The 144179-nt window shown below is 42.7% G+C and overlaps 2 protein-coding genes across 5 annotated transcripts; both read right to left on the bottom strand.

Moving 5' to 3' along the window:
• Window positions 1–24288: 24288 nt before the first annotated feature.
• On the bottom strand, window positions 24289–84070 carry stxbp6 (syntaxin binding protein 6 (amisyn)). Its single transcript, XM_069661827.1, has 6 exons — window positions 83810–84070; window positions 74801–75021; window positions 37771–37901; window positions 37473–37638; window positions 27466–27623; window positions 24289–25860 (listed from the first exon to the last, which is right to left on the bottom strand). Exons 2-6 carry the CDS (start codon window positions 74952–74954, stop codon window positions 25837–25839), a joined length of 633 nt encoding a protein of 210 aa, XP_069517928.1. The 5' UTR covers window positions 74955–75021; window positions 83810–84070; the 3' UTR covers window positions 24289–25836.
• Window positions 84071–96946: 12876 nt separating this feature from the next.
• fermt2 (FERM domain containing kindlin 2) lies at window positions 96947–142093 on the bottom strand. Of its 4 annotated transcripts, XM_069661741.1 has the most exons (17): window positions 141931–142093; window positions 139995–140152; window positions 125478–125711; window positions 117146–117274; window positions 113545–113577; window positions 111876–112101; window positions 111683–111785; window positions 111366–111473; window positions 107739–107873; window positions 106811–106860; window positions 106095–106219; window positions 105876–105982; window positions 105578–105796; window positions 102754–102774; window positions 100700–100824; window positions 100400–100541; window positions 96947–99154 (listed from the first exon to the last, which is right to left on the bottom strand). In XM_069661741.1, the coding sequence occupies exons 2-17, from the start codon at window positions 140149–140151 to the stop codon at window positions 98981–98983; spliced, it is 2088 nt and encodes a 695-aa protein (XP_069517842.1). In that variant the 5' UTR covers window position 140152; window positions 141931–142093; the 3' UTR covers window positions 96947–98980. The 4 variants fall into 4 exon arrangements, with proteins under 4 accessions (XP_069517842.1, XP_069517843.1, XP_069517845.1 ...); XM_069661742.1 differs by lacking the exon at window positions 102754–102774; XM_069661744.1 differs by lacking the exon at window positions 113545–113577.
• Between the last annotated feature and the right edge of the window lie 2086 nt (window positions 142094–144179).

Raw genomic sequence — 144179 nt, 5'->3', positions numbered from 1 at the left:
CTTCAGAGGCTGGTTCCGGCTGTTATGGTAACATGCAGTGGAGAATGTTTTGTCTCATGTTGTGAACAGGCAGCCTTAATAATCCTGTTTTTTTTATTGCAAGCAAAGAAGGTCCCCCCCGGCCTCGTATTGTGAAAACAGAAGACAAACAACGTGGAGAGTCAACATCCCCAAAAGGTACAGATAAAGGACACATCATCCTGCTAAAAATGACTTGGCATGAGATCAATGCTGCCCAGCTAAAATAAGCTGCCGCCAGGCCTGGGATGCTTTCAATATGGTGCAAATGTTCTACTTAAAGAAGGCTCGGGCTTGCCTCCCGTCTTTCCTTCCCCTCTCTCTGTCTCTCTTTGGTGCTGTCATTCTGGAGACTTTTAACTAGCAGAGATGCAGGGTGTAAAAATAAAAAAACCCACAAGGACTCCATCGGAAGCGCGTAGGAAACTGGAGACTGGAGCTTCACTGTTTACCCAGGCATCATATTTTCAAATCGGTTCAATCTCTGGTCTCATGATTATTTCATGAAGTGTGGAATTTTACACTGGCCTTGGACTTGGGGTTTTTTTCCGCGGTTATTTTTGAGCATCATTTGATCGTTCAAACATTATGCAGAGCAAGTTCATGCCCATAATGTGAAGGAATAATTGCCTTTAATTACAGAAATCTCTAACATCATTTTAATAAGTCCATATTTGGATTTTCTTTACTGGTGTCACTACAAACTATGCCACAGTGCATTTCAGCATCAGTTAACAGTGCCACTGGTTATTCCTCTTGTGTTTCTTTGTATATTCCTGTTTTTCCAAATTCAGGGGCTGCATCCTTCGACGGACGTATTTGAAGGCCGATTGCGTAACAGCAGCGCGTCGAAGGTGTCCCATTTCAAAGGCTCCTTCAGATGCGGCCGACAAATGCTTTTCCCGGGGCCACAAAGGATCCATCGGGTGCTTCCTCCGAGGCCACATATCCCAAGATTCATTGCGCGCCAATTCAAACGAGATGGTGGACTAATTAACAGCCGAGGTTTAAAGTTTTTAGCTTCAATTCAATCGAATAGCTAGCGATACAAATGTTAAGAAAAATGATTGCCGGTTAGCCAGCTAGCTACCTGTTGCTAGGCGACAGGAGCGGTGTTTGGTGATGCAAGGGTAAGGGCGGGAACAGCTGGTGACACAAACAGGAAATCCTCAATAGACCAGAGCGTCTCATTTCAGATTGGCAGTCTACACAGGCTATGAGTGACTCATCCTTCGTAGACCACGTCCTTCGAAGGATGTAACAGTGTGTGTTTGTGTGTGTGTGGGCGTGGCTTCCTCCAGTGACACTCTCCAGCTCCCTGCTGGTTGCTGCTCATTCGATCCACCTGCTCAAACCAGCACACCTGCCCTCTTCACTGCAGTATATCCAACCGGGTTCTACGGCATCCACTCATCGCCAGATCGTTGTCTCAGCTTCTGTGGTAGACCACGTCTCAGGGAAAACGATCGAGTCTGCAATCTGAGGAAGTTATTGCTCTCTCTCTCTGTGCCGCTCTACCCTTATGCCTAAACCTAGATACTCACTTCCTCGCTTTGCCTCGGCCCAGCATATCTCCTCTCCTTTATGAACACACTAAACCCCATTAATAATCCCAAAACTTCCGTGTCCGTGTTAAGCATCTGGGTCCTCACTCAGTGGTCGTAACATTGGATTTACTTTTAATTTAGCATTTAGCAATAGTTCAACCACCCTATCTACCACCCACAGGTTTATGTGAGTCTTAAATACATCCACTATACATCTATAAAAGCCATGTTGTGTACAGGATTACACCTGCATACGTCCAAGCACAACCTAAACAAACTATGACCTATAAGAACACACTAATAAGCAGCTGTAATAAGCAGCTATAATAAGCAGCTATAAGCCACCGAGTAGCTGTGACCTCTGCAAACTGGGTGCTGTAACATTTAACAAGGCTTTATTCCGATGGGGCTTGGAATTTAAGCTTATTATGTATTCATTACACATTGTTGTGGATAAGACCCTCAGCTTAAAGAAATATATTGAATGTAATGAGTTCACCTCACCGTGCCGAGCATGCAGGAGTCTGACTGTCTGTCTCTGTTTACATCAGCTGCCTCCTCCATGACAGAATTACTCCTCAACACCTTCAATCTTTATTTGGTGACATCCCAGGTCCTTCACTTCTCTGACTGCGTGTGTGTTTACAGCCCAAGGACATCCACGCCACAAATGCACTACTTGTCATACGCCAGAGTGCGTGTGCGAGCCTGTGTGTGTGTGTTTGTGACACCCTACCGCCCTCCCAGCATCGGACACATCTCCTCAAGGTCACAAATCAGGCCAGGTGGCCACGCGGAAAGATTAAGGACACATTCCTAAAAGGGAGACGTCTTTGATTTATCGTATCTTGCCAATAGCCGTGGCGGCCTGCTACAGAAGGGCAGCAGTCAGAGGTTATGAAACTACACGCCTAAGACTTGTTACGCCCCAAAATGATGGCGGTGATGGCAAGGGGGATATGAGGAGGAAAAACCGGAGAGGAAAAGAGGAAACGGGAGGAGGAAGAGGGAAAAAGGCAGAGTATAAGCGACACTGAGACATTAAACCCCCACTAGTCCCCCCTGACAGATGCTAGCTAGGGCGGCATGCCAGGGAAGCGCAGTCTTAAGGTGACAGGCTCTGCCATAGTGAACAAAATTGATAATGCCATATGGCGAGAAGAGAGCGGCTGTGGATTCCAGTCACGAAGCCACGAACGAGGAATAATCCTCCACTGCCGCTGTTGTAGGACGTGGTTTTACTGCCCTGTAAGACTGGAAGGGGGGACGGGGAAGAAGGTGCAGGAGATGAGAGAAGGAGGAGGGGCGTGCTGCAGGGAAAGGCCACACTGATGCCCCCACCCCCCCCTTGTCGGGTGCAACCCTCTCGATGAACAAGCAGAAGCACACTCCATCTTTTCTCCTATTCCTAGAAAGCCCCACAAGAGCTGACATAACTATTCCTTGCGTGATTAATATCCGATACAAACGTGCTTGGATTTCCCAATAAAGGAAGGCAGGTGGCACTGAGCATCCCAGAGCAGGGATTGTGGTTCGTCACAGTTTACACAGACGCTTTATAGAGCAGGGAATTGTGCGAAATGCAGACTCACAGTTCCCTTTTCCCCAGTTACAAAGAGGGAGCAGGGGAGCCGAGGGGAGGTGGTGGGCCCATTCTGTGGTGAGAAGCAATTAATTTGGAATGTGCAGCAGCAAGGGCTGGGAGGTTAGACTTAAATGGACCACAGCCAGCTACAGAGACTAGGCTTAATTGTTTGATTGATTGGCCGCGACTGCAAGGCATATTTCTGCAGCCCCTCTGTGCCGATCAATGAGTCAATGAGCGCCTCGCCAAACCTCGCAGCTTCCCGGCCTCGCAATTCAATTAATGCGGAGGCCTTGGTGGCCCCTGCCTGCGATCGTGTTACAGAGCCTCTGCTGCCCCCCCGCCTCTTTCTTTATCGTCGAACTGGGGGTTTATTGCGGCAGATACATGCAAGGGGGGGCAGGGCGTGTGCAGAAGGGGAGGGGCTGAGAAGAGGAAGCAAAGGGGGGCAGGGAGGTTGGCTTTATTAGATTGGTAACAGACACTACATACTGTATCGGACACAAATCGAGTTATCCTCCTAATCTGTCATTTAAACAAATTATCTCGGGGGGTGATGCATCAGCAGTATCGCTGCTCTCCAGGGGGTTGAGGTAAGGGGGGAGGGATGGAGGAATGGAGAGAGGGAGGGGCAGTAATGGAGGGTGGAGGCTAATAGAGACACAGGAGAGACTGACACTTTGTCAAGGGAGCAAAGCGAGGATGAGGGGTGACCGGAGGCAAGACTTTGGAATTCAGGGGACAAGCTAAGGTTGTTTGTATTCACCTCAGTCCTGCTCGTGAATAACCCTGTAAACAGAGCAAACTTCCAAAGCATTCTTATTATTAGCAGCCTTAAAGATTACACTGGAAAACAAGAGTAAAATTGCAGCTTGTGTAGAAAAGCGGAATAATTTTCCTTTAACCCAACCAGCTGAGTCCAAAGACAGAGAGAGATTCAAGCTGGACTGGAGGCTTTTTAAAATGGCAGACAGCTCTGACATGACGTTCGGTCCGGGTCAAGGCTGAAGAGGCCATTACTGAAGATTGACAGGTTCATTGAGGGGAAGGCGTACAGATAAACACGCCAGCAGGGACACCTGCAACACAGGGGCGACAGTGCAGCATTTTCAGTGTGGTGAAAACATGAATTACAGAAGGTGCAGTCACAGCGCTGAGTGTTGCATTGAATAAACTACATTATTACGCGGCCTTGTTGAGTACTCGATTCTGATTGGTCAATTGTGGTGTTCTGCAGTCTGTTATTTCTGTATAGCAGACCGTTGCTATGTATACCAGACCGTTGCTATGGACAGAGTTCTGACCTCAGGCGCTGAAGGATTTAAATCAACATAATGTGTCAAATTATGGATTTAAAGTAAGTAAGCAGCCGTGTAATAAGCAAGATCCATTTGGGCATCACCCCGTTGGGGTTCATTTCGCAACAATGACCGGCTCACTGTACGTTATTATACGATACGACGAATATTGAGCGTTAAACTACAGCTGCTGATGAGAGAACATTTTGATCACCAACGGAAGGCTAAAAATAGTTTTTCAGAAGTTATTTTGTAATTGCAGTTTCCTTCTCCTCTGTTATGTTTCCTAATTTATGTCTTCTTATGCAATTATTAAAGGTAAGAAAAGAATAAAATTGATCGCACAAAGGCAAAACAGCCTAATTCTCAAGACAAATTGATGAAAAACAGATCCTACCAGCAAATCATCTCTTTTATGAAAATGTCAGACCTGCTTGTTTAGAGAAGACAGGTGAGACGACAGTGCCGCGGGTGTAGATGAGTAAGGTGTGAATTGAAGTGAATAGTGTGAGGTTACATAATTTCTCACCGGTTGCTGATAGGACTCATACATGACTTAATGTCACAATGGAAAGACATTAATACAAACTTGGGCATGCTGTGGGTGAACGACGCTGAAATGCAAACAATGTCTAGTCTGTGCTTCCACTGACATACAGCGGTGCATTCATCTATTACAGAAGAAATGCTATGTGGGTAATGATCAACCTGATAACTACGTGCTCAGAAATCTCCTGGCTGAATACACAGGATGTCTAACACCCTCAAGGACGGTTAATGGAGCTTGCCAAGACCTGAAGGCAACCGTTCCAGTGTTGGTGTGAATAATACTCCAGCAATAACAAGAGATATGAAAGCTTATCAGAACAAATTCATGTACCTGTATATTCTACCTGTTAGAATATACATTTCTGATTTCTGGGTGACACTATACCGTATATAACAGGCTCTGCTCATTTCTAGTTGTTTTCTCGAGAGCTCGACGAATTTACTAACGCTTCACCAACTTCAGATTATCCTACCTCGTATCCCCAGAGTTTCAACAGAGTTAGAAACAGGCTTAACTTACCTCATTAGTGTGGGCAATGGCAGCATGGCTCGTCCTGGTCTGTAATATCACAGTGAGCAGCCTGTTGTTTTGTTTTCTAGATCAAACTTATCCCGTTATCACGAGAAAACAAGCTTGGTTATCTTGAGATGATGAGATCAATCATCCCGAAATAACCCCCCAAAATGAGTCGAGATCTCAGGAAAACAACCGGAAATTACTTGATATCATTTGAAAACTGAGTAAATAAAATGTATGGATGCATGTCCGCTTAGGGCTTCCGTAGATTCCAGATAAAACATAGCGTGTTTTTTGTGCGGTCAGATCACATGGGATTTGGTATCTGCAGAATAATATGGCAGGTGAGCTGCATCAGCTGTTGTCGTAGCGCTTGCTTTACAACTATCTCTGTTGCTTTCCTCGTCAATTCCTTCTGCTAAAGCCATGTAGTGGATTATATAACTGCTAACATGAGACAAACTGCTGATCAGGAAAGCACACACACACGCTGCATCACAAAGTGAGAGCACAGACCGGGAGATGAAGGCAGGTCTCAGAGGCCCACTGCCTCCCTTTGACCCTCCAAGCTCTGGAGCTCCACTTAAGAGCACCAGCTCCTCCCGCCTCCCACATCTCCTGCTACTTCTGCTCCATCTGCACCCGGCTGTGGGATGCTGAGTGCACACTATCCATGTCTGCCGACTCAGAGAAGCAGCGGGTCAAGGTGCAGAGGTCAGGTTTAAATCTGCGATCCCTGCGTTTGACACATGACCCCGGTTTCCTCTGCAGAGCTTCGCTTCCTGCTGGGTCCACTGGTTTTACATAAAGTATTCATTCAGACACTTTCTCTTATGTGTGTTTCTCAGCTAGGTGTATTTACTGTAACCTCGTCTACCTGTGCTCTAAGTGCCTCTGGTAATGTCAATATATAATTTATCTAATACATGCATATATACAAAGATTCTGTGTACATAACTGTATGCTTCTGTAGGATTTTCATGCATTTGCTTCAAAATGTGGAGACGCCCACGTACTGCGTGCGTGTCCATTATTAGTGTCCATTTTTAACAAGAGGCTGCACCTGGGAGAGCTGTCCTCATTAGGGCTCATACTCCCACACACTCTGTGTACACACAGCATACATTATACAACTGCACACTCCCACATTCTTGCAGACAAAGAAAAGGTAATTGCCTGTTTCTTGAGAGCCGCCATGTTTCTCAGGTTCCTCTGAAACGTGCAGAGGAATTTGGGAAACAGGTATTCCCAAATGACACACATACCATTAGCACTTCTTTCTTATGCTTTGTAGCCATATTTAATGCTTGTTTACGTTTATCAATAAGTCTATGTGCTACATATAAATGACCTACTCCATCTCTATTGTATAGAAGTTAACCCACTCCAATATCATATCTCTGTATAATAAGAAACACTAAATCTGGCCTGTTAATGTAACCAGTCCCTTCAGGAAGTTGCAGTGTTGCGTTCCTGTGAATTCATGCAAATACAGTTAATCCATAATAATAAATCCAACACTTGATGTCTTCTTGTGATTATGTATCCATGTTTCTGTGTTGAAAGCTGTTAGCCGTCTACTTAGCCACTTCCTGATGTCTCGTGTTGAGTCGACCAATCAGAGACTGTGTTCCTAACTTTCCGCTAACCAGAGGCTCTGTTACTGATGTGTCAGCGCTGAGAGGCTACAGTCCTCGACGCACTGATCGCAGGTTCGACGCCTGGTCTGACAATTATTTGGTGCATGTCATCCTCACTCTCTACTCCTGACATTTCCTGTCCTATAAATAAAGGCCAAAGCCAAAAAAAGAAAGAAGTCCTTGTCTCTTATCAAGGTTTTGCTGACCGCCAGCCCTACTCCAGGGTCAGCCCTACACATAGGTCTGTATGTGACCGACCGACTGACTGACTGACTGACTGACTGACGGTACTTTCACAGCCGTAGAGAGATTTGCGACATCGCAAAGGCGGATCATGGAGCATATTGGACCTCCACTGACATGACTCTCTGTCTATACGGCTCTGGATACTTTGTTCGGGGAGTAGGCGGGGCTGCTCCTCCGCTGCAAACACGTTGTCATCGGCCTCATAAGGACAGTCCTTGTCACACATTGCCCACAAAAGCGCTAGTTTTGTTTACACTGCCACAGCAGCCAAAATAAAGAGTAGAGCAGCTTAGATGTAATAAATAACATGCAGATTCTCATTTGCACATATGGATAGCATTGAATTGAATGTGCACACGGGGTGTAAAATGAGCATTTCATGGCTTTTTTCTTTAGTTTCACTGAGTTTGTACACATTTTATTTGGCATCTTGAGACGGAATTCGACCGGAAGTAATGTCACTAGACAAACAGCTCGCTCAGCTTGAATGGCTTTACTGGAGCGTTTGTTGCTCACAGTGGATGTGTAATGTGTTAAACAGAGAAAAAAAAAGGCTTAAATCTTAACAACTTCAAGACAACAACAAGCGAAATCAGTCATTTTGGGCCCCAACGATCACAGAAAATGGCAGCGACATCCTGGAGGGACTGGATATTTTAAACCATGTCACAGTTGCTGTTAGCTGTATTAATGTTCTTTTCCAAATATGAGATCTGGTGAGCAGTTTCTCTGAGCTTTAAACAAAATCAAATGAGAGAAAATCTGCAGTATAATGCTCTGCGTCCTCACAAAATCCTCCAGTGAATGCGAGACTGTTTATGAAGCTGATGGTTGGCAGAAGACGCGTCTCTAAAAAGATTCTGTTGAAGTTAATCCACCGTCCTAAACCCTACAGCGAATCAGTTATTCAAACTGATGAGTAACACAAGAACGTGCACAAATATATAGTAGCCTGAGTCACATCGTTTTTCTCTATGAATTTTACTCACACTTGTTTACTCCAGGAGACTCTGACCAGCACCTATTTCCAGCCTTATTAGCGCCACCCGACAACACATTAGCATCTCAGTGCGCTGATAATAAAGTGAGCAGTACGGATTATTTTAAAGTAGGTATTTGACGCTTGGGGCTCTCGAGGTGCCTGCACGAATAATTAGCTCAGCAGCTAGTGCAATAAACATCAACTCAGCAATGCAGAGATTTCATTTCCCCCTAATTGCTTCTGTGCAGTGAATATGTGAGTAGTTTTTAGGCATGCTGTGGTGGAGTGCGACATTCAGCTTTCTTCATCAACTCAGTAAAAAAAACTCCACACAAACAGCCTCTAGAGTGAAATTGTGTGTGTTTTCTAAGTGCTACGGTTTATGTGTGTGTGTGTGTGTGTGCGCCTCACCAAGTCGGTCTCAGCCCAAGTGGCTGCTGAAATATGAATGCAGGGTGTAACTGCCCTGCTATCCCACTTGCAGTGCTTCTGCAGCCGCCGTCTTATCGCGATGAGCTGTGACAAGGGAATTCAGGGGGAATGGGTCTGCTTCAAAAGCCATTTCTACTGCCTTTAATTGTCTGTCATCTGGGGCTGATAGGCAGCAGGACGCTGACAGACAGAGCGGATGACAATTGGATTCTGCAAGAGGGAGCCCGTCTAAAAGCCTGAATTGAATGATGGTGGAGTTACAAGCTGAAAAGGTCGACTACTGTTGTAATCTTTAACAATATGTTGTATTTTATGTGCATCAGATGTTTTTTAGTCTTAATCTGAGGTGTAAAGAAGCATAAGCTAGATGTACTCATACTCCTATAGAAGTTGAGTAAATGTACTTAGTGGTTAAAGGGCTCCACCACAAAATGGTGCTTTCCATCCACTTATGTTAATGGTGTAAATTCAATCTATGTGCACTAAGTGACTCTTGGTGTCGGTGTGGACAGTTTCCTGGTCCAAGAGTGACCTCGGAGGATCGTCCAGTCTAAAAGGCTGGTCAGACGAGCGAGCCGCCAAACACAAACAAACATTATGTCGTTCGCCTCATTGCCCCTTTGGTCTCTTGTGGCATGAAACTGTTAACAGACTACTGAAACAATAAGTGGACGGTAATTGATTATTTAAAAAAGAGGTGCAACTATTTTGATAATTATTGTAAACCCTCTGACAGCAGCTTGTCATACATGACACATTGACCTTAAGTCAGCGGTTTCCACGTCATCTTGAGCTTAAAGAGGCGGTATTATGCTGTTTCACTTTAAAAGACATATATATATATATAATGTTACAATGTTAGATGTCCAGACTAAACGTGGGTGACGTTTCAGATCTGTCAAAGGGAGGGGGTCAAAGCTGGAGATGGAACCCTCACTTATGGTACGCACTAAAATTAGTGTAACATAACTTAAATATAAGCAAGGCATATTAGCGCAATTCCATTTGAAGTCCGCCCCAGTGAATGCTGGGAAAATACCCGAAGTACTGCAGGATGCTACAATATGATCTACACTTGCACAATATGTTAAAGCTCCTGTGAGGAACTTTCAGTTTGTCTTGATTTTGGCGCCCCCTGTGGACAAACCCGTACCTCTTATCTCTTTGCTGATTTTGTCCTGTACATGCTTAAGTGGTGGTTTTTAACAAGACATCTCACCCTGCTTTCTTTAACAGTCACTTTAAATGTTTGCCCTGGAAAATGTGAACAAAGGCAGCGTGCGGTTAATCGCTTCGTCTGACACCTACCCCCCGCCATCGGTTTCAGGCGTTTAAAAATACACTTTTGTTTTTGCTCCCACTTTTCATGAGCTGAACTCAAAGACTTTTTCTATGTACACAAAAGGCCGATTTCTCTCAAATGTTGTTCACAAATGTGTTTAAATCCGTGTTAGTGAGCACTTCTCCTTTGCCGAGATAATCCATCCACCTCACAGGTGTGGCATATCAAGATGCTGATTAGACAGCATGATGATTGCACAGGTGTGCCTTAGGCTTGCCACAATAATAGGCCACTCTAAAATGTGCAGTTTTACTGTATTGGGAGGGTCAGGGGTCAGAATCTGGTGTGACCACCATTTGCCTCACGCAGTGCAACACATCTCCTTCGCATAGAGTTGATCAGGTTGTTGATTGTGGCCTGTGGGATGTTGGTCCACTCCTCTTCAATGGCTGTGCGAAGCTGCTGGATATTGGCAGGAACTGGAACACGCTGTCGTATACGCCGATCCAGAGCATCCCAAACATGCTCAATGGGTGACATGTCCGGTGAGTTTGCTGGCCATGCAAGAACTGGGATGTTTTCAGCTTCCAGGAATTGTGTACAGATCCTTGCAACATGGGGCCGTGCATGATCGTGCTGCAACATGAGGTGATGGTCGTGGATGAAAGGCACAACAATGGGCCTCAGGATCTCGTCACGGTATCTCTGTGTATTCAAAATGCCATCAATAAAATGCACCTGTGTTCCGTGTCCATAACATACGCCTGCCCATACCATAACCCCACCGCCACCATGGGCCACTCCATTCACAACGTTGACATCAGCAAACCGCTCACCCACACGACGCCATACACGCTGTCTGCCACCTGCCCTGTACAGTGAAAACCGGGATTCATCCGTGAAGAGAACACCTCTCCAGAGTGCCAGACGCCATCGAATGTGACCATTTGCCAACTCAAGTCGGTTACGACGACAAACTGCAGTCAGGTCGAGACCCCGATGAGGATGATGATCATGCAGATGAGCTCCCCTGAGACGGTTTCTGACAGTTTGTGCAGAAATTCTTTGGTTATGCAAACCGATTGTTGCAGCAGCTGTCCGGGTGGCTGGTCTCAGACGATCTTGGAGGTGAAGATGCTGGATGTGAAGGTCCTGGGCTGGTGTGGTCACACATGGTCTGCGGTAGTGAGGCCGGTTGAATGTACTGCCAAATTCTCTGAAACGCCTTTGGAGACGGCTTATGGTGGAGAAATGAACATTTAATGCACGGGCAACAGCTCTGGTGGACATTCCTGCAGTCAGCATGCCAGTTGCACACTCCCTCAAAACTTGTTGCGTTTATATTTTTGTTCAGTGTATATAGAAATAATCAATCTTGTCGCTGATGGTCTGGTTTGCTTTTGTAGGTCATATAGAGACATCAGAATTAATTTCAGTCCGTCCCTTAACCAGCGAAAAACTCCTCACAGGAGCTTTAAGTGTCATGAGCCAAAATACTGTATATTGTGATTTGGCACTATATGAATAAAATATGATTGATTGATTTTTTTTCCACCAGCATTCAGTTGTCTGTAGCTTTTCTGTCCAGTTTTGTGCACATAGATTTTTACAGTCCCCTTTGAGTGTGTTAAGAAGTCAGACAACCACCAACACATGTTCTCACATGCTTTGTTTTCCAGCCTTTTCCGCCCCCCTTTCCACTCACTGTGTGTATTTACAGGTATGGAAGTCACAACGCTCCCTACGGGATTCAAATTAACTGTTAAGCCCCAAAGTCAGCGTTATATTTACCTCGCTGACGTATGGCGGACAGTGGATGACACTGATACACCTGCCGGGCTGTGCTGGCGAGGGGGCCTGGCTGAGGTGTGAGAGTGACTCTGAGCAAAAGGATAAGGCAGAATGGAAAACACCTGTCTGGGTTGCTTGTGCAGACCACAGGAGAATGAGAGGACACCGAGAGAGGCTCTGGTGTCAGAGAGTTCTGCACTCATGATATCAGGTTCATGTGTCTGAAGATGTTTGTGTATGTGTAGTAGGCTTAGAGCCTTTTATAGTTTCCCTCCATGTTTGGATTCTTCAGTTCTTTCTTTCAGTTTCAGTCTTTTTATCTCTTGTTTTTATCTCTGTGGTGGTGTGCCCATGCTGAGACAGGATCGGCGGTTTTCTCTTCTTCGCCTCTTTGAGGATCTGTTGGCCGAGCCGACAACCCGCCCGGCTCGGCTGCCTCAGTCCAACTCAGATCCTGAGAGCGCGGGGGGGCTCTTTAAACCTCCACGCAGGCCTGCATGACAGGCCACCCTCCCTTTTGTGTGATCTGGGAGTAAGAGCATTTTCTGTTGTTTCAGCTGCATTGCAGTCATCCTGAAAGCGTCCATATTTCACTGGGGAAAAGAAAATAGATCGAAGAAGAGGAGGCGGCTGAGGACAGAGAGAAAAGAGAAAGAACTAATGAACAAAGTCAGTTTGGGTTTTTGACACGTCTTATCTCTCCCTGAGTTGTGATTCATCCCACGCAGAAAGGATGCAACCCTTACAGATGAATAAATGGAGGCAAAAGTTTCCCTCACTTTTCCGTACCCCTCTTACTATTCATGACATTCACAACTCAGAGCTGCGCAAATTAAACTCCTGCAGTCCATCAGTTCATCAGACAGCAGGCAGTAACTTACTGTACGTCTGCAAACTGAGCTGCAGCAGGTAACTCATCTTCTTGACACCCATCGGGGGGAGAGTTAAATAAGACGGACCTGAAATTGTCAGACAGTTGACCTATAAATCCTTAAGTGGGCCACGGGTGGTCGGGGGAGCGGACAGGATAGCAGAAGAAGAAAGAGGGGGCAAAGATCAAAAGATGAGGCAAAGAGAGGGAGGAGAAAGAAAAACAAGATAAGAATATTATGTGCTTATTGCGTCCAGCTGTCGGGCAGGACAAACACACCCAGACGGTGAGACAGAACACAAGGGTGCATCCTGTTCGGCCCACTTTCCCCGCCCCTGGCGGTTTCTGTGAATGTCTGCGTGGCCTGGCCCTAATCCTCTCTGTGAGACTGACACCATTACCCACACAAATGGGATTTTTTTTTTTTCATCCTGTAACTTTTACATGATAACAGGTCAGAGGAAGATGCGGAAAGAATGTTTTTCAAGCATAGTATAATGCATTTCATTTGCCGCAGCGAGGAGCCACAGATAGACGAGTGAGAGAGAGAAGGAGAGAGCGGAGAGTGGCAGCAGGAAAGCGTGATGAAACAAGTGGCATTTCGGTTGCTAAAACACGCCGCAAGATGAGAATAACACTGAGCTTATCTGTGATTAAAAAGCGAGAGTTGGGACACATAGTTTAACCTACATACCCCCATCTCCAGCGATTTCCACAGAGAAAGTCCCTCTTATCTGCTAATAGAGGTTGGTAATCCTTCACACACGCATGTACTGCACGCTGGCAGCTTCTTATGAATACTGAATGAGAGACAAGTGTGCTGGAAACCAACAGTGTGTGACTACATGCGAGTGTTAGATATCATGGAATTAAAGGGTTTATCGATGGATCTTTGCTATTGATATCATTGACAAGCTAAAAATAGATCTGAAGCGCAGGTCGCAGGAACGTGCAGGCACAATGTGTGCGGCAAGATATTCTACATTCCTGCATCCTGGTGAGCGGTCCAGTCAGCTCTAATCACGAGCAATCAAAGAGCTCCTGCACAATCATTTTCACTGATTAAAACACTGAAAGGCACATAGGAGAAACTTGAGCCTCTGACATTTGTGGTGTCAAACTTGGCAAACTCAAATTAGTGCCAATCAGTCACTTTTTAAAGCGATGCGGAGGAGAAGTGGGAAAGTGCACGCATGCTCGAGGGGATTTGGGCAGAAAATCAGCGTACGAGAGAGATTTTAGAGGACCGGTAGTGGAGATCAGCAGTGTGACCATATCCAGAAAATTAGATTAACTGAATTAGAGGGATTAGATTGACTACAGCTGGATGGGACCTGATGCCTCGAAGAAAAAAACGAAAGATAGAGCAAGAGCGGGAGAGGGAGGGGACGGAGGAGCGAAAAAAAGGAATAGCCGGAAGAGTGAGATGTAAAGAAGTTTCTCTGGGAGTTGGGAGGAAAAGACGTATTGCGGTAGAGAGAGAGAGAGAGGAGAGGAAGGAGGAGACAGCTCAGCAGATTTTAGGTATCCTGGGTAACTTTTAGGGGCTGGCATCGAGGCGAGCATCTGACACTGTTGCGGACGGTCCTCGCTCCGAAAAAAAAGGTTCAGCCGGGTTGTTCCGGTCCACGTGCGTCAGCTTGAGCTGCAGTGCCCCTTAGTGGTTAGATACGGGAATGTACGCTGAGGATCAAAAGGAGAGACATGAGGGCACAGAGAGGACAAGAAAAGTGCACAGGCATTAATGAAAACAAATACTGATAACGTGCTTCAGCTTGAAAGAAGAGCTCGCTGAGAAGATAAAAGTTATTGCTGCACAAGTTCTTCTGCAATATTTGTTCTGCACTTCCTCCTCTAGTGTAACAATGCATGGAGACATTTCAGAATGTGCCATTATTATCCCATTAAAAAGTGTGATGCATAAATAACCAGCGAGGTGTGTTTGTGTATTTGTGGACGTCTCACTGTGAGAGAGTGTGCAGCAGAGAAAGACAGAGCCCTAACCAGGAGAGATGAAGCCTAAATCAATGTGATTAATGCATGTTAATTGCTGCCCCCTGGTGTCAGTGCAGCGCTTGTCGTTACTTTGCTGATACACGGTTTTGGGCGCCGCCTCTTTGCCCAGCAGATAAATCTCCCACGTCGATAGAGAGACAGACACAAACTCCTGCTGCTTCACAGCTTCACACTGCGGTTACCTCCGACCCAGACAACACTAGAAAAAAAAGGCTAGACTTACAATAACTGACCGTGCTACCCTCCAATCCTCTGGTGGAATTGGGAGAATATTAAAAAGGCTGTAGTGATGTATCATAGACAAATAGGAAGTGACAGATTTTGTTATGAATTTTCCCTCCTGCATATTCCGCCGTGATTTAGAGGCTTCACGCAGCATGCACTGCAAAACTGCCGGGCGTTGTCTGCATACTGATGTCCTGCTGACTCTGAGGAGCGGAGGGGCCTCCTGCGATCGTTAAAACAGGACTATCCCTCACGTCTGAGCAAAACAGATTTTATTGGAAAATATTCTGCGTTTAAACATTCCTTCAAAGGCAGTGCATATCTTCAGCACGCAGACAACTAATGAGGGGAGGACTCAGGCTGGGATAAAGTGGAGATAGACCGTGTTTGGATTGATTCTGCCCCCTCCTTTGAAAACACACACGCAGCATACGGTCAGAATTTAAATCAGCCTGTGCTCACAGATGAATGTAAACAGAGACTAACTGGAGCTGATATGTAAGGATGACTAGTGCAATCAGCTTGAGAGGCATGTGCACGAGAATTCTGGTATTTGGGTTTAATATTTAGGGGTTTTGGAGTTATTAGCGATATAGAGTTTTACATTGAAGCTTGTCAATGTCTCAAAAAAAATCACACAAAAGATCCTTAAGCATTAAAATGAAAAATGCTGTTACAGCTGGGGCTGTATGGTGGTGCAGTGGTTAGCGCTGTTGCAGCGAGAAGGTTCCTAGTTCGAGTCCTGGTTCGGCCAAAGAGGGTGGAGTTAGCATGTTCTCCCCGTACATGCGTGGCTTCCTCCCACAGTCCTAAGACATGCTCTTCAGGTTAATTAGTGACTCTAAAAATTGCTTGTAGGTGTGAGTGTGAGCATGAAAGGTTGTCTGTCTCTATGAGTCAGCCCTGTGATTGACTGGTGACCAGTCCAGGGTGTACCTCGTCTCTCGCCCAATGATAGCTGGGATGGGCTCCAGCCCACTGCGACCCTGAACAGGATAGAGACAATGGATGGATGGATGTTACAGGTGAAGTCGAACCCTAAAACGAAACCCATACAGTAAGGTGAGTATCAACAACCAGATAGGCAAAAAAACTGACAAAACAAGTTGGTGATATTTCCAAACATATTTCAGGTTGTTTTTCAGTGAAAATAGGGCTGGGAAATTATTAAAGAGGGGGTATTGTGCTGTTTCACATTTTAAGACATATATATAATGTTACAATGTTGGATTTCCAGACTAAAGTGGACAAAGTTTCAAATCTGTAGGTAAAAGTATGTCGGAGGAATCCCCAGGTTTCTCAGCTCAGTCTGCAGGCTGCTGTGAACGCCAGGTTTCACACAGTTTTTTCTACATGGCAGCCTCAGCAGGCTTCAGAGAGCTGGCCAATCAGAAGAAAGTGGGCTTGTAGGGGCGGGGTTTCTTAAAGGGACAGATCTGACTGAGTCGTTTCAGGCAGAGGCTGTATGAGGGCCTGCACAGAGCACCAGTGTGAGGAAAAATTAGGCGTTTTCTTTAACTGTAAATTATGCTAAGCTACTCCACAGGTATCACAGAGTGAAATACCTTTCAGGCTTTCGAATAACAACTTGATTGGTGTTACAAATTAAGATGAAGATTGAGGTCCTGGGTGATTTTCGCACCACTATCTTAAGCTGCAGCAAAGACGCTACCAGACTGAAAGCATGAACAGCTCGCCTCAGGTCTGCACCTTGGCTGTAAAACAGCTGTATGCATCGGCACTGAAAGCAGAGAAACACCTTGTTTGATACATTTCTTTAAACGAGGCAGACTGACTCGCATGATCACCTCATCCATGTGACGGGGCGAGAGCACTAAGTGGTCCCAGAAGAGGCGAAGATTGCATGTCACTGCTGGTTTGAAGCCAATCGGTTTCTTCAGTCAAGTCAATACCTAACAGCTGGAAACACTACAGGAGTGGGCTGCTGGGCCAATAATGATGCAGCATCAGACACACAAGCAGCTACATACTAAACTACTTCCTGTTTTGCTTTTGTGGTGCAGACATCAAGAGAGAACACGTTTCTGTTCCTGCAGATGTTTTCTCTAAGCATGCATCATAATGTGTTGCACCTTGTACAACAACAATAATCCTGTGTGTACAGTGTTGTGAACGTAAATGGTGTAAAAAGGTCCACAGGAAGTGGGTCACTGCAGATCTTTTCCCTCCACCCTCGTTTGTCTTCTGCAGCTATAGTCTCATCTCCAGCAGGAGCTTAAGGTGGTATTTATACTCATTGTGTGTATGCTTCTCCGTTCAGTTCATAAACATCCCTTTGGGTTTTTTAATAAACATAACAAACTGCATTAGATGTTTTTCCGTAATCAGATGCACAATTACACAAAACTAAGCAATCAAAAACAACCCAGTGTGCAAAGGGAGCGAAGTTTCCGAAGTACATTTTGACCCACTTCCAGAAAAAAAAGGAACAACACAAGAACAGATTGTGTAAGAGAGTGTAAGAGAGAAGTGAGGTAGATACATATCAGGATAATGAATGATGATTCGAGCACAGCTGACATTGCACTCCACAGGAACTCAAAGGCAGAGGGGAGAACGGGAGGCCCGATTTAGAGCAAGCAGCTGTTGTGCACTTCGCCTCGCTTCACATCTGCCAAGTCACTGTGGGCAGGGCGCTGAGGTGACTTCCCGAGCTCCAGCATTCAGCCTCGGCCTTTTCAGTGCATACAAACGCAACAAACACGCATCGGACATACTGTGTTCATCTGCATAAATGATAGGGGGGGTACTACTTATGAACAGGTGTTAGCTGCAGTACTAAAAAGGTGCAGACTCCTCCCACCTCATTCAGTTAGTTCTGTTTCATCTCCTGTGAGATGTAGCTCTTGCTTGTTGGTGCCATGTGACTGCACACATCTCAGCTGAGCCAAAGTAAACAGTGTCTCTGCCTCGTTGCATAAGATCAGGAAGTGTTCGTCTGCAGGCTGCACTTTAACCTATTGTCTGTCTTATGTTTTGTTTCTGTTGTAGTGTTTTAGTTATTACAGTTAATCCCACAATGTGGAGCCTGCTGGTGCGGTCTATTTTTAGTAATTACCAGTGACCATAAAAGTACAGGTGCAACTACGATTATTTTGGTTACAGTTTAATTTGTTTGATTAAATGAGCAGTGAGGGGCGCTGGTTCAGCTCAGTTGGTAGAGCAGGCGCCACATATACAGAGGCATACAGTCCACGTCGCACTGATCGCAGGTTCGACTCCCGGTCTGTCGATCATTTGGTGCATGCCATCCCCCACTCTCTACTCCCCACAGTTCCTGTCTCTCTTCAGCTGTCCTATCCAATAAAGGCAGTCCAAAGACAGGCTCGTTAGGTTAATTGGTGAGTATAAATTGCCCATAGGTCTCTGTGTCAGTTCTGTGATTGACTGGCGACCAGTCCAGGATGTACCTCGCCTCTCACCTAATGACAGCTGGTATTGGCTAAAGCCCCCCGTAACCCTTAATAGGATTGGCAGAAAAGATAATGGATGGATGGGTGGATGAATGGATGGAGTATTCTATAAAATGTCATTAAAGTGATGAAAAATGCTTATTCATAAAGCTTGTTTTGTCCAACCGACATTTCCAAACCTAAAATAAATTGTTTTACATGTTTCAAAACTAAAAAATGTTATAACTCTTCCCATTTAGAAGCTGGAAATATTTTTTTTGTACTTCAGCCTTTAAAAATACAATCTCGAATATTTCAGTTTTTGAGCTCTAGAGCGCCGCCCACTGGCGATAATCGGTAATTATAGGAGCACACTTCTCAATTTAACCAGACATCTATGGCTGGCTACCTTTGGCATAGTTCTAACTCTTGATTTTCCACGCTTTCCTTTTGAGACTGTTTGCCTTCATCTGAGCGTCGAATTTGTTTAGATTAGATTACCGTTTCCTCGCAATGCTTACAGACACCGGAAGTGCAGCCGCTTAGCTCTGCCTACCCTCTCTGGCAGACCAACCACTCCTGGGTGATGGAAAACGTGTCACTAACTGGGCGCTGCCTCGAAAGTCGCCACAGACACCCAGTCCATAAAAGGACGATACACTGCAAATGCAAAGGCTTTCATCGGCGGACCATAGGCTCAATCACCATTGTGTTACCTCATTAGGTGATAGATAGTGACTTAACAGACATTCATTTAAATGAAAAAGTTTGAGATTGTTAGTTTAAATGTATAATCTTGGATAGCTCTCTTCCAAAGTAAATGCAGTGGGAAAAAGGCCAAGGCTATGTGGACATAAATTATCAGATTAATTGGTTAGTTAGTTCTGTGCTTAATTTGTCACCTTGGAGTGACTGGCTATAAGGAGAGTTGGTTTTGTTTTATGTATCGGCTCAGATCGCTGATAAGGCGGAATTTTGTGTTTATTCAACTGCAGCCTATCGAGATTTAAATGTAGAAATGCATTTCTCGTTTTTAGTACTGCAAACATTAAATGAAAGGGTCATCTCAGGGCACTCTCTTGTTTTACTATTGGCCATACATTCATTTAACTGTACAACCACACTGAGGTAGGGCTGTTCCAGACTATTTCAGAAGTTTTGTCGCACTTTTGGAAACAGTTTTCAAAGCTCCCGTCCAGACACACTTCTCTTGATCCAAAAACTCTCAAGGGACAACAGCAATATCCTGCTGCAGTTATTAAACTTTGACTTTGGGGGTAAGCTCAAGTCCTGGCTAATAGGACTACTCAGGAATCATTGCAGAGATTTGTATGCGATAATGAGAAATAGAGGTGCAGTCCCAATTCATTCAGCCTTCTCACCTCTGGGTGTTACTTGTAATTACTCCCGCGGAGCTTTGGGGTGGTTGGCAGATTAAAAAGGAGTTGCCCTGAGGCCGGGCGAGCCAGGCAGTTAGTTAGCGAGGCAGCCACCGAGCCGCTCAAACTCTCCAGCTGACAGGAATGTCAATGCACCTCTCAAGGTGACACCTGACCGGACACATTCCCTGCTCGTGTGCTCAGATCAATCAGGAAATAAGTACGTGCATGGATGTCACCCACACCAGTGTTCCTTCTGCATGTGGAAATAAGTGCTGGGATAACTTCCTGAAGCGGTGAGGTGAAGTATTATTTCGTAGCACCTGCGTATTTCCATTATTTGTTTAAACTTTGTTTAAACTTCTACATCATAGCTCTTTTTACGCCACTACTACGAGCTATAGTCAGAGGTTACCACAAATATGTAACATTTGCATCACATGCAAGGCTCAGAAAACTCTGACAGGGCAATTTAGAAATCCCCTTGAATCCTGCAGGCTGTCTGCAGATTGGGAAAGTGTGTAATGGTGTAACTGCCCACTCGCTCTGTCCCTCTGTAACTCAAGCCCCTGTCAGACAGTCACCGTAGCAATTACTGGTAGCTTTCAATCAGGCCTTAATTCACGCCTCCAACCTGCGATCAATGCATACATTACAGTCAAATTACACACTGATAATCAGTTCTGCTGATCAATAAACCACTGGGCAATAAAAGTAGCTAAGAGTACATGGGTGTTTATGCAAGGCTTGTGCATCCTCTAGTGGTGGGTAAAGGTTATTTAACTGTGTTAAAGGGAAGAGGTATGAATTTAACCCAGCACAGATTACAATCTTAGAGACAAGTTATCTGCACGTGTGTGTGGCAATGTTAGTACCTTGGTATAGGAGCTCAGTGTTGCTTGAGCTGGGAGGGAAAGAGAGAAGGGGGAGCCGAGCGATTGGAGGTGGGTTTTAAGAAGGGGCCACGAGTGATTCACAGGAGCTGGCAGAGTGAGTAATGGCAGCAGAGATCTGCACCAGAGCTTTTATGAGGTACTTACTTCCCCCCCCATTCTGCAGCACTAAAACCTATAGATCATGCGTTTCGGCTGTGCTACTAGGCTCGCTGCCCTTCTGCTTGACGGATCGGTCCACATCGTTAATAGCAGGATTTAAATACTATTAAGGTGGAAAGGAGGGAGGATGTAACGTAGATGTTGTGATAAGAGTCTTTTCAGCTCAATTGACTACATTCACGAGTCTGAATCAATGAACAAGATCATCTTTAAATACAGTGATTGCTCAAAGCTTGGATGTAAATACAATATAATTGAGATCTATTATCATTCAGTGTACTATTCTGTGTTGGGTGTACATTATTTTCAATGCTTACGGCACTGGTTACAGTTAGGAAATGTGTTTATACCAAATATCTGATTGTGTTTAAAAAGGGTGTCCACTTCAAAAAACAGGTTTTTCAAATCAAGCCAAATGCATGAAGCAAGTCTGGCTTGATACCCCTACGAAAGCTGCCAACCTAAGCTCAACCTGGCATCAAACAAGGCACCCCAAAGTTGAAAGGGATAAAGTTTTTCATGGTTGGATACTCACTGAAAGCCGGTGATAAAACGACAGATTTCACTCACAATGAACAGCCTGCAATTCGATGCAGGTATAACTCAGCCTTCGAAAACAGTTGCATAATAGTCCTTTGTGGCTTTTGGAGCTTGTGAAGTGAAAGCTAGGAGCTTGAAAAACTTTGGTATTCACCATTTAAGGTAAGAGCTAAGGAAGAAAGGTTGTTGAGCAGTAATTTGAGATATGATTCAGAAGTTTTGGAGCTATTGCCAAGGAAATGAATGCCAGGAAAGCTCAGGCTTGGCGCCATTTACTTTGTTTTTTCAAGTATGATTTTCGACTGCAGAGCTACTTTGTGTTCATCCTGGTCGGAAGGTTTGAGTCAATGTTAGACTGAAAGGTGAAGCTGTACTAATATCTGAACTTTAAGCTTTGTGGGTATTCAAAATATAAGAAAGGACTCATTACTATATAGACGAATGTTGGTGTATGTATGCCATGTCTTTTTAAGGCTTTGTGAACTCCAGTTTTCAGGTTTCACACTTTTCTAAAAGAAATATCAACATTATTTAAATAATTTGCCCGACTTGAAGAAGTATGATGTTTATTACTGTTTTAGTTATACAGGGTTCCCTATGGAAGGTTGGCAGAAATGTTTTTGTTCTACAATCAAGTATTAAAATGCGCACACAATGTTGTAGTAGTAGTTCTAGTTAATGAATTTAAAGCTGCTGAAAAAAGACAGCAGAGGAAAGCAGGTAGATAAAATAGATATAGAGATAGAAAAAAAGGTAAAGAAAATGTGTCCAAAAATACACAAAGTGACGTATGTATGTGTAGCTCTCCTCTGTTGTATAAACACAATACTGAATGTTTCATTCGTTGTAACCAAAACCTCGAAACCCCTTTGCTTCGTTGACCCTCAGCGCTCCCCTGCGGTTGCTGCCACATTAAACAAGACGACATAAACAGTGATTTGCACATTAAGGCAAGACGTTAACAGCAAAAGGCACTAATAAAGATCCATTTTATTTCCATTGTGGATGTGACTTTATTTTACATTTTTCAGTGTTAAAGAGCTGTGACATCAGTGTGATGTGAGCAGTGTTGAAGCAGGAAGTGAGACAGAGAAAAAGTACATAAGAACCCTTTAAGCTTTGGCAGCTTTTTGTTTGTGAGTAGAGAAAAATCGATGTGAGAAAAACACACTAATGCAATAAAAATGACAAAGAACAACCAACTAAATGAACGTACAACTTCTGATTCCATTGTTTGATGGAATTGTTAAAGCTGGTTATTAAAAAAGACACTATTTTTATATATCTCTTTATTAAAACAATAAAACATCCATAGTGTTAAAGAGCGGAATACAAGCACAAGAACAGTTAGGCAACTGGAACGTTTCAGTATGAACAACAGTGCTCTGCGAGATAAGGTTGGCGGTGCATTGAAACATCATGAAATATAAAAGTCAAAATAGAAAAAGAATCAAATACATCTGGATTGTGAGGAAGCCAAAGTTACAGTCAGTGTGAGAGCAATTACACAAAAATACACTACTACACACTGCTGCTGCTATTTAAGACATGTTGCCCTGTATCTACCAGTGTGCACATCTTTATAATTACCAACCCAAACGATACAAAAGCAGAAAGTATGACGACTGAATGTTTGAAGTTGAAATTAAGTAGAGCCATAGACACTGAGATATAGTTCGGAGGAATTACAAGTGTTGCTTTTTACAATGCAGAAGCTGGTTTACTGAATTGCATTCCCCTTAACATAAATTATTAGACTTAAAAAGCTTAAAACTGAGTTCTTCAAGTACACTTTCAAAAATGTTGGCAAATGTATTCCATTTAGTTTTGGTTGTTTTTGAACGCAACACACATCTGACAAAGGGTTAAAATATTTCGCTGTTATATATCACCACCCAAACCACTCTATGCTATGGAAGCCCGCTTCTGCCACTTCAATGAAAAAAGAACTTTCCTGTTAGTCATTATATTGACAAACTTTTTCAATGTTTTGACCTAGAATCTCAATATTCTGACTGAGTATCTTAATATTTCGACTTGGTATTTCAAAATATTGATATAGTTTCTCATTATTTTGAGATACTAAATCGAAATATTGAGATACTTAGTGGAAATATTGAGATATTAGGTTGAAATATTGAGATACTAGGTCGAAACACTAAGTCGAAATATTGATATACTAGGTCGAAATACGAGGTCGAAATACTAGGTCGAAATATTGATAAACTAGGTTGAAATATTGATATACTAGGTCGAAATACTAGGTTGAAATATTGATATACTAGGTCGAAATACTAGGTCGAAATATTGAGATCCTAGGTCGAAATACTAGGTCGAAATATTGAGATACTAGGTCGAAATACTAGGTTGAAATATTGATATACTAGGTCGAAATACTAGGTCGAAATATTGATATACTAGGTCGAAATACTAGGTCGAAATATTGAGATCCTAGGTCGAAATATTGATAAACTAGGTTGAAATATTGATATACTAGGTCGAAATACTAGGTTGAAATATTGATATACTAGGTCAAAATACTAGGTCGAAATATTGATAAACTAGGTTGAAATATTGATATACTAGGTCGAAATACTAGGTCAAAATATTGATATACTAGGTCGAAATACTAGGTCGAAATATTGATATACTAGGTCGAAATACTAGGTCGAAATATTGAGATCCTAGGTCGAAATACTAGGTCGAAATATTGATATACTAGATCGAAATACTAGGTCGAAATATTGATATACTAGATCGAAATACTAGGTTGAAATATTGATATACTAGGTTGAAATACTAGGTCAAAATATTGATATACTAGGTCGAAATACTAGGTCGAAATATTGATAAACTAGGTTGAAATATTGATATACTAGGTTGAAATACTAGGTCAAAATATTGATATACTAGATCGAAATACTAGGTCGAAATATTGATAAACTAGGTTGAAATATTGATATACTAGGTCGAAATACTAGGTTGAAATATTGATATACTAGGTTGAAATACTAGGTCAAAATATTGATATACTAGGTCGAAATACTAGGTTGAAATATTGATATACTAGGTTGAAATACTAGGTCGAAATATTGATATACTAGGTCGAAATACTAGGTCGAAATATTGAGATCCTAGGTCGAAATACTAGGTCGAAATATTGAGATCCTAGGTCGAAATACTAGGTCGAAATATTGATATACTAGGTCGAAATACTAGGTCGAAATATTGAGATCCTAGGTCGAAATACTAGGTCGAAAAATTGATAAACTATGTTGAAATATTGATATACTAGGTCGAAATACTAGGTCGAAATATTGATATACTAGGTCGAAATACTAGGTCGAAATACTAGGTCGAAATATTGATATACTAGGTCGAAATACTAGGTCGAAATATTGAGATCCTAGGTCGAAACACTAAGTCGAAATATTGATACTTCGTGGAAATATTGAGATACTAGGTCAAAATATTCACATACTAAGTCGAAATACTGAGATACTAAGTCGAAATGTTGAGATACTTAGTGGAAATATTGAGATACTAGGTCGAAATATTGTGATAGTAAGTTGAAATATTGAGGAAGTTTCTCAATGTAATGACTTACAGGATAGTTTTTTTTCATCCAAGTGGCAGAAACGGGCTTCCATACTCTTCAGACTCATGCACTGTATGAAATAATGTGTTGAAAACCTTTTGACTAATACTGTTTTTGTACATTCTGAAATGATGGACAGAACTGGCCAACAGACTGCAATGTCCAAGAGTCCAGGAGAGAGAGGAAGCATTATATTGAAAATACATACTTATGGATTTATTCATGTTCAGGGGTAAAGTTAATGTGTTTACTCCCGAGATGTGATTATTCCTCTCATCCCATATCCAGCTTATAGACCAAAACATTTATCCTGGTGTGACCTAATCATTATGTAAAATCTAGGCTATCTTTAGGTGTGTCAGAGGGTCAGTCACTCAGATCAGACTGCATAACCACTGCAGTGCTCATAAATAACCCTCAACAATTAATAACCTGCGAGACAAGCTGTTGCCTGCCTTAGATTGATTGCTGATAATGACTTGTCAGTGTGTGAGCAGTCGCATTAGCATCTGGGCATATGAGAGTGCTAAGTGTTTTCAGTGACTGTGTTATCAAATACAGGCATGGCTGTGGCTTGGTATGTCTTTTTTTTTTTGGCAAACAGAAGCATGAAACATTCTGCTGACAGTGTGAAGTGGTGTTGTTAATCTCTTTTCCTCCCCTTCTGCTCGATGTGTCAACGTCAGAAGATGCACCAGAATAAAATAACCCAAAACATTAAAATGTCAACATTGTTAACAAGTACTAATCATATTAAAATCTTTAAAAAGAATAAAATCTGGAATCCTTCTCCTGTACAGCGACTGGCGATTGTTGAATCCCCTCCCCCCCCCAGTTGGTTTTGGCAGTGGTCTAACACTTGTGCTTCATGGCAAGCTGTAGAAAAAAATGGGGTGGGGGTTGAGATATAATAGAGTGAGAATTTTAACAGACCCTTTCAGCAAAATTGTATTCATCTAAAAACCACCAGTACTGTAACTGTAACAGACGGTCTATAACAAATGCAAGAAAAATGTGGAAAATTAAGGTACAAATATGACCATAAAAGGAAGGCAAACTATGCAGGTGATGGAAGGTGTCTGGGGGTCCTGGTGTTTTTATTCAGGCAATGACGAGGCAATACTATTTGTCACATTAACAAGGGTTCTAATGGGCTCAGCTGGAGGTTTGTTAGAGAGATGACCACGGCCCCCGAACTGACAGAAAGCGATTTGATATACAGAATGAGAATGAAAGAAAGACATTTACACAAACACTCACATAGACACACACTCACTACTGAGTAAGTGTGAGGTCTGTTGCTGTGAAAGGAGAACTGCATTCTGAAAACTGACCAAGCGGGGGCAGTAGAGCAGCACACACAAATGAGGGGTCTTGGTTAAAACAAAGCAGTGCAGCTCAAGCGGCTGCTGTCAGACAGTGAGGCGCAGAAAGTGGATTGTAGAAATGAACCAAGAGAAAAGAGTCAAGGTGACCCTGTCACAGTGCAGCAGATGATTAGTATTATCTATGTAGCGTTCAGAGGTCCACTTTAAACACATGCAGATGACGAGAAGTCAAATAGTTATCCTCAGACTGAAATGTAATGGATAAAATGCAGATCTCCCTCTCTGCTTCAAACATGCAACATCGTGAGTCTTGATAAGAATGTGGAAGATGAATGAAAAATAACATAAGCGCTAATGGCAGTAAGTGAAATGAGAAACGCTGGTAAATGAGGGATTCTTGGTGGGAGTCCTACAGTCGTTCTCTCCTGAAACCACCAGAGCTGAGGCGTTTTTCTGCGCTTATCACAGTTTTTGGTAATTCATCACAGTGGGGGAGCTCATCTGTGAGCTGTAAGAGGGCTCTGCAACGCTCTTGATATGTCTTTCAATTATCCCACCATCACTAGTGCTGCTTTATACTAGTGCTGCTTTATGCATTAAAAACATTTTAACAGAGTGGATGGAAGTACTATTAAAGTCAATGACATCCAGCTTTGGATGGCTCACGTCTAACAGCACGACAAGAGAAGCCAAGCTGAAAACACAGGGGTGTGTGATGTACTGCCTGCTATTAGAAGCAGAGTTATGATGATCATAATCAGGTGCGCTCGTTACAAAGCAATAGATTTTTCTTTTGTTTTGCAGTAAAAAAAATCATATTATGTTAATAGCCTCATTAAACAGCATGCAATTAGTTTTCCAGAAAAACAAGAGATATGGGATACATGGAGGATGTGGGAACACCCTATAGAGAAGAACAAAAGCGAGTAAATGAGGGAAGAAGAGAAAAACTATTATCGTCTCATAGCAGGGAGCACCACAGCTGAGGGGCTGGAGTCACAGTGAAGCAACTCTTACAATATCCTCAGGTTTAAATAAAATGTTTGATCTCTGGCTGAACTAATAATGATATTCTGCACTGTATGAAAAAGCATACAGTAAGCCCACCCCGAGGCTGTGCATTGTAATGCATCTTGCTAACATATTGCCTCACCTTGTGAGCAGTGACGGCGAACTGTTCAGCGCTGTTCATCATGTCTGCGGTCCTCTCCTCGGCGCGGCCTAATCGCTCCCCGCGCTCATTCAGAGCCTGGCTTGCCTTCTGTACGGCGCTTGTCACGCTGTCTGCAGCCGAGTGTAGTATACTGTTACCTGCAGAAAAGGTTGGGAGGGAAGATGCGAGGCAGAGCAAATAGAAGGGAAGAAGAGGAGGGAAAAGAAAAGAATGTATTATTCCTTTTGTAAACAGAAATTAGAGCAGTCAGACGGGCTGCACCAAATGGAAATGTGACATTAGATAGGCGTAGATTAATCAGTGTCCCTGAGCCTTAGTGTTAATAGTGAAAGACAACGCGAAACGTAAATGGCATCCATCAGGTGCAACGTGGGAAGGTTGCCTAATGAGTTTCCCTCAAAGCTGATTTACTTCAAGGAAAGATCAAGTGAAATTAACCTTTTCAAACTTCAAAGTTTGCAACAGCAACACATGCAGCACCAGATTTATGGTCTCTTTTGAAGAAAGCATCACTCCTGTCGACATTCAGCACTGCTTTTCTTCAGTTTAGAACTTGGGCTGCCAGCGCTGTGATTACTCTCCGCCTTTCTTAACTATGGTGTAATAAAGACAGGATATATGCCTGGCTGCATGGGCAGCCCTGGAGATCCAGCAGTGGATATAAGGCAGAGAACACATCTTCTGATAGCCGTGGCAGCCCTGCGGATGTTTCCACTGACATGCCATTAATCTAGTGCACGTCGGGAGTGCTGCTGTTATGCCCTACGCTAGCTCGCAGACTGAGAACAGCAATCATCCTGCTGCTTTCTCTTTATTGGCAATACAGTTGCATTGTTCCAGTGAGGTGTATTTTATGTGGATGTATCTAGGGATCTAAACATGAGTTTTGGGATAAATCTGCATTGTTCTTTCAGTTATTTTAATTACCACAGGGTTCAATACGTGTTAACAAAAAAGACTTAAATAACATTCTACTATCTGCCTATTATTTGTGACTTTAGGGTGTTGATTTTATGATAATCCGTATACCAAATAATGAAAACCTACCATGTTCCTAAATGTAAAAAGTAGACGAGTGAAAAACAATGTAGAAAAACACAACAAACACCCAAGAAGAATCAATTTTCCGAGGTCTATATCCTCAGATACACAGTAAATTACTTAGAGGAGGAAGGAACAGACCGAGCAGAGCTCGTAGGAACTGAGTGTATGAAGACTTGACAAGCCCGATACTATCTGCTCCCACAGGAAACTGCAATATAGTGTGTGTACGTCCTGTGGCATCAAGGCAGGTAGGCTGAGTGACAAATAATTGGGACGGCTCTCCTGCAGTGGGTTATATGACAGCCCAAAAGCAGACGGCGAGTCCAGCTGGTGTTCCTTCCAAAGTAAGCAACTTTTTTAAGTCGAAGCGGTTTGTGTTGAAACACAGCCATGCGGCAGACACACAGATGGACGTGTAGATGTTCATACCCACACCTACGCACGTAAAAGGAAATGGAAACACACATGCAAGGCCTTCCGTAGGTCTGTTTTCCAGAGATTACAGCAAACTAACCACAGCCTGCAGGGCCAGATTATACATGACAAAACACACCTGGGCATCTGCAATGTGAATTCAGTATCCACTTTATTTACAAGGAACTCTACAGTATAGCCACCAGCAAAAGGAAAGTTAAGGTGTGATTCTCAAACACTGCAAATGTGAGTTATGGTCAACATTGGCTGAAACATTCCTGCTCTGCTTCCATTTGTTAATAAATACATCTGAGAAGCTTCACTAGAAAAGGATACAACCCTTTCCACCTTTACAGATTCCTCTTAATCTGTTCCTCCTGTGAAGCCCGGGGAGAAATACTTCCATCATCTTCAATATAACCCCCACCCTCAGACACCCCACCTACGCCATGCACACAGAGAACAACTCCCTTTTGTTTGTCTGCACACCCTTTTTTCTTTCTTTGGTGCTTTTTCCTCTCAACTCAGAGCGATCAGCGGCGGGATGCGGCGTGGGCTCCCCCAGTGGAGAAGAGACGGCAGGGTGGAGACATTGGGAGGGAGTGGCAGCATCAGGAACTGAATGAAACGTGTGTAGGAGTAGATTATGTTATGTGGTGCCATCGCTGTCATCACAACTGTTAGTCAGTCACTGTTATCAGCTGGGATAAGAGCGGGTCTTGTATGTTACCAAACAGTGTGTATTTTAATGAGGAAGGAGTTTAAAGTATTTACTTCCCTGACACTTAAAAGAGGAGCTTTAAACAGAGTCTGACAGCTCGCACTGTTGACTGAGAGAGACCTAGAGTACAAGACCCAGCCTCGTCCATCCCTTACACACCTCTCTTAACAATGCAGGAGGAATTTTGTTGTTGTACCCCATGATATCAGAATAAGCCAGGGTTTGTTCAACAACGGAGACTGGAGTTGTTTTCTGGCAACAAAATACTCCAGAAAGTAGGAACTTTGAGCAAAGACAAACATAACAAGGAAGGGGAAAGTTCATTCAAAGTCAACTCTTTTTCTTTCCACCCCCGGTCTGCTGTAATCAGTAGATTATAGGCTGCGCTGCTGTGGCGCTTGTGAAAATATGCTGATGGTTATCAGCAGAAACATGTCGGATACACTTCACAAGATGAAACACAACTTGAATTTACTCTCAAAGCATGTGATTGATTAGACTGGATGGTTCATTTTAATAAGAAAAAACATACAAAAACAGTCCATGCTACGGCGCTTTAGCATCTTCCCTCTGATCATATCACTGTGCTAATGCTGCGAGCTTTAATATGTGTGGGTGTTTGAAGGGAGAGAGTGTCGTACAGTAATTTCTGTAAAGTATTCGAGAGCATGCACTTGTCAGCCTTTCAACAAGTGCCATCAAACATTCTCCTTATTACCCTGATATCACCAGAGGGCTTTAAGCGACCGTTACTCATCTAGAGAAGCACATGAAACATTCTGTCAAGGATTTCTGGAAGTGAACTCGGTCCTCTTCAGAGCTTAACCCACATATCTGTAGCCTCTTGACTCTAGAGTACCCGGTAATTGCTGTTATTTTCAACCTTCTTTCGACAGTTTCTGCTGTTATTAGACAGACGATATTAAAGCATGTCATTACTCATTTTACTGTAGATTTATGGGCCTCCATATACATATTTTTAATGTTATGTGTGGTTGACTTAATTCCATAAATACTAGGGATAGACCGATTATCAGCGCCGATATTCGGCATTTTGACGCATATCGGCATCAGCCTTTTTTTTTTAATCCGACGGCCGATAAGAGATCAATTTAAAACTGGGTTATTTTGGCTCTGATGCAGCCGCGCCTCTCTGTCTGCAGTCACTACTCTGTCTCCAGCATTGTCCCACCCACAGCACTGATTGGTTACACGCAGAGCCATGGCACGGGTAACAGCCAATCAGCAGTGAAAGCTGCGAATGCAGCGTGCTCACACACACGGCGGAGAGGAGAAAAAGTTCATTTCTTTGCAAATTTTATTTAACTTTGTTTTATTTACTTTATAAAGGAAGTTCAGGAAGTTATTTATTTATTTATTTAAATTTTCAGTTAACTTTATAAGAGATGCTGCTGAGCCTGGGAACTCCCTGCACTTTTTGTTTGTTTGTTTGTTTTATAAACATATGCTTAAAGGCATTTAAACAAAGTTTTGTAAAATTTTGACGCCAATATTTTCGCTTTTACTGCAAATGAATATCGGCTCCAAATATCGGTTATCGGCCTCCTTGACTACTAATAATCGGTATCGGTATCGGCCCTGAAAAAACCATATCGGTCTATCTCTAATAAATACACAAGTACCGTGTGTCAAAAATGGCTGTTACAGTGTTAAACTTTAAGAATATTTTCCATCTAGAGGTCATGCCAAGTGGAGGCAGCTAGAAAAATAAACAAGGAAGTTTCTGATGAGTTAAATAAATTCCACCTGAACCAAAACTATATAAACTATTTACTTTGGGTGTTACTGTGATTTAAAAAAAAGTGTTTTAATGTGTCTTTGAAGTTTACAGATGGATGTTTCTGATGCTCTGTGTGTGAGAAAGCACTTTCTAAGAATCAGAGGTATAAAGGTCTGATGTGAGAAGGTGAGAAGGTGAAGTGAACACATTAAATCATCATGATGGCATGAAGGCCAAGGCTTTCAATAATGCATTCCTTCTTTAATCCTTCTCCAGTATAGGATTTCTTTTTAACAAGGTCATAGCAGGAAGCATATCTTGTATTAAACCTGTTTTTTAACGGTTTAGTTTCCAATTCACGAGAACCTAGAGGAGCGAGTTTACACTGAAGGAAGCAGAGTCGATGCAGTTTGACAGATTCAGATCCATAATGCACATAAGGATGTGAAAAATTAGGTAAAAAATTCAACAAGAATTGATGCTGTTAATCAATATCAATGGGGCCTGAAGACACAGCTTTGCAGCTCCTCCTGCAAGATAGACCCCCCACCCCCGCGCAGTTTAATTAATGCAAATCTTGACATTATCCGCAGCAGCATCCTGAAACTATAGCAGAAGTTCAACCCGAAAGGACAACTCCCCCCGGCACTCCTGAAACACTCCTATTATTTCTCTATAACCTTTTATCCAATCACTGTCCTCCACATACTCCCTGCAGTTATTCTCCCATTCAGGTAATTCTCTCTCTCTCTCAATGGACACTTATAAAAACTATTATACAGGGCAGTTCTTCCTTTCTCCGTGTTCTTTCCAAATCATTTAGCAATCTGTACATTGCCTTCTTTTTCCGACACCACTCCCGCCCCTTGAAATATGTACTGTATATACACCCAACTGTATATGCCTCTTTTTATACCACTGCCTTTCAAGTATCACAGTGTTGCTCCTCTCTCTACCTAACGCCACCGGCATCCAGGATCTTGACTTTATTTGCAGTGGTCTAATCTGTGCCTGACCGACTCTTTCAACCCCTCAGTTAACCACTATTTGAGAAGGAAGGGTATCACTCTTCCCCAACATTTCGCCATTAGTGAAAAGGTGCAAGGACCCTGCTTGCTCAGTCGGCCTGTAGTTCTAGGCTACTTGTCTAAGCGCCTTTCTGTAGCATTTTAAACCAGTGGGACGAAGTACACCAATGAGCACAATCATGGACAGTCTGTACTGAATGTACCACAGAGCTGTCCCGACGCTGACAGAATAATACCTACTAGGTATTCATGGACAGCCTACTCTCAGTGACGTTAATCAGCAGATAAATGTAAGCCTGACATGATGCATTAAACGGACATAATTTCCTCACTCACAGTTTTGATTAAGCTTAAATGACCGTTTGTGAACAACTATAGGATAATGAGGATACTTTATAGAAAGAAGCACTCTATCATTGTACTGACCCTGCACAGTATTAGACAGTGACTCTGTGCACAAAGTGTGACAGTGAGGGATCAAGGACAGTGAGCATAACTCGTGTAACCTTTGGATGTAAACTTGAAATCCTGTCAGCATGGAGTCAACCCCCAGAGTGACAATGCAAACAAGGGGAATTGTGACCTTGTGCTCGTCGGGAAAATAGAGGAAAGTCTGTGTGTGTGTGTGTAAATGTTAACTATGGAATATACCTATAAATAGCAGCACAGAGTCCTTAAAGTGGTAATCTCGAAGATCACAGTTTTGTTCTCTTTGGCGGCATCTATGGCGATAAACGGTAATTGTGGGAGCACACTTCCCAGATATCCAAAGAGTGTTACATGTGTGACGTCCACGGTTGGTTTTTCTTTTCTTTGTTTTTTCAGCCATAGTAGAACACTTGCAGAGACCGGAAAAGCAGCCGCTTAGCTCCGCCTACCCTCTCTGGCAGATCAATCACTGCTGGGTGATGGAAAACGCGTCACTAACTGGGCGCTGCTTGTGATTTTTTTTTCCACGAAAGTCCACAGACACCCAGTCAGCAATACTGCAAATGCAAAGGCTTTCATCAGTGGACCATAGGCTCAGCCACCATTGTGTTACCTCATTCGGCGATAGATAGAGACTTGACAGACATTTATTTACATGAAAATATTTGAGATTATTACTGGTCTTACATCTGTTCTACATAAAATAAAGTTGCTTTACACTTCTGCTACTGGTCATTTTAGATTCTCTATTTGCTTGCTATAGCATTAAGAGTTCAACTTAAGAATTCCTGCAGGATGTGGACTTATCCAACCTGCCTACCATTGGGACTGCTCACTTGTTAGTAGGGAAATACTTGCTTAACTTAGCCCAACAAACTTTATATCCCACTTTGATGTTTGGAAAAGTTCAGCAGTTTTAGTAAGGCATACAACTTCTTAAAGTCAGTGCAGGTATTATGTGTACTGCACCGCTGGCTTACCTTGTCTTAGTAGATGACTGTGGTGCGCAACAAACTCTTTCCTCTTTCTGTTCAAATAGACCTTGCAACGGACAAAGACTGATTCTACACCTGGGTCCTCTGTGATGAGAAAACATCAAAAGTCATTGGCAACTTTGATGATCAAAACATAAAAGTCAAGAGGTGAGACTGTTTTTGGATTATTGCATGATGAGTTAAATGTTGGGGGTTCAGTTATTTGTAAATGCCATGCAAAAACACAGTGAAGTTGTTATTGTTTAATGGTTCATCAATTGGGCCAAAATATAAGTGTTACGTAGTGTTAAGCCACATTACTGAAAACCTTTACTATTACTATTACATTTAGTGTAAACAAGGCAATTAGCACATTAGCTGCTTTAATTTCTCGACCTATTACATGCCCCATTAGAGATCACAAACACGGGCCTGTGCATCTCCTCCATAGCTCTCTGAAAGAAGTCCACAACTCTTCAGAAGCTGTTTACCAAGTGTTTAATCTAGAGGTCTCTAAAGGCGCTAAAAGGTATCTAATTACAATCTAGTGTTTACCATGTGCAGCTTAAGCCTGATAGGACCAGGACCTCTTGTAGTAATGTGCCCGGGGAAATAGTGCAAGATTAAGCTCAAGCAAAGACAGCTGCTGGCATCCACACACCACTGATGGCATTGTTATGACAGCCCGAGTACACACGTTCAGAAACAAACAACAACCCCAGAGATGTGCGAGTTACACTTGTATCACACTCATTCATTTTATGCTTCCTATGTTGAATGGCAAGCATGTCCCTGAAGTGAATTTAATAATAGTACTGGTGGTGTATCAACAAATATATGTGCATATATATCTACTGTGTGATTTCTAGGGGCTGCCATCCGAAAGGATTCTGCAGATAGAGTCTCCCACAGTTATGGTCCCACACCTGAGCAGCGTCATGATTTTTGTTTTGCACTGGTGTGAGACTTAAACTGGAGTGGACAGAGTTGGCAGCAGGCTTGGCATCCTGTCTGTTCTTCCTGTCACAATGTGCGTGGTGAACTGTCAGCTTTTTCATGCATCTAAGAATCCTCCACTCGATGACAGCCGGGAGTCTGTTACCGAGCATTGGCCAGATAGTTTTACAGCAGGCTGTCAATGGCTGGATCAATACTGACTCCACAAAAGCACAGATTTGCCTCTTTACGGTGTTCTTTAGATATGAAGATCATTAAGTTTTTATGGTTGAATTTGTATTAGAAGTGCAATGTGTCTTATTAAAGATTTTTCGATTTTGTGCATTTAAAACAATGCTAAAAGTGTCATTTTCATACTTCTTGGAGGCTTGTTTGTTGATATACATAATCCATCCTACTCTAAAGACCCCCGGGTTCAGAGCTCTCCGAGACCTTCCCACCTACACATACAGAGACTGTAGTATGCACCAGGGTCAGTTTAACTGAGTTAAATAAGGAAATGGATGTCAGAGTAGGAGGGAGGTCAAGGCAACCTAAGAATGTTAAAGGCAGCTTTATCATCAATGAGAAGATAGAGAAATCCCACACACAGAGAAGAAGAAAGAAAAGGGAAGTTTTAAAGTAACTATATTGTCTTTATACACATATTTATATAATCTTTCTTCTCTGCATTGTCCTGTATGTTAAATGGTACTTTCAAGAGCTGCAATTTCACATAGAAATCCCCCAACTATTTTGTTTGTTGTTTCATGAGCGAAAGCTTTTCTGCATTTTTAACCAGTGTAAAAAATCCCACAAAGAGTTTTTTGTATAGTTTGAAAGTAAACCAATTTTGTAGTTTTAAAAACAGATCACTTAGGGCTGTGACGGTACTGAAGTTTTCTAAACGCAGTGAAACACAAACGCCCCTTTGCTGGATGACGGTTATCCACCGCCTCAGCCTGCTGCCGGAGTAAGTTATTTCCACTGTAGCGCATCCCCGAGACGGTAAAACATCATCGACATGAGTGAACACAGCGTGACTTTATTAACCACTACTAAGTTGGTAACCTTATTTGTTGTAATGAAATCCATGGTGGCGGGCTAGTTGTTGTTGTAGCTGTTAAACTAGCATTAAAAATCGCATTAAAATCTAAAAGGACCCAGTAAACTCACTATCCATGCGCCACAGAGACGCAATTCATGTTTACCATACAGAACGATACATTGTCAACAACAAACTCCCAGTAACCGTCTGCTAACCAGCGCAGACGAGATCCCGTGTGCAATCTCGAGCAAAAGAGAGAGAGCTGCTGTGTAATGTGTAATGTAAATAAAGCAGTGTAACTGATTATTTTCTGATTGTTTCAACTGTTGCGGTCTAAACAACACACTAACACGCCTACTCACAATGCCGCAGGAAGGTACAGAATTTAGTTTTTGTAGGCTGAAGTAGATTGTCTGTTTCTGTGTGTATTAGCGCATAAGAATGAGCATGCGTGATGGAGAGCTTGCTGTCTCTGCAGTTTTTGACCCGTGCACGGCTCGAGCAGGAATCTCCCTGAGGTGAAGCAGGTGTGTGGGGTGGCAGCCGTGAGCGTGTCCTCGTCTTCTGGCATCACCAAAATATGCACATTGCGCCTCTCTTTATTAATACTAAACAACGTTTAGTAAAATAAGCTAACATTTATCCCCTGCGGGTAATGGTCAGAAATCCAACGGGAGCGGGATTAACACTGGGTCAATATTTAAAAATGAAAAAGCGGTGTTGACAGTCACTGAGTCCACCCCGCGGTTGGTGTCACATAACCACGTCACAGTCCTAATATCAATATCTTGTAATCTATTCTTTAATAAATGGAGCAGATGGAGACCCTACAGGAGGCAGGACGTGTTTCCATTAATAATTCCATGAATAAAACAGCAGGCTGAATTGCGCTCAAAGATGAGCGTTGTGGGTAAACAGATCAATATCTGATTAATCCATTGAGGATGCTGTATTCTCTACTTTGTGTCACTCTGGAGGAAACCAGCACCAGAACCTTTCCACTCCTGGATAACAATCACACAATTTGCAAGCAGGAAATGACCAATAATGCGGTTTTACATTTACATTTTGAATGTGTAAACATTTGGAAATTGTTTGTGCTTTGAGTTGTTTGACCACCCTGCCGTCATTTATTAGTGGGGCATGAAGTTAATGTTTTTTTCCAAGGGAGAGGTTAGCTTCCAAATGACTGTTTTTACAAAGTCTCACAACTTTTATTAACCGTGTCAATAATTAGGGGACTGTAACAGCTCCGACTGCGATGTTTAATGTTATCATGAAGGGTGGGAAGCAATTGAAAATAATGACTCACACTTCAGGCACACGATGAAATGTGTCAAAACACACAAATTAAGGGAGGTAATTATTTAGTGTTGCATATGTGCTTTGAACCAGTTGATCTGAGTCAGATGCTTTGAGTCACAGCTGATGCATTTGGTTGGACATCCTCTTTGACCTCACTTCAGCAGAGCGCTCAACAGATGCTGTGTACGAGGAATAAGCATGCATTTTCATACGCACCAGGTGCTGCTGGTCATCATGCATAATCAGATTCAGACTGGCTTACAGCACAGTGTGACAGCAGTCTGGCACTGCAGAGCCACTGTGTATTCACAAGAAGAGTTAGCACAGTGTTCGTTAACTGTCTTACCCCCCAGTAGTTTGGACTGACAGTTGACGAACTCTGGTTTCCGTGCTGAGCTGTAGCGCTGGCAGGTGTGGTGGAGAATCTGAATGAAGGTGCACTTCTCTCCTGCTGATCCAGCGACCCACTGGTCAAACGCATTTTCAAACATCAGGTCGAACTCTGGACTGTCCTGGGAGAGAGAACCAGCGAGAGCAAGAAAGGAAAAGACCATTATTATGTTACAGCCAATCTCAACCTGACCCCAAACTTCACCTTCTTTCTATATTAACTAATATAAAAAGGAGAACCAAAAGTCACTTACTTTGTTGGGGTCAATGCCGTTGACCTGCCGTAGCTGGTCGACCGTCCACTGTGATCTTTTTATGAAGGCAGACGATCCTTGGAACTGCTTCACCTTAGTGATGGATACGTGGGACGGTTTCTTGTTCGTCACTGTGGACACAAAAAAACACCAAATTAGATTGTTGCAACAACTATTGAGTAACACCAATGTTACATATAATATGAGGTTTTTGTGTAACTTGTAGTCAACATATTTATGACATTGTGAAAAAGTTTGGATTATTTTAAGAGATAATCTCTTAGATTTTCATTTAAATAAATGTCTGTTAAGTCACTACCCATCGCTCTCTGCAAGTGTTGCGAGTAAACAGTAATCTACTATGGCTGAACAAACAAAGAAAAGACTACAGATACAACTTCTAACATAAGTGAAAATCCAAAGAAAAAGAAACAAATTCGACGCTCAGATGAAGCCAAACAGTCAAAAAAGGAAAACGACCTTCAGCGAGAAAAATCAAGAGTTACAACCGGAGCCAACCGTGGACGTGACACATGCAACACTGTTTAGATATCTGGGAGCCGTGCTCCTGCAATTTATTGCCATAGGTGCCGCCAAAAACAACGAAACTGTGATCTTCGAGATTGGAACTTTAAGGTCACAAGACAAGACAACACAAAAAATATGAGGGTCGAGCTTCCTTCTGCGGGATGAAACAAAGGAATCTTTTAACAATGGCCTTTTTTTTTTTTTGCGCCAACAGCAACAGAGACGATGACATAATTTCCTATGTGAAAAGACAATGAACGCACAAACCTGAATTCATCCGGCCAAATTAGGGGGAACAATCTTCTATACAATATACTGTGGAATGAGTTCTGTTGTGTTGCTTTATAGAAGATATTTTTTCCACTCTATTGCTTTGAAGAACATAAACACCGAGTTAAATTGTTCCTGTCAAAAACAAATTGCAGAGTAATTTTACACTTTGCTGGACACAACTAATTTCTCTTCTGCTGCAGTAACTAATGACACAACATTAAAGTGTTGACAAGTCACAGGAGAAAAATGGACACACTGACAACACAATCCAACGAACACATTGTGCAACTGTTTGAACTATTAGGTACGGCAGATTGTTATCAGTCAGTCAGTTTGTAACACTTGTGCAATCCAGGAAAGTATCTAGCATCTATTGTTATAGGAGCTAATGAGCTTTTCCTACAAGGCTCGTAACCTGCTATTAAAGTGTAACATTTATTATTAGGAAAGCTAAGTTGTCTTCAGAGGCCAGAAATGATCTCCCGTCCAATGACATCATCATTCTGTCCTCAGACTAACCCCACTTGCCCCAGCAGCTTTACAGTACCTTCACCTCTCTGCTCATGGATATCATTGTTTGGATTGCGGGATGTGTGTGTGGCTGGATACTGAAACCCTTTGTACTTCTCAGGAGCTACAAACGTCTGAGTTGCTTTTTTAACCTCCTGCAGCCAACCTCTGTTTCCCGGTTTCGCTCTTACATTTGCCATTGTGTCATCTCCGATAGAGTGCAGTGTTTGGGTCACTTTCACTTCTGTTCTTCTTTACTCTACTTTCCTGCTATTGCCATGTTAGCATACATTTAAGCTTGCTTTGGGAGAACATCTGTCACACCTTTCCCTGGAAATTATTCTGAAAACAAAGGTAGGGCTGAAAGTTACATCAGGTGATACATTCCCCTGAGAGGAGGGATGTTATATGTATCCATTTAGACAGCTGCCTTTAATACATGAGGTGCAGGGTGGATCAGACAGAAAGAGACAGATACAACGCAGGCAGACATGCTGTCATTCCTTTCAAATGTTTTCCTTTAAACTTTATTTTTAATCAAACAGACAGCCGTGACAAAAAGATGAGGTGAGCGATCAGATCTGTTTGGGGGTCACGCAGGAGGTTAATAAAAGCTGCAGAAAGCAGAAAATGTCATAAAGAGAATGACAGCTTGATGTAATGAACAACTGTGTTGAAAGCTGGGAGAGTAGAAAACTCAGGTCATCCAATTCTCAGCAGGAATAATTTGTTTCTGAGCTGCGGCCGTTGCAGATGAGAGAGCCACTACTTTCCCTAAACTGATGAAGAAGAAATGGGGTTTTAGTGGCTTCACTTTGTAAGTGGAAGATTGGTAGTTGAGAGATAAAAGAATACGAATTAATCGGGAAATCATATTTCTCTTTAAGACGCGAGCCTCTTCTCCATGTTGTCCCACCAGACACGTTTTTTTTTATCAATGAAATAGCTTGTTCTGTGTGTCACAAATAAGCGATAAAAGCTCTTTAAAGGTTCTCAGGGCCGATGGTCGGGTCCCCAAACTGCTTTCTTTTTCTAAAGCTATTCAATTTACCATAAAATAAAACAGAGAAATGCAGGATACCCTGAGATTTGAGTAGCTACAACCAGTATTGCAAAGTGTGCTGTGACTCAAAGCAGAATAATCAGTCACAGCAGGGGGCTGCAACATACTGGAAATACAGTAACAATAGTTGTACAGTACACATCACATCAGTGTTCAGTGTTTTGCGCCTACAGCGAACTGTGCAACACAACAGATTCATAGAAACATTCATGATTATGAATGAGTGCGACCCCCGAGCTGGAGAGGCTTTGACTGACGCTGCATTAGCATACTCACTGTCATATCACAAGCCTTGTTGTGCGCCTGCTTTCCAAACAAACACGCTGACTCCAGGATTAGCATAACAGTTGCATAACACAGGAGGCATCACATCAAACACTGGAAATGCACACTGAATGATCCTTAGCTCCCATCTGGAGGAACACTACCTGTATGTTCAGTTGGCTATTTCTCTGTAAGGACATTACAATGAGACCTGACTGCTTTAAAGCATCAGTGAATATCTGAAAGATGCCGTCTCAAGGCCATGCAGCCTAATCGTCAACACATCAACACAGAGTTCTTAATCAAACTGCCAGACGCCTTTGAGCCACTCAAATCAATTTCATATTCAGGTGTTGACTCCCACCTTGTCTGAGGTGCTCCCCTGCATATTAAAGCATTAGAGGAGCTGGCTTTGTTGAAACAGCAATCAAGGACAAGCCTGAGAAAAAATCGTTACTTAAGGGCTGCAACTAAAATGAAACTTCATGTGGACTGAGTGCGACTGTGAGAGTGTTTACAGAAGTCTTTACTTCTTTCTTTTTTAGGCCTCTTTGAGGCGAGACAACCAAAGATCCTGTAGCTGTCACTGCAATTACCCGTGTGTTTGGATTACAATTCTTTTAAGATTTGTTTGCAATAATTTAATCAATTCATTATCTATACTGCTTATCCTGTTCAGGGTCGCAGGGGGGCTGGACCTGGACACAAAACCAGCTGTCATTGGGCGAGGGAAGGGGTACACCCCGTACATCTGTGTTTTAAACTTCAAGTGGAAGCAAAAAACTATAGACTGAAATGGCTGTCACTAGTTCTGCTATGTTATTATAATAATAATAACACTAGCACAAATAGCTTTCCAGAAATAAGTTTAAAGTCAAAAATGTAGATAAAAACACAAGCAAAATTAGCTTTCAGCTAAAAAGGGAAGTTTGTAAAAATGTGTCTTAAGACAGGATTCAAAAGCAGAAACAGTGTTCAGACTGTCAGCAGATTGATCCAGATCTGAGGTGCCGTTACAGAAAAAGCTCAGTCACTTTTTGACCGCAGCCTCGACCCTAATGCGGCTGATCTAAGAGGCCTTCTTGGGAAGTGATGCGTTAAAAGCTCACTTATATACTCTGATGCCAGGCCATGTAAAGCCTTGTATGTGAATTTTAACATGAATTCTAAAAGGAATAGGAAACCAGTGCAGTGCAGCTCAAACTGGGGTGATGTGAGAGGTATGCTTTGTCTTGGTGAGGAGTCTGGCTGCGGAGTTCTGCACAATCTTATTGTGCACAAGTTATAGACTGTTTGATCCCATAAAAATGTCAAAAGCCTACAATCTTTATTGTTGTAAATTTGATAGTGATCCCCTATCCACATCTTTTTATTGCACGGCCCAAAGCCAGACTTCTAATAAACTAGACAACATTCCAGTGATCGCTCTTCTATTTATAACTTTACTCCGGCTAGTGGCCACAATAATGTTGAGCTCATAAATTGGTGTGTTGGGAATACTGAGTCAGACAGGCCAAAGATTACTGAGCTTGAACTCATGTACAGGGTCAAGATTCCCTTCCAGTGCATGGACTAAGGTGGAGTACATACTGTATGAAACTGCATTTGACTCGCCTCCCTGACTTGCTTTATGTTTACAAAGCAAACACAGTAATTGCAATCTTACCCTGAACACAATGTTATAGCATGATAAACTGTACCCATTGAGCAAACACCGCCGGCTACATAATATCTCGAAACAAGGAAAGACTACTGAAATTGTGCCAAAGCCATTGTTTCCATTTGGGCTGACAGAGGAAGGCCATGCCGGGGTTCCTTTCTCATGCTCTGATGGTGACATGTTCCCACTTCCTCCAGTGGATCAGTCCCTTGTTGTGTTTGGCTGCGTGTGACTGCTGCTGCCTGAAGGGAAACTCTTACTGTATATTCACAGACTGCTAACATCGCATAGGAAACGTTCTCAGGATCAGCTTTCTCTCAAGGAAATATTATCATAGCTGTGGTTGTTAGGAGAGAAATGTGAGTTCTAGCAAAAGCAGTAATGACATCAATGATCATGTGAGAAGTGTGCGGGTTGTTGATTATTAATGCACACAAGCATGAGTGGAAATGAATTGAATAACGCGCTGGGAAAACAAACTCAGTCCACCATAGCACAGAGCGGCAATAGAGCTCATGTAGAAATACTGGAGCCATGAAAATTAACAGAGTATGAAGGAGGACCACCGGCGTGGGCATAACATTAATAACTTCCATTTCCTTATATAATACAACTTAATCCTCGTGTCAACATCGATGCTTCCCGAAAGTCTCCATCCAGCAGCCAGAAATATGATAAGCATCAGCATTTTGGGTTATCCGAGAGGAGTTATGAAAATCCCAAACCACAGAATAACAGAAGATCACATCAGATATGGAAGATAATGAGCAACTGAACAGTCAGAGAGGCACCATGCTCTCTGGAACGACTGCTTGTGTCGAGAGCCACCCACAAAGGAAAGTGAAGTAACAAATTCACAAGATAAAAGCATGGAGGATGATACAGAGCAAACACGTACTCAGACATGTAGACATTAATACTGCACAGCCTATACGTGTATCTTATCTTGTATACCTATATCTTCTCATGGATGGTTTGAGTTCACGATACACAATGCGATATGATACACAATATGATACATGATACACAATTCCGAAACGCGGTATGATACGCGATACGATACGCGATACGATACGCAATACGATACGCAATACGATACGCATTTGATACGCATTTGATACGCATTCGATAAGCGATACGATACGCATTTGATACGCGATACGATATGCAATATGATATGCGATACGATATGCAATACGATACGCAATACAATACGTGATACGATACGCGATACGATACGCGATACGATACGCGATACGATACGCGATACGATACGCGTATATACGATACGCAATACGTTACGCAATACGATACGCAATACGTTACGCAATACGATACGCGATACAATACGCATTTGATACGAGATACAATACGCGATGCGATATGCGATACGATACACAATATGATACGCGATATACGATACGTGATACATTGCCCACGATAATGATATTATCACGATACAGCAATTCTGCGATAATTGATGCAAGACAATCATATAATGATAATTCACGATATCTGATTAACCAATACATTTTCATTCACGTTTCCCCTTATTCACGTCATAAGCCTACCGCGGGGAGTCATGAAGTAATGATGCGGTAAGTCAAAATCGCAGGGAAATCTGTTTAGAGTGCCGTATATTTGTAAATTAAGAGACCAATATTTGCCGTTAGCCTATCAATAATTGTGTTGCACGAGTCAGGACGGCGACCCCTAATTTGTACCGGTAAATGTTTCAACACTCGAAAGATTTGACGCCTCAAAGCAGATGTGATAAACACAGACAGCTGTGTTATCCCTTTATTATTATCTGCTTAAACCAGTGACAGATGTTTCACAAGAGTTAAAGTTGGAATAAAAAGTTTCTGCTTGAAAATGAAAAAGGTGTATAAAAAGATGCTACCAATGAAATATTCAGGTATCTAATATAACAAATACGACACTTTATCAGCAACATGTGATTGTGCTGCTTAACAGTTTTTGTTCGTATCACATTCAATTACAGTTTAAGGGCCCTGTGTTATTGTTCGTGAGGCTTACAAGATGAAAGTCTGTTTTTTAATCATTTGACTCCCATCTGTCCTTCTTCAAAGAAGCCTTTCACAGCCTCCATCTCAGCCAGGTGGACCGAGGATCTCTCGACAAATCAGACCCCTTCAGTTAGCCGTCAATTGGCTCCACGCTCCGACGATAAGTAGACACGGTTGCCATGGCGATCTCATTTGCAAGGCATGAGAGACACCTGAGAAGCAAGGGCTGGCACCTGGCCAGGTTCATTCAGGGACAGCAAGCTAGCAGGGTCCAGATGTAATATTGACTCCAGGCTGGATCACAGTAAACAGAAAGTCATTTGGAAGCGATTAAGGCAGAAAGAAATACTAATAGACAAAGTGTTTGGCTACGAAGAACTGTGTGCTGCTTGTTTGTCTTGGCTCAGATATGGCCTGCAGGGATACATGATATCTGTATGGACTAACTAAACGGATGAATCTTCATGAATCATTATCAGCTTCATGCAGTGATGAGGCTGGTTGGCAGGCAAACGATGAAAACACAAGTGTTGCTGTTAAAATATAAAGATGGGAACTTCAAACATTCATATATTTATGTCAGTATTCTTTATTCGTCTTTGGCTGTGTCTTCAGCTTAGTTGTGCTTTGTTTGTCAAAGCACCTTGTACAGTCTGGTTATTACTATTATCATTCTTTCAAAATAAGAAACCATTGAGAACCAGCTACAAAGTATATGACAGTGTTTCTCCAATGGGGGAACTAGTATCCCTTGGGGTACTTTGAACTGTTTTAAACTGCCACCGTTGCTGTAAGAAATGTTCAGGTATCTTTCAATATGTGATTTGCTGCTGAAGGGCTTTTTGTTTGCATCACAAACAAACTTGAGTTTGTTGACACAAAAAAATCAAGAAAACAGATCTGTGGTTGAAACGTAGCGGCTGCAAAAGTGGAGAAAGAAGTGAAAAACTAAATTATAGCCTGCAAAGTTTCTGGATTAAAAGCACGGTTCAGTCTCTTGGTAGCAAGGACACCATCTTGAAAGGTAAGTATTCAAGCAATGTGCCTCAACGGTTGATTTTTGCTGCTTGTTATTAGAGCTTTCGTCTGAGAGCATGTCTAACACTTTTCTCCGCCTTGCTCTGTGATTACGGATCTATTTTAAAGCAACCCCCTACTCTGCCTGAGCCTGCACACATTGTAATCTTCAGACAGGAGCTGTCACTGGAATGAAACGCAGCACTGTCTAGACTAGCAACACCCCGTGACAAAAGCCTCTGTATTCACTGGTTTGATAACAGGGACTGCTGTGTGCAAGGCCAGCTCTAATGGGAATGGTGACCAAGCAGTGGCAAGGCACCGATAGTAAGAGGGAGTAGATATATCATGGTGAATAATGGCTATAGAGTAGAGATCAGCTTCGTTCAACCCTTGTGAGGGACGAGTTACTCGCACAACAGATACGGACACCATTGGATTAACACGACAACACGGTGTCGATGGAGCAGTGCGCAGTTGTACGTCACAGCAACGTACAACAATGAAACCTTTATTGAAGACTGTAACAGAACAATTTTAAAAGTTACAAAAAATTATTATACATTATAAACTACATTATTCAAAGCTGGATGACAACTGAGCAAGATCCTCATGCAGATACGTTTGTGTGTTATGCCAATTTGAAGTGTGTATGAACTGTGTGAAAGCATCTGTATTTTTTCATTTAGCGACTAATAACCCCTAAAAACAACAATCATACACCAACGCTAATAGCTGTAAACCTAAACACTTGGATTGAACATGGGGTTCAGCTAATGGCTGTTTAATGGATGCTACACCAGGAGACCAGGATTAATTGTTGTTTCACTTTCACTAAAAAAAGTGCATGCTTACATTTGAATTAACCTATGACCGACACGGCCTTCATATAACCTCATGTTCACATCACTTTCACACCATAAGTTGAGAATACTAGTTTGTGTCTCGGAGGACCTGTCAGAAAAGTCAGTCCTTTAATTTGAGCTCGTTTAAACTTTAAGAAGTCAAACCCCAAATGAGCTTTTTTTAAAACATAGCTGTCTTTTGCCTCCAGTAATGTCTGCTATCCGTCCAATTATAACACTCACCCAAGGACAACACATTAAAAGGATTCTGGAGGCTTGACAAATCATGTGCGTCAGCCGTCCAAAATGAAAACTCTCATTTGATGCACCAGAGCTTCTTGAAGTTTAGTTCAAATTAAAGTAACTCAGAGCTGAATTAATTAAAGAATGTGGCTGAACTGAAGCGTTTAACCTTTTTTTTATTCGTTATATGCTTCATATTTTTTATTTCACTGGTAAATAGTGTAACATGAATTGTAAAATATGAAGGGTAGGTGTCAGTGAGGGGCAGATGGAAAAATAATGACTCAAACTCCAGTTAGGTTCGAGTAGGCTCTAAAGCGGGGGCAAAGAATGGTGAGAGAGTACGTTAAAGAAGTTGGCTCACTGAAGGCTTCAACCTCCAAGGTAGTTATCAAGGTCACAAAACAAATTCACCAAATAATAAGAAAAATATTTCTCACTGAAACTAAGTCAGGTGCACACAAATGCATTTCTTTGCCTTATAGCGGCTGATAAATGATCTCATACCTGCACTGCAGCAGGCGTAGATTACATTTAATGACAATGAAGGCCGAGCAATATATCTCAGAATCCTATAAAGACAATCCCAGGGAAAATATCATCGAATACAGAGGCAAAGAAACCAATCACACTTTCCACAGTAACCGCTTGTTGTGTTGCGCACATCCAGGCAGGAAAGTCTCTCGTGAGGCCTCTATTCCACGTTAGGACCCTCTGAGATCGTCCATCACCCCCGTGCTCCACGGACCACTTAATAACAAAGCTATTCAGGCTCGGCCCCAGCCCGCATAGTAGACATTCCTCCAGAGCCAGAGTGCACGGATACGAGGAAATATTTAATTACACTGGGGCACCGACCTGAGGCTTCTCCCCTACTGTGATGCTATGTGACAGACTTTAACACACGTCGGCCAACCATGGCTCCCTGTTGGCTGCGTACAAACTGAACTGATTGTATTTTTGCATGTCTCAACCCGACTTTAAGATAAGAATCACGTTTTTTTTTCATTTGCTGGCATATCTGAATTTCTGTAATCAACTTATCGGACATAGAAGTTTCAAAAAGCACTGAAATCCCTCAGCTCCGTGTGAACAGAGATAAAACACATTCAGAACCGGTTGTAAGCGCCAAAACTCTGGTGAGTGTTGATACATGAAGACCTCATAACAACCTTATCTGGATATTATCAAGCAATAGCATGAGTCGAGACTTCAAACAGCCAAAACAAAGCGCATTCCTCAACACTTAGTTCTTCAGGATGACCTAAACTGATGTGCCTGGAGCAGAATCCTGAAACTGAAAACAACCTCATGTCATGTCAGACATGGGTCACTTATTAGTAAGACACTGTAAGTTACAACCTGTTTGTGTGCCCAAGAAGGATAGTGCCTCAGCTTTGTTCACTTCCTGTCTTAACATAATCCTTAAAATTCTTTTTAGAAATACTCGTCATTTTCTAACTAAATCCAAATTGCAGTAATTTTCTCCAAAATCTCCTCCATCAATCGTGCTCTCTCCCGAGATAACGTTTGTCTGGGTGGTCTGGCTTGTTTGCAAACAACAAATTATGATACCACTCTACTTACCCCTCTATTTTCACAATATCCGAAATTGTTAGCATCCATTACTGAAATGTCTAGTGGAGCTGGATTTATAACTGGTGAGTCATTCCAGTGCAGTCTACCTTCAGCCCCTAAAAAGTGAAATCAAATGATAAATCAAAGCAATACAGCGCAGGCTTGTTTCCAGATCTCATTTCCTGGCCCATCTGTTCTCCTTTAGACAAGGTTTAGTGAAGCAACGTCTGTATCTAACACCCAGCTTAGGATGCCTAACATCAGGCAAAGGGACTGCCTGCTAACTAGTGTGCAGTAACATGTGTTTGGATATGTTTTTAATGTAATGTTTCACACAGTTTTTAAAAAGGGGTATTGGGCTTTTTTTACATATTAAGACATAATGTTACAATGTTGCATGTCCAGACTAAGCTTGGGTGAAGTTTCAAATCTTTAGGTAAAAGTATGTCGGAGTAATCCCCAGGCTTCTCAGCTCAGTCTGCAGGCTGCTGTGAATGCCAGGTTTCACACAGTTTTTTCTACACGCCGCACTTTGCGACGTCACAAAGGGCAGCCTCAGCAGGCTTCGGAGAGCTGGCCAATCAGAAGAAAGTAGGCTTGTAGGGACGGGTTTCTTCAAGGGATAGAGCTGACTGAGTCGTTTCAGGCAGAGGCTGTATGAAGGCCTGCACAGAGCACCAGTGAGAGAAAAAATTGTGAGTTTTTTTTATCTGTAAATTATGCTAAGCTACTGCACAGAGTGAAATATGAAGCTTGAGATTAGCATAAAAACCCCCTTTAATGACGTAGCAAATCAAAACCACCTGCACGTAAAATCTTTTACAACCGCAGCACAAGTACGTCCATATTAAACATCGCACCTCAGTCTATGCATTTACAGTTAGGATGTACAAATGGACGTCTCTCCCTCTGTATGTGTGTGTTTCTCTGAAGAGTGTGTGTGTAGACCCTGCTTGCAACAAGTATGAGAAGGGTAGAGAGCGAGGGGAGTTTGACGATAAGTTAGGAGACCAGCCGAGGTATTGTAATGTATCTTGTATCTCCTTTTTTGGATCAAGAACAAGCATTTATCAATAATTCACAACTCACTTCAAATATCCGACAATACATATTCCTTACAGAATTTAAGTAAGCCTTTAGAAAACAGACACGTTTCACTGTAATGGCTCTGCTTTCTTGAAAACACCATGTGGTACTTTGCCTCAGGGCTGTCTACTCTTTATAAGATTAAGACTAAAAAACCATCAGCATTTGTTTGTTGTAGGTTTAAAGAGACGTGCTGCAGCTATTGTCACGTCGGGGATTTGGTGAGGGTGACGATACCAACCCCTGCCATGTACTGTACTCAGAACTGTAGACAGGTTTTAAACCCCGCCTGAAGCGCTTTCTGAGGATTATACAGTGAGGTCAATATTTCGTGTGGAGTAAATTCAAGTTCACAGAAGAAATTTTAAGTCTACATGAAATCTTTGACTTCCATGCAACATGCTGCCATTGTGGGATGAAGACCTCTGCTCCAGGAGTAATAGAGGAAGATATGATCCTCCTAAATTGACCTGCAGTTAATCGTGATAAAAGATCACAGCAGCTGGGCTTCAAGTAAGTAGATGAACTTCATAGTGACAATCAAACTTTTTTTCAGCTAATTGTTTCAGGGTACATGATTGATGATATGTCACCAAAGAGGGACGGATGGTAAAGAATATCCATTAGTCTTCCTCATGGGGGAAACCGTCATGAGGAGCCTCCTTGAGAAACCCACACAACAGCGATGAAGGTCACGAAGATGAGTTAAAAATGACATTTATGAAAACATCCCTTTGCACAGAACAGAAGGCGCCATTATTTATGCTCCTTCAGAAACAATAACAACAAAGCCCAGGAGTTATTATGATGGTATTTTTAATTCCAGCAACAATATTTCCTCTACACTAACTGTAGCCACACGGCTTAAATCATGTCTATAATGGGAGCCCAAGGGAATCTAACGCCTCTGCTGGATGGATTTTTCACTCACAATGGTAATCTCAAAGATAATACAGATGACACCTTGGTCTCAGAAATGACACAGTGGTGAGAGATGCGTGCTATGACTGAACAGTTGTTCTAAACAATGTAAAACACTCTACATTTGCTTTTACTATTGTTGTAAGTGCATTAGTCCTGATCACATTTGGTCAAAGCAAGGGGAGGAAAGGAGGATGAATAATTCATTACAAATGCGTCATGGGAAAGCACAAAGAGAAGATGACCTGGACACGTAAATATATACAATTTTACATTGGGGAACACATTTATGCATTGATTTGTTAAACAAGGGCTCAGCGTGACACATGGCTCTGCAACACAAGCTGGATCTGTCTCATGGAGTTTATGATTGCTGTCAAAGCTTATGTGTGTAAAGAATGGGGCTATGTATCTATGACCAAACATTACTGTAAATCTCCTAGGTAACTGAGACTCCTTTGGTTACACTTGATCTGTACATTGATTCATGTGTGATGTGAAGAGAATGTGCTTATAAAAAATGACCAAAAAATGAGGGAAATATTCAAAAACGTTGACAATGTAAACAAAAAAAAACTTAATCAATAACTTCCTTCAAGTATCCGATGATGCCTGCCGGCTCACTCTCTGGATGTTTATATTGGTTAGTCGTCACTCAGCTCATTAGGGACGCAGTGTGTGGCTGATTTAATGGCACACGTTGCTCTTTAAGATTAATTAGCATTAACTACTAATTTGTCTTCAAGAACTTTTGCCGAAAGTAGCAGGACAATGAATGATTTGTTCTGATGTAGGCTCAACCCTTAGCTTAAAGTTATGACAAGTACAGTTATGACAGGAATCTGGTAAGTAAACAACAACAACACCTTGACAAATACTACACACTGCTGCACAACGCAAGTCTTTTTTCCCCGATAAAAAAACAATCTTTCTTTCCTCCACATTTTATCCAGATTTACACTTTTAGGAAAAATAAAGACAAAATTGGGTGCATCTCGGTTGCATGTTTTGTACATGTTTTGTACTGTCCATACTAGAGATAGACCAATATGTTTTTTTCAGGGCCGATACCGATACCGATTATTAGTAGTCAAGGAGGCCGATAACCGATATTTGAAGCCGATATTCATTTGCAGTAAAAGTGAAAATATTGGCGTCAAAATTTTGAATAATACAAACTCCAACACTTAACTTTGTTTAAATGCCTTTAAGCATATGCATCAGAGCCAAAATAACACAGTTTTAAAATGATCTCTTATTGGCCGTAGGATTGGAAAAAAAAATTTAAAATTTAAAATTAAAAAAAAATTTAAATAAAAAAGAGGCTGATGCCGAAATGCGTCAAAATGCAGAATATCGGCGCCGATAATAGGCCCGGCCGATAATCGGTCTATCCCTAGTCCATACAGCAGGTATGGATTCATGAGAGAACTGTGTACCTCTGCTTTGAGCTTAGCAATTCTCAACACATCCTGGACCGATCTCTGTACAGCCTGCACAGAAATGAAAACTATAGTAGCCCTTACATCTGACAGAGTTTGAGGGCAAACAGAAAGTCAGAGTTCTTATGTTATGTACCATATGTGGAGCTTAACCGCATCTCTGATGGATCAGCGTTATCAGCCTTCACACACACACACACACACACACAAAAACATGTCACTGAAGGGCACAGATTGCAACTCCGCCATGGACATACAGGAAAAGTTTCATTTGTTCCATCAGTCAGTGAGTTTCCATCTGCTCTTGCCATGAATGATGTTCCATGTAGCAGGAAAACAGCTGGGGGTTGTGAGAAAGATTATAAACTATGATATCATTCTTCCTTTCCTTCCGCTTTTGGCCCGCGCTGAGTGCACGAGAAACTAATGAGAGCCTCAGATCTTTTTCCTTATGTTCATCTTGTTAAACTCACTAACAAGTGAGATGAGCCGACCTCTAAAGTTAAAACATCCGCAGTTGTTCTGACCTCATCTTTCACTTATGCATAAAAGGAAAGAAAAAGTCTACCAGACACACACTCCCGTGAGTGTGTGTGTGCGCTTGACATCCCGCAGTACTCGGTGTGTACCAATAAAGCACTGTCAGGGAGCTTGCAGGGGTGCTAAGCCATGCCCTTAATGTGAAATACCAGAGCAGAGCCCACCCAGCGCCTGACAGAGGAAGTCTCAACAGAAGCCCACCAGAGTCCCTGCAGTCTGCTGTCACCAGGCTGATCAGCCACACAGCTGCCTGGAGAGAGAGAGATGCCAATGTGCCGGTCCGCATCCTGTCTAACCTTTAGGTCCTGATAAACACTAAATTTCAAGTTGCCGGACTGCCTGGTGTTGGCCCGAACGCCTGCTGTGAAAAAGTTAAGTGTAGGGAAATAAACTTAAGTTATATAATTAATGCAGCACATCTGTTAAGTGCAATTTCTATTAAAGACACACAGTCCCTGCAGTGCATCAGCAACTGTGAAGATGAAAGCATGTCTGTACTGGACTCAATCATTACTCTCTTCTGGCACTGTGTCTGCCAAAACGGGTTTGGGTATTTTGCAGCTAGTATTAGGGTTATATGCAGCTATTCTAAATGCACAGTACCTCCCACAGGACAGCAGAGATGCACTTAATTATTCCTCCAAAATAAACAATGTGCGCACAACTTAATATCATTAGAGACGTACTGTAGAGCCATAACGCCACTGTCGCCTCTCCCTCTGAAAGGAAAAAGGTACTACTGTTTTCCAGTCTGGCTCAGAGCGGTACAGAATGCAAAATACGACGAGAATATACCGGTGGATCGTCTAAAAGATCTTCAGGTCTGCAGTCTTCATTCCAAACCTCATGATTGTGAACGAGACAGGACATCGGAGGCGGGCGTCCTAGATGGAGGAAGTGTAGTTAAGCAAGCTCCCTGGCCTCCACCAGATGACGCGTCTTTACGTAGTTTTCCAGGGCCCACTGGAGAAGCAGATAGCCTCCTCTAAAGGCACAGAGCGAAGTTGCATTATTTGTACCATGATGGCATTAGCTCCCATAATAGCATGATAGGACTGAGGTTGAAAATCGGCGAACTGGCCCTTTATAGAGTGTTAAAATTGTTATAAAACATCTGTTGAAGAATTTATCAAATGCATAGACCTGATTTTCTTTCGCATTTTTAGACCGCAATTCCTCAGCTGCTGTGGTCAAATTAAAAAGAAAATTGGAAAACATTCCACCCAGCTCCTATCTAAAACACATGGTTGCAGGGCCCTGCTGTCCGGTAAACCCATGCATCGCAGAGTTTCATGATTCTTGCATTTTCAGATTAAGTAGAAGGATTACTAGTTGGGAAAATTCTTCAAACTCTAAGACTCATAAAACGGCTTTATAATCCTTTGGCTTATCTCAGAAATGCATTGTCACCTTGTTCACAACAAGGTTGTTTTCTTGCTTTGTGAGAAGTTGCTGCTTTGAAGTTAAATGGTATTCAAGCAGACAGCGACAAAAGGTAAGCGAGGGATCTATATAATAGATGTGAGCCACACACAGCTGCCCTGCAAGCTTAGTGGTCTGAGAGGAAAGGCAGGATGAGATAGGAGTGAAATGAGGAAGCACGTTGGCCGTCTGGTGAGAATCCCAGAACATCCGAACATTTGCAGAGCGACCACAAATTAAATGTGCAATATTAATGTGCAAAAATTAATACATTAAATTACATTAAATGCTGTCATAGCAAGAAGGTAAAGCAGAGTCTGTGCCCACTTTTTTTACTATACTAAGTGGATACTTAAATGGATGCAATAAGAGTTTTGGTAGCAATGGCTGCATGGACAATATTAGCCCTGATGTAAAAAACACTCTTTCATCAATCAGGTGGCTAGACACAACTTCATGTATCTATACATTTTTGCTGAAACTGGACCCCACAGTATCTCGCACATCTTGCCATGCTCCACTCTCTGTGATTACATTTCTCAGCGGCAGCCCTGAGAAAGGTGTGAGGTGGTGGGTGGGGGAGCATATGGTGTTTTCGGTGTCCTGGTGAGGCACACGCCGGGCAGCGACTTCCCTACAGGAAATGTTGTAGAAACAGAGAAGGACTCCAGCTGCTCGTCGTGGTGACCTTCATTACCGCAATTAACATGCATGCCACTCATTGACACACTAAGGCTGGGGTGGATACTGCGCTGTAAGCATGGGCGGAGAGAAGGGCAAGGAGCATGATGCAGCTGACCAGGGAGAAAGGACTGAAGAAAAAATGTTAAAGAAATAGGGATTAAATTAAGCTAATAAAAAGAAGATGTATTTTTTATGTTAAATATAAGGCTCATATTCAAAGTGGGAATATTGGAAATATTACACACAACGATTTGTCATTGCCAAATTAAATAACACTATATCATAGTGTACGTCGGATAAATGAGTCCATGGTTGAGCATGAATCAATACTCAGTGTACACTATGCCGCATTGCTATCCCTCCAGTGATCAGAGTTTAATACAATAATGAGCCATCATGTAATGAAAACTATAGAAAGCAGCAGGCTCCACTCTCAGACTCCAATCTGGAAGATTACAACTCAGCCTGATATATTTTCCTCTTAACCACTTGAGCTTCTGAGGTGAGTGAGTCATTGGGGTTATCCAGCGGTCATGTCCCTTGCAGGTGTTTCTTGCAGGAGACCCATGACACCCCAAGAAAATTATAACAGTATTGTTTTTTAATATCATTCCAATATGAATTTCCACAGTGAATATTGCAAAGGGCAATCATGTCAACGCAGAGTTCCTGGGTCCTCCTCTGCCCGCTGTGTCAGAGCTGTAATAGAGTCCAGTGCTCTTATACTAATACTTATACTTTTTAATTTCTGGAAATAAACAAGACATGAATCTAAGACTGATGCAGCTTAAAGGATTATGCAATGAAGTAATTGTCAGGTACACTGAATTTGTGTTAGCCTGGAGCGATAAAGCAACTCTAACAGATTGTTTACACGTGGAACATTATCATTATATCTGTGTTTTTCAGGTGTTCACATTTCAAATTTTACTTGCACCTCATCTGTGACATAAAGTGTCTTTTTCATGGTTTGTTCTTTTTATGTGGAGAAAAAAAACCTGCAGCTAAGCAGGTGATAGAGCACGACAGCTACTACTGTGCTACTGTTGTGCTTTGGTCAGGCGCGCAAATTGAGAAAAATATATTATTATTTTTATGAGGCGAGAAGTTGAAAATAATCTTGTAACATAGCCTACATTTAAAGATACAGTGAAGAGCGTTTTGAATGGGAAATATTTAACTGTTGGATGTTGAAATTTAGCCTGATCAGTCCAACGTTCAACATTTTGCCTTGGCCGATGTCACAATGCTACATGTAGGGGGTACGTTTTGGCCACACAGTTCATACAGTTCCACAAATGTCACAATCTGCTGGTGCTATGGTTAGCGTAAGTCGTTGGTCCAACTTTTGAAGTGGTAAAGCAGCAAAGAAAGTGATATGGTGGAGGAGGGTGTAACAGACTTATACCGCAACTATAGTATGTCCTCATGTTTTCTAGCTGTGTACCTTTGTGCCTTTTAGGCTTTTAGAAGTAAAACATTTAATATTGTTCTTTTGGTGCCATTCATTAGCTGACCTTGACCCTTACACTTTACATGTTGGCCACCAAAAATCAGCTTTGACCACCAAATTAAGCGGTATGTGAGAGAAGAGTTTAAAAATATTAGAATCTATCCCTGCAGTCAATAAAATAAATGAATGTACACTGTTTGTCCTTCACAGAAGTGACACAAGTAATTTAAACAGCCACAAAGCCAATACTCGTTTTTATTGACTTTACCAACGTTAACCTTCAACGTCATTCTCAGTCTGATGAAGCTGAATCGTGTAAAAGACCTACAATCTTACAAACACTCTGCCTTCTGTCAGAAACCCTGGCTATAAAAAATCAATACAGGAAAACAATCAAGTTTATTGCACAACAGCTAATGGGCACTTTGTTCCGGAACTTTTGTTTGTTATTCTAAAGCTGATCGATCAGCGAACACAAAGGCCAAGCGAGGTGAACACAGAGACTATTACCTCCTTCCTTCTACTGCTTCTCAACAGAGATCCATTCATTTACATGCCTGATCAGGTCCCTCAGGGCTGAGGCACGGCCAACAAAAACAATGCTTAATTGGTCAGTGAGAGGTTCTCATTTGTAATGACAGAAGAACAGTGCTGTGCTCGATTGTTGTGTTGTTTAGACCTAAGCCCTCCCATACTTTTTTATTGATCTGCCCGTCAGATGTTCATAGATTATAGAGGAAGCTAATGAAGACGAGTCTATCTGTGAAAGTGGGCTCCCTACATGGACGGATGTGCTGTGTACAGGGTTGATCTTCAATTGATCTGGATAATACTTTGAGATTCAGGGACCAATTAGGTGCTTCATAAGTTTTATTTTCACTTATTAGAGGAATATTGTAAGCAGAGCAAATATTGAAACCTTACTAAAACAGTGGAATAGTTAAATAGCTTTACAGTGTTAGATTGGTCAGGCTTCTGGATTGCACACTACACTTATGGAAATTAAAATTGATTTTTTGATGGAGAACGCTTTTCATATAGTGACCCGAGGTCAGATGACACAATCTTTAAACATTCAGCTAGTTCATATTAAACTGGCCACTGCCCTAAACCCTTACACTTTTATTGACATGGAGCTGGCAGCTGTGCCAAAGTGAAACTGCAGTGGTGTTATTCTCTGCCTCGAGCTTTGGCGTCCTGTCAACGAGACCTCTTACAAGTCTAAGGGCTTAACACCCCCGGGGTTTATAAAGTTGCAGGAAATTCAACAAACATTTGATAAACATGCAAAGAAGTGTTCACTGATGCTTTGTGTGCCTCCAAGAGAGGCGAGTATCTGTCTTCTTTAGTTTGAAATGCAAAGACTACAGCTCGTCGTGAGAGATATGAGAGATCTACAGATGCTGAGTGTTAAAAAGGAGAAGCTCAAAGATATGAAAGTGAAGAAAGAAAGAGGGGAGGGAACAATGAAGGGGGTAGAGGAATAGATAAAAGATCACAGTTGTAGGCAGAAATAATTGTGTCTTTTTAGCCTCCAGTTGTTGTCAGCAATTGCGGGGGAGGAGAGAAGCATGGAGAGATACTCCATGTTAACTTTTATCAATATATTCAGGTCACTGAGCAGGAAATATCAGGTCAGAATAAAGCCTAGCAACAGCTGGATGAACTCCCTTGAGTTCATAGGTCAGCTGTGCATGACTACATACAAAAGCAGAAAATCAGCATGATTTACTTGTTAATCAAAAGGCAGTGGTTTTTCAGGTTTTCTGAGATTCTCATCAAACAGTTTTGTTTTGATTATTTCATTTAACAAATCTGATAAGTTTATAACAATGAGGCAAAGTTAAATTCCATGTCTTTTGGCAAGACTTGAAGCCTGTTGGTTCATTTCATGTCCATCAGCAAATGCCTTGATTAAAGAACATCTTGTTCAGAGGAGCAGAGCATAACTGATGGCGTTAAACACACGCCTTAATTACTGGTTCATGACTCAAAGTTCACATGTGATCATAGAAAATTCAAGCTTTCAAATTACATTAAGAAACAGATAAAGTAAACACTGTTCAAGGCCTTTCCCACCCACAGCAACTTAAACTATTTGGTTAAAAGAAACATTAAAGTAATAATCTCAAAGATGTTCTTGTATTGAGCCTAGGACCCACTGATGAAAGCCTTTGCATTTGCACTATATCATATTATTATGGACTGGGTGTCTGTGGTGACATTTGCAGAAAAAAATCACAAGCGGCGCCCAGTTAGTGACACGTTTTCCATCACCCAGCAGTGGTTGGTCTGCCAGAGAGGGTAGGCGGAGCTAGGCGGGTGCATTTCCGGTTTCTGTAAATGTTGTGAGTTAACAGTAATCTGCTATGGCTGAACAAACAAAGAAAAGATCGATGGCTACAGTTACAACTTCAAAAATACGAGCAAACTCAAAGAAAAAGAAACAAATTGGACGCTCAGATGAAGGCATAAAGTTTAAAAAGGAAAGCGACCGTCAGCGAGGAAAATCAAGAGTTACAACCGTGACAAAGGGAGCCAACCTGGACATCTGGTTAAATTGGGAAGTGCACACCTGTAACACCGCTTATCGCCAAAGGTGCCGCCAAAGAGAACGAAACTAAAATCTTAACGATAATATCTTCAAGGGGCCAAGAAAAAACTGTCACAACAAAAAGTGGTAATTTATCAACCACAATTAAAACTTTACATTGGTTATTATAGCTTCTTTAATAAGTCTAAGCATCATAGAGACATACCCACACATACAGCACAAACAGCGTTCAGTTAAATCAATTAACAGACCCCATGTCTATGCCTTAAATAAGTCCACTTAAACTATCCAACCTTTAAAAAGAAGTATGGACTTCTCTCTCTAATAAGGCTAGCAAAGTTTGCTCCAAGGGTTGCAGGTGAACTACTTTCACCCCAGTCAAGATATTTTGGACCATGTAACAAGTTTTTGACAAATGTTTCACTTGGGTGGAAAGTAACCAGTGGGAACTGTTGGCCAGACAGCACTTCCCCCACTGCGACACTAAAGCACTCAGTCATACTGTGATTTTTCTGTCCAATTACCTGACCGGAGTCTGTCTCGACCCCAGTGTTGCTCCAGATGTGTTTCTGGCAAAGTGGAAAGTCTAGGTCTATAAAAGCTATTTATTCTAATTTTCACAACAGGCTAGCTTTAATCTGATAATTGTAACAAAGAGTGATATTACGGGGAGCAGCATGAGTGTATGTGTTTATGGGGGAGTGCCGTGATGAGTGTGTGCATTTTCCCAAAATGGGTCCGATGTTCCCCACAACGTCCAGTTACTCAGTAGATGCAGTGTTGTTTGTTTGCATCCAAGATGAGCCACATCTAAATCTAACCAAACGCACAAGCCTGCATTCACAAGCACACAAACCCACTCCTACCATCAACAAAAAAGAAACATCGATCCGTTAAGGGTGGTTTCCATTTGAAGCCTGAACACTTGGTTGAATTAAGAGGGACTCTCTACCTGCCAAGTCTTAAAATCCTACACATGGCTCTTGGCAGTGCCCGGACGTCACACTTGATGACTTCTCTTTACTGTCACTCACTCCTCTAAAGCTCGTATATTTAGTTCTCATTCATGCTCTTTCAGTCAGTCACCCGTTTGCTTGTGGCCTCTGAGGGGGAAAGGATTAGAAAAAGACTAAGTCAGGGATCTATGAGAGACTCTTGGACCTTGTCCAAATCGCGAGCATAAGCACCGAGCACTGTTGAGCACTAAAGTTGGCTCATGTAGATTTAGCCTTGAGCTCATGTCGCTTAGGGAGCACAAATCACTCGACGTGTAAACCTCCCTACCGAAGCAGATGCAACTATCAGGTTGTTAAGGATCTGTTGATTAAAACTGTTGTTCCTCAGTTCACCTTCCAACGCTGCAGCTTCAACTACTCTTAAATACAGGCAAATAAATTCATACAATATTTGACACTGCTGTATAAAATCCAACTCAATGCACCTCGTCTTGTAGACTGCAGCTGGACTCGGATCTGCTTGGACGGCAGAATTCCTCTAAGGTTTGGGGCTGTAGATAAATCCATGCTCTTTTAAAGAGACTGATAGAGTTAACTCCAGAAGCACTGGCTCAGCGAATCCATGCGCTCCACTTCAAAATCAATACTACAGCTTTAAAATGATATAAGAATCATCAGGCTCAGCAAGCATATAACCATGGAATCAGATACAACCCTGAATTCATTAAATCTGATGGTATCAATCCTGCTTGGCCTTATTAGAACCTCTAACAGAGACGCTTTTTTACTACTTTAAATCAGACGGCAGCTGTCCTAGACGGAACAAGGAAGATTTAAAAGACAGCGGGCATTTCTGCAAAGTTTAAGAGGTCAACCTGAAAATGTGTTGAGACGGATTTCTATTATCAGTGACTTCAGTATTGTCAATAAAAACATCTAATGAAACAGTTAAAACATGTCAGAAGTCTCCGGAATGTTAAGCATGCTACCATCAAGAAAAGGATGTATCCTGACAGGAGGGTATCCTCTATTCACAGCTGATAACAAATCAATGCCACTGATCTTCAACATTCACTCTGTTAAACTAGAAATAAAGCTTTGCTCATCGCCCGCGGGATAAAAGGGGGATTGATGTTTAATGCTTGATGTACTGAGAAGATACAGTATATAAGAAGAAACTGAGGCATCAGGTAAGAGCATTGGGAGGCCGAGGTATCAGTTTATGACATGAGTCATTAGTTGTATAGTCTACCCTGGCAGACAACGATCATGAATTGCATAGCGGACAGGACGGATCAGCACTTCTCCTTGGTCTTTTTATTAATGATAACAGGTGGAGGGACTCTCAGTGGTAAATGTTTCCTTTTCCAAAGTATAAATTAGCATAGTGTCTGTTGTGTTCTCCAACTTCAGGGCCGGAGAGTGGGAGCCAAACAAATATTTACTGTGAGAGCAGCAGGGGCTTTTCTGCAAAAGAGCCTAATCGATAACTCTCCGTCCTTGCCTCAATCACTGACAGGCAGTTAACAAGCCAGCTTCTTTCCCTGAGCAAGGGAAACACAACTTTACAGCTGAAACGTGGGGTTTTAAATCAGATGATAGTGCTGTTTTATGTCTCCGTTTTACACATTCTACTACTGTGTTTTTTCATATATAAGACATAGCATTGATGATTGTTAATGATATCATAAATAAATCTATGACAAATATTCATTGAGCTAATGTTAGGGGCCTTGGTGTTGTATTTGTTGTGTTGTTTTCTCGCTCTCCAGGTGCAGCACCACTCATTGCAGCTGGGGATGGAGCTCACCTGTGCCAGCTTGCTAATCAAGGTCAGAGCAGGAGAGAAGAGGCAGTCGGAGACGGTGGGCAATCCGGCTGCATGTCTGTCTGAAGTCGATTGCACTAGTGCTTACTCCTTCTGTGGAAGGGGTTCCACGGATCACAAAACTCATGGCTACCTGAGAAGGAAAAGTTATTTAAAATATTTGTGACTCTATCCTGGGAAACCATGAGTGTCACTGTAAAGCTATATGTCCAATTTATGCATGGGAAATTCTCCAAAAGACCAAGAGGATAAGTTGGGCTGTTGTTGGGCATTTCTATGGGGACTGACTCGTTTTTGGAGCCAGCCTCAAGTGGCTATTTGAGGAACTGCAGTTTTTGGCACTGCACTGTTAGCATGAATATAGCAATATTAAATTGAGCTGAAGTCAGTCATTCAATAAAAGTAGTAAGTAAATATTCATTAGGGTAATTTCTTAAATGTGCCATGGATAAGACATGTCCGTTTATATTCCTGGAACCCTAAACCCCGCAGATATCTCTGCCAGAGAGGAAGTCACACTGTCACGCTCTTATTATGAAACACACACCATCTTGCACTAACTAGCATACATCACAGATATTCTAACAGGAAATAATTGGACAGCCCGACAGAGGGGAGTCGGCTAAAGCAGGAAAAAAAAGTGTGTTCTCTTTAAAGCTTTTGCAGCTTTACACACAGTTTTTTTTGTATTTTAGTGTCTGTCTGTCGTGCTGGCTCAGAAACATTATGCTTTTAGCTTTAAAAGCCACATGATAAAAGGTTTGCATGGAGCCGACAAGAGACACATTGATATTTCCATGCAGGATGTGTGAAGAGGATAAATAATGATGGATAAAAAAACAAGGAATCAGGAACAAGCCTACTAAACCACAGTACATCACAACTGTTCGGTTTCTCAAAGATGAAACCTTTGCAGACATGGACCCAGGAGACGCTGACAGTTTCTAAAGGACATGCATAAATTGATCAGCTCCTTTACCCCAGACAGATCTTTTTATTTATGCAGCACTTGAGGTATTAGACACCTTTCTGGCCATCAAATGAATCGTAAATCAAGGCAAGATACATAAAAAATCTTTAAATCTCAACAATACCCGACACTGGAGATAAGACCTAAAATAAGGAGAAATACATTGTAGAGAGATAATACACTTTAATTATGGTGCACATATATTAGTTTTAACTTCGCCTTAATTATGTTAATAGCAAATTTAAATTTCAAGGCAGTGAAATAAAATGGAACTATTCTGCATCATAGTTTCAGCTACTATAAGGCCCAGTACTTTATGGCAATCACACACAAAGCCATTTCTTTGTCATTCCTCTCCCCATCACGAGTCATTCCTTACTCATGTTACAAAAACTCCAGCCCTGTAATAGCTTTCCATCTTTTACTTTCCATTTCAAACCTTCCTTCTTTCCAGGAAAGACTATGAGAGGTTAGCACCCTTGAGAGCTTTCCCTTCCCCTTCTCCACCCTACATCTCTGTCTCATACACTATTGTAGCAGGTACATTTACTGTATACTGCACTGAATAGTCCTCCTGTTGTCTGGGAGATTTGTGCATCACGCGTAGTCTCTAAAAATCAGATAGTCTTTCACGACGAGCAGAGTCTCAGAGGGACCCTTGACTGAACAGATTTACTGGCTGCACCTGTAGTTTAAAACAGGGGAAATTTGTCATTTCTATTCACGGAAATTAATCACTTTTATCTGTTGAAATATGTTCATGTTTTGCAGGGAGAACAAACTATTTCCATCAAAATACCAAAGGTAAAAAAGAATTACTTAAATAAAGTTGAATTGCATCTCAACGTTGAAAGTATGCATCGCAACTGAGTGCAAAAAAAGCTGATTTTTGCACACTATACATTATAAACTTTGTACAGTAATAAAAAGAACTCACTCTACTGAGTGTGCGGTTCCATCCAGCAGAATTTCTGCCATATGTTTCGTACAGCTTGACGCTGTTTGCAGACGTTTGTCAGCCAAGCTAATCATAAATTGTGTTTGAGGCATGAGGCCAGGATGATTGTGCAGTGTCAAATTTCCAGCCAACAGATCCTCTGCTGTGTCCATGTATGCTGATTTTCGTGCAGGTTCAATTGAGTTAATATCAACAAAATTTGACATCACTTTTAATGCCAAAAAATGTGAAAATGTGCAGCTACTGTTAGATAAAAGCTGCCTCAATTAATATAACTCCTACTTTCCCCCTACACTGGATCTTCCTTTACTCCCTGTCTGCCAATGGTGAGCTATTCCTTCTCAAAACTTTGTGGAAAAAAACTTTAACAGAGAATGTTAGACACCCTCTACAATAATGATGAAATTCATTGTATCAATCATTTACTTTCCCCTGCTCTCACACAAACAAATGATCCAATCAAGTACACTAAAGTCTCCGCAGTCAAACGGAGACAGGTATATTAATTACTTCAAACCCAAAGCATGCAGTTTGTTTCTTTGTAAAGACTTGAAAGACAGATGGCGCTTGCCGCTGGGAAAAACATTAACAACCTCCATTTTTTTTAAGTGTTTTCATCGGGGAGTGCTGTGGCTTTTGTGAGACAAAATGTGTTCCTTCTGTAACAACAAGTGTGCTTTAGCTGCAGCTGGCAAACTACTAAGATTGAACAAGTCAGTGCTCTCAAGTGAACTATTGCCATTTAACGTTTCAGCAAAAAAAAGATTAAGACCAAATATTAGTCTTTCATACTTTGAGTAGGTTGGAAGAAAATTAATGGAAAGCAATTTTATACAAGGAGGTTCCATCTTGCAAACGTCTCAGAAGTTGACGGATGACTTTGACTTGATGTTGTGATCACAAAAGTTTGTCTCTTGAAGTCTGCATCAAATGCAGTTGTCGTAAGAGCCCTAAGTGTAGCCAGAGAAGATTGAGGACTTGAATTAATGGGCTACATACAAGGTCTCAAGACGGTTAAAGAGACTAAGACTGCCAGGGCAACAAACAAAGTCGAACTACTCATTTATTATATGATTTATAAAATTGATCACAATATATCCAGTGTAACACTTCCAAAGGACTGAAAAATATCTCCACAGGCCCAAATCCCCTAACCACAGATAGTGTGTGGATACCATTTATCTGGAAACAGCTTGACCTGAAGAGGGGCTGTTACTACCTCAACATTTCACAGACCAGGTGCAGCATGTTTGAATAAACAATAAGACCTAATATACAGTTTCTCTTTCTAAAAAAGGTAAAATATAATATTAATTATGCTACTATCAAGTGTGAAGTCTGGACCAATCAGAACAGGCCGTGACCCAGGCATGTTAACCTTGTGCTGGCTCTCTTGCACATACGTCACATTACTTTGGTTGTTTAGCAGCAGATGGCTCCATGCGGGACAGAAGGGGCTTCAAGTGAAGGACAAGGAGTTCACTTTTCCTCAGGTGGAGGTCAGTCAACTCCTGTTAAGTCTAGAAACCTTGAAAACAATGCTGAAAGTTCCTGTCTGGTCTGATTGTCTTTACTGCCTTTGAAGCACAAACAGACTGTTTCTGTTGAGACATACTTATGATCCAACGCTTGAGCTCTCTCTCATTCAAAGTCCCCGCTATCAATTTAAATAATAACATGATTCTAGCAGATGGCTATACCTGCGTGTGTCAATTGTCAGCAGGTGAGCAATCTTGGTATCACAAATGTTTTAGAAAACATCTCAAGCAAGTTCACCAGTTGGAACCCGTCACAGGAAGGCAGTTTTAACTTCCCTAATTAACAGGCCCAGCCAAAATCACAAGGTCACATCCAAAGCTGAAATCCTGGCGTCCTGCATGTAACAGACTGAGAAAAATAATATAATCTTAAAATATAATTTACTTGCAGGACATTTTGTAATAATCAAGGAAAGTCAATAAACTGTGAAATGAGAACTCTCTCTGGTGAAAAAACAATTTTTTTTTTTGACCCAGACACGGCTCTTAGAAATATTTTTCCTTATGTGAGCCATTCTTCTGAAATCGTCAGAGAAAGTTTTAATACAGCCAGAGGAAATGTGTTGGAATGTCATTATGATTGAGTAACAACAGTTGGTTATTAATGTTTGGTTGAGAAGCATCCAGTTTGACAAGAAGAGAGCATTAGCTAATTATATGGATGGCTGACTTTTATAAGTACTGTGGCTCTTTGCTTTTTTATTATCTCTCTTCTTTCCTCTCCTTCCCTTTTTCTTTTCATTTCAAAGAGAGGGGAAGCTCCGGGGGTACAAGGCTCTGTTTGCACGGAGCAAAATCGGAGAGGATTACAAGATTTCCCAGGTACACAGGGAATTGTGTTGACACAGCCTTTACTCTATAAGTGAGCTAATACATGCGGTCAGAGTACATAGTATCAAAAACATGTGTTGTGTGGTCCTCTTCTGGAATAATTACCTCCTCAGTAATTCCTAAGTGGCCACATCACCTCATCTCCCTGGATATTCCCTGCTGTTGTGTGTCATCAACACTTCCAAAACATTCACAACAACGGTACATCCCAGCACGGGAAAACAAAATCGTTTCGCTCCAAACCCTTGTGTCAAAACAAGATGGAAAAGTGATGAAGTCTCCAGGTTAAGAGGAACCACACCTTGGATGGAATGCAACTCTTGATGTGTCCATGTTTGAGTCAAGCAATGTGAAATATAAAATACATCCTTAACACCTTTTACAGTCCTATAGATTAAACTGTGCTCCTTTCAAATATATGATTCAAATGAATCTCACTGAAAATGACACATAAGCTGTCACTAGAACAACAAAAATATATGGATAGGAAATCCATCGCTTCATAACAAGAACTATAAACAACAGTAAAAAAACTAAACAAGCAGCTTCTAGCCACAAATAGTTCCCTGATGTGGAATATATTCTCTCCGGGAATGCCAGGTGCAATGAAAGAATCCCCCCAGTCCCTTGTTTCATCTCTTTTATTTCCGTCTCCTGGGTGTCTCCAGTGTTTGCGGGAACTCTCCTGTTCCAGCCAGCGCCTCAAAGGAGGAAGAGGAGTTGCACCAAAAGCAACCAACAAGTAAATGAAGCGTTAGAGGGAGCCAAGGGGAGTCTTCCAAACCAACAACCATGCACTGCCTACACCACACCAATCATCAGATTCCTGCTTGAATAAAAAACACCCTACTGTCTGGCAGGAAGACAAGACACGCTCGCAGAACAATGAAGAAAAATTGTAGGTTTGTTCAGTGGAAAAATGCTGTGTGGATGGAAGGCCTGCAGACTGAGTTGGACCGTAAAGGACAGAGGAGGGGCTGAAGAAGGAGGATGATAGACAGCCTGGCTTTGGGATAGCAAAGCAATGTCAAGAGAGCTGTCAGAACCACTGGGGCATGTACTGATTTCCCAACATGCACACACACACACACACATAAACCACCCATTCTCTGCAGACTGAATGAAACACGGCGGCCGTCTCTACAGAGGGAGGTTTTGGTATGTACAGCAGCACGCACACCGCATTCCACCTGCAGTGCACCTGAGCCTTTCATCTTTCGAGCCCCACCTGCTGCGTGTGTCCGTGTGTGTGTGTGTATTTTTGAGAGGGGAGCGAGTAAAAGAGATATGCAATGCAGAGGCAATGCATACTAGGTTTTGCAGTTATCTGATTGTATGTCATTAAAGTCAATGGGCATCAATCACAAATGTTTTCCTTTTCGACTCTTCAATTAGATGAAATGAAAGAAAAAAAATCAACGTCTCTATAAAGTTATTTGCCCAAATGGCTGTTTCCGAACCCATATACCCATATTAGCTTAACAACTACATAAAAATGTTCTTATACCTTTAAGTGTATGTTTAAGACAACAAAACAAAGAAGTTGTAGTCACTGTAAAGGACACATAGTTCCCAAAAAACATACATTCGATCCTATATTAGCGGCTGAAGTGCCATGTAAATGATTTTTCCGTCATTTGCGATGTGTTACATGGGCCTGTTCATATTTCTATAATGATGGAATTTGCGATTTATTATGCATCCCTATTAGGTTCCCTGATGTCACATCAGCTCTCTTCGCCCACTTGTGTCCTCAAGTTGTTTTTAGAAGCTTGGTTTATGAATTGACGTTAGTTAGACTTCAAAACCTGACGTTGGGCTGACATCAAAACCTGACGTCGGGTTGACGTCAAATCCTGACGTTGGGCTGACATCAAAACCTGACGTCGGGTTGACGTCAAATCCTGACTTTGGGCTGACATCAAAACCTGACATTGGGTTGACGTCAAAACCTGACGTTGGGCTGACGTCGGGTTGACGTCAAATCCTGACGTTGGGCTGACGCCAAATCCTGACGTTGGGCTGACATCAAAACCTGATGTTAGGTTGACGTCAAATCCTGACGTTGGGCTGACGTCAAAACCTGAAGTTAAGTTGACGTCAAATCCTGACGTTGGGCTGACGTCAAAACCTGAAGTTAGGTTGACGTCAAATCCTGACGTTGGGCTGACGTCGGGTTGACGCCAAATCCTGACGTTGGGCTGACATCAAAACCTGACGTTGGGCTGACATCAAATCCTGACGTTGGGCTGACATCAAAACCTGACGTTGGGTTGACGTCAAAACCTGACGTTGGGCTGACGTCAAATCCTGACGTTGGGCTGACGTCAAATCCTGACGTTGGGCTGACGTCGGGTTGACGCCAAATCCTGACGTTGGGCTGACATCAAAACCTGACGTTGGGCTGACATCAAATCCTGACGTCGGGCTGACATCAAAACCTGATGTTAGGTTGACGTCAAATCCTGATGTTGGGCTGACATCAAAACCTGACGTTGGGCTGACATCAAAACCTGACGTTGGGTTGACAACAAAACCTGACGTTGGGTTGACATCAAATCCTGACGTTGGGCTGACATCAAAACCTGACGTTGGGCTGACATCAAATCCTGACGTCGGGCTGACATCAAAACCTGATGTTAGGTTGACGTCAAATCCTGATGTTGGGCTGACATCAAAACCTGACGTTGGGCTGACATCAAAACCTGACGTTGGGTTGAAAACAAAACCTGACATTGGGTTGACATCAAATCCTGACGTTGGGCTGACGTCAAAACCTGACGTCGGGTTGACAACAAAACCTGACATTGGGTTGACATCAAATCCTGACGTTGGGTTGACATCAAATCCTGACGTTGGGACGTCGGGTTGACGCCGAAACCTGACGTTGGGCTGACATCAAAACCTGACGTTGGGTTGACAACAAAACCTGACATTGGGTTGACATCAAATCCTGACGTTGGGTTGACATCAAATCCTGACGTTGGGACGTCGGGTTGACGCCGAAACCTGACGTTGGGCTGACATCAAATCCTGACGTCGGGCTGACATCAAAACCTGATGTTAGGTTGACGTCAAATCCTGATGTTGGGCTGACATCAAAACCTGACGTTGGGCTGACATCAAAACCTGACGTTGGGTTGACAACAAAACCTGACATTGGGTTGACATCAAATCCTGACGTTGGGCTGACGTCAAAACCTGACGTTGGGTTGACAACAAAACCTGACATTGGGTTGACATCAAATCCTGACGTTGGGCTGACATCAAATCCTGACGTTGGGACGTCGGGTTGACGCCGAAACCTGACGTTGGGCTGACATCAAATCCTGACGTTGGGCTGACATCAAATCCTGACGTTGGGCTGACGTCAAAACCCGAAGTTAGGTTGACGTCAAATCCTGACGTTGGGTTGATGTCGGGTTGACATCAAATCCTGACGTTGGGCTGATGTCAAATCCTGACATTGGGCTGACATCAAAATGGTCTGGAATGGTTCCAATATCTTTTGTTCCCCACGTTGTGTATGTTAATGGCCTCTCCTGCATACAGATCCAAACCTTCATAAGGCTGTCATTTCATCTCTTTAATCTTTTCACTTTGCCATCTGGCCTTTACATTTTTTCCCTTGTACCTTCCCTTTTATTTTAATCCCCTTCTCTTCTCGGCTAAGCTCAAGTCACTGATGCATCGAAGCCTTTGAAGACTTTTAAGGACCCTCATCTCGGACAAGAGGAGGTTGGAGGCGAGGGGTTGAGGGTATGAGGGAGAGGCTGACATGATAAGAGAGGGCAAGTGTGAGGAGTGAAAACAGTTCATATTTAAGATAGTAGTCTGGCACAAATGAGCTGAGCTGCTGCAAGAAACTAATTAGTATAGATAAAGACTGCCATGGCACACTGATACAAGGAGGTTGTTGGTACAAATGGCAAACATACACAAATGCAAGCACATACACACACACACATACCTCAACGAGGAATGTGGTATTAGTGTCATGCTGATGTATCTGGTCCTGTATGAGTGGGCTGTATGTCTGTGCTCTCAGTAAATACTGGGAGGCCAGCCTCACTCACTGCTGATACACTGGCCTGTAGGAAGCCCACAGAAGGCAACATTCTTCACAACAGAACACAGGCCACCCACGCCTGGCTAAACCTCGTTAGCAAACATTTGTCCAGACTCCCTGAAGTGTTTAAAAAAGTCTCACCAGTTAGATTCAGTAGCGAAGCCAAAGATAACTTTTCACGTTGGGGTCAACTAGCTGACTGACTGACTGAGAGCAACAGCAATCCTACTTTTAAGGTAAAACATTTCTGATGAATAACTACATGTACAACTCTGGTGTGAACAGTTCTTCCAAGTTTTCCCTTCGTCAGTTTTGAGGGGATTTTTACTGTTAAGCGTGCCATAGCTATAGACCCTGCTACAAAAACAACCTCCCAGATCATTATAAATATGTATCAGACAGCTAACCTTGGCAGACAGACATACAACCTAATTTGTATTTATAAGAATACAAAATGTCAGATTGATGTGTTTTTGGACTGAGTGAGCAAGGTCATAACTGATCTGACTTTCTGATTGGCCTGAGCCTAATATATGAGGGAGCTACAGGATACGCTTTACCATCCATCTTACCATGTAATCAATAGCCACAAGTCTGCTAATGATGAATAGGAGTAAAGCTGAAAGTGCGATACACAGACTAGTTTTTTTACTTTTAGTACTTTAGTGAATTGCTGATGCAAAATAGATAGTGATGTATAAATTGGTCATGAATTAATCCAATTAAAGGTATTAAAATACATTTTTTCTTGTGTTTCGTATGCTTGAGAAGATCCTTTCTACTTCATGTTCTTCTACTTTTTAGACATCAGATGCCGCAGAGAAGAAGAGTAAACAAACACAGAGATAAATAAGCCCTACATCAACTAACACAATAAGAGATGCATAGCGCACCAGCATCATGTTTTCAGCTTCACATACATGAGAAACAGCCTACGCGTAACATTATTCATGTAAGCCAACCCACAAAATAACATGCCTGCATAAACACATTGGGCATGAATACACCCTTAAACAAGGATGCCCACATGCTTCCCACATGGCACTTTAACAAAAAGCATCAATGGCCTCTACTCCAAGACAAAACTGCACACAAATCATGAGAAACCTCAAAACCGTAGGAGTCCTTTAGACAGTGATCTCATTAACCAGGCTCCTCGGGTTTCATGTAAATATTATAAACAAAAATAGATTAAATAAAACAGGATATCATGGCTTAAAACGGGGACCTAGTTTTTGTGTAAACGCTTAATTTATGAAAATAAAACAATCTTGTACAACTAAAACACGAAGGACAACTGGGAGTAGGTTAGTGGAAATAAAAAGAGCGGCATTCACTTATATGATCCAATTTCACGCCCAACAAGCGACCAATCTGTGACAGCTTCACCTACAAACAATAACAGAACAACAAGGTTAAACAACAAGGGCAGTAAGGGGCAGACAATCATGAGGATTGCTTGAAAAATAAATAGAAAGGGAAAGAAAGAATCCTCTCGAATCACAAAAAAATCGACATGAAATCGTGTAGACTAATAAGCTGCTGAAGGAAACCTTCACGGTGTCATATCGAGCTAAATTGGCCTCGCGTCTCTCCTGCCAAACATTCTGTGGGCGGTCCAGTGTTTTCAGCCCTGAGGTCCAGCCATAAAGGCACCGCGTGAAGCCCAGTGATCAAAGAGAGAGCTCTCTATCCATGTTGAACTTCTGGCTGCGCTCCAACACACTCCTATGTCATCAAGACCCCTGATGTTGTTGTGAAAGTGTTATCGTATGTTTCTGTGTGTAGTTCAGCAGCATGTGTGTGATGTTTGTGCTTAAGATCAAAGACAGCGCAGGCTACAAGTATCTATTGGTCACAGAGGTGAGGTGATGCGAGAGCAAGGCAGCAGAGGGTGTTTGGTACAATAAGTCAGATATCGCAAAGCAAAAAAATACTTTTGTAATTGACTCGTACACATTTTAATCCTTTAGGCTGTGCTCAAACTTAGTTGTAGTCTGGTTGTATGAGTCACTGTGAGTGTGATCCAGACTCATATACGCCAGACTATGACAGAAAACTGCAAAGCAAAGTGGATAAAAAGCACCAGTTAGACCAAACAGTTAAGAAAATTACCTTGAGCTAAATAACGCAGCCAAAACATCGAGTAGCCTTTTGTAAGTCAAATCTGATTATACTGAGATGAGTTTTTCTGGGGGAAAATAATCTGTTTATTGCTACAGGGAATTTAACAATATTATTGTCCCGTGTTTCTGACGTACAACTGATTTTCAAAATTGCACACTGAAGCCAAACAACACTTAGCTTTGTGAGCCAAACCAGTCTTGCTTTCCTGGAGCCGCTTGTAAAAGTGAAACAAGGAGCCCTCTCAAAGTGGCAGCTTTCAAGGCCTTGTTGTTCCACTGATATACTGTTGTAGCTCTCTACCTAAGACAAAAAGCCATGTGTTCAGCAAGCAGCCAATTCAAAGCTGCAGACTCGCCCACGCCAAAGAGACAGCTTTAACTAACTGCTGTTGTTTTAAGGTCAATTGCATAATATCCATCTAACATACTCGTGAGAGCATTGATTTATTCTCAACAGATAAGGAACATCACAAACGGCTGGTAATTTGGGGTATAAGTCAGATCTTATGACAGTATCACAGGATGTGATCCTGGAGATAGAGCGGCAGTGATAGCCTGCTGTTACATGCTTGCACCCTGCTGATCTTGTCAAGTGCCCATGGCTGTCTCTCTCTACAGCACAGCTACTTATTCTGTCGGCCTCCTTTCGCCGTGACATACCACAGATTACATAACTCTGCCACTGTACGGCCCTCGGGCCTCAACTATTTGTTACTGTTAGCCATGAGACTGTCAGCTGCCCCCCCCCCCCCATCCTTATATACATACACAGTGCTTTCACATATTTACACACACGCTGAACACTCACACACACCAGCCTTGTATCTCCAGTTTGCTGAGAGGCCCAGCCTGGTTTCACACTCATGATTTGGCTACATAGGAACACACACACATAGACACTCACACCCATCACAACAATACTTGGCCAGCTTTAAGAAATGCCACATGACTGAGCGAACTGAATGACAGTGCTTGCCTTCACTACTGTCAAACAAAACAGCAGCTTAGTAAAGAGCTGACAGCAGAAAACACTTAACATTTACTTTACAAAATAAGAGTCACAGATTCAGCCTGGTTATATAAAAAATACATAAAGTAAGACTTCAACTTCTCACAGTGAAACATTAAACATGGAAGTAATTAGATCAAATACATTATTGCCATGTGAACACAGGTGAGAGAAAGGCTTCTCCATCCTTATATCAAGGCTGGAAAAAACTTCCTTCAGCTGGATAATGCAGAGATCAGGGGTATAAATCCTTCACTGATAGCAGCTTTAAGGCAGTTTAGATTGGCTAGCCTTCAACACATCACCACGGATTTAAGACTGACCCTGCCTCAGACGTTCCTTCTCTCTGTCCAGGTTACACTGACACACACATAACTGTACACAACCTGTCCAGCATCCCCACAGCTATGTAGTGTAAAAGAAAGAGGTAAAGTACAGGCAGTTAAATACATTATTTCCAGTAGTTAGTAAGTAAGATGGTGAGGTGAGAGTCATCTAAAAAGTAATGAACAACCTTTTTTGACTTGAACTGTTTAAAGTGATAATCTCGAAGGTTTTCATTTAAAAAAATGTCTGTTAAGTCACTACCCATCGCAGAATGAGGTAACACAATGGTGACTGAGCCTATGGCCCACTGATGAAAGCCCTTGCATTTGCAGTATGCAAGTGGTTGGTCTGCCAGAGAGGGAAGGCGGAGCTAAGCGGCTGCTTTTCCGCTCTCTGCAAGTGTTGCGAGTAAACAGTAATCTACTATGGCTGAACAAACAAACAAACAAAAGATCGTTGACTACAGATACAACTTCAACAATAAGTGAAAATCGAAAGACAAAGAAACAAATTCGACGCTCAGATGAAGGCAAACAGTCTAAAAAGGAAAGCGACCGTCAGCGAGGAAAACCATGGACGTCACACATGCAACACTGTCTGGATTTCTGGGAAGCGTGCTCCTGCAATTACCGCTTATCGCCATAGGTGCCGCCAAAGAGAACGAAACTGAGATCTTCGAGATTACCACTTTAAAAGATGCATGACTTTAAATCTTATTTCTATAATAGTCAACATTCAGCTGATGCCAGGACACGAGGAGAGTTAGGGATGTCATCCAACTAAGGTCACTCGCCAAACACAAACAGTTGACGTTGCAAAATATGGTCGTTATAATGGTCGTCATTTTGACAAATCGTTAATCAGTTGAAACATCTAATTAGCAGAAACAATATGATTTTGACTTCTCAAAGGGGTGAATTTACAACTTTGCTGTTTCAAATCAATGTAATTGCATTTGATTTCTGCACTGTGGGTTGGACAGAACAAGTCACTTGAAGACATCGTCTTTGGCCCTGGGATATCAAGATGGTTATTTTTTGTGTCTGCTTGCCAACACAGGGTCATACACACAGGTCCTCCGTGTTCACGCATTGCTGCTCTGCTGAAAAGCACTCAAACACCACTATACCTCACCACAGTCTTTAGTCTTTGCTGGTGTGTAAAGTTCAGTATATTCCTATATTCCTAGGTAATGGTGAGACTATCATTGTGAAGATTACAGAGGCTTATGGAAAAACAAATAAAGATGGAAGCAAACAATATAAAAAGGGTTGAACTCAAAGATAAAATTTCATGCTGATTCTCCAACTTTCAAAGCCACATTTGGGATTCAAACAACAACTTTTGATTCAAGACAGATCTCAGATCTATCCATGTAGTGTACTTCTGTTGTAATCATTATTAAAATATTTCAAGGCAGCTTCATGGATAATTCATGCACTTCCCTGCGGCCTGAGAAGTTATGATTTTTTACTGAGTTCAATATATTTCACAGCAGCGGGGCTCAAACGTGGCACAGAGGTGAAGGCTGGACGTGATGAGACTGGCATTACATCAACCAACAATCATTTCCACATCAAAGGAGAACTGACTCGTCGGAGACCCTTCAGAAAAACGGTGTCAATTTTCAGACATCTTTGGTGGATTTGTGACATGAGCATGACATTGTAGCCTTTAATGTGATTTTCCCTAATAGTGTAAACACTGGAAGGCGACCTTGAATTTAAATCAAGCACAGAGAGACTGTCTGTACCGGCCTTTATACTGCACTGATATCATTCTTTTAAGTTAGCGTTAAATAACTTTAAGTGATGGGATCTGCTGCAGTCAAAGAAGAGTCTAATATACATAAAACTGTAGAATTAATAAATGTCATTGATCATCATAAGCAGTCCCGTTGGCACTGAAATGAATAAGCTTTAGCTTTTCTCATGAATAATATGCTTGGCTAATTCAATTAACATGTAATATCTCGGCTAATGTTCACACAGGGAAAGAAACAAAGTGATTTAAACCTCAATTTCTGGTAAAACAATTATTCACTTTCAGTGTAAATCTAATCTATTTGAAAAGGGTTGACCTAAAACCCGGCAGTAAATTAATTAGCGTGTCATCCTATTGGCAGAGGGAACGTAAACATGCTCATCAGCGTGAACATTAGTGGGAGAATTAAGGGAGACGTGTTGAAATGTGACTTTAGATCCAAACAGCATAACACAGACAAAGACTACATAGAGCTTTTGAAACTTAGACAAATCTAAAGAGCAAAAGACAAGCGAATATGAGAAGAGATTTGAATTCTGACCTGAGAGGCAGATGAAGGTCATGTAGTCTCCCTGCCCACCAGTGGCCAGGAAAGGGATCTTCTTCTTGGTCCTCCGCTTCACCTGCACAGCAGCAAGCATCTTCTCATCATGGGGTATGAAGACCTCCTTGTTGATGGCTAACTTGGCGCTCATCTCTTAAGTAGGCAGGAGTGAACAGCTGGTGAAGAGTTAAAGTGGAGAGGACGAGATCCACTCCTCACTGTGGAGAAGATGAGAGAAAGGGAAAAAAACGGGAAATGAGCCACACAGACTTGGATTAGGGATAGGTGGGGCTTTGGTCCATGTTCTGAAATATACAACCTCTTTCGTGCTATGAAATAGTCCCTATGAAAGTTTGTTCTGTGGGATATCTAGACTACAAAGACAAGGATCCTGGAAGAGATGTAACACTGAATTTTTAACATAGCATTTCAATGGCGTTAGCTGCACAAACAAAATGTTATGTACATACATGCAGTGGGTCCGACACGCAAGTTTTGAGACATGTAACTCAAAACATGAGCATGGCCTGGTCGCATGACAGCAGGGGTACACAATCTTTTCTGTCCATGGCCTTTTAATATAAATTATGTAAGCAAAACAACCAGCAAAAGCTGTATTGACACCATTTAGCATTTTCCTGACCTTGATCTATCTGCCTCGCCCATCTGTGTGGTATTTTGGTGCCCACAGTTCACAGGTAGGAGGAGGAGTGCAAACAAGCGGGAGGTTCATTCAAATGAGCAAGAGTGAAGAATGTTGTTTGTCATTTTTTTAGAGAAAAATATGTAAAACAAAGTCTTCAGAAGCAGAAGTTGTTCTTAGTCATAGTCGTAATATAACCAAACTTTAACATTCATCTTGTAACCCTTTTGGCTCTCTCTGCCTCCAGATTGTAAACCACCGCACTGGAAAGAAAATGTGTTTCTTTTGGGTGGACCAACCACAGTGTAACGATAAACACAGAAAGGCTGAATTGACATGAAGTGAGAAGTTGAAATCGCTCTATTAAAGGAGCAATTCTTCCCTGGAAAAAGCCACTGTCAGTCAAAGCTGGTGTTCTCTGTAATCGATTGAAGCAATGATATTTTAATGGCACCATAGCTGTGGAGAAAGTTCACCCATTCTACATTCCTACAATACCCAGCGCGCATTGCGCCCCCTCCCTCTGAAAGGAACGGCCCAGCGAGAGACGCTGAAGTGAAACACTACAATTTTCCAGTCACGGACATTGATCGCTGCAGGCAACGGCTCAGAGCGGTACAGATTCCGAAATACGACGAGAATATACCGGTGGATTGTGACATTGGAGGCGGGCGTCCTCGATTGAGGAAGTGTAGTTTAGCAAGCTCCCTGGGCTCCGCCAGATGATGCGTTTTAAGTAGTCTGGTGATGTTTTCCAGGGCCAACTGGAGAAGCGGACCACGTCCTTCAGACACAGAGCGCATTTTTTCCTACCATAATGGCATTAGCTCCCCATAATAGCATGATAGGACTGAGGTTGAAAATTGGCGAACTGGCCCTTTAAAGAAAAGTTAAAACTGTAAAGCCAATGTCTACTGAGTATTCACAACCTCAACCTCAGGCCAATCACTTCCCTCAGTCTCCATAACACACAACCTGAATTTATGCACTCTCAACTGCTCACAGTGTATAGCACTTTTAAGTGATGACACTGTTTGAATGGCTGCCTCTCTGTGTTGCAGCCAGGCTTCACGCTCCATCTCTCTAAATGCTTTGCCAATGTTCTCCGTGAAAGCACTGCCACTCGCAGATGAAATGACTTCAGCTGAAGCTGTTAAAAGAACTAGTAAGTCTCACTGATACAGAACAGCAATCATGTTTCTATTATTACGAGCCAACATCTTCTAGTGAGTTTATTTCTTGGTGACTGGGAATATACGACAAGAGACGCAGGGGAACGTCAGAGAAATCTGTGCTTAGTTAGGCCTTTGCTTGAAAGCAAGATACAGACACAAAGAAGTGGGTTAATTAAGTCCAAATGATCTCATGAGGACGGCAGAGCTTAATCATTTTCTCAGCTGTAAACACACGAGCCAACCCAGATGAACCAATCTATCCGTCAGTCTCAACCAGACAATGAATTATTCTGCTGCGAGGCAAAGCAAGCCAGACTGGAAAACAATGCCTTTGTCAAACTAGCTGCTAATAAGCAACAGAGCACAAAGTGTTGTTTTCTAATAGTACAGAAAGATTTAAAATGAGCGCTCAGCAGCTGAGAGGAAGCTGGTTAAGTCGAAGTTTCATTCATTGATTATTATACGAGCACAGCCTGCAGTACAAGGTTTACATGAGCAGTCAAAAGTACAAAGTACACAGCTTCTCCACCCCCAAACGTAGTAGCTGAAAGGCTGCCATTGTTGACAGGTGGTCATTGTTTAGGTGGGATTACGTCAGGCCTGGGCTTTAACAGCAGTAAATACTTTGGACACAATACCATGGCTACAATACAGTATAATTCAATTTAGCTTTGCACTAAGTTCGCTATTAATCAGTACAGAATCACAAAACATTATATCCGGATACTCAAGTGTATCACTATTTTCTTACACCCATACTCATTTGTATTAATGCTAGCTTACAGAGTCATTGATTAGCCTCTCTTTCTGTCCATCTGCCTTCCTCTCTGCTCTTTCAGCAATGAAAGACTTCTCAGTAAACAAAAACCTGGGCCAACATTTAGTGGTGAGTAATTAGAGAGGCTAATAAATATGCCTTTCTTTGGAATTCAAAAGATGTCAGACATCCCAACACTTTGGCAGGGAAACAGACCTCAACTTTTATATAAAATAACAACACCCTGATGTAAGGCGCAAAGTTGGTTTGCGCTCAACTCTCTATCAAAAGCAGGAAAACTAGTTCAATAGAGGCCTTTAGAGCGAGCCAGGAACCATGTAAATACTCTGCATAGCTGTGCTTTGAGCTGTGAGTGCATATCATACTGTGCTCTGATAGACTGAAAGACCTGTACTGTGCCAGTCCAACCTCAAAGTACAAGCAGTACAACACTCAAAAGACTTGGACTTCCTGTGACTTCATGTAACCTGAATACAACTCTTTAACTTTAACAGTTAAGAGTTTTCTTCTACATAGCTTGAAGACAATAGAGACAATGGTTGTTTTTTTCTGATTAGCATTTTATGCTTGCTATCTGAGGGGCAAATCGATTGCACAATGCAACTGTGAGCTCAAACCTACACATACATAATACTGCACGCATCTGTACTCGTACTCATTTACATATACACAATAACTGCCCCAAAGGAGCTCACCCCTTCCCCTGGGTATTTTTAATTTTCGGTCTCCTTCCCATCGCCATAACTGGATGGTACAGTGAAGAAAACAAAAACAGAAAATCAGGGTTATTTGCTTAAAAGTCACTGGTCTTGTTGCTCTCTTGTAGCGAATCAGCCCAGCGGAGTTCCTCTCTGTGGAAGCCCTAATCCACAGCATCTTATGCTCTCTCCCTCTTCTCCTGCTTCCTCAAGCTGAGAAGGCTGCTCATATCTCCCTGCAAGCTGTCACCAGGCAAAGGGGAGCACATATCCCCCCTCAGGTGGCCCACTGAAGCATGACGGGTGGGAGGGATAAGGGGAAGGGGGATGCGAGAGACAACACAAGAAGGATGAAGAGGAGGAGGAGGCTGAAGGGAACCTCAAGGCAGTGAAATGTAGCCAGCTACAATGCATAGCTTCTGGTGTGACTTTGAGCAGTCTTATGCAATGCTCAGAGTGCAGGGCTGAGCAGTTGTATTAAAAGAAGCCAAGGAGCTGCTGTGGCAGTGAAAACGACGTACATATATTTTACGGGCTGCTTATCACCCTCTTTCCAAGCAGAGCCCCTTTCAAAAACACTTCATTAACTGTGGCTGTTTGTTGCCAAGCAGTCAGAGGAGCAGCACTGTTTCCTGCTCATTCCCTTGCTTCCCTCTTGCCCAGTGTGTTAATGTGAAATCTGTTCAGTCAGTGCTCATGGCCCTCCTGGGACCTCATTCGAGAAAGGGCCTTTCGAGTTTCCATCACAGCTACTTCTTTTAGCTTCAGAACGGTGCTGCTCTTCAGCCTGTGCGAATAAGCCTATGGGGACCTGCGACAGTAGCAGAGGGAGGAAAGGGGACCCAAATAACAGGTGCCTTGAATGTGTGTCTTTAATTTCTTTTAAAAGACATAAAAAGTAAAAGCTGCACCTTCAGTTGGCAACAGCAAAAAAAATCCATCAAGAAGGGAACTACCAAGTATATTTACTCTGCTGCTCATGTAATTAAAACGCTGGCAGCTGGTGTGAGAGTTATTTAGATAGTCAGCAATTAGAAATTGATCCAATAGATACACTGCGAGCTTCAGCATGGATGTTGACTAGGGAGTTAAAGGTTAAGGTAAGGGCAGGGGTTTGGCATACACATTTTTGGGGAAAACACAGTTTTATATAGGGATGCACGATATTATCGGCACGTTATCGGTATCGGCCGATATTGGTTTAAAAATGAACTATCGGATATCGGCCAACACGCCGATATCGCCCGATAAAACAATGGGCTGCTGCATACTTGATTAAATGCCCGACCTCTGCGCAATGTCCCCGGCGCGTGGCAGCGTGATGACGTCACGTGTGTCTACCTGCAGAATTCGAGAGTTAGAAGCCAAAATGTCCGTGGTGTGGAAGTTTTTCAAAGTGTCCGAAATAGATAGCAAAACTGCAATTTGAAATGACTGCTCAGCTTCGGTGATGCGAGGAGGAGCCAAGGCAAAGTCTTTCAACACTACAAACTTGATTAACCATCTCAAGACCCGTCACCCCGACCGTTGTAACAAATGTGATAAGAGTATCACCATTATACTGTACGCTAATTCCAATACAGAAGAGAGTTGATGATCTCTGCAATAAGGTGTGTGGGAAAAAAATATCGATATCGGTAATCGGCTAAATGAGTTGTAAAATATCGGCATATCGGCAAAAAGTCCAATATCGTGCATCCACTAGTTTTATACCTTAACTTTACTTCATAGAGAACACCCACGATGAATGGGAATTATCAACTATCCTTAATTGTTCCTTGTAGATTCTAACAGCAGTTCTACCAACAGCATACGTAAAGACAGAAAGCGATGCAAAATCTATCACTTGTACGATTCTGACTAACTCTAGCAGAATGAGTATGATGTTCAAAGAATAACACTTCAGAATGTTGAACATAATGACGATATTATCTGCCAAGATAACAAACTCAAATAGATAATATAATCCTCCTCAAGAAGCAATTCATCCTCTGTATCTACTCCTCCCACTCACATTTGGAGGGTTTTCAGCGCAGCTTCTTTCATTCCCCGCTGCACTCCCAAAGATCCATGAATGAAATAAAACACTTTGCCTCATCTGCAGCCTCTCATGCATGTCTTTCATGTTGACTCATGGCTCTGAACAAGGCCTTGATTTTGCAGAAAAGCCTCCCTCAGTGCACACGTCTTCACAGATTACATCTTTCCAGAGTGATGTCATGCAACGGTGTCACTTTGAGCGTGCTGTATCCAGCATCGCCACATGAACAGATGGTGACTGTTACCTCTCATGAAATAATTGAGAGATTACTCCGTCTACCCTGCTGTTTTCATTGTGTCAGCGCCAGCCTGTGATGTAGCAAAAATCTAATCCTATGTTGGTGCAGCAGACATTCTCGACATGTGCAGTAAAAATGTTTTGGTCTCAGGTCACAAGTATCATGATGGTTGATAAGGCCAATAAAACCGAGAGTTATTATGTTGTACAACTACACATTCCAGTTCATGCTGAGGAAAAACTCTCTGTGGTATTTCATAACACAAGGCATGAAAGTCAGAATAAGAGAGCCCATCATTTTTGCAGTATTTCTTCACCGTACTACTCCAAAAGTGCCTTAGGGGAATCCAATAGCACTTTCTCCATCTCTGTGGTATCTCTACTTTGAGGAACAAAGATTTTCTTTTTGTGATATAACCTAAAAGAGGGTGCACAATAGAACTGATTTTTTCTGTAAATACTTAATCAAAAACGAGCACAATGGTAGGACAGCTTATGCAAGCTGGGTAAGAGCCGATTTAGCTTTCCAAGTTTTGAGATCTAAGACCAAATCCCAAGAACCAACTCAAATGTGAATGCCAGAGCGAATGAAAACAGTGCGTCTGTCGTCTCGGACAACCAGAAATCTTTAAATTCTGCTTAAATTAGGCTAATTTGCGATGCTGTATAAAGAAAACAATGTCACCAGGCCGGTGCAGACAAATTTTGAAGCATGAAATCTGGATCCCTTACAACCACATTGAAATGAAGAGTCTGTGCGTGAAAAAAGAAATTACAGGACAGAAAGTTGTCTAATTGAACAGTATAGAGTTTCTAGGTTTTGCACGTTTGAGAGGCTTGTTCTTGGCATCTTAGGGATGAAACCGAGAGCAGATAATGAACCAGGAAACCCATGTTAGCACCCGCAATTGGCTATTCTGAGAGAGGTTACACAACTGCAATTCTTGGGCCACTTTATTCTTTAGGGATCACTGCAGCAGTTTGTCTGAGATGCTTTTAAAGTATGGAGCACTTTTGCAGATGAGAGAGGAGAAGAGAATTTTAAAGGATTTCAAACTTAAGAGCCTTCTGTTTATTTCTTTGTTCTTTTTAATCCTGTGGCAGTAATGTGCTCTATTTAATGTGAGTTTTATCTTTCTTTCTTCACAATATGTGGGGAAACTAACTTAAATTGTATACTGTGGGACAAAAGGTGACTTACAATGTAGCCAACACAAGAATAGATACTGTACATCCTGTTGATGTCTATCTGTTGTTATAGAGACCATTCATATCTCCCTCAAAGAAACAGGTTGAATACTCTTTTCCATAAGAATGAAGATATGGAAGAAGCCATCTATTTTCATATGTGAAGGTTATGTAGAACCAAGGAGGAATAGGCTAAACATGAATCAATGTATGACATGCCAGAACCCCGTAAAGAGCACATCCTTTATAGCCCAGCACCTTAAGGCAATAAAACGTTTGGGAGGGACTGAACAGTGACAGGTAAACAGTAGAAAAGCAAACATAGAGCACTTAGAAATAGAACTGCAGGTATCATTACCACAATGACTAAGTCACACACTGGTAAATGGCTTGAGGCATTCACAATACAAAATCGCATGTACAATTAGTTTGCATAAGGCTAAGCTAAAAGCACAGCACTTTGTCAGTGTGTATATCCGGAATAATACAGTTGGATGATACACAATCAGCTAAAATTAACAGACAGAAAACATAACTAGCCACGTGTCCAGCTTGACCACTTCTCCATTAAATGTATTGCAAAACAGGGGTGTTGCTTATCATCATAGCTGAGATGGAATCATTTCTTCAATGCAAGGAGGACAACCACAGTCACAGTGAGTCAGAATTCTCAGGGAATCCAAACCTCACCCTTATTCTGTAAGAAACTCCAACAGGCAGGTTTTTGTTCCTTTTTTTATATGATGATCTAAAAGGAAAAAAAGGCTCTTTATGTCTTTCTGTATGCCTTCAAGGATATCTGTCCTCTCTGGCAGCAGAACAAGCTGAGGTGGTGGACACACACAGAGGGAGCCTGCTCAACAGTTTACATTATGCTGACTATAATTGGACTATGAAGTATGGGGCACGGTATAAGCTTATCTTTTATGGCATGCCAGAGCAAATTAGGTCTTGTACTTTTGCATAGGAGGAAGCAATCATTTATTGTAAGTGGGTTAGTTAATGCCATTGGGGAGGCACTAGGGAAGGATTAGGAGCCTCACAGCTAATCTGAGGCCAATGACTTCTAGGTCCCTACCTGTCACAGAGACACAGCAGTGGAGACATGTGATAATTGCATGAAATGAAATCGAAGAAATATAGGAACATGCAACAATTTTACCCAAGTACCTCAGTTTGTAATTTCTGGGGCACCAGTAAACAAGTATACAAATACATTTATGTCAAAATACTGAACCAAAACCTTTTTTTTTCTCTCTATCACTGAACTGCTCAGTGATTTGTTTTGCTCAGTGATAGCAGTAACCACCAATGATTCTCTGATGTATTTAACATTTAAGATTTAATGTTATTGACTGATGTATTGATTATTTCTGCAGGAGAAAACACAAGCACCTGAGATGATTAACACTTCACTCCATAGGCTTCATTAGCACTATACCATCAACAGATTTCGTTAAAGCCATAAAATGTGACCATAATGTTTTGAGACACTGAGTGAGGATGATCTCATAAGTTATTTTTTGCTCATTTGATTATGAAGTAAGTTCTTCATGTTGCTGTTTTAGCAGGGAGACTGATTATACAGAAGCAGCCTACAAACAGACCATGCAGCTATTTGAGTTGGACAACACCCAAGTACACTTGTCTGAGCCAACAGGAATTTCACTGGAAACATATCACTTTGTACAAGTCATAGAGAAAAGGAGGGAAACGATTAAAGCCTTGACATAAGAACGCCTTTCAGTTTCTTTTCAACATATGGTGACACAGCTTCAGTTTACAGAGACAGCTACAAAACAGGGGGCGCGGTTCACCTCCATGAACACCATAATACTCAATAATGACTTTGTGGTGCAAGTGTACTTGAGTTAAATCATTTTGTCGAAGCTACGGTAGGAGTACGTCATCACCAATTTTACTTCCGAAAGCCCAGTCGAAACATTTGTAAAACAAGCTTAGTTTGTTCATAAAGTCGGTGAAATAAGACAGTAAGTAGAGTTCTACAGTACAATACTATCACGTGCAGTTAAAGGGGTAACGTTAAACGCGCGCGCACACTTCTAATTCAATCGCAAAGTGTTTGGTCGGTTGTTGACGCAGAAGAAATGCCAATTGCTAATCAATGACACAAAAACTGCAGTTTCTACGTGGCTACGAGACATCAATTAAACTTTTTCCGTCCTGAAAACTACTTATGCGTAAACTAAATGTCATTTAACAGAAGTATTCCTAACGTTACTTACAGTTGGGTTTCAGTGGTGCTTTCCACGTGCGGTCCACAAATCCGTCGATTAATTTCTCCAGCTGCTGTCACAGTTCAGCCACTTTCAGCAGCCTCTTCCTTACTGTAAGCTTTCTTGTCAGGCTAAACGGTAGCATTTCGTTTTTAACATCGCGTTGACTTCACTTCTACGACAGTTGTTGGTTTCTAAGCGGCGGGGGTAGAGTTTGTTTTCCCTCTGCCTGTCGTTTCTGCGGGGAGACCGTCTGTCTGACTGTGGCTGTGTGTGTGGGTAGATGGGAAACCAGTAGCAGGTTCCAGCCAGACACACAAACCCTCCCGCCAATCACGTACAGTATCACGGCACCACGTAGCATGCGCTCCACATCTGCGCGTTCTGGGAGTCTCTTTGAAGTGCGGAGGAAAAGAAGAAGAAAATATCCAAGTTAACTATTGTAAATGGAGGCTTTGGGTGCATATGTATGGACTACAGTGAAGTCATAAAACATTGTAAGCACTTTTTCCGCCTTTAACGTTTTAAATAACTTGGTTGGCGTGTTTAGAATCAAAGCTCAATGCAAGTATACTAAATGAGTGAAGAGTAAAAGAGTAAAGGGAGAGCTAACAGCCATACTGTTAGCATTGACACCTGCTCATATGAGCTTTTTAGCTAGCCTATTAGTTTAAAGCTCCTGTGAGGAGTTTTTCATGAGTTATGAAACAGACTAAAATTAATTCTGATGTCGCTGTATGAGCTACAAAAGCAAACCAGACCACCAGCGAAAAGATTGATTATTTCCATATAGTTATCTTTAAGGCCTGAACCTGCTGAGGGGGGTAGGTGTCAGAAGAAGCAGTTAACTGCAAGCTGCCTTTGTTTACATTTTCCAGGGCAAACATTTAAAGTGAGTGATACATATGTCTGTTAAACAAAACAGCAAAGAAACAAGAGGTACTGCTTTGTCCACAGGGGTCGCTAAAATCAACGCAAACAGAAAGTTCCTCATAGCAGCTTTAAGGTATTTATTCCTTCGTGTCTGTGACTCAACGCATCTTGCACAATAACTCAACAAACATGTGCCATAAGATCACCTTAAAAAATATATTTGAAATACTTAGTCTATTTTAGACATTTATTGCCTACATGTAACTTGACTGATAACAAAGACCCTTTGCGTCCTTCTGGGGATGATAGCCTACCGGATAAAACTGGTGAGAAGTAGCAGCTTTGACTCTAACCTTTGAGCTATCTCACTATATTAGCTGTCCAAAAATATGACGAAATAAACAGTTACTAGGGTAGGCCTATTCCCTAATGTCACCTTAAAAAAAGTTGCTCAACTTCTTTGACTTGCTTGTTCAGACAGGCCAACACTGCTTGAACAATTTCCAAAAACTCACTGCTGGATGTGTGGCAGGTAGCCAGGTACAAATCCGCCAGAAGTTGTTGACTACCATCTTTTGTTTTTTTCCAGCCATGCCAACAGAAATCTGCTCCCTGGGAATTCACACACATGGAGGCCGTGGAACTGTGTGTGTCTGTGAGTGTGTGTCTCCCTCTAATGTTTTGCTTGGCTGGTTGTGAGTCATCCGAATTCCCCACAGAGCTTTAATTCCTCCCGTGGTAGGCTTGGCTTCTTTTGAAAGTTCTGTCTTTATTTTCAGCAGACTTGGAAGCCATTGCCTCATTTGAGATAGTAAGAGTTTTATGTGCTTCTGTTTCTTTGCCTCGGGGTCTCTGCAGCTGATCATTAACATGTTGCAGAGGGAAATGAGGAGCATTTAAGCCATCATTATTTGTCATGATAAGCAGGAGGCCAGTGAGCAGCAGATGTCAGTTGGTCAGTTGAGAAAGCCATGTTATTACATGCATGATAAAGGATAAACAAATCCACTTTTGGCTTACAAACAGCAGTCCTATATTTAAATATGAATCTTCCTGACTTTGTCTGTCTTGAAAATGTCATTGAAAACACTTCCTAGAAGTTTTCTGGCTTTGTTTATTCTGTGCTATATTATAAGCTGCAACACCTTAGATCTTGTAAGGGGTCTCTGCATTGTAAGCGCATAAAACGAGCTGCATTAATGGCAGTTTTAGTTGAATTTTTCACTTATTAAACAATTTATTTAACAGCTAAAGCTCCCAGACAAATTGCTCCTCAATCCATGCAGCCGAAAAACAAAATCTGGCAGTTGGCACGGCAATAATCAAATATGAATGTTCCTTATTCCTCCAGCTTTTGAAGCTTCCATGGGATCACATTACAGTTTGTCTGGCTTTGTGATTCCACGCTACAGCAAGCTGCTCAACCATCTGGTAGAGCATGTGGAAATAGTTCATTTAGAATTGAAAAATGTTTGCTGAGTCTTCTGGGACTATTTTTTTTTTACGCTCACCTTCAGACAATCCAGCAGACTCATCTGTTAAGTGTAAAGTTTGCTGCTAGGCGATATGGACAGCAACAGGAAGGTATTAGTAACAGATTCTCTAGACTATGATGCTGTATGAATACTGAATCTGTACCTCTGTGCTCCCCTACATGAGCAAACACTTTCACTGTAATGAGTCACTTTTTCCAGGTCGAGGGGGAAAAAGAAACTTTGGCTAAAGAGGGGGATGAAATAATGCATACACACATGTAACCGCACAGACGCACACAAGCAGAGAGGGTTAAAAGGGCATTAGCGGTTTCCTGTATGTGAGTTTGGGAATTCAGGCAGCTGAGTCTCTCCAGGGAACACCTGGCTCTGATGAAAGAGTCAAAACACTGAACCATGTCGAGGTTTTGTGTGGCACTACCAGTCTCAATAACAGTCTGAGGAGTGATTGCCCCACAAATATGTTGACAGCTTGACTGCTCATTGCTCCGAGCAACGCTGAGGTTAACTTTTGGATGCATGACACACCGCAGAGACCGAAACATCCGTCAGGTTTTGCCTCATGTGGCTTGAAGTTTCCGCGTTGTGTTATAGGAGAGGAATCTGTGGGAAGGGAATGGTGATGGAAAAGTTACCAATCGTTTCTGTGTGCAACAGAACAAATATGGGGAATGGTTTTATGTTGAGTGCAATATTATAAAGATCTTATTCATAGTTTTCCATGAGTCATTTTGTGGTGCAGCTACACTTCACTTACCTGAGTGCAGTTTATCCACTTGAAACAAATGTGTTAAATTTCCCTTAGATTTTCCGTTAAAACGCTTTAACACATTTATTTTTTCATACTGTCGATGGCCTATAGAAACATCTTCAACAGTGTTTTGGAAGGGACTATCAAGGGATATCAAACATATACATTTTAAAGCAGATAATACCCTGTACGTTTGAGTTACAGCAACTTCCTGTTGTTTCTGATGACTTTGATGTCTCCTCTGTATACTGATCACATCTAAGGTTAATTGAATGAAAGCAGAGAAGAAGGAGTTAGTTAAAATATGACCCATGGAAATGGCAAAAAAAGTTACTTCCTGTTGGTTTTACAGTATGGGTCCAAGAGGCTTTTTTGTAGGCCTAGGCATGATACATATGTGTAGCAAATTTCATAAATCTAGGTTAAATCTGCTGTGGGGGCAGAATTTTTAAAAGTAGCAGGGAGTGCCACTGAGCAGTTTAGCCACAGCCGTGAACAAAACCTATATAAATCTTCCTTATTCCCTTCTGTTGATATGTCTACGCAGTTTCACGGCTGTACAAGTATTTTAAGCCCCTGAAAGAACAACTTCCTGTTTATGCCGAACAACACATTGCAATAGCACCAGAAAGAGACGTATGCTTATGAGTTTCTTTCCCTTTAGATTGTCCATTTAGATGCTTGAACACATTTCTTTCCATACTGTTTATGGCCTCTAGAAACATCTTCAACAGTCGCTCACGTCTGCTGAATCTTAACTTGAACATTATTTGAAATTGCTTCCTAAAACTAATCATCATCATCTTCTTGTGGATCTGTCTTGTGTTTTGGCTGTCTGTCTTTGTAGCTGTGAGTCTTAAAAAGGGCAATTAACCTTTATTTAATTACTTCAGCTGGCTGCCAGGAAGCTACAACTTCCAGTGTTGAAATATGAAGCCAGTGAGGAAGTGCAAAAAAACTGCAGTTCCTAGAGTGTCCACTTGAGGCTCCAGAGGTCAAGAAATAAAATTACGGCAGATGGGAAAATGCCCATTTGTACAGCCGAAATAAACATGTTTACAGCCTGGTACAAAAATCAGCTAATTTCAAGATTCAAGATGTGGTGGGTGAATTTTTTTTAAATATCTGACCCCTTTTAATCACATTAAGCCTTAAATTAGTGGGGTGTGGTCACTTGAATAACAGGTGGATGCTGCTGGCTGTCTGCTACATGTCAACACAGACACAGACCTTAACTTCACCTCTTTGTGTTGTTGGAGCCTTTTGGGGATTTTTTCATGCAAAAATCAGACTAATAATCTGTCCCTCTGTGTGAAGTAGCAGGTATGCTACACTGGCCATACAGGGTTTCTAGCTTATTCAGTGTTTATCACACATGTATTTATTCGCCGGTCAGTGCTTAGGAGTCAGGAGTTGTTGGCTTTTCCCTGGAGAGATTATGGCGGACCGTAATGATGAGAAGACCGGTTACTTTAAGTTTCCTTTTAAGCGTCATTCCCTTTACGTTCCCTCACCAGGCGAGCGAGCAGCAAGTCCGCTACTTCTTTAGTCTGAAAAACAAACAGCTGCAGTCAACGGCACAAACAGAATCTTCTCTGTGGGAAACACGATGTTTAACTTATTCACGGGCTAATGGATCGGCAACATGCACAGACTGTTTATCTTTGATAACTTGATGTTTGCCAGCCCCTTTGCTCCTCACCAGCACCACCCTCTCATCTAAATATGGTCACTTCTGGCTCCAGAAAACCAACATGGTGGCAGACATATCCCGAACTCGAGGCTTCATTTATGCAATCGAGAAACCAGTGGGTGATGTCACGGTGGCTACGTTCCATTACTTATAGTCTATGGATGTTCGCTCTATCATATGTTAAGAGTAGTGTTTAAATCACAGTCACATCTTTAGACTTCACAGCACCACAACATTCAAAGGAAACGCCTTGTATATATGAAACATGTATTTGACATCACTGAAAAACTTCTTCTTCTTCTTCTTCTTCTCTGGAATTTACTGTAAAAACATGTTGTAACGAAGGACCCACCAGAGAATCCACGCGGCTCAGATGTTTATCATATTTAGATTTTAGCAGCAGCTACCTGGCACTTCTCCATGCTATCAACTCCACTCCCTTATCCTCCTCTCTCTGCCCTCTTCCAAAAAATGTGGAAAACATAAACATCCCTCCAGCCTGTGACGTTAGACGGGGGAAACCGGGCAGGCGGGCTGGATTAGGGAGAAAGAGGTGCCTCAGTCCCCGCGGTGAGCAGGGTAAACACCGAGATCTGACGATGGAGGAATGGAGCGGTGCGAGGGGACCTTTTGCTCCAACCACCGGCTGCCTCTCATCTCCCCGCACGGCCAGATGGCTGCTATTCCCTCACACATTCCCCTTCTATAAGTCTGTTTTTTTCTTTCTCCGTCTCTCTGCGGCGCTAATCAAACTCTGTATTCATGTGGTTTGTTGTTTACTCTTCACAGTGTGAGGCATGAAACACACATCACACGGTGCTCGCAGAGCTGCATGAGAGCGCACAGGGGAGAAAAACATGTCTTATTGTGGACCAACTGACATGCATACATTACTTCTAAAGGTGTGTGTGTACAGTGTGTGAGTTGTTGCATGCTCTCATGTGTGTTTCTTTGTTCCAGGCAGAAAATATCAAAGCGTGTGTGTTTGATTTTCTTCCATCAGAGATATCGAGGAACTTTCAGGGAGGTTGTGTTTACACGAGGGGGAGGCGTTCGACACATCTTGTTTAGGTCTCACCTGTCAAGTGAGGAAATAAGTATGTACTCTTTGCATGCACATTTCACATTTTCCAACCAGGGTCAAGTGTTACGATCCACTTTGATCACCTTTAAGTGGTGTGAAATAAGACAATATATTTAGACCTCGGATCTGGTATTGATTTTGCCTGATGAAATATCACACATGTGGCCCATCACTAATCACATCAGGTCCACAACAATACAGTTTCTTGCCTAACTGTTTCATCATTCCTCTTTCAATAAGGACTCTATAGAGTGCTTTTTATGGCATTTTCCAGCTGTATTCTTTTTACAATGACCCATTCTGGACCGATCATCGTCAAAAGGCGTCATCAGTCAGATTATAGGGATTATCCATGTGACCTTTTCTGAACAGAAAGACCTGCCGCTTCTATAAAAAATACGCCGTATACTTTTCATAACTGCTCACGCTGACATCACTTTTGACAGCAGTCTTTGGGACCAGTCATTGTAATATTCCCATGCCAAAGACAGCCACTTTAAATTCGATTGGAATCAGATATCAAGCATGCATCATCTGAAGGCCTGTCCAACCGCAAGTAATGACTCTCACACTCAGATCAGTCATATCTGCTTCGTGGCTTATAAAATATGGCAAAGAAATGAGCTCTTCTGAATTCTTGGATTGCTTATAAAAGATTTGGTTGTTTAATCAATTGGCTTTAATATAAAAAAAGAATCAATACCTCATACCTCTGTTTATAAGAGAAAGAGAGAGGTCTTTTTATACTTACAAGATTATTCAGTTTACCTCAGAGTTGGTTGGACAAGCCTCCAATTAACCTAACCGATCAATCAACTTCATTTAAAGTGCAGAATCACAATCCACCATGGTCCTAGTACACTTTACAATTAAAGGGAATACATAGGACAAACATGCTGGCACATTAAAACAGAAATGAGTTTATATGAAAGAATGTGTCTCTTTGTCCTTTTCCCCTTAATATGAAGAACAATGGAACACATACTGTATCACAACAATCACAAAGCCATTGATGATGTCTGTGCAAAACTTACCAGCACACGTGTCAGGGGTAGAAATATCTAGATTGCCAGTGAAGTATGAAAGCAGTCCAATCCAGTAACGTTACATTTATTATGTTGATATATATTACTAATTTTCTAAAATGTGGGGTAAGAAGATGTCACCTCTCTCTTGTGTTTTCTGTTTTATTCTGATAGTCACCTTGTCTCTCCGTTCAGATCCTCCACTTCCTGTCGCCTGCGTTATTTACCTGCCTGCCCTAATGTATTTTACCTGCATCTCATTGTCTCCACTCCCCTAGAGTATGTAGTCTCTGTAGCCGCTTTCCCACTGGTCAAAAAACCCGCAAACACACGGCCTTTTTGCATAATGGGAAAGGTTACAATCAGCATTCAGACCCGGGTCAGATGACTCTGCAGTAGACCCGGGTAATTATCACCTCGGCTCCAATCGGAAATGATGGGAACACAAAACCCGTATCGACATGCTAATCTCCCCCCCCCTCCGGCGCAATGCTATGCTCCGTCTGTAACTTCTGCGACTCCTTGTCATCTCAGCTACCAAAGTCTGCGTCCAAGCAGTGCTTGCATCCTCGCATTGGTTCAGTATTGACAGAATGTAGTAAAAGTGGAAGTAGAGATTTCATAGTAAATCCTGAAACAGCTTATTCTGCAACTACAGCTGCTTCACTACAGAGTACAAAGGGGAACAAAATGGAACACAAAATACTTCATGACTGTGGGATGTGTTTCCGTCAGTCGTCTTTTTTTTTCTCCTTGCCTGCCATTATGCCAACACTGGAGAAACATTTAATCTCACTTTGCCCACAGGCAGTAGCTTAACCCAGAAGCGAAAACAGGATTTTTCAGATGGAGAACCCACCCTGAATCAAAGTTAATACTCTGAGGGTTGCTGAAGTCAGATTTCAGAGTCTGTTATGGATCCACACGCCATTAAACTCAGCTAACTACATCCATCTCCATCATGGCAGTCAGACAGCTGAATGACAGGTTAGTAGAGTGTGTCAAGTGTGTGTGGGCTGCAGCGTTTGTGTGGGGTCGAATCATTCTGAGTTTTTTTTACAATCTTTGTTCTAAGTTTTCATTCCTTTGTCTTCTGTTTCTTCCTGCCTGTTGCCAACTCACGCTGCTCTCAGCATCATTTCGTCACGTGATAACAATTCAGCCAATTGAGCCAATCAATGACCAGAGCCCTCTGGGTAACACAAAATGCCAAGTGTTCAATTTCATTTTGCAAGTATCTTTTCTCAAGGTCTTTTCTTATCAGCAGGACAACATGTGTCAGTGGGGACAGCATGTGGAGATATGTTGATGGACAGAGAGGGCGCTGAGTCTTTGGGATTAAAATTTGATGGCACTTGAGGCCTTTTTAAAACTGTTGATCTGAAGGAATCGATGTAAAAAAAAAACGCTGAATTGTCTCAACATGTTCCTCTGAGGCATCGTTCATTCTATGTAAAATGCATTCACAGACTAAATGTGTCCCCGCAGACCCATTTGAGCCTCTCCATTCATCGTATTTTCTCCAATTTTACATGCAATGGCCTTTTTATTTTAAAAGACTCCTATTGATTCTTGCAGTCTTCCATTTTTGAGAAGATATCTCCCTGGACGCTTCTGTTTCTTCCTTGTCAGACAAATCAGAAGACATATGCTCCCACCATGCCCCCAGGCAAAGAGAGGTTCTTCTACCGCTTCAAAAAGAGACAGTGATCCAAAATGTGTCTGTTTCCTCTTTAAATGACAGCCTTTTAAATTGCACTGACTTATCTGAAAGAGGAAATTCAGCCAAACAAAGCAGGTCGTAGTGAGCGTGGAGATGTAAATGACCCAATTTGGTGCAACAGTGCTTAAAGCCTACACGTCCCAGGGGGAGAAGTGGATTACTTGAGTAAAGTCTCTCGCAGCAAATTGCCCGAATGAGAAGTCAATATACAACAGATTATACAACATCTGTAGCTTTAGCTTTGATTTGCCGTTTGTGCTCGGTTGTGTACATGCATGACCATAAAATTCTTGCGTGCCGCAGAAAGTGATGATGCAAGCTCCTTGGCTCACAACAGCTCCATGTCATCTCTATAAACACCATGTGACATGACCTCATCAGCTGAGAGGACACCCTCTGGATCGGCCTGGAGACTTTAATGACATGCTTACAGTTTCTGCGACTGCATGCGTGATGTCCCAGATTACAAGGCAAGACTAACAAGGTGGATGACCTAAGGCGTCTTGTAATCATCCTGCGGTTGAGATGTAGTGGTGTTGAACGATGCTCATAAGGCTGTTTCTATTAAGACGAGAACAAGAGAAGGGTTATCTCATTTGGAGCAATAAAATGAAACACCTCGTGTAGGGTGTGAGTCAGCATCAAAGACTTCAGGACAATGGCCAAAATAAAAACGTGTTGTCATAAAATCATCCTAAAATAGACTCATAGTCGCACAGAGTTTATAGTGTAGCTGTTTTAGCATTTGAACCACACAGAGCTTTGTATGGAACATGAGTTTAGCTGCTCCGAAATGCAACTGATGACATCAAGATAAGAGTCTTGGCAGTGTTCAGTGTTTAGCTCAGACTGAGGCTTTACCATGGAAACACATCAAGACTGAGGTGTCCAAGGAAATGGGAATAACATATGTGAGAATGCATAATGTGAGTTCTGTTTTTTGGGTGGGTTTTATTTATGCTTTATTACGTCAATTCAAGAGGTCAGGCCTACAAGCTATGCATAGTGATGCTGCATGGTATATTCAAAGAAATGGAACAATAATGGATCCCTGTAACGGCTGTGGGCTGTGCGGCCCAAAGCTAGAAGGTTCCTTGCTCGAATCCCGGTTCGGACAAAGGGGCCTTTCTGTGTGGAGTTTGCATGTTCTCCCTGTGCGTGCATCGGTTCCCTCTTACTCCGGCTCACTCCCACAGTCCAGAGACATGCTCGTTAGGTGAATAGGTGACTCTGAAGTGCCTGTAGGTGGGAGAGTGAGCGTGAAAAGTTGTCTGGCCGGGAAAACGGAGGACGCGTTTGTCGGCCGCATCTGAAGGAGCCTTCGAATTGGGACAGCCTTCGACGTGCCTCTGTGAAGCAACCGGCCTTCAAATACGACCTTCGAAAAGGCTGCAGCACAGCACTGACATTAGATGAGCGGCTACTAGAAGAGTGGGGGCTACTATAGTTCTGCCATCATCGGTTCTGCTATCATCTGGACACCATCAACGTCTGTCCAAAATTTGGTGCCAATCCATCATGTACACGATGAGATATCGGACTAAATATTTCCATTAAAAACTCATCCGTCAAAGACAGATGATGGCAAAGTTATGGGAATTCATCCTCAGGGGAACATGAAATCCAATGTAGAATTCCATGGCAATCCATACAACAGTTTTCAACATCAACCTGCTGGTAGCTGGTAGTTCAGGGATCACCAAAGTCAGACGGATTAATGCTCAGAGGGACATGAATGTCATGCGCAAAATGTCCTTGCAAGCCACAGAATAGCTGTCAAGAATTGTCAATAAAAAACAAACATGTCAACCTGCTAGTAGTGCTACTTGTTAAGTCAAGGGATCACCAAAGTCTGTTGGACGTATCCTCCTAGGGACCATGAATCACCAAGATCCTATCACTGTCTATCATCTATGGCATGTATTTTTGGGGGGGTATTTTATGGCAGGGGAGGAGGAAGTGGGAACGACACGCTGCAAAGGGCCGAGGGTAGGAGTCGAACCTGGGGCTGCAGGATCGTGGGACGCGCAATTTAACCGCTAAGCTAAACCAGCAGCAAATATTCTTACCTCCAGCTACTATTAGAAATACTCTGACATTACCTCTTCACAGTTGGTGACAGCAGTTAGAAAAAGAGACTAATAATCATCTGATCTAGACAAGGTCAGAACACCAGTCAGGCGAGAAGAGAGGGAGTACTTCTTACGGAAATAATCAGCACGTCTGCTGTCATGGAAGACAATATCTACAGCTCTCCATTCACTACAAAAGGGCTGTATTTCATAATTGTTTCCAAAAGAGGGATCCCTGTGACATTAACAATGACTCCAACACAATGTGAACTTCAGGAATGAGGAAAGCAGAGCGGTACTTCCTTGATTCTGAACTATGATTCAACCAGGAAGCTGCCATGTTGAATGGCAACAGGTGTTACTTTGCTCCATGTATTGTGTTTCGTGTTTGATGTTTTGACTTCCTGCATTTGAATTGTTCGTGAGCAGCACAATCTATAAATGTCATCCTCGGGTCTCGTGTTTTCTGCTGTCGCATCAAGGCCGTCATCCACCCTGTCCTCCCGAGGGGTCCGAGGAATTCCTCGTCTCTAGGTGGAGCCATCGATTTAGAGACCCTTCTACTTTCAGTACACTCTTGGAACACAATAGACCAAATCCCATTTAAGTTTGGATCTTCAAAGAACACTAGATAGCACAGAGAATAGCTCCAAGAAGATGTGCTCCCACGTCTGAATTGCCTTCGACGATTGAGTCTAGATTTGCTACAAAAGCTTTTTTGGAACTAACTGCTGATCAAACTGCCAGTGTCAGCGTTGGACGGAGACGCAGCTTCCACAAGAACAGGATGTTCTTGCGGAATTGAATTCATTGTTCCCACTGCATTGCTGCACACCTCATCTGATCTCACAGCTGACTTTTATTGCAAAGACAGTATTTATACATGGGGGTCTTGAAAACACTGACACAGTATCGTTTACAGATTATGAAAAAGGTCAATTAACCTTTCTACTATGGACGTAAGCGTGTCTGAGCAGCTCCCCAGTTATCGTGACCACTGCTTGGCAGTTGGCAACCTGTGCCATGTCCACTGTAGGGACACTGGCAAAAGCAAATACACAGACTTTCTGCAGGTGTTCTCTGATCTAACCATCCCCTCAGTCTGGCTCTTGGTTTTCTGCTGGGATGCCAGTCAGATTTGGGCACAGAAAACTTTGGAGAAAAAAAATGTGGCTATGCCATGAGGAGATGGGGGTAAAGATGGTTGGTACTGACCTCTAGTGGAGAAACATTACTGGTACACATTGCAGAGAGGAAGGGTGTGACTATGCATGGCACAGTAGATAACATTAGATGAGCTTTATTGATCCCCCAGAGGTGAAATTAACTCGTTAATTTAAATTTAATAATACATAAAGCAGTAGTTGACAGACACAAGAAAAAAACATTGTAATGTCAATATTAACCGAGCTAATTAAGTTACATTAAAAGTAGTCTTAATTTCTGTAATCATATAACAGTTCAATTAAACTGTCATAGTTTTTAAACTGCAATCAATCCCCTGAAAGATTAGAAACCAATAAACTGAAGAACACTTGCTTCTTTTCTCAGGGTAGACTTCCGAACACCTGGGTTCAATTCCACCCTGTACCGGGCCACTGTCCAATTTATAGTACACTCCTTTTCAATTTTATTAAAGCATTATTATTACAGTAAGACAAACCTTTCTAACTTTTAGTACCCGATTATCCCCGCTCATTTTCTGTAGATTTCAAACTGTCATTCGTTGGGACCCAGTGTAATTATACAATATAATGTACAATAACTCAGATACCGCTATTACTGCATGCCTAATATGGCAGTAATATTTTCCTGTTAGTAATGTTAGTCTAGATTCATTTTGCCACCATCTTATTCAATTTTCATCTATTCTTATTTCTATTTCTTCTTGCTACTTGCTTGTCTGTGCTGCAACAACCGAACTTCCCCTCTGGGGATCAATAAAGTACTATCTTATTTTATCTAACCTTATACAGCCTGGCTATAGTGTTTCTACCTCTTTCCTGTGACCTTGATTTTATCATTTATTAAAATCATAACAGACCTCACTGGGACTTGTGACCAAAAGATTCAAGACTTGACTTGCAAAAAGTGACCCATCTCTGCGTCAAGGCAACAGTGCCAACAACCACACCACCCTGCCCCCCTGTATTATTCTCCTGTATTATGTTATGTTCAGATACGATGCTGATTTTGATGCTTTATCTGTATATAAAGATATAGACACTAAGCTGTTGTTAATGGGTTTGGAGCGAATCCTACAGAAAGTGTTGTAATATCAAATCACTTAAACAAAAGCTTGGTTGTTTTTTGCCTTTGCAGAGGATTTATTAATTTATGGGTAATAAACAGACTCGCACCAGCGCTTGTCCCTGAAGACATTCTGAGTCTGTGCAAATGAAAGATGGAAAGACGCTGTTTTTAAATAAAAATTACTTTATTTTTTTAAAATAAATGCATTTTTTACAGTCAGAAAACAGAGCAGCAGGACATGCACTGCCGCTCCTGACACTGGAGGCAAACAAAAACAACATCAGAAGAAATAAAAACAGACTCGGCTGAGTTTTCTCTTCAATCTGTTCACTTCTGATGATCCGTCTCAAACTCCAGGTTCTACAAAATGTGGATCTCCTTCATATGGACAATATTAAATGGCACGCTTCAGTTGTGACAAAAACCAGACGAGTAAGTGAAGTATTTAAAAAGGCGCAGAGCAAAATTCATTTGCACCCGACGGGCACGTTGAGTATCAGTGTCAGTCTAAAGAGTGAGTTAAAGCTTAACTCGGTGCCACTAAAGGACATCTATGATCCCCGAGTGGACGAGGAGGAAGAAGAAAATCCATCAAATGAAACAGAAATGCAAGAAAGAAAGAGCACATTGAAAAAGCATCTGCACTTAAAAAAATTATAATATGTTCTCCACAAATATCTTCATCAAACCTGGAGTTTGAAAGTAGTGTTATCTTCATATATATTCATATATATCTTCATCTGAAAAGTCAGTAAGACCACAACATAAGCAGGCACAATTCTGAATACTACACATGTTGACAGATGGCTTTCCCCCTCTTTTTCTGAAAGGAAAAAAACAACAACTTCTCAAACGCCCAAAAAGCAGAGACAAAAACTGTACAATTCTATAAAACGTTTGTGTTTTTACATTAGTTACAAAAAAATAATAATACTTCATTTACTGATCCTTCATACGGAGGACAAAAAGAAACAAAAATGTTGCATATTCATTCTTCAAACTTGGTGACCTCTTTGCTGGTGTGTAATGATAACGACGATGATAATAATAATACTATATGGTGTGAGGAACAGGATGGCAATAAGGTGGGGAAAAAGGGAGTAACAATCCCTCCTGTTGTTTCGTGTACATGCAATGAGATGTGAGGAGTTTCAGATCTCTGTATGCAGGTTCAAACATGCTGTTGACGTTTCGCAAGACATTAAGCAGCCATAACCAGACATGTTGTGCACTTTCCTCTGCTTAAAGTTGGGGAAAATATAACAAACATCTCAAACTTCTTAATAAGTTTTAGACGGTTAAAAAAAAAGGATTTTAAATACACATGAACTTGTGTGAGTGTTTGATCCATCTCCTTAGAGGCCATTAGAAAGACGCTGGAATTATGACTTTATGAGGACATGTTCGTCAGTTAGAAAAGATTTCAAACCCACAGGACTCTCATCCCAGCGCACTGAACTGTAGTGTTTTTCCACACATGCTCCTTTAGCAGTCACAAAAACGTCACACCTGTCAGCTAATACAACTCAACAGAGAGAGGCTCGACACAGAGCTCTGAAACGAAGACAACAGACATCAAAAGCAGAAGAACATTAACAGCTTATTCATAAAGAGGACTGTATAGTGTCGAAGTGCTAACACGTGACTTCACAAAGATTTAACCCTTCACAGACTGGATGGGATGGACATGTAGAGCTGCAATCACCCTTTTTGATTGGACTCTTTGACGACGCCTGTTTTAGGATAAATAAGATAAAAGCATCTGCGGGACTGGAATAGGTTTACACGACACTTTGATGTCAGCTCCTTCAGTCCAGTTTTAGAAGAGAGGAAAAAAAGACAAGAAAAATCTTTGGATTAAATCTGGTGTTTGATTGGTTTTAAAGGGTTGTCATGGACGTTACGTTGAGGGGCATCAATCCAGGAGGAGAAGAGGCAGGTGGCGTTTAGGTTCAACAGTTCATCTGGACTGCCCTCAGAATATTAGTGTTGTAACAAATGATTTGTCAGCATTAATGCAAAAAGAAAAAAAACATTATAATAATAAAAGGGTGTCAGCCATGGCAATAATAGTGCTGTTTTGGACTCACAGCTCCAAACAATAAAAACACTGAGAGATAGTAGAATAAAAATTAACTCCATACACCCCTTACCCCGTCCCTCCTGGCCCCTGACCTACACTTGTCGACCCCTTCCGTAGCTCCGGGGGCCGCTCACACCCAGCCGCTAGTCAGCTTATAGAACATCTCCTCGTCTAGAGACTCGTTCTGGTCCTTGGCGCGCGTGGACAGGAAGATGTAGCCGCCGATGAACTCGTGGACCACCTTGCAGTCCACCTCGGCGCAGATGAAAGACAGACTGGGCTCGTCGGCGAATTCCACCGTCACCTGAAGGCAGACAGCGAAGCACGTCAGTCAGTATCGTGTAAAATAAGAAATACATAAACACACAGACAATCATCAAGATGGACTTTTTTCATTATACCACTATCTCGCTAATGCTTCAGATTTACTGTGAAGCTTTAGGATGCTTTTAGCTCATTGCTTTAAGTGCTAAAATCAACTGCCTGCAACCATTATCAGTTAATCAGCCAGTTAGTTTATAAACTTACAATGATGGCTTTGTTTGGGAAATGTCCGAGAAAGGTAATGTAATGTACCTTTCAATCTCTGAAGCCGAAGCTAAATTATTCAAATGTTTTGTTCATTCGACCACAGGTTCAAAACCCAAAGATGTTTAATGTTAAAGGAGAAAGAGAAGCAAGTGTTTCACCGTGTGTCCTTCGAAGGACGCAGTCTACGGAGGATGAGTCATCCATAGCCGGCGTAGACCGCTAAGGCCGGACTGAAAAGGGACGGTCTGGTCTACAGAGGATCACCAGCTGTTCCCGCCCTTACCCATGCATCACCAAACGCGGCTCCTGTTGCTAGCAACAGGTAGCTAGTGGGCTAACTAGCTTTAAATAACGTCAAGTAACTTAACTATTATTCAAAAGATAATTTATTTAAAGGGCCATTTTCGTTATTTTTCACATTTGTTTCGCTAGCTGTTGAAACCAAAAACTTTTACATTTAAAACTTTATTCCTCTGCCGTTTGAGAGTCCGTCATCTCTATGTTGGGCCGTGAGGGATGCGCCCGATGGATCCTTCGTGGCCCGGGGAAAAGGAGGACGCATTTGAAGGAGCCTTCAAAATGGGACAGCCTTCGACGCGCCACTGTGACGCACGTCCTTCTAAGGATGCAGCCCCTAAATTGGGACACAGCTTTAACCTCTATAGCTGGAACTTTTTAAGCTTTAGCTTACAACAAAAAGCACAGTTGTCCTGACAAAATATTAATTGCTTAAGAGCGTCCTCCGACTGATCAAACACTGCCCTTCTACAATTTTATTCTACAGACAATGATCCTTCTCTAAATCTAAAACAATACCGAAGAGCCAAAGACATGTTTTTGTATTCAACTTGTTGTCCTCTGTATCAAAAACTAAATTAAGCCTACATAACCCACAATGCAACTTGAAAAGGTCAGTTAGAGATGCACGACATTATGCTAATAGCAGCTCATCTTTAGAAGGGATGAGGAGCAGTCCTATACCTCAGACTAATATTGTCATGTTTCATGTGTTTCCTACCATCTTGATCTCCCAGTTGACGTTCCACTGTTTCATGTTGCTGAAGCGCCAGGTCTTGATAGCATCTCCAGTGCTGGCATCCATCCGGATCAAACGGTTGTAAGTGATCCCGATGAGCTCTTCCCGCTTTCCACCCTGAAACCTGCAGGAGAGGACGAGATCACGCTGTGAAATCAAAGTGTGTAGATCAAGTAACAATATACGTCACTGCCAGCACATAAAACTCGCAGAGCGGTTGATGGAGGAAGAATAACATATAAAGTGCAGAAATGTGTTAAACTATTGAGAGTTGAAACCTACTTGGCAAGGAAGTGAGTGATTCCAAACTCAGGCAGGGACTGCCACGCCTGGATGAAGCGCATCTTGGCCTCGATGAGACTCATCTGGGCCACGTTCTGGTGCGCTTCAAGGATCCGGGCTGAAATCTGACAGACACACAATCACACACATTACACACGTGACATTTCTTTCACACTCCCCTCTTTAAACAAAAGACATCACCACTCTTTAACCACCTGATGCACCAAAATCTACACATTCACCCAATGTGTAGACACGCTGAGGCTAACTCAGCTGACAGCGCACACAGTGGCAGCCGATAACCAGAGAGCTGACAGGGTGACATTATTACTTTATCTATTTCACACTACACAGACAAACAAATATGATCCCATGAGGCTGCTGGGGAAACAGTCTACAGTTAATGAGCTAGAGGAAGCTTCAGATCTGTGTGTGCATGCATGTGTGTTCCTCTACTGCTACTAACTCCTTCTTAGGGCTGAAACACACAATTTTTTAACCAATTTAACTGCTAAACAACAGAGACATCCAGAGAGATCAACTGTCCTGAGGTGCTTATCAACAGCAGGAACTTTCCCCGGGAACTAGGAACCTTTTGAGGAACCAGGGTCCAAATTTAGTTCTGGGGTAATTGATTTACCCCATGAAAAGTCCCTGGTCAGGGAGGTTGGACTTTCCAAAGGTCCAGCAACTGCTGATGGTTTCTGATTGGTCGAGGACTTGCAGCATTTTATTTCACCCGCCATGTTTAAAAGACTGCAGCTGCAAGCTCACTGTCATCGTCGTGCTTTAAGATTGTTTATCACCGTGCTTTGAGATGGAGTCAGAGAAGAAAGCCTACACGGATGGACCAACGACAAGGTGCAGGCCTTTATGCAGAAGAGGACATTAGCCTGATTTGCATAATCGTCCCAGGACTTTAGGCCGCTGTTGAAATGCAGACAACAATGGGCCACAGGAACCAAGTTTCTCGCACTAAAAGTTCCTGGTACTGTAGGTCGATTAGCACCTGTCTCATCTCATCAATTTTCTAAAGCATGATTTAAACCCTTGAAGTCACCACTGGTTGCAGTTCATTATGAAATCAGCCTATAAAAACTACTGAAATCAGTAAGCAATAACAGTGAACGTAATTTGCCGACATCCCTCATGTTAATGTGAGCTACTGATTCTTGAGCTGAGCTAAATTAGAAATTTGAAAGAAAAAACTAAGCAAATTTCAGAGTCAGGATTTTATCTTTAGGCAATAACTTCTGATAACTTTGCTGCTTTTGAGAAACAGCTCTGTTGCTGAGAGCCTAAGAAGCCCTAATGTGCTTTGTGCTTATGTTGATTATCATTTGTTTTGTTGCACTCCTTTTATGGTTTAATCACTTGTGGTTTCACCTTTATTTACTTGCTTAGTTGGGTGGCGGGAGCTCAGACAAAGAGGGTGATATTTTCTGTTGACTGCCATGGCACGTTAAAGTTTGCTTCTTGTGTTAGAATTCGGTTATAGTCCTTTTTTTTTTTGCTGCATTTTTACCATCCTAGTCGCTAAAAGAGCTTCAGGGCTCGTCTCAGCTTCTCATAAGCGCTTGGACGCATCAACAAAATGATTCACAGTCTCTGATCAATCCCATTATAATAGCATAAAAACAATAAAGAGCTTCGCTCTCCGTTTCTTTACTGAAAAGTCGAGTCGAGTTTGTTGCGATATCAGTAAATGAAACTTGTTTTAAATGAGATAAAACGTGCAAAAAACACCTGCATGGTTCATTTATTTTACTGAATATCTCAATGCTTCCGGGCTGCTTGTCTACACCAATAACATTCACAAAAATAACACAACACAGATGCTTGAATGTTGTATCAATAAAGTTATGTGTTATACACTAAAAAACAAGCTAACTATTGGATTCTATCTATTCTACTATATATGACTACTATGTTATACAGCTGTACTACTGGTTAGGGCAACCCGGACATAAAGACTGTTCAGGCTTTATACAATCATGCACATACATGAATCTAGGTTTTAAAAAGGCACCCGGTGCACACGTAACTCGACTTACCAAGTCCCTGATATAGCCTGGCTGAGGATAGGAGGTGGGGATGGGAGAAGGACACAGAGGAATAAAGGAGGTGCATACAGGAAGAGAGAAAAAGAAAGAAAGATTGGACAAAGAGAACAAGCAAGTGAGATCAATGTTGAGGGAGGAAAGAACAAAACAATAAGAGTAGGAGGCTGTAAAGTGGGGAGAGAGGCCTCAGACTCGGCCTGAGGGTCATGCAGTTTTCAGCCACAAGAGGGGGGCAGAGTGCAGCAGCAGTCAGACAGTTTATCATTTACAGGAGAAAAGAGGAAGGTTACAAAACATTTGAGCGGTTTTACTTTAAGGAATCAGGCGCTGGAACTGTGCTTTCATTTTAAAAGGACATTTAAAATAATCACAAAGCTGTCTGTCTGTAATTCCCCCTTCATCCACAAGAGGGCAGTGTGTACCTAACACAGCTCCAAGATGTAGGAGATGCCTCCAATCTCCGGGAGGTCATTACTGCGCCTTTAATGTTTGTTTTCTCCTACGTTGATGTATAGCCCGAGACCACACTGCTCCCACTAATCTAAAAATTCCTGTGTGTGTGTCCTCGGGGACTTTCAGCACGGAAGTCTCCTCGGACCGTTTTGCAACAGGAAGTCCAGTAGTTTGAGGGAGGTTGGGGAGGGGTCGCAGCTGACTGAGAGCTAGCAGGGTTTTCCCAGACAGTTTTTTCCCGCGCAGCATTTCAGGGCACGGCTCATTTCCTGGAGCTGCACGCCCACTGTGTAAGTACACATGTGTATGAGCGCACCGATACTGTACATAGGCGACTACTCTTTCATGTTGTGCCTTTATCAGACTGGGAGTGTGAGTAAGACAGAAGAATAGCCCGTGACAGACTCGCCTCCTGCTGTGCTAATGCTCCTAAAAACTTTCCAAACTATTACCGGCTATTTTTCCCCAATAAAACACTATATGATAGTGCAGTTTTATTGTCTTTTTAGTCTATATTATGAAGGAAAGGGGTCAGTTGACTGACATTTGAGCAGCTCATCAGAACAGTTATGTTAGCTTTTAATATCCAAAGCTCCACTGAGGTTTTGAGGGTTTGTGGGAGCTGAAGTTCCTTTGATGAGCTAAACATTACACATTAAAATGATGATCTTATGTTAAGAAAACATCAGTGTCATGTTTCAGCTTTCCAGGAATGGATGAAACCATCTCTAGCAAAGTACAGAATATAGAAAGTTAAGGGAAAAGATGCTAACCAGGACATCCCTCTCTTTTAAAGGGGCAGTTCGCCCCTGGAAAAAGCCACTGTCAAAGCTGGTGTTCTCTGTTATCAATAGAAGCAATAATAGTTTAAATTGGCGCCATAGCTGTGGAGAAAGTTGTACAAACAGCTTGTGGTTTCACCCATTCTACATTCCTACAACACCCAGCGTGCATTGCTTCCCTCCCTCTGAAAGGAACGGCCGAGCGAGAGACGCTGGAGAGAAATACTACCGTTTTTGCTGCAGGCAATGGCTCAGAGCGGGACAGAATCCCAAATATGATGAGCATATACCGGTGGATCGTCAAAAAATCTACATTTCAAACCTGACGATTTTGACTAAGACATGACATCGGAGGCGGGCGCCCTAGATTGAGGAAGTGTAGTTTAGCAAGCTCCCTGGCGGAGGTTTTCCAGGTCCCATTAGAGAAGCGAATAGCGTCCTCCAAAGGCACAGAGCGAAATTGCATTTTTCCTTCTACCATAATGGCATTAGCTCCACATAATAGCACGATAGGACTGAGGTTGAAAATCGGCGAACTGGCCCTTTAAGACCAACAGGGAAATCCCTTAAATATAAGGTTTGGTTGAGAGAGAGAGAGAGAAAGTGACACAAAGAGAAACGGAGAACTGAAACTCTTATTCTTAGCAGCACTGTGTGTCACTGCAGTATTTGAACAGTGACATCAACAAGTTAACCTGGGTCAGCAGCAACATGTGAATTGCTAAAGCATGAGTTCAGTACATGAACTCTACACTCACACTTCCTGTTTTAAAGGAGTACCAAAGACATAAAGAACAAGCCTGGTTTGTATCGAGGCCCACAAGAAGAGCTGTCTACTGCTCTCTAGACATCCAGGATATGTCCGGCTCCGGGCCCAGACCATCTCTGAGTCATCACTTACTGTACGAAACGGTTGCCCCTTCCAAGATCCCCCCGCCCCCACTACAACTTAAACACAACCAGATTGGGTGAGTAATCTACAAAGAAGCAAACCCCCCCCCCAACCCAACCAACCCATCCCCAACTAACACAGCCATGGCAGCCGTGTACGCAGCTGCCCCACTGTACACAAGCCAGCCTGTTGCTTACTTGCTAAACTGCTGGGCACACTGGAGACTTTTACTGACGCTTGTTAGGAGGTCAGTTCGTTATAATTGCTTCAATGTTACACATGGTTATTAGGATGCGTGTTGATGGTGTCCTCGACTGATACCCTTTTGTCTGCGAGCACAAAGGCTAAGAGCAGAGAGAGTATCCATTCCAGTGCGCTATAAGCTCTCCTACTGTATGGATGTGGGGTGGTTTGGAAGTCTACTGTCCTGGTTTCCCCTTGAACAGTGAGGGGAAGGAACAGAGGGAAGAGGAGGAGAGTGAAGGAGGGGGAGTAGAGGGAGGCTACATTCCAGGGCAACACAAGCTTGATGCCAGGAGGCGCCCATCTGGGAAGCATCACACCGCTCCGTCTAAGTCCACAACGGTCAAATAAGTAAACAACCTCCCACAAAATACACATTACACTAGATAGTTAACGTCCGTTTAATACTCCACGTTTATTATACTGCTGCAAGTGCATGTCTTACCTGCTTGTTCTTGTACTTCTTCAGATAGCGTGGGGACACCAGGCACTCTGGGTTGATGTCAGTGGTGATTGGCTCGATAAACTGGGGGTCAGGGTTCATGTGCTGCATCTTGAGGAAGGACAGAATGTTCTGGACCTCCAGGTTGTAAGAGCTGTCGGCCATGGTCTTCCCTTTGGAGGCCAGGCGACACGCAGCCATCCAGTGGGCGTACTGTTTTTCCTGGAGGTGAAAATCAAACACTGTTGGAAAGTGAAAAGTGAAAAGTGTAGAAATGATGGCGCACTAGCTGCAGCCTTACCGTGTCACACCGGAGCCAGATCTCGTTCATGCCATCAGCCACAGGGATTAGCAGCTTGATGTTGAATTTCTGACCGGAGATGTTAACATCTGGAGTTACCTCACAGCCTATATATGGACGCCAGGGAAAGAAGAGGTCAAAGGTGACACCTTTTCATCAGGAACAACTGAAACAATATGCATTACATTCTTGTTTGGGCACGAAATGACAAATTTGTACCTCTAAGATTCATTTGGTGAGCAGGCGTCCCGTGCGATTCCTCTTTACTCTTGTAACAGGAAATTGTGATGTCCTTGAACGTGCACCAGTACTGCTTATAGCCCTTCAGTGTCAGCTTCTTGGGTCTGGAAAATATATACAACAGAGAGACAGAGAGAGAGAGAGAGAGAGAGAGAGAGAGAGAGAGGGAGACATGTCAGACCTCAGATGGAAAAAACAACTCTTTATTAGCGGTCAAGAGGAAGAGCGGGGGGGAGGGGAGAGGATGAGTGAGCACAAAGGAGAGAGGACAGCTTCTCAAGTGCAGAGTCAGCAAGGTGAGGAGGAAAGTAGCCAGCACTGGAGGTGGACATTAAGGCAAAGTCATTAAGGAAGAATGCGTCTCGAGATCATTCCCTCCCCACGGTTTATACATTTTATGAGACAACCACCCCCAGGGGCCACCTGCATGTCAGCAAAGGCTTAAAGCCAGAAATGAATATGGTTTAAGATATGCTTGGTCCAACTAATCACAGCGAAAAAGCTCGACTGGAAGCTCAAATGTCTGCAAATGTCCTTTGGCAGACAATGTTGAGCCAATTACACTGATGCAATCCAGGCAACAGCTCTCCTATTTAGCCAGAAAATTCTACTTCCTGGTTCTCTGATAGACTTTGAACACACTTATACATCATTGTTATAGTTGCGGGTAACAGTGAAAGTGTATGTGGCCTTACTTAAAGACCTTGACGTAGTCCGCTAGCTCGGGAATAGATGTGATGTCACCCTAGGAGGAAAAGGAAAAAGCCATTGTGAGTAAAAACCTGGAAGATTTTAATATAAATAAAAACAAAACAATGACCGCAGGCTCAACTTTGCACAAATTCAATATCATTGCTCAGCAGAGTGTGCTAAAAACAACACTTCTTATGTAATCCAGTTTCCCCTGATAAGCTGTATAAACCGAACACGTTCTTAAGGTTGAGCTGCTGTGCTGTAATAACGTTGTTATGTTACGTGCAGCCTTTGTTGGGTTTGTTAAATATCTCACACTGCAGAGTTTTGTAGAACGAAGGCCGCGCATACGTGTGAAATGTTCCAATAAAATTGATTGTGTGTGGTTTCAACTGAATGTAGGTTCCCATTCCTGTGTTACATCACTCATTAATGAGGCTTTAAAGAGGGGGTATTACGCTGATTCACTTTTTAAGACATATATATAATGTTACAATGTTGGATGTCCATACTAAACATCGGTTAAATAAAAGTACGTCGGAGTAAACCCCAGGCTTCTCAGCTCAGTCTGCAGGCTGCTGTGAATGCCAGGTTTCACACAGTTTTTTGCACACGCCGTGCTTTGTGACGTCACAAAGTGCAGCCTCAGCAGGCTTCAGAAAGCTGGCCAATCAGAAGAAAGTGGGCTTGTAAGGGCGGGGTTTCTTAAAGGGACAGAGCTGACAGAGTCGTTTCAGGCAGAGGCTGTTGAGTTTTTTTTAACAGTAAATTATGCTAAGCTACACTGCAGGTATCACCGAGTGAAATCTGAAGCTTGGAATTAGCATAATACCCCCCTTTAACAGAATACAGTCGAGAAACAAAGAATCAAACGTGCTGCTAAACCACTGTCCAGTACATGTAATCCACAACCAAAAGGTGTCATCATACCAGTGTGTTGGACGTCTTCCCTCCCTCTAGAGTGATCTCCAGGTCTGACAGGGCTGCATCCACCTCATCCACCTCCTTCTCGCTGTTATTCATGTGGTTGTCTGAAGACATGATTGACAGCTTGTTGATGTGGTACTGCAGAAAAGAAAAAAAAAAGATGTCTAAAATCAGTTTAAATTACATTTAATGGCCTTTAATATTTGTAACACAAGAGCTACAAATATCACTGTTTTGTCAATCCCATCGACGATACAGCCTCTGGGGACAGCGGTGAACATGTCGGGCATGTCTGGTTTAGCTAGCGGTTAGCAATATACGACTTCCAGCCAAGTACTCCTTTCCGTGCTCTGCAATTGTTCACAGTGCAGTTAGCACCTTGAGAAGCGACCGCGTGTTCAGATCAAAAGTGACGCTGAATCCCTGTTTCTGGTGAGTCTCAGTTTCACTGTCAATAGTAAGTTACACAGAGGCTTCGCTCTAGCTTACTGCAGCAGTATGAGCCCCAAAATTAAACCATGTTTCTTGTGATTTACTTTAATTGACAGGTCTTGCTTTTGCTGAAATTTCAACATCATAATGGAGATTTGTAAAAAGTAAAAATGAGGCTTTGTCAGGTCTGTCCTCAAGAGGAGAAGAAAACGACTTTTAAAATGCTTGTTTGTTGAACGGAGGTCGGATTAATCATTTCTGATGCATTCAAGGAAGCCTGGAAATGTCAACAGCTTTCGTGACACAGCAGCAAGGGAATTTATCTCAAGTTGAATTTTAGATCCAGAATGGATTGTTAGCTTTTAGCATGCAGATGTCTGTTTATAGAGATTAATAAGAAGATAAATCGTTGTCAGATGACGCTGATGGGAGCCGGGATGTCATTACGGCGCATTACGTTCCGCCTGCTTTTGCTCTATTTAAGGACTGTTTTTCCTGCATACACCGCAGTCTGCTGATGCGCGATTGGTCAATATTACTTGGACTACAAGCGTACTACAAACGGAAACCAGAGCACTTCCCGTACTAAAAACGGCCCATCCAGTCGAGGCAGATGGCTGTTCAACATGAGTCTGGTTCTGCTCGAGGTTTCTGCCTGTTAAAAGGAAGTTTTTCCTCACCAATGTGCCGAATATTGCTAAGTGCTAATCATGGTGATTCATGTTGGGCCTCTCTTTAAATAACATAACAAAGAGTTGGTCTAGACCTGCTCTTTTTGTAAAGTGTCTCGAGATAACTCGATTTGGCGCTATACAAATAAAATTTGAATTTGAATTTGAATTTGAATAAAAACCCATGTTTAAATAGAGATTACCGTTTGGTAGATGAAAGTAGGTCCACACCTGTATGCAAAATGTGGGACAAGTTACTGTACTGTTCTATTTTCCCATGCAGACCAACTTTATACCTTTTATGGTCGGGAAATCCTTAAATTATTATCCTATACAGAGAAATGTAAGAATCCTCAATATCCTCCTTCTAGAAACACATGTACAGTACGCCCTTCACCAAGCCTGACTTTGGCCTGGATTAAACAAATAGGCAGCCTTCGGATTAATTATCTTACATTTTCTTTGAGGATTTTTTAAGTGCTTATGAAACTGACTAAAATGAATACAGATGCCTACAAAATAAAACAAGCCCGTCAGCATAACAGACGGTTTCTATCAACCACATTTGTTGAAGCCTTTCTTGTGAAACCGACCAGTCCCAGAGATAGAGCAGAAACCAACTCCCTCTTTGTTTACTTTAACACCTTTGTCAACAGTGTTGCTCAAGTTTCCCTCTCTGTGTGCTACTGCTGCAAAAACCCTTCCAACTCTGTCTTATAAAAGTGTCTGCGATAATTTCCACATAAACATTCTAAGATGTGTTTGTGTGTATATAAGCAGGTGCTGGTTGTGTGCACCTTTGAGTTTTACACTGCTGACTTTTATCTCTGCAGGACACGAGGATGCGGAGACTAGTTTCGGGATGAGGAGAGGCTGAAGTGGCTGGGGATGATGATTCATCGAGAACAATAAGTGGTGCGGTTGTGTTCCCGGTACACTTTGAACTGTAACAGGCAATGAAAATATTTTTTACTGGGAACATATGTGAGAGGCCAATAAGAGACGGTAAGTTCCCTGTTAAACTGGAAACTCCAATTAATCAGGACGAAACCATTACTAATAACCTGACTGTGTTTCGCTTGTAGTGTGAGTCACAGACACTAAATACAAGTTGTTGACAAATGGTATTTATAATGTCAACCATCACCAACCCCCCCACCAATATATGAATGAACAGCTGTCGAGAGAGTGAGAGATACAGAGGCAGAGAGAGATATGCGAGGCTTTAGCCGGCTAAGGTTACAGAATGTGGGACAAAGGGCTCGCGATGACACTCTCCGCCAGTTAAACTCCGACAGTCTTTAAAAACTAGCCACAGCGGGGGCTTGTTTCCTGTTTGTGTTTTGAGGAAAAAAGTACAGCCTGTGCCCTATGTTGATGCCTATGAGGTAAGTCCCCGAAAATACCTCCTGATTATGTCATATGTAAAACATCCAGGTGATAGCATGCTAACACAGCTAGCAACATACCGAATGAGGACACTCTTTTTTTTAAGACCATGTGTACCCACTCAATCGGAGCCAAAAACTCTGAGCTCATACTTCCCCAGCTGAAACGTAGTAGTAGCTACCAACGTGCTAACAGACAGGTAGTGACAGAGTAGCTGCCAGTCTCGGATTAGCATCTCTCTTAGGAACAGGAAACCAGCGTAAATATAACCGGTCCGATGAAACACACCTAACACCTCAGAGTGTAAGAGGGCTTCAGAGGAATGCGAGCAGGTCTACGATGATGATGACGAGGGGTGGGTGGTCCAGGCAGAGGTACCGGGGTCCTGTGGCCCAAGACGCTCTATAATTACCCCTGGGGTGAGGACAGGGTGGCGTCCTCGGGTCTTGGCACCCACAGTTTATGAGGGTCAGAAATAGCAGGGGCACCACCCCCAGACTACAGGGGCGACCAGAGGGGGCTAAAGGGGCTCACATCTGTACATCACTTCCACTACTCCGCGCTTGATCTTCCTTTAAACTTGTCTAAAAGGGGAACTCGTGTGTATGAGGCCGGATCAGCTCTTTATGAATGGCTGCAGGAAGTTGTTTTGTGACGATGACTCACTTGATGTTGATTTAAATTCAGTTCAACCGGGTAAAGTTCATCTTAAATCAATAATCACAAGTTAATTGTGATTAATTAAAGAGTTTTTTTGTTTTAAAGCCAAATGACTCCCTTTTATCTTTGTACTATGAGTCATCAATAAATGGAATTGATGGATATTGGAGCATTAAAAGAAGCCCAGAGGGAATATATGTGATAATTAACTCATGCTGCATCACGGTACAATAGCCAGGCTTCACTATGCATGCAACAGCAGAACTGGCAGCCATGTGGCTCAGCCCCGGGCTGGCAGCCCATCCAATTCATTAGCCTGTGGTTTAGAAGGCAATGTGCCCAGTGCCCAATGAAAAAAGGACTGCATGTCTTCCAACTAAACCCCAACAAAACAATGCTGAAGCAGGAAAAAATTGAGAGCAGGCATACTTAGAAACACACACACACACACACACAGACAGACACACGGCCTCTTTACCTGCAGGGCAGCAAACATCATCATTTCCTCCTCCGTGCACTCAATTTCCTCCAGCAGGATGGCCCACTTGGACTGTTCGTAGAGCTGGTTCACTCGGATGGCATCATACTGTGGAGAGGTTTGTCACTGGGGTTAACATGCATGCAGTCTCTCTGACACTCAGCCTATTACACTGTAGCGATCACAATGGGTTGTGCTTTTAATTAAAGGAAGACAATCAACGCACTTCTTCCCCCTTGATGAAACCTGGCACCTACAGTATGTTCTGACAATAGGCCGAGACTGTTGACAGTTTGGTCAGAGATTGTGGGACGTACCTTAGGGTTCAGGTCAAAGAAACTGTGGTATTTAAACCTCAGCAGCAGCACCTCATTCTCCTTCACATCCTGCTCCATCAGAGACCTGGACGAGTCCAACCACCTGTGCAGACAGAGAGATAAAAGCTGTTCTGATCAGCTGCACACACACGGACTATTTCACCAAACCATTAAGTTTGATAAGTCATCTCACCCCTGGTTGATTTTTGCTTTGTCCAGTAGGGACTGGGGCTTGTAGAGTTTGACCAGGATGTCCGGTGAGGAGATCGGCTGACTGACAGCGAGGATGCTGGGATTTCCCTCAGAGAGGGGGCTGTCCCCAAACCAAGCGGTGGTGGGCGACAGAGGGCTGCCGTCTCTGGAGTCATAGGTGGGGGTCATAGTCTTACTGTACAAGCCTGGACTGGAGTAGATGCTCCCTGAAAGCACACAATCATCAGTTAGTCCCTTATAGAGCTAAAGTCAAGAAGGATAATAACACACTTAATGTTGCATTCATTATTATTGTACATCAACAAAAAACAGTGGATCACAGGTGAACACTTTTCAAAAAGCGCACACACACACACACACACACACACACTTGCAGCCTAGCCAGGCCAGCTAGCGGTCAACAACACCATGTGACTACCAGCCCACACTTTGCAGATGAGTGCCTTCAAATAATGTTCTCCTGCTGATGGCGGGGGTTGATGTGGATCAGCATGCAGATGTTGCAGAGCATGATCAGGGGTCACCCGCTTACTCACAGTCAACAAATCTGCAGGAATGCACCGCACACAGCAAACTACTGCACAAGTCGCCATAGAGAGGAGAGGGGGAGCGCACAAGATTGCAAAAATTTGTAAACATTTTGGCTGCAAAAATAAGCGAGCCACAAACTGAATCTGTTTGACTTCCTGTCGGCTGGCCTTGTGGGAGTTTATTCCCCCCCTTCACCATTCCCTCTCTCTCTCTGTAGGACGCAGGTCAAGAAGCAACACCGGCTAAACCGCTAAATCCCTTCTGAAACCAGGAAGTGGGCTTGAGTTTTGTTTGCGAGTGTGCACGTGTGCATTTGTGTTTGCGAGCTGAGGTCATGAGAACGGGGTGCAGGCTACGGCCACCCGTCCCTCTTGGTGTGGGGGAGGGTGTTATTCAGTGGTTCTTTCAAGGTTTTTTCCCTCAAACGCCGAGTTCGTCGGGTCAGGGAGAGTACTCCCAGTCTCCCATAGGGTCTCTTGAGGAATCCCAAATATCCAGAGAGACCGTGTATATGGTGGAAGCTGGCAGCCCATTAAAAACACAACTAGGCCTCCCCCATCCTGTTTACGGACTCTCCGATACAGGCGAAACGGCTTAAAGAATGTTAGCATGACTTGACTCCCTAATGCTCCCACACATTGGGGATTCATAGAGGCTTAGATGGATGGAGCTGGACCACCATGAGCTGTTAAGACTAGTGAGAGCACTGTCAACAAACTAAAGGTTCTCTTATGGGTTATACACAAAGTGTGGGATATTATTTGCTGCATGTGTGTACGATTATTGAGAAATAGCATTATCACTGTTTTGATTATAAGTCATGACCAAGTGAGGGCCTGCAGATCAGCTAGCAGGCGCAGTGAGCAGGCCTGAGTGAGCTTTAAGCTAACTTCTAATGAGAGGCAAAGCTTGTATCATGTGACCCCTTCCCCACACTGAATCAGCTGACTTCCTCTGGACGAGCAGTCAGGTGACTCGGCTGCTAGTCCCGAAGGTTACAGATGACATGTGACCTCCAGCTGCGGAGAGGAGGGGGTGGAGGATAAGGAGGAAGGGGAAGGCGAGGGGGTGAGGAAGCAGTGCTGAAGAGTAGAGGACAGAGGAAGAGGGAAGCTTACCTTTGACAGGTCCGATGTATATTATCTCAGAGGCTGGGATGAAAAGAGAAGGAGTGAGAAAAAAAGAGAGGAAAAGAGGTGGAGGGAAGAAGTGAAATGGGGACAAACAACGTCAAGCGGACAGATTTAAGACACTGAAAACCTTACAAAGAGAGGAGGAAAGAAGACAAAAGTAAAGAAACACAAGAATGGGGGTTTGAGTGGCATTTCCACGGGCACTGCCAAAGTCTAGCCTCAGAGTGGATGACTCACTTTACCCTCCTCACAGAGGGAGATCACCCCGGAGTGACTAGTGAGATTCTGTCGTTTCCATCCACCCATTCAGAGCCGTCCAGCATGGCACGACTGATCGAAAACACAGGCGGGGCGTTGGTCAACGTGACCCAGCCCTGCATGTTGAAACTGCAGCACAAATAGAAAGCGGTGGCTGCCTGAGGTATGTCATTCTCCGCGCTGACAGGAAGGATAATTAGATACAACGGGGGCCCGTCAAGATGCGGCGGGGCCCACAGGGGCTGGACGGACGGGCATCTTTGCCAACATGGTGGCTCTGTGTCTGAGTCATGAGAACAGGCAGGGATTAGTAATGTGGGTTCTATGAGGAAATGACCAGTCTGATCGGGCACTTGACCTGGGTGAGCGGACAGACAAGAGGACACGGAGTTTCCTCAATGATGCATTAAAGGGGAGAGGCTGAGGTTTTGGAAAAGGATTGTCAGTCTTTAAGTAGAAATAATTGGTAATGTGCTACTTATGGCCTAAGTGGTCACCACCCAGGTCTTCTGCTTCTGAGGTCATCGCTGACCTTAAAGGACACCAACTCTGTACTATATGTATCATAACCACAACATAAGTAATTAATCTCCTTATATCAATTTCTGTTGTCATGCAAGACTCAAGTAATTAAAAAGATGGAGAGGCAAAAGGCCCCATGGTAACTTGGATATAAATAGATTCACTTTTTTTTCCAACTAATGATCAAACATTTTATCTATGAAATGTCAGATAATGTTTACAAAGGCCTTTCAAGGGGCGCTGGTTTAGCTCAGCTGGCAGAGCAGGCGCCCACATACAGAGGCACGACGCACTGATTGCAGGCTCCACTCCTGGTCTGTCAAACATTTGCTGCATGTCATCCCCCACTCTCTACTCCCAACATGTCTCTCTTCAGCCGTCCTATAAATGAAGGTGAAAAAATAATCCTTAAAACAGAAAAAAAAGAAAGGCCTGTCAGGTTCCCACTGCGGAGGTGATGTCATGAAGATATTCAGCTTACTATCTTTGGCGACTACAGATATTTGTTTCCATTTTTTGCTTCAAAAATGTCCTTAAAGTCCTTTAAATCCTTTTAGATCACATCCCCGGTAATATTGTGCATCTATTTGACAATATAGGCCAAAAAAAATACAGAAAATCAATTTCTTCGTATTCTTATATCAAAATCCGATCATTTTTTCTTCCTGTAAAACTAAACAATTTCAACCAATCAATCTGCAACATTTAGCCGCAGAGCACCAAGAACGCTCGGTCAGTTAGCTAGCTACTGCGCTGTGGAGAACGTCTGTCTACGCCCACTTCTCAACGATCACATCAAATCCCTCTAATGATATGTCCCGCCTGCACGTCCTGTTTCACTCGGAAATACATCACGATGCGGAAGCTAGATACTCTCGAAATGCTGTTTCAGCTCGACTTTAAAGGAGCAGTTCGCCCCTGGAAAAAGCCACTGTCAGCTAGTGTTCTCTGTAATCAATAGAAGCAATAAAATCTGAAATTGGCGCCATAGCTGTGGAGAAAGTTGTACAAACAGCTCGTGGTTTCGCCCATTGTACATTCCTACAACACCCAGTGTGCATTGCGCCCCTCCCTCTGAGAGGAACGGCCCAGCGAGAGACGCTGGAGTGAAATACTACCGTTTCGCTGCAGGCGATGGCTCAGAGCGGGACAGAATTCAAAATACGACAAGAATATACCGGTGGATCGTCTAAAAAATATTCAGGTCTGCAGTCTACATTTTAAACCTGACGATTTTGAACGAGACATGACATCAGAGGCGGGCGTCCTAGATTGAGGAAGTGTAGTTTAGCGAGCTCCCTGGCCTCCGCCAGATAGCGCATTTTTACGTAGTCTGGTGGAGGTTTTCCAGGGTCCATTGGAGAAGTGGATAGCGTCTTCGAAAGGCAGACAGCCAAATTGCTTTTTTTTCCTACCATAATGGCATTAGCTCCCCTTAATAGCATGATAGGACTGAGGTTGAAAATGGCGAACTGGCCCTTTAAATGTCTTGTTCTGTCTGAACAACAGTCCAAAAAGTTATTTTTTTTGCAAATTCTTGCTTCAAATATATCCTTAATGTTAAATGGATTTAGCATCTAAACTTTTCTGCTGATTTACCAATACATTCATCTACCAACCTCTGCAGGTCCTAATATGATTCCAGAAATGCCCTCCTGTCAGCCCTGCAGCATAACGCCTTACAACTTGGCCATGAAATATACTCTGACTATAGCATGTGATCTAACAGGGAGGGGTAGGAAGTGTGTGTGTGCTCACACATGAGAAAGACACACAGGGAGAGTGGTGACAGTAAACAGATTCTGCACATTCCTGTTTAAACTGCGTTTCTCTGCACGGCCTAAAAGGGTGCCTCATCTTAACACACCCTCGAGATGTAATGATGCAACTTTGGGTGTGATCATCATCATCATGTGCCGTTTATAAAAATGGAAAGCTAGATCAAATTTTATTTCAACATGCGGCTAAATAGATGCAGCTATTTTTACAGTGACGCAAATCCACTTCAGCAGGATTAATTATTCCTTCTTGTAGGAGTTTGATAGTTCCCCGTGTCCTCTTCCACACACTTTACAGCGTATATAAGCATGTTGAGCCGAGTTTAAGGAGCCAGAGGACAGAGCAGAAGAGACTCTACCCACACAAAGAGCCCCATTCACCCTGTCTCGTTCTGTTAGCACTTGTGCTCACTGCTAACTCTTGTGACAGCAGCGTTGCCCGTTTTGTTCTGCTCCTCCCTGCTCACATGGTGTGTAACTCTCCCATCACTGATGGAAGGAAGGAGGGAGGAGGAGGCGGGCTCGTACTGCTGCAGTCGTGTAGCCTGGTTTGGGTTTAAAATGGCAGCGTGACCAACTATGTGTGGAATCTCAACCATTTTTCGTCCTCCCTGCCAAGGAATCGGGATCCAGGGCTGTAGATCCCAGGCAGGCACATTCATATTTGGTCACCAGAGGCAGGGTGCAGCAGTCTGGACTTATCTTAGTGGTTTGGGGGAGAATGGAAGATGCTCCACAGCAGACGCTGAAACCTGCTATTCAACCTGCTGCTTGAGGGACACCAGATGTTTACTTTTCACAATGCTGGATACAAATAGAACCAGTGCTCCATAATTACTTCAGAGTAGATCTTGAAACCTAAAACCTGAATGCACAGATTTCTGAACCAATCCTCTTTAAACTCCGTTAAAAATTTGAAGTGCACATTTTCTTCTGGACAGACTAAATTAAACTCCCTGCTTCCTTTCTTTCTGATTTAAAGCCACATAAGCTTCCTCTCCAAGAAATAGTTCCCTCGATCAGCTCACCTGATCCAGGGGTTAACAGCGGACCCTCCAGCTCCAAGTCGTCCTCCTCTGCCTCCTCCAACTTTTTCTTCTTCTTCTTGGGATCACGCGGCTTACGCAGTAGGGAGAGCTCCTCTGGGTGGCGGATATCTGCACGGAGAGAGGGAGAAAGTTAATTTGATGCCATGTAAACACAACCTGGCCTCACACGAGCCGCTTAGTCACTAAAAGCAAAGAGTAAATTGTGCCGTTTCAACTACAGGCTTCGGATAAACCACGCGACCTCTCGCAAAGCACAGAGACAATGTAACGTAGGTGATGCTGCGACATTAAGGCAACGTAAGCAGACACAAGCTGTGGGTAAAAGAGAGAAAGCAAAAGGACGAAGGAGACGGGTTGGAATTGTAGACAGCTGTGTGCACAAGGGATGGAAAATCGCAAATCCCTTTTCTCAGGGCCCCAACAATTCTTGCTTTAACTGTAATCCCCGACTGAGACAGGGCAGACACAATCTCTATCTCCGTCTTACCCTCCTTTCTCCGGCTTTTCCGTCTCGCACACATAAAGACAGCATTCAGCGTTCACAAGAAAAACCCCCAAAAAGTAATCCTTGAAATACTCACATTAAAGAAAAAAGCATCCTAACTGTGAGCGAGCTGTGTGCATGATTTCTATCAGGACACCAAGCTGAATATAATGGCTAAAACAGAACAGCCCTTCTCCCCCTCTCAGCTCCCTTGGGCTTGGAGGCAAGGGAAGCATCACTCAGCAGCAGCAATGATGTTTTAAGATGAGCTCAGGATGGTGGCGATGCAGCCGCGAGACGCCCAGAATGTGCCATGACGAGAGAAGATGGTGCACATCTGGAGCCTCAGTTGGATTAATTTAGGTGATATTTAAGAGCTTCATATTCTTTATTTCAATTTGTTTTGTGCAGGATGACGTTGAAATAAATCTCCCTTAACGTAAAGATGGAAGATTTGGAAGGTGTTGCAGACTGATTAAAGAGGTTCCTGAGGGTGTTGAGGAGAGCACGAGCAGAACCGGGAGGGAGAGAGAGAGAGAGAGAGAGAGAGAGAGAGAGAGAGAGAGAGAGAACGTCCTGGTCCTGGTGAGAAAGCTTGTTTGGTTTGTGTTACTAAAGCAAAAGCATTCCAGGAGTTTTAAGAACTACCAGATGGGAGCTCACCCTCTCTCTCTCTCTCTTTCTGCCTCCCTCCTCCTTCATTCTCGCTCGGCTGCAGCGACGAAGCGCGAGCCCTGTGCCCTTATACAGCCATGTGAGTTGCAGGCGTGCTGCCGAGCTTTAGCCCCACTGAGCTGTGCGAGAAGGCCAAAGCACACAGTGAAGAGTGCATCGCACTGCGAGTACGTGCGTGGGGTTGCGTGTGCTGCTGAGGCACTGCAGAGGCATGTGGCAGGTTACTACAATGTCATTTCTAGTGTACATTCTTATGACCTCATTGTCAACAAAACCGAGGAACTCAGAAATATTCAACATCTCCTATGGTATCTGCTATGACTAACAGTCATCAATTATTTCCATGGAACTGTTGCTTCTTGGCGTATTGTAATCCTCCATGTACTACAGTTGTTCTAATACTGATACCAGCTTTAGTAATGCCTTTAATCCAGCTTAAAATGCAGGTTCAGGTGTCAGCATGTACACATGTCTGTGCACCTGTTCCATAACCTTATTTAGGCCTAGAAAATAATAACCTGTTTCAACGGAAATCAGTTTTTCTTCGCCATATAAAGACCCCCTCTAGTTAAAGTCAAGTGTTTAACCTTGAAAACATCTCCATGTGGTGTTTCTCATGTGCTACAAGACATATCAGGGACAACATCAGCAGTCATCTCCATGGCTGGGCCTGTTTAAACTGCAGTGTACCAAGGACAGGCTGAACAACACGTTTTCAGATTGGCAGGTTTGTGACGTCACAAACCTAAGGAGCCAATCCTGTTAATGGACGGGGTGAGGTTATGCCTATCATTATGTGTAACCTATGGCAACCACTAATTTATGCAAACTCACTACTGACTACGAACATTAACGTTACTGCTAATTACTACATTTCAAGCTAGCTAAGTTTCAACAAGTTGCCACTAAACGATGGCAGAAATGTGTTTTGTTTTCGCGACAGAGGGTTGGAAATGTGCATAGTGGGCGGGATTGAGAATTTTTTATTAAAGGAGAAGGAGGAGACGCCTTGGGAGGATTTTTACAAGGTAATTAAACGTATTTTGCACAAAAAACACAATTTATCATTTCAAGCAGAGCATTTTATACGTCTTAAAACATGGCTGGAGCTGCTCTTTATGGTTAATGTTCCTTCAATGGTCATCATACATTTTTACCAGGAGGGAAATTATCTGCAGAGGTCTCCTCTTTAGTCAAACCTGGTACTTTCACGTTAATATTCGGTGTTTGTGCAAAGCTGTTTAGCTAACATGAGAGTCAGATGTGATGAAAGTCTTCTCTATTCCATGCAACAACAGTTTATATGTTTATACTTGTTATTTTTATTATTATTATCAGCTGGTATTGGATTGGTACTTTGTATTCCTGCCGATATGGAAGCTCCAGTATTCAGAACAGCAGATTCTGACTCAATTTGGTTAAATCTTTCTTTTACAACACGTGAAGCATCCATTAACAGAGGATAAATGAAAATATAAAAGCCCGTCTTTTGAACCGGTGTTCCCGAGAGCCTGGAAACAGGAGGAGTGGAAAATGGGTGGGTGTGGAAAATGAACTGACAGACGAGCACTTTTCAACACTCCCATGAAAGGCGTAGAGGTGCAGTCGATATAATTGAGGTGTTATGTCTAACTTATGAATAGTATCACAGTTATAGAAATAAAACCAACCAAATCACGCGAAAGGGGAAAGTGCAGGCGAGCTCTCCAGTCATTTTCTGCTGACATCCTCAGTCGAGTGTTGGATTGTATGTTTATAGTGAGAATTTAAGGTTCCTGATCTGGTGGGAAAGCCTGCTCCTACGCTCACCACACACTTGTGGCCGCTGTCAGGAGGAGGAAGCCTGAGTGATGGTTAGACTCGCTTACAAAAGCTCGGTTGATTTCCATTAGCAGAAATGACACCTCAGACAACACGAGCCCAATCGTCCAATCCTGCAGACTTGTGGCAGCGAACCGGGCCCGGGGCCAGAGGGGGAGAGGGGCTTGACTGAGAGCCAGCCGGGGCCTGCAAGATCTACTCCTCGGAAGACATGATTCACTGCAGTGAGTAAGGCCGGCCGCAGAAGAATCACAAACACCGTCACAGTCTAATTTTACAGCGGTAAAGTTTACCGTACAAACAGTTTAAGACCCTACATGGAGAAGAGAATTAAAGATTGCAACCTCTGCGTGCTTCTCAGTGTTGTGCTGCGAGGCTGATTGATCAATATTTAGGAGCGATAAATCAAGCCTTTGCTTCAGGGAAGACTAAATAAAACGTGGGGTTAAAGATAACTCAAGTACAGTCTGATCGGAAACGACAACATAATCTGGATAACAAATCTTGAGTTAGATTTTCTGGGCTGAACAGAGCTATGACTCATTAAGCAAAAACAGCACTACAGCTGGTTTTTGCGCCGACTTTTAAGATTCAAAAATGACCTCAGCAGATTCTCTTCATCCATCAAACAAAAGGGCTTAAAAAAAGGTGATAAAAGGCCACTCAAAAAGGATGATAATGCACTTTATTATCGGAGCTGGAGCTGAACACCGCGCTCCTCCTGTGTTATGACAACAGGGGCACACCCGGGACAGCCGAGCAGACCACAGGTTGATGCGCCGTAAATCTGCTCGACTGGAGCGATGAAGCAACTCAACGTCCTTTTTTAACTAACATACATCCTCTCAATCGCTTCCCCTTCCTGACTCTTCATTTTTTTTTGAGCCGACTCATTAACCCACGTCATATTGCTGCGTCTTGTCTTTTCCAGAGAAAATGCCTTTGTGTGTCCCCACACATGGTAGCAAAAACAAACCCCACAGTGCTTAAGTGGAGCAGCCTGACTCTCGTTACTGTGAAGTGGAGCTTTGCTGAGAGAAGCAGTCTAATTTCTGTGCCACCTCAGGCTTCCAGGTCCACAGTCATGTGTTAGTCAGTTGTGAGGAGAACATTTTGTGCGCTGGCTCACAGTAAAACAGCCTCCTTCCAGAGGGAGGAGGAGGAGGTGTGTGTGTGTATGTGTGTGTGTTTAATGTGTTGGAAGTAAATCCAGATTGTCTAGACAGGACGAGCTCATGTTTGACTGAGACTCGTCACCGAGCAAATTAACCTTTAAAAGGAGACGGAGCAGCTGGTTCAGAGCCATACGGATACAACGTGTTACCTTATGGAGCATTTTAGAGCTAATTAATCAACCAAAACTAATCATGATCATCTATTAACGTCATTTAAAGTGATAATGTCAAAGATTTTCTAGTAAATAAATGTCTGTTAAGTCACTATCTATCGCCGAATGAGGTAACACAATGGTGAGTGAGCCTATGGCCCACTGATGAAAGCCTTTGCATTTGCAGTATCACAGACTGGATGTCTGGTGTGACTTTCACAGAAAAAAATCACAAGCGCGCCCAGTTAGTGACGTGTTTTCCATCACCCAGCAGTGGTTGGTCTGCCAGAGAGGGTAGGCGGAGCTAAGCGGCTGCTTTTCTGGTCTCTCCAAGTGTTGCGAGTAAACAGTAATCTACAAGGCTGAACAAACAAAGAAAAGATCGATGACTACAGATACAACTTCAACAATAAGTGAAAATCCAAAGAAAAAGAAACATAGGTGACGCCAAGGAGAACAAAACTGCGATCTTCGAGATTACAACTTTAAGTCTACCTAGTCTAATCACCGCAAATATGTTAAATATTTGTAGCTAACAACGTCTCAAAAGTAAGAATTTGGTCCTTTTCTTTGTTTCAAATTTCATATCTTTTGGGGTTTTTGAATGTTAATTTTACAAAACAAGCTCTTTAAACGTGCCGGCCATATCAGAAAACTCAGACAGGCATTTTTTATTTTTTTATTTATGTTTTTTGGCCTTTTTTATGCCTTTATTCAGAGAGAGAGGACAGCGGATTGTGTAGGAAACAGGGGAAGAGAGAGAGGGGATGACGCACGGCAAAGGGCCGATGGTGGGAGTTGAACCCGGAGCCGCCGCATCGAGGACTGGAGCCTCTGTATTTGGGACATGCAAATTAAAGAGCTCCGATTCATTCTCTTTGCCGGCACCTATGGCGATAAACGGGAATTGCGGGAGCACACTTTTCAGATATCCAGACAGTGTTGCATGTGTGACGTCCACGGATGGCTCCGGTTGTAACTCTTGACTTTCCTCGCTGACTGTCAGCGTTGAATTTGTTTCTTTTCCTTTGGATTTTCACTTATTTTTGAATTTGTATCTGTAGCCGCTTAGCTCCGCCTACCCTCTCTGGCAGACCAACCACTGCTGGGTGATGGAAAACGCGTCACTAACTGGGCGCCGCTTGTTATTTTTGCACCAGACACCCAGTCTGTAATACTACAAATGCAGATAATGACTTAACAGACATTTGTAATGAAAATCTTCAGGACTGTTTTCTCCACTATTTTCTCACATCTATTGAAAAAGTTTGATCAATAAGGGAAATAAAAGGTTGTCGCAGACATACAGCATAGACAGCACAGTTTCTACTGGTCCTATAACACCACTCAAACAATTGCTGAGACATTCTTCAGACCTAAAAAGAAAGCACACAAAGTCTGGTTCAGACTATTCTCAGAATTGTTGACAAAGTTCAAAAATGTTATCTTGCTACTAAATGTGGAAAATCCCTCATGCATTAGCTTCACTTTAAAGTGAGCAGCGCAGCACAGGAAGTAAGAGCTGCCAAATGGAATCAGAGGTCATAACAGGAGTGAAACTGAGTGGTATTCATATATTACAGTACATCAACCTTTTGCTGAGTCCACTCGGTTCCCAGCCAACAGATGGACTGTGTCTGTGTCAGGACACAGCTGCCATGGACACGGGCGAAATACAGCGGTGATAATTCATTTTATACTTGTGTTATGTTGATGCTCTATGCGGTTCTACTGTATGGGACATTTGCTGTGAGAGTTTGGGTTGTGATGAGACAAAAGTTTGAGGTAAAAACATCCTGTCAGTAAATATTAGAATAGTGTTGACAGGATAATGTCATTTTTAAATCGAGTATAATCAGAAAAACAAACTACAGAAGGGGGTGGGGATGAAAACAGCCAACTACTGTACTGGAGGACTGAACTGGGAGCTTGTTTTGGGACAGGAAATAACTTCTGTGAAACCGTTTGACCGGACACGCCAGAGGAAAAATACCCTGAAAATAAATTAGTGTGAGAAAAAAAAGAGCAGCTGTCAGTTTGGAGTTGTTCATTACTGGAAACAAAAAAAATCTCCACTGACTTTCACTATCAATCTCACAATATCTCTGTCCCTCCCTTTCTGCTGTCTGGAGGCCTCAGCTGGACAGGCTTCCTCTCTTGCTGTGTTCTCTGACTGCTGACAAAGTCACAGGGAGTCAGCAGAAAGTATGCGCAGGAAATTGTAGAACTCGCACAGATAACAAAAAAATTAAAGGGCCAGTTCGTCGATTTTCAAGCTCAGTCCTGTCATGCTATTATGTGCAGCTAATGCCATCATGGTAGGAAAAGAAATGCAGTTTCAGTCTGTGCAATTGGAGGACGCTATCCGCTTCTCCAATGGGCCCTGGAAAACCTCCAGGGAGCTCGCTAAATTACACTTCCTCAGTCTAAGGCGCCCGCCTCCGATGTCATGTCTCGTTCAAAATCGTCAGGTTTGAAATGTAGACTGCAGACCCGAACATTTTTTAGACAATCCACCGGTATATTCTCGTCTTATTTCAGATTCTGTCCCGCTCTGAGCCGTTGCCTGCAGCAAAACGGTAGTATTTCACTCCAGCGTCTCTCGCTGGGCCATTCCTTTCAGAGTAAGAGGCGCAATGCACGCTGGGTGTTGTAGGAATGTAGAATGGGCGAAACCACAAGCTGTTTGTACAACTTTCTCCACAGCTACGGCGCCAACTTCAAATATTATTGCTTCTATCGATTACAGAGAACACCAGCTTTGACTGACAGCTTTTTCCAGGGTCAAATTGCTCCTTTAAATACTTTCAGAGCAGTCGGAAATGTTAGCCGTCTAATTACAGTTAAGAACTTTCTGCTATCATAAGTTCCACTTTTTGCATGCAATAATGCAGAGTTATACAAGTCCAAACAGTGGAGGAAGTCACACAGGGGGGATAGCGCTACTGTGCAACATCTTGCATGCGTAATGTCAGCCAAAAGCAATTTGTCCTGAATTTCTGCAAAGAGAAAATAGATTTATTACAGAGGCAGCGGACACATTCCTAACAAGGCCTGGCTGTGAGACTACAGGCCGGCTTCTCCCCCGTCTCCCTGCCTCTGCTTTCAAAACAAACTTCTTAATATTTTTACACAAAATAAAATTAATCGCTCTGCTGACCCTGTATCCTTCTGAAAAATAAAAAAAGCCTCATTCCTGTGAGAGTATAAAAAACAAGGAGTGCTACCTGTAGAGGCCAATAAACACACAAGCTCCCGTTCCTGCTGAACACCGTCCAGTGACAACGAGACAACAGGTGTGCTGTACGGCCCGATGGAAGGATTTCTGCTGGTGGAGACAGTGACTAAGAGGCGGGGGGCCAAAGGGCGAGGTCTGAGCTGAGGAAAAGTGGGCGTTAGCAGGTCAGAGGTCACTGAGGTCCAGCGTGTGACCTCTTGCACGTCTGTGACAGGACAGGCTGGTGCCAGTGATGGAGGATATTGATAGTGTGTCTGTGTCGCACCACGGGGGACGGTTAAATTTGGATTAGCGGGACTTTACATTAGAAAGATGGTAGTATGAGATATTTCAGTGTGCATGAAGTTGTACTTTGGTGTTTGCCTGTTTTTTAAGCCTCATAATCTCTGTTTACTAAACATTCCCGATGGTTTCAGGGACAGAACTCTGACAGTGAGGAGTCAGGAGACGTGACTCCGTGCACGCAGAGCTCAGAGCATGTTTGATAAACACGACAAATTACTAGGGATAAAAACACGGGGAGGAAGGACATGATTAACTCAGTTTGATGAAGAACATTTCAGAACCTCTGCAAAAGTAGGCTCACAGGGAAAAGATTTTAGTGTCAGCAGGGTGGGCACCTTTATTCGGGCCAAGCAGACGTGACCAGCGATGTATCTTACTCATAATTCTCACATTTGCTTAGTGACTGTTTTCCACATCTTGACTTAACTTATAAAAGTTGCCGCTGTTGCTCTCCTCTGAACGAGTCAACGGTTCCACTTACTGAAAGTTTTGCAGATGTCGGACACGGCCTTGAAGACGCGGTCCGAGAAGTTGACCTTGACCTTCATGTGCTTCATGTTGGGCAGCTGCAGGCGCAGCAGCTTGTGCTGCGGCGTGAAAAGCAGCCTCGCGTCTGCCTGGATGCCGTACTTGTCCAACGTCCAGTGGGTTTTCAGCAGCCACGTCTTCTTCTTCTCCCACCACAGAGCGTGGTCCGACCAGTCCTTCTTCACATCTACGGAGAACAACGGAGAAGTTTAGGTTACAGGAAATGCAAACACAGAAAGGCGAAGGTGTTGTTGCTACAGAGAGCGCTCAGTCTGTATCCAACACACTGTATTGACCTGAGCTCACCAAATATGTCCCTCCAGGGCAAAAGGTCACGTTTGGGGCGAAGGGGGGCACAGAAAAGGTTTGCATGGGGGCGGTGAAGTCAAAGTGAGAAGGGAGGAGACGTGGCTGTTTGTGTGACACGGTGGGGATATCAGGTTCATACCTCCCTCTTTGTTCCAAAGTCACACTGTGATCCCTCTAAAGCAGACACAAGCCACACAAAACCCCTCATGGCTCCCAGGCTTTTCGCTCCGCAGAGGCCTCCGCACAATGGGGACCGACCTAAGATCTCATGGTGTTTGTGTCTGACTTCAAGGGGAAGGTGAAAACCGCAGGGATTTAAAGGGAACTCAAAGCAGCTGTTTCTGCAGATCACCTGGCTGTTGGTTTCTAGACGAGCAGCACGGTGCTGGTGCTGAAGTTGCGTCTGTGCTGCTGATCTCTTCCAAAGGGAAAAGTGGAAAAGGCAACATCTCGCACGCTCAGATAGAGACAGAAAATTCCTTTGCATCTATTTCTTATCTATGTATCACTTTAATGGGAAACATGCGCAATGTAGCTATCTCTGAAAATGCTAAGCAGGCCACTAGCCCAAGGTCTTGCTTCTCTTCCCCTTTTATAGTGTTTAAAATAGACACTTTAAAACTGTATGTAGCCCATACTGTACATATGTTACTTCAGTGCAACAGCCCTAGCCGTGTATGTTTATTGAGATGGAGTTATTTGGTCCATAGTTTTTAGCCTATTATACTTTCAGATGTCCCCCCTGAGTGGTGATGTCATTACTCCGGCATTAGTCCAGGAAGGCACTTCCCAAAGCGGTGTCTCATTTCCTCCACCCACATACCCAATCATTGCTTCTCCAGCATATCCTCTGTCTGACTCTGGGTCTCTCTGTCTCTCTCCCCTCAGAGTCACTGCGTCCAGACACAGACGTCACACTGCTAAGTCATCCTTGAATCAAAGCTATCTGAAGAGATTAAACATGTGGTAACTGCTTTGTCAGTAAGTGTCTTAAAGGCATGTGCCCTGATTTAGAGCAAAGCCTTTTCATTTAGTCTATATACAGTATATAATAGAGAGGTATAGACTGCCATCATAAGTTTAAAGAACTCAAGAAAATATGGTTAAATTGCTATTTTAAAAAAAACAATCCACACTCTGAAAATATTCCATTTACAGTGATATAAAAGTGAAACCAGCAGCAGATCTGCATGTTTGATAGACTAAGGGCCTGTGTCCACTAACAGCATTTACAGCACTTGCGCTTGGACCTCACAGGACCCGTGTCCGCCACAATCTGTCTGCGCCGCAGTTCTGGTCCATCAGATGTCCTCGCCCTACCCCACAGGAGGCATTTCTGGACCGCAGCGGAGTGCTGGCCCAAGCAGCTGGATTCGCGAGATCGCACGGGAATTGCGAAATCACGCGATAACGTCAATGTTAAAACAGAGCAACACACAAACAACAGTTCAGTTTGCACCTCTGAGGTTTATTATCTGCTCATTTGGATATCATTCTGTGATTTTTGAGCTTCTCCCATGGCTGAGTACACTACTTAATTAAATAGTACTTAAAAACGGGAGTTTGTACACAGTGTTTTATTTTGAAATGACCGGATGCTCTATGCTGTTTTTGTGTCTGACTTCCTGTTTGGAACGATCTGCTCTGACTCCCTCGAAAATAGACTCGGCACGTATTTTTAGCGGAGCAGAGCGGAGAGACGCTTCTTGGACGCGTCGGAGACGGAATGTGGCGCGTGCTGTGGAAGCACGAGCACTGACTAGAGTTGGCACGTTCAACTACAGAGGTCGCGCCGCACACGGATCCTGCAGGGTACAGCAGTTAGCATACTAAGCGCAAAAACACCCTCAGCGTCAGCTGTTTTTTTGCGCCGCGCTCACAGCACTCTCAGCTGAAAATAGTAGTTGTGCTCATCAATGTCACTTCTACCTCACCGACCAATCAAAATCAAGAAGAGAGCGGGACTACAGATATCAACTTTGCCTACAACAATGTCGGAGGAGAAACTAATCTGGTTTTTCGAGGGTACAATTTCCAGGTCTCGAGCGGCTGCTAAGATCAGGACAATTTCTTTCCCTGTTTTGACATTTTCTTTGTAACATCTCCTTGAATAAAAGGAAATATTAAGCATCCAGAGCAATTTAAAACAGACTTAACAGTTACAATCAAGGGAAGCAAAGTGCTGCCAGACGACTTTTGTAACCTAGCAACAGTTAGTGGACACAGGCCCTTAAACCAGCCAATGTTTGGTACTTTTTTTACTAAATTAATGACCTAAATTATTACTTATAAAGTGATTATACACTTTCTTACTAATTGGGTAAAATAAAAGTTACATAGGTCCAGAGATTCATGCATTGGTGTTAATTATACTAAATACTCCCAAAAACAGACAAAAGCTGCATTTTGACCCCGTTTATTTTTGCATCTACAAGGCTGGTGGCACATCATCTGAATGTACTGATTTAATGAGGAAGGACATAGCTACTAATAGACATACTACGGTCAATGCAGTGTGTTGAATATGCCTACAATAGCCGTGATGCTGTTGTGGAATCTCTGTCTAAAAATGGCTTAAGAGCAATGACTGATCTTGAACGTTTCCCTCGGTTGACTTCCTCCATCTGTCAAACAGCTTGGTGCCATGGTAACCTAAACCTCGAGTGGCCCTCTGCTTCCATGTGCTGCCATTGTTTCCCCTCATCTGAACTTTACATAGGGGCACTCGTACGCATTGTTGACCCTCTCCTGCTGATCTAAGTCTCAGAGCTGAATGATCGGGATTAGCGGGTGAGTAGGTGAAACAACAGATCGGCTGCTTAGAAGAACCAGGAAACGGGACTGCTGCGATGTGAGGAAACAAAACTGGAATGAGGAAGAGATTACCCCGGTGATTAAGATGGGGAGGAAGAGTTTTTTGAAGAGTGGCCACCAGCATCTCAATGCAGATGTCATTGTGAGGGAAGGCCTGGGACTGTGGGAATTGGTTTGGGGGAGGGGTTGTTTGTCAAGCTGTTGGGTTTTATACCGTTTACTCCGGGGGGAAACACTTGGTACTCAAGTGAAAACATTCCAAGCTTTCTTTCCAAGACCCTCTGTGAGTTTCTGTAACAGCATGGGGTCGAGCTGTCAACGCTCCACTCTGACGCCTCAGCTGCGCAGGACACAACTTCATCGCTCACAAAAGTGCACTGCAGCTATTAACGGCAGAAATAATGAGAGGGAGAAAAAAAAAAGAGCTGAATGTATTTTCATAACTCTGCACAGTTTTTCCTCTTTCGACCTTGTAATTTCTGGTGTCTGGGAGCAATGCAGAAGAGCTAGCATTAACGTTTGGCACTCAGGTTTTCACCGCAGACCACGTTCTATAGAAGCATCCTCATACTCGGCATGCATGACCACCGTCTGAATCCACGTCTTAGTTACCCTCAACAAGCGCTCAAAAAGGCCCCTGCGCTGCCGTTTCCTTGTCACCGCCCACCGTCAAAAACCTTAACGGACTTTCCTTTTTGCCTGCTTGTGTCGTTACGCAGTGGTTCGATGTGTAGTGATTGGACGAGGGCGGCTCGGGCAAGCGTCCATTGGGTTCTTTCAGCAACAAGGTGGTAACTCAATCCACGGAGAGGGAGGGAGAGGAGGGCCAAAGGCATCTCCAAGCTAAAAATACAGCCTGCCAAGCCTGACGTAATGCAGCAGCCAGAGGAGCGGGGGCCTAAGTAATTGGGTGCATTAAATGTGGACCCACAGCCCCGCAGTAGAGTGATATGTGTGGGTGTGTGTATGTGTGCATACAAGGAGGGCTTGAAAGACATGGGGAGGGGAAACAGAATGGGAAAACCATGTTTTATGACCTCTGCAGGATGTGAAAGATGATACAGAGATTGTGTGTGTGCGTGTGTGTGTGTGTGTGTGTGTGTGTGTGTGTGCTGGTTTGGGGATTTGCATAAGGCAGGGTGTTCTTATCCATCCATTAACTACATTAGCTCGTGTGTTTGTGTGCACGCGCGCTTTAACAATCTAAATGAATCCATAAATTATGTCAAAAGGAATTACTTTCATTCACCACCATCACCGAGACAGCTCTCGAACGAGACCACTTCATTTGCTTTGTGCACCAGATACCACAGTGACAAACAGACAGATTTATGAGCAAAAAGCTGAATACATTTGGACTCAAAATGTTGCACAACAGGCGTTAAAGCACCCAGTTTTCCCGGCTTTCACTTGGGAAATACAGGAAACTGATTTGTGCCTCCTTCCCTCTTTGCTCTCTCCATCCCTCCCCTCCTGGTCAGAGTATCTGTGGTGTTTACATTTGGAGGCAGCTATGTTTATGGAGGCCTGTCTGTGAGGGGGAAGGGTACGGGACGTCAGGAGGAGAGGATGAGGAGGAAGGAAAGAGGAGAGATGAGGAGGATGAGCAGTGGATAAGGGAGGAGCTCTGACTGGGGGCACAAAAAAGAGAGACAGTGGGAGCCAAAGCAAGCTGAAGGAAGCCTTTATCTGCCTTTACGCCGCACATGAAGATGAGTCTACTTGTTGCTAACTTACATTTGCATGCACAAAGCATTCAGTCCTGTCATGATGTGACATCGGCTATAACTAACAATTTTTTCCATTTATGATGATCTGTTGGTGATATTCTCGATTTATAAATGTATTGTTGGCCCTATACAATGCCTGAAAACGGTTATGTGTCCATCAGAGTGACTTAAAGCCCGAGGAGTAGTCATTAAAGGAGCAATTCTTCAATTGTTCTCTGTAATCGATAGAAGCAATAATATTTGAAACTGGCGCCATAGCTGTGGAGAAAGTTGTACAAACAGCTTGTGGTTTCGCCTATTCCACATTCCTACAACACCCAGCGTGCATTGCGCCCCTCCCTCTGAAAGGAACGGTCCAGCGAGAGACGCTGGAGTGAAATGCTACAGTTTTACAGTCAAGGACATTGATCGCTGCAGGCAACTGCTCAGAGCGGGACAGAATCTGAAATAAGACAAGAATATACCGGTAGATCGTCTGAAAAATCTTCAGGTCTGCAGTCTACATTTCAGACCTGATGATTTTGAAAGAGACATGACATCAGAGGCGGGCGTCCTAGATTGTGGAAGTGTAATTTAGCGAGCTCCAGTTGACGCCTTTTTACGAAGTCTGGCAGAGGTTTTCCACAGCGTCCTCCAAAGGCACAGAGCAAACTAGCATTTTTTTCCTACCATAAAGGCATTAGCTCCCCATAGTAGCATGATAGAGCCAAGGTTGAAAATTGGCGAACTGGCCCTTTAAATTGCGTGATTTGTCTGACAAACCTTCCAAGAATCAAAGATTCTCAATTTTACGATCATCGACAGAAGACAAAAAGCAGCATCAAACCCCCACACGTGTCAAATCTGTTCTTTTATTCTGGCTCTAAAAATGATTCAACAGTTGCTGATCAGATATCTGTCCTATAAATTATTAATTGTTGCAGCTCAGCGCGTGACACCAGGCTTTAAAGCTCGGAGAAAAAACCTTCCTGTTGCATGCGCAAAGACTCATATTTAACCAGCAAAGCAATGACAGTCAGCTGATGCCTGATGTGCTAAATTACCGCTCATCTCCAACATCATTAATAGAGGTGATCTAAGTGCAAACAGACTCACATGTCAGGGCTTTGTGGCCACGTTTGCACAAACAGCCTTTTCTCTGACAGTGTTTTTCATGCAGCCGTGCTGATAGCTGTCAGTGATAGCCAAGGCCGTGCGCTGCGAGGCTTTGTCATTTTCAGCCATCAGCTGATAAAAACATTACAGCTGGGTGAGGCTGGTCATGCCGTTTCCTTGGCGACTCGTGGCTGACGCCGCGGGGGCAGTGGTGCGAGGCGACAACTTGTTTTCATACACAACAAAGAGAGCTGCAGGTTTGTCAGTCTCACACACACAAACACAGAATATCCTTTCTCTGCAACGTGAACGCTTGTGTCTTTCTAAATATATTCCCCGTCTGTGGAGGGCTGAAGGTCGCTATTGACAAGCAAAGATACAGGAAGCAACTGTTCTGCAGCGTCCTTAAATTAGATCTACTGTAGGCGCTCCGTCGCGTGTGCAGGCAGGATAGATGGCATTAACATCAGACAGCGGACATGTGTAAAACAGGTCTGACGGAGACAGGTGATGACAATATCTGCATGGTAGACATGAGATAGTGTGTCACACGGGATCACAATGGATGATTAAGTAGACAACAGCTGTCTTTATCACTGTATGTCAGAGATAGAAGTGGCAGCAGAGGCGCAGGTAAACTGGTTTCTGGACTTGAGACTCATGATCAACAGATTAGTTAAACCAAGACCTCATACTTGGACTGCATCTGTTCTTTCTGCAAAACAATCAAGAGTGTGTAATACTGGCAACACATCTTATTGCTCTCTGATCCCCCCAAAAAGATGATCAAGTTTGCTGAGTCCTTGCTGAGATTCCCAAACCAATACCACTAAAACTCAAGTGTTTCCCAATAAAGCTTGAGCTGAAGAATGGCTGGGCTTACTTCAGTCTGCTGTTATAGATCAGCTGAGCATCCTGCCAATAATTAGCCAAACAGGCCATTCATCAAAGGCATTCAATATGCGACACGCAGCCCCTTTACCGAATGTGTCTGGCAGACAAAAGTCTGAATCTTGTCAAGCTGTCAAATGTTACCCAGCAAAGCATTTAGACAGAGACTGTTAATGTTGCCTTCAAAGCTTTTAGGCTGCAGAAATCAGAAACAAAGGCTCATTAGCCCCGTGTCAGTGATGCACAGCTCACTTTAGTAAGAGATCCTTTAAGGTCACGGCAGGCCTAAAAGGAGTCAGGGGACACGGCTAAATATTGATTCAAGTTAATAGTGTTGTAGTGGCACTAGGACTTCTACCCATACACACACACACACACACACACACACACAGAGTACACATTTCTATTTTAAAGGGGGGGTATCATGGTAATTTCAAGCTTCATATTTCACTCTGTGATGCCTGTGGAGTAGCTTAGCATAATTTACAGTTAAAAAATACTCCTTGTTTTTGAGCACTGGTGCTCTGTGCAGGCCCTCATACAGCCTCTGCCTGAAACGACTCAGTCAGCGCTGTCCCTTTAAGAAACCCCGTCCCTACAAGCCCACTTTCTTCTGATTGGCCAGCTCTCCGAAGCCTGCTGAGGTCACAAAGTGCAGTGTGTAGAAAAAAAGGTGACTCCTACATACTTGAAACTTCACCTACGTTTAGTCTGGACATCCAACACTGTAATATTATTTTATATATATATGCCAAGCCTGCCAATCTATTAGTTGTATCAAGATTACAATATGAGAGCTGGGTTTATGCTTCTGGACTTCCGTCCAGGTTGGTGCAGCATTTTGCCAGAACTGAGAAACAGGTGAAGTCATGGAGGCAGAACAAGGCTCACTATCAGATAATAAGGACAATGAGAGGAGTGAAATGAGAAATGAATTCTTAACAGGGCATTTAGGAGCATCCTGGTGGCCTGTTACCGTCAGAAGAAATTGCAACAGAGCTGGCCTTGATACATTAGAGAGCGAGGCCAGGAGGGCTTTTAGAGGAAGCCTCCTTAGAGACGGACAGTTTGTATCCATTTGTGTCATTTTCCAAACACAGCAAAACATCGGGGGTACTCCCGCTCCACCCTGACACAGCTTGATACAATTAAGTGTTCGGGGACCTGGAGGAATAATAAGATTACACAGAGACTCCAGGACTAAGATCAATGGAGCAGATAGACAATATTCATCCGTCCTTCTATCCATGAATGCATCCTGCCAGATGTCCCCTCAGGACTGTGATAAGCCGCCCCGCTGATGCCTCAGCTGCTCCCAAACTTTAACTGAATTTTCTATACCTAAGGAGAACTTAGGCGCTGAAGTGACACTTCTGAGTACGTGAGGCTTCTAAATACAATCCAGTCTGGGTTATAGTTATTGTAGTTGCAGGTATTTGGTTTTGGAAACAAACACCTGTATAGCCCCGTCGCTCTCTGAAAGGGCGAGCACGGAGGCAGACTGTGAGGCGGGGACAGCTTTAAGTGAATGAAATGCAGGCTGTGAACCGAGACAAAAACTCATATCAGTTTACTCCATTGACCCACAGGTGTGTGGTGTTACAACAGCAATGTGCTGCTCTAACATTTCCTGCCACTGGATCCACCGCGCTTGCCTGAAACTACAGGAAGGTGAGAGGGACAAAAAGCAACAAGCTTCAGATTCCCAGAGGAGACATGAAAGTTGGTCCCGCTGCATGTTTGAGATGCCAAACATGCCTAATTAAATCATCCTTAACAAGCACAGCAGCTCTTCCACGGTAAAGGGAATAAAAAAGGCATTTCAAACATGGCAATTTGATTATGCTGCTGTGATTTAAAATATTATGTCCGTCATGCATCAGGTGATATTTGGAGCCTTAAATGGCTTCATGGAAGATTTGTTTCGTTCAGTCTTTACAGAAACTTTTCCTGTTCTAATGTGCAAGTAATTAACTTCATAGCATAGCAAAGATTCAGTGACACAGCTTATCATCATGTACTTTTAAAGTAACAATCTTGATTTTCATTTAAATAAATGTCTGTTAAGTCTCTATCTATCGCCGAATGAGGTAACACAATGGTGATTGAGCCTATGGCCCACTGATGAAAGCCTTTGCATTTGCAGTATTACACACTGGGTGTCTGTGGCGACTTTAGCGGAAAAAATCTCAAGCAGCGCCCAGTTAGTGACGCGTTCATCACCCAGCAGTGGTTGGTCTGTGAGAGAGGGTAGGCGGAGCTAAGCAGCTGCTTTTCCGGTCTCTGCAAGTGTTGCGAGCAAACAGTAATCTACTATGGCTGAACAAACAAAGAAAAGATGGATGACTACAGATACAACTTCAAGTGAAAATCCAAAGAAAAAGAAACAAATTGGACGCTCAGATGAAGGCAAACAGTCTAAAAAGGAAAGCGACCGTCAGCGAGGAAAATCAAGAGTTACAACCGCAGCCAACCGTGGACGTCACACATGCGACACTGTCTGAATATCTGGGAAGCGTGCTCCAGCAATTACTGTTTATCGCCACAGGTGCCGCAAAAGAGAACGAAACTATGATCTCAGCGTACTAAAGCATAAGTCAAGGACTCATCATAAGGAAACCATATGGTAGCACACGTGACACTCTGGCTAACCTTTCATTAAAACCACTCTATACTGCCATGCTGAATATTGAAATGAAGAAATAATAAAAACACATTTTTAAATGGTATATATGAGAGAGTATATATGTGTGCCTATATGTGAGTATAGAGAAGCACAATCACTGCAGCATCTTGCTGGTGTAACAGGAAAGCTCTGGCCTGGGCAGGACCGCTACTTAGACTAACTACTTCCTGTCAGAGAGATTAGCAGGCAGGATGATCACACGAGCTGCCCGGCTACTTCTCACTTTGAGACGCCGGACATTTAGGATTGGCTCCACGGTCCCAATCAATGAGTCTCGTTACGCACAGTGATATATCTGAACTCATCTAAAGCGTCATAGCAAGATGATATTAGGAGAGTGAAAGCGCTTACGGTCATGCATCAAACCAATCCTCCACTGTCCTTGTGTGCGGTATTGATTGTAAAGATGTAAGCCTCTCACATCACCAGGATAGATATGCCTATGGTATCTCTGTCTTCATCTCGCTTTCTGCAGGGGTTAAAGAGAGAGCATCCTCTCCCTCACTGAAGGGACACACAGAGGGCAGGAAGGCGGGAATGCAAGGAAGGCATGAGGGATAGGGCGCTTAAAAAAAGCCCAAAGGAAGTTCAGCATCCTGTTTTATATCGCGTCTGTTTCCTAATGAAACCTGCGCTCCATTGTCAGAGAGAAGCCATCTTTCTCTAGTCAGTATAAAGTCCAGCAGGCAGCAACTTAACATCAGGAAAAAGTCGCTCTGCAGAACTGGAGCGTTGAAATAAATGTGGGATGATGACATTCGTACAATCACTTGAATATGTAGGTCATCACAAATACAAAACACACATTTTCTCCGACATGAAGGGAAAGTTCTCCCTGCGGCCGGCTGATGCTGCAGCAGCCAAAAAACTGCAGGGCCCCCTCATTGGAAACTACCACACGGACAATCAGAGTCACACAAGGCCAATTAGTTTGCTCAAGTTCTATTTATGGAACGATTAACAGAACGGGGAACGTGGGTCAGAAACCAGGAGAAAGTGAACAATGTGTACTTTTCTAGTGATTATTAAGCCTGCTCGCTGTCTGGAGGAGTGGACGGTGTCAAATGTTTAGACTTTGGTGCCAAAACTTAAAAAGGTGAAAAATTTTAACCACAAATATATTAAGACAGAAAGAAGGAGAACGGAAAAGAGGAGGGGGAGACAGAGAGGACGGGAAGGGGATGAAGCAGGCAGAAGAGAATCCAGCAATGACGGCAGCGACCAGAGAGCAACATGCCAAACCCTAGAAGTCATTTCCTGCTTCATCGAAGACTTTTATGGAATTCTAGCAGCGTGGCTAACGTCATGACGAGACTCCACACATCTCCCTCTCCCCCCCCATTTTCTTCTCCGTCCAGTCCCTCCTCCCTTCAGCTCTCTTTTCTGAGAGTAAGCAGAGGGAATACAAGCAGGATGCCTCCAGTCGTGTGACAACATTCTCAACAAGTTATGTTTGCTAGCTTATGCTACGCTAACACTTGCGTTTGGTAAAATGTGTTCTTCTTGTCTATTGGCTTGACAGTCTTTGTTGTCTCATCATCATAAAAATAAGTTGGTCTGTCCACCCAACAGCAAGGCCTTTGTGTTCAATACTGTTAGCTCTAGCACTCACTGTAAAAGACTGTTTGTCAGACCTAAAAGCTACTGAACGTCGGATCTTTTTAAATGCAATAAAACTGCCGCCAGCTAATGTTGTTTGTGCAACATTTGTTTTCCCTCCTAAATGGCGCAATATTAGCTTTTAGAGGGGAGCGGGGCACTCTTGGAAAACATCAACAAAGTCAGAGAGAGCTGCAACGATGATAAGCAACTGAGGGATGAAAGGATTACAGGAGCGGGGGACCAGAGGGTGGTCAATCAGCTGGCTTTAAATACTGCACTCCTGGAAGGTTGAAGGGGAAATGGAAGCAGTGTTCGCTACTGTGATCAATAGCTGAGTGCCTTCCTGGCATTTGTCTATTTAATCCATTATCGAAGGCCGTCTGAGCCTGCAAATGTGGACGAGAGAGCTGCAGGCTCGCTGGGAGAGTTTGAAAGATGGGAGCAGGATGCATGTGGACGAGGCACGCCCGCCGACACCGCCGCACAAGCCGCGCTCACGTGTGGAAACACATGCACGAATACTACTAATGAGAACACTGACCGTCGTGCACAAGCCGGCTGACGTCAGCGGGTTTTTTTTGCACAAAAGCTGCATCTGAAAGCTACTGCATAACGCAACAAATGATTATGTTGAGCACCGTCTGCCTCATTGAAAGCAATTACCCGATCACAAGAGGACTTTTATTTTGGAGTGCAAGAGAGAGGAAGGATAGACAGAGATTTGACATTGCACCAGGATGTCCTTTAAATTTAAGACTGACACACTGCCTGCCAAAAATCCGTGGTATCAACGTGTCACTTCTCACAGCACCATGTCTACATGTCTGTACTTTTGCATATGCACTGTATCTATGTATAACCACCACATCCGAGCAATCAGCACATCCAGCAGTGAGATATGTGACAGCACCTACGAGGCGTTCACTGAAGACCTCTCTGCACTTTCACCAGAGAGAGCTGGGAGGTGTAGAAGAACAGAGCAAAGACAAATGAGAGACCTTCTCCACAAATTTGATTGAAATATCCCAAATTATCTTTAGAGAAAAAATATTTTTTCTGGAAAGTTTAAAGCATATAAAAACTCTCTGTTTAAAGACCACAAAATACTGTTTGTCACCGTGTATGTAGTCTCCTGTAGTGTGTGGCCACGTGGAAAACCCATGTTGCATGCAGGTTAATAATTACAATCAAAAACAACCTGTTGACTCAGGGGAGGAGGGAGACGGCAGTCAAATGAAATGTCCCCGCACCCAATGTTTGAGGTCCCTCCTGAGCTGTTTCAAACACTCACTGAGCAGTTACATGTCACTGCAAGGTTTCACAAACAAACATGGACACCCACGTCCTGTTATTTTACTTAGAGGCAACAACAACCAACGGCCAACCCATGTTCAACAAATCAAAACTATTGTGAAGTGCGGACATGGAGACGTCAAGCCACCGGAATCCTGAGCAGATAAAAAAGGACAAGTCAGAGGCAAAATAGCTGCATCCTTAAAGGGCCAGTTCACGGATTTTCAACCCGGTCATGCTATTATGGGGAGCTAATGGCATTATGGTAGGAAAAAAATGCTATTTCGCTCTGTGCCTTCGGAGGACGCTATCCGCTTCTCCAATGGGCCCTGGAAAACCTAACCAAACTACACTTCCTCAATCTAGGACGCCCGCCTCCGATGTCATGTCTCATTCAAAATTGTCAGGTTTGAAATGTAGACTGCAGACCTGAAGATTTTTTAGACGATCCACCGGTATATTCTCGTCGTATTTCGGATTCTGTCCCGCTCTGAGCCATTGCCTGCAGCCTAAACGGTAGTATTTCACTCCAGTGTCTCTCGCTGGGCCGTTCCTTTCAGAGGGAGGGGCGCAATGCACGCTGGGTGTTGTAGGAATGTAGAATGGGCGAAACCACGAGCTGTTTGTACAACTTTCTCCACAGCTATGGCACCAATTTCAACTATTATTGCTTCTATCGATTACAGAGAACACCAGCTTTGACTGACAGTGGGCAAATTGCTCCTTTAAAGAAAGGAAAACAGAAGTCAGTAATCAGCTAGTTGCTAAATCTGGTACAAAGAACCTCCCATCACACATCAATGAGAAAAACATGTCCCTGATTCAACTTCATATATATTTAATACAACTGATATAATATCAAACAATTCGCCCAATTCATCAAAACTGTTATCTCATTGTTATGTATCCATGTTTCCCACCCTGCACAATAGAAAAGGTGTCACCAAACAAAAGTCATACCCTTTAAGCAGACTGCACAAAAAGCACAAACACAGCAATGTAAAAGGCCAAGTGTTGAGTGGAGTCAGAGTGGGAGGACCAATGAATTCATGTCGTCAAACACGCGGCAGCAGCGCTGCCCTCGCCTAGCATAGATGCTGCACAGCAGCACAGAGACCACAGAGAACAAAGACCTCAATTATGTGGAGCTCCAACAGGAGAGCTAAAAACAGGACCATGGGCAGGGAATAAAACCTTGGAGCGCTGCAGGAATGCTAAGCATTCAAGCAGCATCAACACACAACACACTGTCACTCCCAAATCGCAGTGCCACGACCACTGAACTTTCTCCAGCAGCCTCCGTGAAGCAGGGCAGTGTTCAAGTGGCTGGAACAGAGGACTCTTTTTCTTTCTTGCACCCAAACTTGTCAAGTGCGTAACTGCAGTTACAGAACAGTGCATGATACAGTGGGGGGAGGGAAGCTGTGTATGGTTTCTTTATACCTTGGGTTACTGACCCATATCCACTGCAGGGTAACAAAGAGGGATATTAACCCCTGAAAGGAAAGTCCACAAAACTGAAAGAGGAGTTTGAGCTGGTGTCACGCAACAAACGTCAAAGAGACATTTACATACTTATTACAATGGGTTAATTTTATCTATGTTGCATGTCCAAACTTCTCCCAGTGTTTTTGGCAGAAAGCAATCTTTTAAATTCCCAGCACTGACAAATCTGTTCTTAACTTTGGCCAGTATTTACCAACTCACGAGCTTCTCAGAATGGTATCTACCACTACTTCGAAAATAAGAGGTATTTCTTGCTCAACAAATATGAACAGATAACACAAGTCAGCAATTGACACACAGAAATTCAGCTTCACCAGGGTGGTACAGGGTCAGAGGTCGAGGGAAAGGGCTTTTAATTACAACCAACCATATCTGCAGTCATAAGTGGAATGCACGTTAAATCTGTGACGATCACTCTGGTTTTCTGTAATGTTTATCACATGTGGAATTATCAATCAAGACTACACTCAAACTTGTTTATTACACTTTAGATAAGCTGCTTCAAAGAACCGCTCAAGCCCATAGCTGCAACGCGCATGCTTACCTAGTTTCTCCACCAGTTTGAGCATGACTCCGCCGATGTGGATCTCCCCAGTGACCCTCAGCGACACGTCCCTGTGGAGGTCGGTGACATGCATCTTCAGTTCCCACGTCCCGTCGGCGTAACAGCCATCGGGCATCCGGATCCCGTCCAGCGCCATCCTGCCAAACAGAGCCAGAGTCAAGAAGGGGGGAGTGAAAAAATAAAAGAAACCTTCTGACCCCCTGGAAAGGAATACATGTGGAGCAAAGCCTGTGCATGCAAGCTCTTGAGAAAGAAATGAACCCTGTCACATATTCAAGACACAAGGCAGATATCTATGAGATTGTATACTTCGGGGGGTTGTAAATTAACTTAAGCAGATACATAATGTTCTTACTCAATTGCATACAGTATCTGCCTGTAGGTTGATTTTTCATTCAGACTATGTGATTAGTTGATAAAAAAAAGATGCACTGCTTCAGCCAAAAATACATTATTGGATTGGGCACCATGTAGACAAACAATGCCTTTTAAATTGTGCTTTGACATAAACAATCCAAATACTTTAAAACACTTAGAAATGTCTTTCATCTGAGCTTTTTTGCCTAACCATTGTGCTAAACATTGGTCGCTATCAGGGGCACCCCAGTGATGTCACACACAGCAGCCGGTTGACTTTCATGGTTGCTACTTCAAACGGTGTAACAACAGTTGCATAATCTACTCGGTGGCTGTGGAAAAGTTTTCCAAAGTCTGAAAACGTAACCTTAATGATGTCATAGTGATGTCATCAGGGTTTTTTGTAATGTCAGCTTGGACCCGAAATAAGTATTTAGAATATAAAGCGTATGTGACTGACTGGATGTTTAAATTATCCAGTGTTACTAAATAGTAGGCTAACCCATACACTTTATATTTTCACTTGTTTTGTATTTCTCTTATTTTGTGCTGTATTTTTGAAGCTATCTGGCACTATAGTTTCCTTCGGGATTAATAAAGTCCTATCTTATCTTATCTTACTGTAGGTAATGTACAAAATTTTAAGTATGATTGGTTTTTGCATCAAAGCGATGAGCCTGCTCGATATTTAAGACATTCAACACAATAGATTTGACACTTTAACTACTTTTAATACTTCTATATATTGTACACAATATCTTGCTGTTGACTCAGTGAAAACAGAAGTTAAGCTTATAATCGTGTATTTTCTTTTGCTACTATTGTTTTTACTTAGTTAAAAGGTTTTAAAGTGAGAGATACTTCCTCCAGCATTAGCTCAGTTTTATGGCAATGCTACAGTCGTGACAGATGATGTTATTTTGCTCATTTATAGACATTTGACCCTCATGGGATGATTAATGGAAGGATAAAAGGGGAACAAAATACGAAAAAAGTCCACTATTATCCATCACTGCTGTTCTCCTAATGCTTCTTGCTGGGAATAAGACGCGCCCTGTTGTGTGAACTCTGCCAAAAAGTTACATTAAAGACTATCTGTCAATTCTTCGACCCGAGGTTGTCCAGTGCTACAGAGTGTCCTGGTGATCAAAACAGCCATCTAATCAATAAACACGTCAGAACAAAGGCTATAGGTCTGAGACTACAAGTTCAACAAGGACCGAGGGCCACTTTGATCTCCTTAAATGTGCCGCCTCACCTGTTAAAATAACGGTAAAGGCACTCTTACAAATAGGCAGAAGGGTTCATTATGTAAGCAGGGTCGGTTCAACAGCTCCCAGGCTGCATGCATACTCGGCAAGTCGGTCGTTAAAAGACTAAGTTCAGTTAAAAGGGTGTTTAAAGAGCAAACAAACCGCCTAAAACAGCAAAACAGTTGTTAAATAGAGCTTTGATAAAAGTAACAGGAGCGGCACAACAGAACAAAACCCCGTTTTCATATTTCATAGCGGCGAACGAGCAGAGCTTTGAGGACGAACATTAAAATGTGAGTACTCACCTTCACAAAGACGAAAAAAACACTAAAACAGTCGACTACACGGTACAGAACAAGTTCCCCCTCTTTAAATCATGTATGAAGAGTTTTTTAGTCAATAAAAACAGAAAGAAATCCCCGAAGAAGTCGCTCAAGAAGTGAAGTATCCCAAACAGTTTTCCTGCAGGCTTCGGCTTAATGGAGTCCAGCCGTCCCTCTCTTCCTCCCTCCCTCTTTCCAGCGGATCACGTCACTGCTCCAATCCCACTTTTCCTTTCATACTGGGAGCTTTGCTGGTCGCCTACTGGTCCCCCCCTGTCACACACACACTTACACACTGATTTTCACACGTACTAAGGGTTACTTTGGGTAAAGTCTTTAAAGAGAGAGACCTTGTAGAAATACAAGTCATGCTGTTTGCCATAATTTGAGCAGTAGGGTAATTTTTTTTTATAGCTCCTGTGATAAGTTTTTATCTTGTTGAAACAGACTGAAATTAATTCTGATGTCTCTATATGACCTACAAAAGTAAACCAGACCACCAGGGACAAGATTGATTATTAGTTATTAGTTATTTTTGATGCCTGAAACCGCTGGTGTCAGATGCAGCGATTAACTGCACGCTGCCTTTGTTTACATTTTCCAGGGCAAACATTTAAAGAGAGTGATACATGTGTGTGTTAAAGAAAGCAGGATGAGATATTTGTTAAAAATCACCACTTAAGCATGCACAGGACAAAATCAGCAAAGAGAGAAGAGCTACAGCTTTGTCCACAGGGGGCGCCAAAATTAACACAAACCCAAAGTTCCTCATAGCAGCTTTAACACATTTTAAAACTGTCAAGAACAATCATGTGGAATCCCCAAAATACAAAAATAACAGGTATTTTTGTGATTTATGTAGTTTCTTATTTTACATACTGTAAATAGGGAACATAAATCCTTAATATTTAATCTATTAATCTGAAATTAAATCTTATTCTGGAGCTTATCCAGTGAGTATAGATGCAGGCAAGTAATAGGAACTAAAACTGTTGACTTGTAATAGTTAATTCTCAGATCTGTCCACCAAAAAAAGAAAAATAAATTATTCATATAATGTTTATATGTAAAATAAATCTTACCAATAGCATGCAAATGTTTTTTTAAAAAGAGCAGGTTTGTGTTTTATTTCAGATTGTGTCAGCCCTCCACTGTGCAAAATTCAACAGTTTGCGTCAGGGATAATGGACGTGCAGTTAAGATCTCAAGCTGCCTTTTATGGCAATACTGCTGCTGAGCCTTGCAGCAGCATCCAGGGACCTTTGGGTCTGCGGCCCCGGGAGCACCAGCACAAAATAACACAGCTTTTTTATTTTTGTCACTTTTACAATTTAAATATCTCCCTTTAATAATTCCTTTTGACTAAAGGCCCCCGTGGAAGACTGTGAAATGTAAAAAATTAGCCAAAATATACAGATATCTACTTTCAGTCCTGACACATGGCATATATTCAAGAGGCATTTTATTGTGAAAGTGTAGATGGGCCAATTGGAGGTACTTCAAATTACGTCATATACTCTTTAGGGGGGTTTAAATGAGGAAATCCAGTATATATCATGATTTGATCTGACGTGATAGCTCATTCTGGAGCGCAGAAAATATGCACAGCTGCAGAGAAGAAATAAAAGGTGCAATATTTACCGCTGATTTATGATATAATGGAATAATAACTTCTCACAAAATGAACATAGAAAGAAAAGTGCAAGTTTTTTTGTAGCAAAAATGAACAGAAATACTCACATAACTTTCACATAGGAATACCACATCTTTATTTATGAGTATTACTCTGTATCAAGAATGAATTGCTGATGGAATTAAGACATCGAAAACAGTCTGCAACACTCTCCCAATATAGCCCTGTAACTATGAGAAAATAATGTTATACTGGTCATTATCACGTGTTTAACAAATTCAAAGCATCTGTTCTGAAAGCATGATTCAGGTTTAGTATAAAGATCCTTGTTTTCTTCTGCAAGACTCTGCAAGATAATTTCGTCTGCAGGTTGCTGCTCACGTCTCCCCTGCTGCAGATGAATAAAGCTTTTTATACGTGCATTCAATCAAATAATCACACAGATGACCAGGGTGGATGAAGTCTGCTGTCTCCTTTCTTTCCAAAGCAGATGCACAATACACACTCCAACACACACTCTCCACCAAAGACCCATGAATCATCAGCGTTTCTGGCTCGCTCGGCTCCAATCCTCCAGCTCAGGAATCCGGGCCTTCAG

This window comes from Semicossyphus pulcher, unplaced genomic scaffold (assembly GCF_022749685.1).
Source record: "Semicossyphus pulcher isolate SPU_LCO1_2020_fin unplaced genomic scaffold, fSemPul1.0.p SCAF_14, whole genome shotgun sequence".
NCBI classification, from domain to species: Eukaryota; Metazoa; Chordata; class Actinopteri; order Labriformes; family Labridae; genus Semicossyphus; species Semicossyphus pulcher.
This window is presented reverse-complemented; position numbering and strand designations above follow the sequence as displayed.

Coding starts and splice junctions, on each gene's coding strand:
- stxbp6 (XM_069661827.1), bottom strand. CDS start 74,954: ATGAGCGCCAAGTTAGCCATCAACAAGGAGGTCTTCATACCCCATGAT. Junction 37,902..74,800: donor GACCTTCATCTGCCTCTCAG/GTCAGAATTCAA, acceptor TTGTGTCCACAG/TGACGAACAAGAAACCGTCC. Junction 37,639..37,770: donor ACGGCATTGACCCCAACAAA/GTAAGTGACTTT, acceptor TCTCTCTCCCAG/GACAGTCCAGAGTTCGACCT.
- fermt2 (XM_069661741.1), bottom strand. CDS start 140,151: ATGGCGCTGGACGGGATCCGGATGCCCGATGGCTGTTACGCCGACGGG. Junction 107,874..111,365: donor TGATGTTTGCTGCCCTGCAG/GTAAAGAGGCCG, acceptor TCTTTTCTGCAG/TACCACATCAACAAGCTGTC. Junction 100,542..100,699: donor ATCACTCACTTCCTTGCCAA/GTAGGTTTCAAC, acceptor CCTCTCCTGCAG/GTTTCAGGGTGGAAAGCGGG.